Source organism: Oryzias latipes, chromosome 20 (genome assembly GCF_053564925.1).
Source record: "Oryzias latipes strain Hd-rR chromosome 20, Olatipes_Hd-rR_3.1".
NCBI classification, from domain to species: domain Eukaryota; kingdom Metazoa; phylum Chordata; class Actinopteri; order Beloniformes; family Adrianichthyidae; genus Oryzias; species Oryzias latipes.
The window spans coordinates 22,661,629-22,803,365 of record NC_136256.1 but is presented as its reverse complement, the minus strand read 5'-3'; the positions used below and the strand labels follow the sequence as shown (position 1 = coordinate 22,803,365).

At 39.8% G+C, this 141,737-nt stretch overlaps 3 protein-coding genes and 2 long non-coding RNA genes across 6 annotated transcripts in view; 4 read left to right on the top strand and 1 right to left on the bottom strand.

Moving 5' to 3' along the window:
* Nucleotides 1-22,167: 22,167 nt before the first annotated feature.
* On the bottom strand, nt 22,168-28,288 carry zic4 (zic family member 4). Of its 2 annotated transcripts, XM_004081094.5 has the most exons (3): nt 25,867-27,069; nt 25,132-25,758; nt 22,168-23,372 (listed from the first exon to the last, which is right to left on the bottom strand). In XM_004081094.5, the coding sequence occupies exons 1-3, from the start codon at nt 26,291-26,293 to the stop codon at nt 22,933-22,935; spliced, it is 1,494 nt and encodes a 497-aa protein (XP_004081142.1). In that variant the 5' UTR covers nt 26,294-27,069; the 3' UTR covers nt 22,168-22,932. The 2 variants fall into 2 exon arrangements, with proteins under 2 accessions (XP_004081142.1, XP_011487273.1); XM_011488971.3 differs by having other exon boundaries at nt 25,132-28,288.
* On the top strand, nt 27,153-135,097 carry LOC144988138 (uncharacterized). Its single transcript, XR_013651952.1, has 3 exons — nt 27,153-27,286; nt 55,163-55,271; nt 119,961-135,097. It is a non-coding gene; the product is annotated as an uncharacterized LOC144988138 (long non-coding RNA).
* On the top strand, nt 29,023-32,517 carry zic1 (zic family member 1 (odd-paired homolog, Drosophila)). Its single transcript, XM_004081093.5, has 3 exons — nt 29,023-30,669; nt 31,063-31,226; nt 31,437-32,517. The coding sequence occupies exons 1-3, from the start codon at nt 29,709-29,711 to the stop codon at nt 31,632-31,634; spliced, it is 1,323 nt and encodes a 440-aa protein (XP_004081141.1). The 5' UTR covers nt 29,023-29,708; the 3' UTR covers nt 31,635-32,517.
* On the top strand, nt 71,881-83,168 carry LOC144988139 (uncharacterized). Its single transcript, XR_013651953.1, has 3 exons — nt 71,881-79,288; nt 82,387-82,500; nt 82,615-83,168. It is a non-coding gene; the product is annotated as an uncharacterized LOC144988139 (long non-coding RNA).
* Nucleotides 135,098-141,354: 6,257 nt separating the features above from the next.
* The window catches only part of agtr1b (angiotensin II receptor, type 1b), a 6,070-nt gene continuing 5,687 nt past the window's right edge, over nt 141,355-141,737 (top strand). Inside the window, exon 1 of the mRNA XM_011488970.4 lies at nt 141,355-141,609. The gene's annotated coding sequence lies outside the window, so the exon portion shown is untranslated. The remainder of the gene's footprint in view (nt 141,610-141,737) is intronic.

Below are 141,737 nucleotides of genomic sequence, written 5' to 3'. Positions count from 1 at the left end.
CTGCGCTGGAGTTCCACCAACACGAAGAGTGCAAGTGACACGTGTGCTCGGTCCCGTATCTGCACTGCTAATCAGCCGACCTCAAACTAAAATAGATGTGTGACTTGCCAACTTGTCTGCAGACGTGTTGATAAGTGGCACATATGTCAAACCATTATTTGTGATGCAACTGTGAGGGAAGAAGCGAGCCTTGAGCTTCAGCGCCACACTGTACAAGAACAAAGAGCAGAGGTGAGGATGGGTAATAATCTCTCGCTGTCTTGAGGGACCATTCGCCCATCAGGGGCTCTATTCCCAGAGCAGGACGGGAGGACATGTGGCATTTTCTAAACCGGCCAAACACTTTCTGCATCTTCTGCTGTTCGTCTTTTGGTGGCGACCTGCACTCCCTCCTGACCAGCCTCTTGTAATGACCGTCATACATCATGCCTTAAGTGCTGCAGCCCTCCTCAGCTGATGTCACCGGCCTGTCCAGCGCTCATTTCCCTCCAACCTACTGAGTCTTGGACCAGGGCCATGGCAGGGAAATTAAAAATACATCATGTGATTCATCTTCTCAGTGTCTCCCTGCTCCAAGGGGGCCTGGCCACTGAGGATCAGTCATCTCAAATGACGGCTACCCTGTCAGTCTAGGTGTGTCCTTCTGGTTTTCACAGAAAAAAATTCAAAAACTGGATGAAAAAGTCCTGAAATGGCAGTTACAGTTTAACTTTTACACACAACGTGCACAAGCTCCTGGTTTTACTCATCAGTGATCAATAATAGAGTATTTACTGACATGTTGACAGTTTTAATTTTCCTGAGCTGGAGGATGAAACACCTGTCAATATGGAGGGAGCTCAGAGGCTGAAGGGGTGGGGCTGCTCAAATGTTATGCTGCCGCCACCTGCTGGTAAGCAGCTTTTGAAGCCATTTCACCCCCTCCCCTTCTCTGCCATTCAAACTCACCCCCTCCCAAAAAATAAAAAAGTAACCAACAATAAAATCCATGTGCCTCACGTTCATTCTGCAGCCTTTTGCTTTTTTTTTTTTCAAACACATCCGATAGATGGATTGGTGCTTATTTTTCAGCTTGTTAAAAATATTTCCTTTCACCTTTTAAATTTTTGTTTCTGCTTTGGCTGCATAATTTGAGCAGATATATGGTGCTGTGTAATTCTATCTTGCTCAGAGGAGGTTGCAGAGGGGTGAAGGTGCCCAAAAAAAGGTCAACGTGGACGAAAGGTCAGAGATGATAAATGATATATATTGCATTTTCACACAGAATACTGCAGAAAAATAAAATGTCTCATTAAGAAGAAAAAAAGGTGAACTGCTTAGGAGCTTTTTAGCCTCCTCTATTGGAAAATTCCTGCATCTATTTGCAAGACTTTGTCCAAAGATTTGCTCGATTTGGCCCAAAGCTGGTTCATTGATTCTGTCATAAAATAAAGCACATTGCAGGGTCCTCACTAATGGTCATATCCAACGTTGACTGCAGGAGGTAAGTCTAACAAAATCAGTATGCAAAAGACCTGCCCTGGCGAGGCCCGTAATTTCCTGGCAAATCATTTCTGTTTTTCAGAAGAAAGAAGAAGAAACAATGGCATTCTGAGCATGTGCAGTGTCCCCACAGAAGCTGCATTTAAATAACTTAACCCGAGACAGCAGGTGGGATGAGATGAAATCAGGTAAAAATGCAGAATAGACCAGAGCGTCTTTGCTGATCAGCTTTGACTTTACGCCCCGGCGGCGTGAGCGAGGGACAAAAACAAAGCTTTGGGCGCGCGGGACTGTGCCGCGCGCGCTCTCTTTCTAATCTGCAGCGGACAGGCTGGCCGCGGCATGCTGCGACATCTTTGTCACGACTTAACTCAATTAAATATATATCCGCCTGACTTTGTTTTGCCCAGACAGACCTTCAACTTGGGAACAAAAGTGTGGCCCTCGACTGTGAAGGAGAAACTTTTCTAGTGGATTAAAAAAAAAGTAATGATAGCGACTCAATAATGGTGCAACTAACTGTGGTTAAATGTCGCCACAGATAAATGTTTCACCTAAAGCCGGATCTATTCAAACCACCAGTCTGAATGTTAATTGCACCGTTTCCCAATTATAAAGAGCAGCATAAATCAGCGGCCTGTACGAAATTAGGCTGCACTTTTTAAGTCCCTTGCTGGTCTGCAGGAGGACGTCCGCATCACTATAAATCAAAGCCTGAAGCCTCCAAGACTGTTGCGGGATCGCCGGCCGCTCTGTGCGCCGCAGTCCGTTCAGGGCGTTCTAAAGTTAATACAAGTCAACATCCATGTCAGCTATTATTTATGGTATAATGATTTTTTTATATGAAAAAAAGGAGAAGGTGTTTATCATTATTATTTATGTTATTATTATTATTATATGTAAGCATATTGTGCACATTCTTAAAACTTAATATATTTATTTGAAGATATTTGAATTTGAATTTGCGTACATTTTTTTCTACCTAATTTAAAGTAAGATGTCTCTTTATGTCTCTTTATGGATTTCCGATATCAACATTTCTTTTTACAATTGTTTTGGGATTTTGGGCAGTGCAATTTTACTATTTTTTCCTTTCTATTTTCCTTTTCTTTTTTAAATTTTCCTCACATTACGAACAGAAAACCAGAAATACAGCATTTTAAAACACTTTTGCTTTCAAAATAAGCAACAAAACTTGCAAAATTTTATTTTAAAACCAGATATTTCAAAACAAAACAGTTTTTGAGTGAAAATCACTGATTTTTAAACCTTTTTTTCAGTTTGAGTCTTAGACAAAAAAAAGTTTTATACATTAGTTATCTTATACATTCATATTTTTATAAAAAGCATCTTTCATTCTGACACATTTTGCTTTAGAGTACCAAAAACATTGCATCTTTAAGCAGGTAATTGTTTTTAAGAGCTCCTGCCTTCAGCTGCAGTGAATCGAGAAGACTCTGTGTCTCAGCCCTCCAGTGAACACGTCTCTCTCAGTGTGTCTGCGTTATAACCTCCATCAGGGTTTCAGATTTCCCTCTTCCCTCATCTGTCCCAGCATGGAAGCCCTAATATGCATGTCTCCGTACCGAAACGCTCTGACTAAATGGTCACATTTGCACATCTTTTTTGCAGCCCATGTCCAATCCCCTCGCTCTGTTAATGTGAGTTAATTTCTTCTCCCGAAATAATACTTTGGCAAATCATTCTTACAAAGTGCTACATCATTTATTGCGAGGACTTCGGTGAACTTCCTTGAAAAATTAATGCCTTTAATTTTGGTTGATGGCAACATCAGTGCAGCTCTGTAAATTGCACTTTAATGAGATTTTGCTACAGGGGATAATCTGCAACTGACAGAAAAAACATCTTGAAAACATCTGTAGACCTACAATTTCACCCTGACGATTCGACCCCCTGTAACTCGCAGAGCTGAGGGATGAGCAGAAAAATGGTCACTTCGTGAGCGCAACTTCATAATTTAAACACTTCAAAGTTAAACTTCAAAAAGCAAACCGAGAATATTTATTTTAATGAGTGAGTATAGGACATAGGAAGCAGTTGGAGGACATGATCTTTCTGCAAGGAAATTACAATCATCTATTAGCGTCTTGTGTCCACTAAGATGTACTAAAGTAGGAATATTTCTGCCTTTAAGCTTCATACACCATGAAAACTGCTTCCAAAATGAGTTGACACACTGTAAAATGATTTTTAAAAAATCAAATATGCTTCCAACTTGAACATCTGACAATCCATGTGACAACCAATCTGAGTGAAAACCCTAAATATTTCCCTATTCTCAATTAAAAGGACCAGAAAAATCCTTTTCTGGGAGTCCCTGAACAAAGAGACGCAGCCCTCAACTACTCCAGGGAAAAGGATCTGGACGCTGTCCAGCAAACCTCAGACTAGGTCATGTGCAGACTGAGCTAAGCCAAAAGTCTCAAATTAAGCTGACTGATTCAATCTCATCAACATGACACGTTTAATGCATCTTTTTCACAGTCATTGGATCCCTTTACAACTCCACTGTGTTGATCTTGTCCTTTGGAAAGTTATTTTTCTCCTATATTTAGTGTGAAAAGAAGCAGCAGAGGATCTGTGAATGTCTTGTTACTATTTTATGGATGTGTCCAAACATTTCCACCTGGTCTCCATCTCCCTCATATGCTCTCTATTTCTTTTCCTTTTCCCGTCAGTCTTCCTAACGCCTGATCAAGCTGTCTTTAGAAACATTTGCCTTGCTGAAACGAATATAAGTCATAGTGACTCGGGATATAACCCATTCTTATTTAAAGGAGAAAAAAAGCTTGATGCTTTCCACGTGAAAAAACAATTCCAAAGGTGAGAAAGACATGTTTCTAAGTGTTTCATTGTGAGAATTTCTCTCCTTTTGGCTTCTCTGTCTGCCTCATATCACACATGGAAGAAGCATCCTGTTTGATGATTTAAACCTCAGGAGAGATGGTGGGTTTGCACCAACAAAATGTAACAATTGAATGAAAGCAACCATGCTCTTCTCCTCTTTCCACACCAACTTCTTTTTCCCCCAAGAGTGACACGATTAAATCAGTGAAGCTGATTGTTGCTGTGGTTGGTGCCAAGTTGGGATCACGCTCCCAGCACGGCTCTGGATCTTCCGCGGCTTGAGCAGACATCTCCTGTCTGGTTGGTGGCCTGGCTGCACTGTCGGGATGGCAGCACCTGTCAGAGCCAGCCTCATCATGCCAGCATCTCACTAGGAGATCCTGAACCCAAACGAGACAACGGCCTAAATGTGGCTTCTCTCCTCGTCGCAAACACTTCAACCTCTAAAAGCGCTGTTGAAATACAGTGTGTCCGGCGCGTGTGCTCAAACGTCTGTGTTGTGTGTGTGTGTGTGTTGTGGTCTTGGTCTCTTGCTTTCACTGGCTGTCTCCCTCCATCTCTCGCATGATTTCCCTGACTTGAACTCCCCAGGGGTTAGTCATCTTGGTCATCAGCTCCACTTGCAGGTCAATTGTAGCAGCAAGTGGTCGGCCAAACAATACAAAAAAAAAAAAAAAATAGAAAGAAGCACCACCACTCTGCTCGCATCACCAGTGCATGACAAGATCAGACCAAAAAGCTGGCAATAAACAAGCCAATGAGTTGTGTGAGACACTTGCTGAAGCACTTCAAAAGGATGAGGATGAGTAGAATATGTAAAAAAGAGAGAGAAACAGAAACCTGCTGCATGTTCGCATCAAGTGTGCCTCCGTGAATCCTCAAGTGAATGCAACCGGGTTGTTTTTCTTTTTTTTCTCTAGCCGCTCTCCAGTGGAGGAAACAGTCCTGCCAGGGCAAATTAACTGGAGAGCCTTGCACACAGGCCCCATAGACTAATGAAGAGGCCCAGAGGATATTTGCAGGGTCACACAAAGAAGCTGGTGGAGATGCTGAAAGAAAATTGGACACTAAGCGGGATCCAATGGGTAGCTTCAAACTACTGCGGGCCTTGCTTGTAGGGAACCATCACGACAAGAGCCGTCCTAGTTTTTAGTTATTGCATTCTCTCATGAAATGACATGATTATTCAAAGAACATCTGGGTGTTTAACAGAGGAACTGTCATCATATCGCTTTACCCTGCAGACCCACAAAGGGAAACATTTATCTGAGACCAAAGTACATTTATTGGCTCCAAAGGCACACTGTAAACCCACAGGATATTTCAATTTGAAGACACTTAACTCCGCCACTGCTGCAGTCATCGCCAACAATGTGACATTTAGAGTTTAAGTAGCAAGAATGATGGCAGCGTCAAATATTATGGACCAGTCGAGGGCAGCGACCGCATTGCATGAACGCTGCCATCCACTCATGTTTTATCACACTAGATAAATAAGGAATCCAACTGTTTGCCCAATGTGATGTAAAAATCAATTTATATGCCTGACCTTAGGTTTTGTTCTAAGCCCCACAGCCTTTTGTAATTTAGAAACCTGTGGCGTACTTATTGAACATGAGAACTGTAATATTTTAATCCCCTTCTTTTCATCCGTTTATAGCTAAATATCATTCGAGCAACCGCACAGATGGATTTTCTGGGCCCTGAGTTTTTGTTTCTCTCAGCTGAAAAGAAGTTACAAGTATAGACTCTAACAATCTGCTTTATCTGATTAATCGTATTCCGTGAGGTTGTTTGATAAATAAGGAAATGCGTCAAGGCTTGCGCAGAGTATGGTAATTAAAGTGAAAAATACTGTCACATTGTAAATCCTTAATTGGACTCCCGTTGCGATATTGAAAATTTGTCTTTGATAATAGGTGATGACAGGGGACAGAAAAACAAAGCATGTTGAATGTGTCCTTGGAAGTTCAATCTATCAGAGCATAGAAACCAGCTAATTTAGCATAGCTCATTCCAAGAAGCTCCAGGTAATGTACTTTTAATCATCTTAGTTCAGCGTCTCCATGAAACAATAAAACAGAAAGAAGCCCGACGCTCTGAGCGGATAACGTTTGAGAGGATGAAGTGTTGCTTTTTAAATAGAGAACTATTAATAAAGGCTGGGTAAGAGCTCCATTACCTCACTAACTTTTAGATCTGGCGTGTTGTATCACTAAAAGCTGGCAGCAAAATTAAGAAGTGACCCCAAAAGCAGGACTTTGTCAGTAGGAGTCAGTCAAATCAAGGGTGTGAACTGACCTCACATTCCGCTGCTTAGGCAGGTTGGAGCTGTGCACTTGTTAAAACAATCGCACATCAAAGATAAAAGTTTTGGGGTGTTTACTATTCTCTTGTTAACCGCGCTCCCAGCCATCTGTGAAGTGCTGCACACCTGCTTCACCCCGGGCTCGTAATGGCTTTTCTAAATGTGCTTTTGGGTCTTCAAGTCTTCAAGGAGAGCAGGCTGTTACAGACTTGTCATAGCAGGATCATCAAGCACGCGCAAAGCACCTTCTATTCCACTCGCACAATTATGAATATTGTAAGGCATTCAAAATGATCAATTTCGCAGCCTCTTCCACCAGAGGAGTTATTAAAGCACTTTGTGTTGACATGAATGTTATCAATGCGGTGTCTTAAAGCACTCCCAACAGAGAGAACTTAGTCATTCCCGAACGTGAACTTGTACAGCTTGAAGTAGGAAAGCTCATTTATTGGTTGCATTTTTTTCTGAACAAAAAAAGGATTTCTTTTGAATGATTTTGAACAAAATATTAGCACGTTACCAAATTAAAATCATACAATGTTCTTTTTCTGGCAGATTAATAGATCTAATGGCTGAATAATCAGAAGACCAGGAGACGACAAGCATCTAAAAGTAAGTTTTTTTGTTTTATTTTGTTTTTTTGCAACACATTTGCCCCATTTAAGTGTGAACCTTTGGAATGGACAATAGAAATATCCGAGGTGCATGGGCTGCTGCAGATTTGCTTGGCAGGAATAAATAAAAAATCTTATCAATATTCTTAACATCTTTGAAGTTTGGTATTTTTACTAATGCAGCGAAGCCAATCTGAGCTGGGATGAATGAACTCTGTCAAATGGACTTTGACAAGACCCCTCTGGATCCTTTGAACTTGCTATAGGGTCAGTTTCTGTCTGTCAGGGGAGGGCACAGCATTGTGGTCACTTTGTGGTCATCAGGCCTTCACCCCCTTTCTGCTCTCAGCCACTGTATCTGTTTCCAAATGGGTCTGACACAGGCCTGAGACGTACCCTGCTGAGGTCCTCTGAAACCAGAGACCCTTGAAGTGGACGTCTGCCTGTGTCCAGTGGGTTCCCCCAGAAACCCTTTCACATCCAAGGAGTCCAAATGTGGTTTGCAGCACGAAGACACTCTGGACACCGCCTGGTCGGTGGGCCGTACCCCTGCCCCCGACGCCTTGGCCCTACAAACCACCTCCACCAAGAGAACCAGAGCAGTTCATGAAGACCAAGGAGCAGACCACCCTGGGCTGGTCAGCAACCCCTGCTTACACCTGCCATAAAACTTAAAAGCTACAGTCTCATCCCCCAGCTTTGAAGTGTTCAAAGCATAGTTTAGTGACCTTTGATGCGACTTTGGCTGCAACACATGTTTTGCACCCAATGTATAAATGCAGGCCTCTCAGCAGACAAGGCAGGATTGTTTACCTACATGTGCAAAACGTAAGGGCCAATGCATGGCAACCATGCATGGAGCCTCAATTCCCAAACGTCAAGTTCCCCACGGTGATAAACAGACAAGTTGAAGCGGACACTGCTTTGAGCTGAACACATTTCAACCACCATGTGTTCAGCATTACTTCAAGCCACTTTCTCCTCGCCTTTGTACATTCACTAAGCTGCATTCCTATTCAGCCCGATAAACTGCAGCATGGGCCTTCTTGTCTTTCACATCAAAACAAAAGGAACTATGCACATTTGTATACTGGTCACACAAATGAACCAATGCATTAAACAATTTTCAGTCCATTGACTCAAATTTTAGAAGTTTGTGGCTAATTTATCCAGCTTTTATTTTCTTCTCTTCATCCTTTTTATGGATGTTTCCTTGGGCTGTGTCACCAAACGATTTTCGCTCAAAAACAATTGGTATTATTCATGCAGCCTGTTACAAGCATAAATAACTTCTGGGGTTTGTGTCTCTCAATCTTTCAACTATATAATTTGTTGAAGAACTCATGAAATATCCAAAGGAAGACAACAATGCAGTTTTTTTCCTGTTTCTTCTTCATCTTGTACTCAACCTATTAAGCCAAAGTTGTTTGTGCTTGAATTTTTTTCATAAAAAAGTTTTGTTTAACTAAAAATAAATAAATAAAAATGCCAAATACAACATACAGTACATATTAAATGACCTGCACGAAAAGGAAAGAAAGAAAAAAAAACACGGAAGGCTTAGGTCTAATAACAAGATCCTAAACCAAACTAAATGTTCATAAATGATATATCAATATTTCACTTCAACTGCGCATTGAAATAATTATTTTCACATATCAAGATTTATTTATAAAGCACCTTTTTTACATATGTAGTACAAAGTGCTATATATCTTTAAAAAAAAAAAACTTTTAAAATGCAAAAACAAACACCTTCACACATACACACACACACAAAATTCATTTTTTGTGTTGGAATTTTAACCCTCTTTAATTTCTATTGCTTACTTAAACTTTAACACCTATATGTATAATCAGTTTGATGTCCACAGAATTGGTTGAAAATCTTAAAAATATTTAGTTACATGTCACTTTTTATGTTTTTTCTTTATATTGATGCAAAAAAACTGTAGTTCATTCAAATTTTAGATTTTGAAGTATTTACTTAAACTGGGGTTTTTCCCTTTTATCTCAATAAATAAAACAAAGACTTTTAACCTGTTTCTATTTTTTAGATGAAATTCACTTTTAGTTTGAAGTTCACAAAGAGACTGTTATTTACCTACCATTGATCTCTGCATGTGTACATTTTTTGTCGTATTTTCATCAATTAACGCTTGAAATAAACCAATTTAATTTAAATCGACATCAACACTAATTTAAATCAACATAAAATATTAATATTAATAAAATATGAATTACTCCTTTGCATTCTCATAAATCGTAAGATCGCAATATTAACTGATTTGTGCTTGTATTTTTTTTTCATAATATTTTGTATTGAAAGATAGCACAAAGAAGTTAGTGTGTCTGAAAATGTGTTTATCTATTGTTTTTCGACTGTTGATTTCAAATTTGTAAAATAAAATTGGGTGGCGCAGTGGTTAGCGCTCTTGCCTCACAGCAGGAAGGCCTCGGTTGAAGTCCCGGCTGGGGGACCTGAAACAGAATCCCCAATGTGGAGTTTGCATGTTCTCCCCATCCATGTGTGGGTTTTCTCCGGGGACTCTGGCTTCCTCCCACTGTCCAAAATCCTGCTTCATACGTTAATTGGTTACTCTACATTGCCACTAGGTGTGTGTGAATGTGGCCCTGTGACAGAATGGTGACCTGCCCAGGGTGTACCCACAAGTGCCTGGGTCTGCTCAGGCAGACCCGTGACCCCAAAAAAGACAAAACTTGGTTTAAAATGAAATGAAAATATTTTAAATTGCACGAATAAAGGACGGTGTCTTTCAGAAGCATATGAATGCAGGCAAAATCCTGGACTTTACTTTGAAGCGCAGTTTGGAGGAAATTGAGACACACTCTCGTCCCATGAGAGTTTTTTGTATTGCCTGAATTAAAGTCGGAAAAATGTAATAGTGTGTGCTGCCATTCTGAACACGCGTGCACCACTGTAAAACCACCACTGCACATGCCTGCCTCCTCCAGCCACACAGAGAGCATCACCCCACTCACTGTACATTATAAATTGCTGGGTGTTTTACAAGACATTAAAAATTTGACAGAACAGTAAACTCACAATTACACAAGACCAGAGCTGTGTGTAAATGTCACACAAAGAAGGCTGATATATAGCTGGCCACAGGGTTTACATCCTTCACATTGCTGGTGTCTGAATGACAGGGCTCAGGATGATGTAATTATAACACAACAGGCAGCACATGGAGTTAAAATAGCATATGCTTGAGACTGGAATAACCTGGTAGCAAAACATAAGGTCTTTTTTATTTATGCAATGCGCGTGAGACCTGCTGTGAAGTCGCCTTCATTTGCGTCTCAGTTACAGTTCAACCTGAACGCAGAAAGTAGGTTTAAACACGATCAGGCGGCGTGTTTTTCCTTATTCACCAGCTCGAGCCATCAGAGGGTCGTTGGTGTCAGTTGCTCCTGTGCTATTGGAGCCAGAGGAGCCGGCCCTTCTGCTAACTATAGACTGAGAATCCCGAGTGTGTTTCTTTTGGCCTCAGGGTGGCTGTGCTGCCCACACAAATGTTGATGAGGATGAAATGGGTCTGACTGCGTGGTGTCTGCACTGTGACCTGTGGAATGTGCCTCTGAAGAGGATTCTCAGGCTGCATGACTTTCCCTATGGATATGAGTCCTCTGGCACTGTGCTGCTGCGCTCATTTGTGTCTTTATTCTGCAGTTTGTTGGGAATGCAGCACACGGAAGGCCATACCTTTCCTCGTACAAGAAGCATGGAGATAACCTTTGGTTTTTGCAACCACTTTTTAAAGCCCTTGGTTTGTGTAAAAACAGGGCATGCACAGCAGCAAAGTCAAAGCAACACAAGCAACACATTAAACACTTTGCCACTCAATGCACAGTGACTGGACATGGTGAGCAGAGTACAGTGCGTGAGACAGCAACGACATGCCAACATTAAAACAGTATGAGCCAGAAGCTGTCAAGTGTGGCTGTCAACACCTCTATTTCAACAGACATGATGGGCCCCTTAAACCTTGATGGGTATAAATCAGGGGGCCGTTTTGAAACAACAGGGTCATATTCAATCCTTGTTGAAAGTGCGTGTGTGTCCACATAAACCTTGCCAGCGTGGGATTCCCCTGAGGGCACACCTCTGCCAGGCAACACACTTGAACTTTTTGAACCAGATCCGTTTTCACCTTCTTCCCGCCTCTTGATGCTAATCACTTTTCTCATACTTTTTTCTTTGAGTTCTTTTTTTTACCATATAGGTCAAAAATTGGATTCACATGAGGCAAAAAGAAACTTAATTTGACCCTATATTCACTCACATCACTGCCCAAAGTTTAAAGCTTAATGAAAAATTAATTTCATTTATTTTATGTTAACAAAAGGTGAGTCAGCAGACTACAAGTGGGTTTTTCCATCCACTCCATAGCTCGTCAGAAAGGGGAAATCAAGCACAACAAAACTTCCGCTCTTTTTCTAAATCTTCCAACTCTCTTTTCAGAAATTTCCAGCCCCTTCATTCCTTTCACTCCAATGGGACTCTATGGAGAGCCTTTGTATTCCACAGATCAGCCTGTGTCCACTACTCCCACTCTTTTCAATAGAGTGCAAGAGGACTGCTCAGGGCTGGAACGACAGTGTTACGCATGCAAGCAGAACATCCCTCTCTTTTTGTGCAGCGGGCTGGTGAGGGGGCAGCGGGAAGGATGCGGTCAGTACGCTCAGAAATAATGGAGGGCTGGGCAGCTGCTTTGGGGACAACAAAAGGACTAGTCTCCTGTTAGTCCTGTTTATTTTTCTTTTTTTTATATCTTTCTCTTTTTTGGTGGGGCGCAGAGGAACATGAAAAGGTGTTTGGATGAAATGCGCACAGGCCTTAAAATTGAGACATTTAAAGAAGAAAAGTTCTCGGGCTCCCATAGGAAATACAGTTATAGAAAGTTAAATTTTAATTTTTAAATTCAAAATGTGATCATATTTTTACAAGCCTATAAATGTAATATTTTAAAAAGTGTATTTGATTAGCCCTATATGATTTCTGACAAAGCAAATGCAGCTTTTACGGAAAATAAATGGCTAAAAACTACAAAAACAATTTAAGCATCTGAATTATTTCATAAAGACAGTTTCAGTTGCAGAGGAAAGTATTATTAACACAAAAAACGCCAATCCGTCCATCTTTTCTTTTTTTAGTCAAGCCTTTGATCCTTGTGATTCCCTCCGCCTTTTCCTTGCGCCAGATCTGCTATGCGCAAAAAGGGGGAAAGAATTCTTCGCTTTTCCATAGAAACGCGTCTTTTCCGCCGGGATATTGATGTTTTTTCCTAGCAGGGGTTATGATATGGTGAATCAGAATTTGAAAGCCGAGAACAATACCTGCATTCAAGCTTGCTTTTTTGTGTCAGTGTCGGCTTTTGACTCCTTGCTCAAATCCTCATTTCTCACATGAATACAAATATTTATTTGGAAAATGTCAGGGCTGCAGTCGTTTCGGGTGATTTTCAACTATTAAAGGCTTTGTTGGAGCAGCAGGTTGCCGAGCCAAGGCGCTCCAGTGTGTGCGCGCCAAACAGAATGTCCCCTTTTTTGTGTTCACTGATAAAATGACATTTACACTCCTTTTACGCAACGTTTAATTTAGCTTTAACCCCGTACTTTATTAACTAGATATGATTCCCCCACCACATGTTCATTTTTCCTTTTAAAATAAGTCTTAATCGTTTTAGGTGCTCTTTTTTTACCAACACTAGCCGAAATTCACTGTCACGCACACATTAAACTCCCTCGTTTCCTTTCGGAACTCTGATTTACCGAATATTCCCCACAAGACACGGATCACAAATGCCTGCTGCTAAAATTCAGAGCAGAAACCGACTTGGCCACATCAGCCAGCTTCAAATTCCTCCAGTCGCGGAATTAAATCGACACCCGGGCCTTTCCCAGCCTCTCCTCCCTCTCCTTTCTGCGCGCTGACATCTCTGATAGACCACGCTTTCTCCCCGCATTGTGCCCGCTGTCATTTCAACAATGTACCATCTTTGGGACACCATCTCCGAGGCCTTTGATCTGCGGACCGAAAAGAAGCGAAGTTATGGGGAGGAGATGATAGAGGAGGAGTCTTTTTGTTACTTCCAAGTTCCAGGGAAAAGGAAAAGAACTGATTTAGCTTGCGAGAGTCTTTTCTCCTAAATCTGTGCACATTTCTTTAGTAATTTCAGACATTTGTAACTTTTATGGACAGGAAAATACAAGATTTTACTCACAATCAATTTTTTTTCTTGGGGGCTCTTAAACTGCAGCCCTTTAATTGGTTCAGAGTGAGAGGAAAGTGAAAATGTAACTGGGAAAATGTGGGACTGCAGACTTAATGGCAGACATATGAAATTCCACACATTTTCTTTTAGCCCTGAAGGCCCACATTTCCAGTCTGCTTTGTTTAAAATTTTGCCTCAAAACATTAATTATGACATCCTGGAAGCCCTGAGAGGGCACCGAGATTTCACAGTCAAGTGGTAATCCTTGTTATCACCCTCTGATCTTCACCTCCGAGGAGGAGGAGGAAGAAGGGAGCATGGAAAAAGGGTGCTCCTTTTGGGGTAACACCTCTGCTCCTGAAACGTGTTACTCGTCTGCAGAGCAGACTATTTTTGTGTGGAAGATGATCTCAAAAACTTCAATCATGTTCATTTCAGAGGTTTTTCTTCAAACATTTATTGCGCCAAAAGTTAGTGTGTTCATGCAGCTGTGTTCCTATACAGTATATAAAAGACATAATGGCAGGACCCCCCCTCCCACTCCCTCCATAAAATAGACAGCATGGCAGATGTAATCATCCCCATATAAAGTCATTGAATGATAGAGAAACAACGGGCTCTGCTGTCACGTGATTAATGAACCCAGCCCTTCTATTCTGTCATAACCATGTCTGTGAGTCAGCTCCCTTTCTTCTGCTGATTTTTTTCCCAACTGAAGAAATGAAGATAGCGTGCAAAAGTGACACAGGGAGGCTGCGTGGGGAGAGGGGGGGTCAGACACAAACTGTGATGCTTATGGGGAAGCTGCTGCGTGCGTCCAAACTGCTTTGGTTCTGCTACATATATCTGCACGCATGTGTTTCTCTATTCAAGGTTCCCTCTTTGGCCCACTTTTGGCCTGAGTGTTTTAGTGGTGGAGCAGCGAAGAAACTCAACCATAAAATAAGTTTTTGCTGCTTTTATTTTAATTTATATTTGATTTTACACCCTAACTGTTAAAAAATACAATAATGGTTATATTGGCACAAGTAAAAAAACCTTTTGATGTATTATATTTAGTATTTAAATACATGTAAATTATTTTTTAAGTATCCTCATATTTCATACAGAAATTAACAACAAAGTAAATTAACAACAAATAAACATCAAAATCATAAAGATATGTGGCCATGCATCTTATGTATTTTTTTCCTTATTAGTTTTAGAAAGTTTATATAAATGTATTTCTTATCAAACACAAATCTCAAAGAAAGGAAAAATAAAGCACTTCGGTCACTTCACTTCAAAAACTGTGGTAAATGATAAATAACTGACTCCTTTGTAAGGAAAATATTTTTTTAATTCCATGTGATCGTTTGTCAAGACAAATTGGCTAAATGGCTGCGCGTAATTTTGCGCAATTTTGGGTCACGAAGTGACACCAGAGACACCTTTTTGATGATTGTAGTGTTCTTTGTGACACAATAAAGCTGTTGCATCCTGTTGACTCTTGAGACTTGAGACTGTTTGCCCGTAAACGTCTTTCTTCATTATCTCCTATTTGTCTTTATCAGTATAGCTGCTTTAGGTAGACGTTGCTTTGATAGATAGTATATAAGAGTTTTTATTGACACTATAAGGCGTGAATCCCACCTCTGAGAGCTCCTCTGGAGCAGCAGGGATGCGCCTTTCTGCTGCCATGGCTGGTGAGAAGTTTATAGCTCCAGCAATAAGACGCGCGTGCGTCGAGAAGCTTGGAAACATTTTTTTTTTTTCAGAAAGCAGAGAGTTGGGATAAATTAATAATGTGTTGTTTTTTTATTATTATTGGTTGACAACTGTTTCTGTTCTTTTTTATTTAAACTTTTTCATTGTGGGCTTTTTTTAGTTTCGAGAAGAAAAGCAAAGTTTCCAAACACATGAGCCACTGTCTCTTTTCTCCCCCGTCTGACCAGGATCATCCATCCGCTAAATAAGACGTGTCGCGGCCGCTCATGTCCGCGCACAAAAGACAATTGTGATTTAGACAAACATTGGGGGGAAACATAAAGGCAAAGGTCAAGTCCTCTTTCAGTTCAAGTGTGCTCCGATTCACCTACAACACAACAGGGACAAAGGGTTGAAGCTACCTCCGTTTCTAACAGGGCGGGGCGGAGGGGTCCCGGGGGTGGTGGGGGGTACCAGCCTCATAGAGGAAGAGGAGGAGGAGGAGGAGGAGAAACGCTGGTTCTCTACCTGATTCTCATAAAAATGAGAAGAAATATCCACAAATCAGCTGCCGACTCTTGGGGTTTTGGACTCTCCACCCCTCCTAATTCAGCACAAGCGACTTTTACTGCAAAGGGATTTTTTCTACGTCCAAGACCACAACAGTTTCACAGTAAAAGCCCCTAAAAAACAACACAAATAAAACAATCATCTGATATAATTAGACAATACTTGCCTTTAAAATAAATATATTATTGATAGCATATACCTTATTTTGCGTCTCCCCATACTTTTATTTTTGAAAATGTATTTGCATTCTGTTTATGCAGGAAGCAAAGTCATCAAACATCAATATGAATAGATAAACAAAAAAGACACCCAGACACGTTTTTAACATTTCGTTACTTGTTAAAAAAAATAAAAGAAACAGAAAGTAAAAATGAAATCTTATTGCACCAAAGCACAAAGTTTTAATCCCAAATTTCTCTTGTGTTCATTTATATCTCAAAATACCGCATGCAAGGTTTTAATTAGGTTATATATTTGGATTTGGGTGGAAAAAGATAGAAAACAATTTTAAAAATCACCCAAAAATAATTTGGGTGACAACGTGCTGAAGATTAAAAATATGCATAATGTGCCAGTTGTATTATTATTATTATTATTATTATTATTATTATTATTATTATTATTATTATTATTATTATTATTATTATTTGTAGTAGTAGTATTGCTGTTGGTGTTGTTGTCTTGGCCGACTATTGTCTAAAATTTTGTGTTCTGCGTTGAGCGTATTTTTTTTATTTTTTCTCGTCAGTTCAATTATTTCCAGAACAGAGAGATTAGAAGAATAAGTAGTGGTAATTGCACGGCAGGTATAACTAGCAGGTCTAATCCCTCCTCCTCCCCCTCCTTGTATTGAGTTTTTGTGGTCTTAATGAGTGGCAGGTAGGGCTGCTTCCTGCTTTTTCTCATGCTCAAATAGGCTTCTCACTGCTTGCAGTCCTGGACCCTGGCTGCGTACAGGAAACAATTGATTTTGAGCATAAAGTTAATTATGCCTTGAAATTAGACAGCCTCTAACGTTGGGTAAGGACCGAGAGGGTTGATTTCCTGACAGCTCTTAACACAAGTAGACTACAACACAGTGACACACTAATGTTGTGAGAGGAGAATGATTTCTCTGCTCTGCCGTAGTTCTCTTTGCGAGGCCTCCTTTAAAGAAAAAACGGTTTGCTTCTAATTTATGTGTGGATTTCAGGCCCGGTGGGGATTTTCTTTGGAAATAAAATAACTAGTCTGCTGGACTTTGGTTCTGGTCTGTTCTAAGTTACTCGTGGGACACATTTACTTTATGAAGATAACTCAATCCTATTTTAAGGGATAGATTATAGTTAAAACCAAAGTTTTAGCAAGACGTCAGATTTTACATTAAAAACCAAAACTGTGTTTCTTTGTGTCTCTTCGTATTGACTGAAACTATTTTGATTGTAGTTTACTTTATTTTTCTTTTTTTGCTGCTTTGACCTCAGTGAGGCGTTGAAAAGCGCTGGAGGAGTTTTCTTTAATTGTATTAGCGGACTCGCTTTGTTTCAATACTTTGGTCTCCAAAATGATTGACAAAGTAATAAACGCGTCATGCTGCTGCATCTGATTATGCCCCGGAATTTGCATTGAATACTGAGGGGGGAATATGACAACCTTGACGCGCTGCGGATTTGCTCTGTCAAATAAACACGTCTCCAAGGATCTATTTTATTGCTCTGACAAAACCTCCATTCAGCTGCGCTTTACAGTGCGCTTTATTGAGTCCATCTCGACCCGCGACCAGTGCGTTCCGTAGTAAAAAAAAAAAAAAGAAAAAAGGTAATAACAAGATTAAGATGCTTTCTGGAAATGAAGCTCTTTTATCATTAATATTGCCTCTTTTCTTTGATTCACAGTTTCAGTCCTCTATGAGTCTCTTTACGCACACGAGCAGCTGTGCGCACAGTCAAAATGTGTAAATATTAACAAATTGTGCTATTATATTTCCGCAAAATCATAAACTTAAGATTTCGCTAATAATATTTTGCTCCAAAACGTTTTAAAAATTACAAATAAAACAAAAAATACCATTTTAAGCTGCATCAAATGAACAAAAATTCGCGTTCTGTTCTCTTTTGTTGCATAAATAGCTAAATCTAAATTCATGACTTGTTTATATGGAGGTCCTTAACATCCCATGAGGTGCCCACCTCCAGCAGGTGATCCTGGTGTCGCAACGTGTCAGCGGTGTCCTGACATGAGCATAATAATAGTTAATAGAGCGTGATAGAAGGAGTGGTATCAAAACCTAACAAAGATGTGTCAAAAGCAAGTCTTCATTAGCTCCATCTCCAAGGACCGTCGAACATTTCATTAGAGTGTAATTTATGAATGTTTGACAAATATTAAAGAGTATGTAAATACGAGAGGCGTAATGTCTTTCCTGCGGGAGATGGCGAAATGACCCAAAGTCTTCGATACTGCTAGAGTGATCACATGCATTATGTTCTTCCTCAAACTGTGCATTTGCTTGTCTGTTTGGAACATATTTCCTTCATCTGACGGGTGAAATAGTGCAGATAAAGCAATGATTCATAATGCTGGCAGCATCTGCATCACTTAATACTGGGTGTTATTTTGATATATGATGATATGGCGACTGTCTCTGTTTTTAAATCGAGTGTGTGAACTCACTTTCGCCATTATGGCTCCGGCGAAATCAGTAGGAGGGTTCTTTTTGTCCTAAAACGGTCCATTTCCTTGTTTGTGAGGCACTTAACGGAGTCAAGAAAAGTCTCTTATGTTTTTTTTTTTTTCAGTTCAAAATAACTTTAACGCAAAACTTGTTAAATATTTATTTATTTATTTATTTATTTATTTATTTATTTATTTATTTATTTATTTATTTATGTCTGCATTTATTTAGTTAGTTAGTTATGTGCTTTAATTTGATAAATTGTGTTTTTTTTTAATTATGTTTCTTCTTTACTTTTTTCTTGTTGAACTAAATTAACAAACTTTTCCATATATGTTTACCTGTAAAGGGCGGCGCGCTATTTCTACCATGGAAGAAGTTTTCTCCCTGTTAAGTTGTTTTTGTTGTCTTTTTTATTATTGCTATCGAAATGAATGAGTAAAACTACTGTCATCAAACAACTGAGTCACGCTGGGCTCTGCAGAGTGAGATGTGTTTCGGATATGATTACTGCACGTGCATGCGTAAAAACATGGAAACGTCTCTATTTCTTGCTGTTTATGCATATTATTCTTTATGAGTGTCAAACATGAGGGAAGTTTTGGGTAACTTTTTCAAGAGTCTAAGTATCTTCACTTCTTCTAATGTTTTTTCCCTTTAAATTGAAGCAAAATTATTTGAAAAATCATGTTTTTGATAAATAAAAGCTGTAGATGTGCGGGGGAAGTAATTAAATGCTGCGGGAAAGCACTGTCTACAATCAAGTATCTGCTGGTAAAAAAAAAGTGCATGTTGTAAATCCCAATGGTTTGTTTTTGTTCTTCACATGATCTCCTTCAACTGCGAGAAGAGACTCCAAAAAAAGCCTGTTTTGATCTGGGAAGTTGCATCAACAAGTTCCCTCGCGCTGGCGGAAGGGCTCGCGGGAGAGAATAGAAGTCATCAGAGTTGCTGCTAACTAGTTGAGTTCAGATTTGCCCCATCAAATGAGACATCTCACATCAAAAGAGACCAAATAAGCGGCTCGCTGATTCACTCGTGCAGCTGCATTGAAAGCAAGGCCAACAGGCGTATCGCGCGCTGAAAGGGAGCTGCTATTCAGAGCGCAGGTGTGAAGTATGTGGCACATTCTGCTATATAATGTGGAGGTTGTTAGAACTTCGTGTTCGGGCCTAAAGGCTGCCGGAGGAGGAGGAGGGGGGCTTATTCGCATTGGAAGGCTCATAAAATAACTTATTTTCCTGAAATGTGGCTGACGGTAATCCGCAAAATTTGGGGGTGTGGAAGGAAAAGAGGCGGTCTTAAGGCTCCCATTGGCATGTGCACCTTTTTTCTCCCTCCTTCTCCCCCTTTCGTGTCTCATTTTGTCTGCTACATGCAGGAACACAGCGCGGCCTTAAACCCGCCTCACCTCTTGTTGCTTAACGTTTTATTTGCGGATTTCAGTTAATTCAGCTTTAAAGGCTGTCATAAATCTTTTCGACGGAAGCAATATATCACAGTCACGCGATGTTGCACCTACACCACCCCTCTGGTTGAGCAAACCTTAACTGGTATCAGAAGACAATATTCTGATTAATTTGAGGAGGTGAATTTGCCGTTGGTCCTCGCGCCTGCGCACTCCTAAACTTCCTAGAATGCCCCTTGAGAAGCACATCATACATATTTTTATGATATGATTCATTTTTAAAAGCATATTTTAATTAATCGGCCTTTTACATGATAAAAAAAAACTAAAATCAGATTTTTAAGTGTGCCTGTATGAGCTCTGCTGGGGCCTTTGTTGCACCTGTCTCTTTCTTTTTAATTTCCACGCCAATTTCGGCCACTTCATCGCTGATTATTGTGACCTGCTTGCTGTCGGAGGTGCTGATGGTTGGAGTTGGAGCGTGGGGAGGGCGGGGGGTAGTAGAAGAAGGGGGTTGAGAGAGGGGAGGAGGGGTTGGCGAGCCTTTTACTCCAAGACTGCTAATCCCCCTATTAAAGGGGCTTTGTTCAATAATGCTGGACAGTTTCCGGAAGTCGGATTACCGCCTCCATTATTTTACAAAGAAATGATATTTCACACCTAAATGAGTCTTCAGATGCAGCTTTGGCGGGGACAAAGAAGAAAAATTAAATGAATTCATTTTCTCTTTCTTTTTTGGAACTTTAAGCCTCCCCTTCTATTTTCTGAACTCCGTTCATTGTGAATGTGTATTTCCGGTAAAACTGCACAGTAGTTCCTGTTATTTTTTTGTTTTTATTTTTTTTTTTTGGAGTGGCATTCGTGTAGGGAAGATTCATGAACGCCCTCTCACACACGCACACACCTGTTCTTGATTGTTGACCTGCAGGCTATCAGATCTGAGGCTGCTCAGACCCTGCAGGCTTTGATAAAAGTTAAGAATCATCATTTGTCTCTGCTAAAACGCACGCGCACAAACCATCCAACCAGGTTCAGATCTAAGCTTGCTCTAACCCAAACCCAGTTGCTTTTTGACTATAAGGTTTGCTCTTAAAAGTCCCACGAATTCACTCCAATGCACACGATTTTAGCGGGTCTCCCATTTTACGCGCTTCTCCACCTTCCCTCCAAATCCAGAAAGAAACCCTCAAACATCATTTAAGTGTTGCTCTTTTTTGTTTTGTTTTTGTGCGTCTGGTTTGATGCTCGCATGGAGCTGCGAGCTTTCAGGAGGCCCAGCGGAGAGGAGCTCAGAAACAGCGCGCTGACAAAAGGCTTTCCGTGTCATCTGCGTCGTTCAGACGACCCAGAAGAATCCCTCTGATATGAAGTCCCACTTCAAAGACCCTTAGAATTGAAACTCAACTGTCTTGTTCTTGTTTGTTGGGCTCCTTTCCTTACAAAGGCAAAACCTTCCTCACATGCAGAAAATTTGAGGCATCACCCTCCTCTTTTTTTTATCTGTCTCAAACTTACTTTAACTCTTCTTCTGCAGACAATAAAAGCGTTTTATGTACAAATCTTTATATAAATAAAAACGTATTTTTTTATTGAATTGAAAAAAAAAATGCGCGTCCTAAACTTAAAAGACAAGCTCTTTGTATAATTCATATAAAAGCCGAATTATGATTAAATGTATCTTTTGAGCTGCTCCTTGCAAAGCGGGTCTATTATGGTGTGGGACAACTGCGCTAAGCGGCTTCTCCTTTGATTGTCGTAAAGTAGGCCCTGAGCAAAAGAATATTTTCTTCTTCTTTATGCCGCTCTGGTCTGCAGCATAAAGGACATAGATTACCGTTTCCTACCCCATGGGAAGCAAATATTACATTCTTTAGAGCGCGCTTTTGAGTCCTCGGACTTGGCCCCATATCATTTGAGTTTGACTTGGCTATTGCTATAGAAATCTTAATTCACCATGAGGATTCACCGTCGTGAAAAAAATGGTGCTTTGTGCAAAAAACTCTTTGAAGTCTGGATCCGAATATTGTTGCCTTTCAACAAACTCTGCTCACGTCTGCAGAAAAAGGGAAAAAAACACACACACACAGGCACACAAAACACAGCTCAGAGGAGCTGAGGAGGTGCGCAACCGAGAGCACGAGGGAAATAAAATAAAATTCAAATAACTCCAATAAATAAATACTTTTTGGTGTTGTGTTGGAGCATTTTTTTCCCTTGGAATAAAACAAAATCATGCATATTTTGTTTTGAATTTTGAAGGCTTAAAATGTTTTTAAAAATAAATAAATAAAGAAGAAATTTGTTATAAAACTCTAATTTTAAAACATAAAAAATCCCCTCTTTTATCATATGATTTATTCAAAATACTCACAAAGAACAAGGCAATTCGGAGTTTGAGTGCCGATCGATTTCAGACAAAAGAAAATCTTGACGACAGGTATACAAAAGTCACAAAATGCCCACTTAAAAAAAAACATTAAGAAATCCACGTTTGAGTACCAAATATCCTGTAGATATGAAACAAGTGAATTGTTGCACAATGTCAGAAAAAAATAATAAAGATATAAACATAAATGTTTGTACAAATAGGAGCTGCAGGTGAGAAAACCTGCCCAGACAGACTTTTACAAAACTATTGACATCGACACAATAAAACCTATACAAAAATGTACAAATGTACATGTTCAAACGCGCACTTTGGTTCAATATTACAAAACTGAAATTCAGTATCATAAGTCCCCAAAATAAAAATAAATAAAAACATATTCAAGATTGTATTTACAAATTCATGTTACACCGACATGCCTAGAGCCTATAGTAATAAACCACGTTATTTTTTTTCTTTTCTCTAACAGAATTACACGACTGTCTCCGCAAGTGGAGCAGTCAGGGCGGATATGGTCACAGAGCCAGCGGGGTTTGAAATAACTGCGGTCTGAAGTTCGCACGTTTCTAAGGAGAGGACATTTCCTTCCACAGTGGTTAAGTGTCTTGGCTGTCTGTTTGGTGGCTCATTCACAAAAGTGGACCAGTGGGGCCTCGCAGGTAGGCTGGGGCCAAAGCCAAACCCATTATTTCTTCTAAATAACCTTTAGATCATTTGCGCTAAAACGCATCCCTCGGTTGCGGGTTTCTGTAAGGCGGATCATGTGCGTGATCCGGTGTGGACTGACCGCTGGGTGGTGTTTGGGCGCCGCTGGCACCTGAGCTTTGGCACACGTACCACTCGCTTAAATTGGCTGACTGGGAGGCTCCGAGCGGCTCGGACAGCACAGAGGAGCCCGCTGGCTCCCTGCCCAAGTCTGAGGAGGGGGAGACCAGGGAAGGGGTCGAAGACTCGTAGCCCGAACTGGGCGGAGGAGACTTGCAGTGCACCTTCATGTGTTTCCTCAGGGAGCTGGGGTGCGTGTAGGACTTATCGCAGCCTCGCACTTTACAGTTGTAGGGCTTATCGCTGGTGTGGACGTGGGAGTGCTTTTTCCGGTCGCTGCTGTTGGCGAAGCGTCTGTCGCAGCCGTCAAACTCACATTTGAAGGGCTTCTCACCTGTTGGTAACCATGGAGACAAGATTAGGATCAATACCGGCAAATGGATGCTGCATGAATGATTCATCCTCTTTTTGACATTATTATCAGTAATTATAATGGTGTTGATAATGATTAAAAGCGATGGCATTAATATTGTTATTCTTTTACTTAAAAGTTTTTCTGATGAGATAGAAATCAACGCTGGGGGAGGGGGTGAGCCCCCACTGTCCCGGGTTCAAATCTGGCGCGCGCACGCGTCAAAACATGCAGTTTATGATCACTGACATGCGACAGGTCTGGAAAAAAACGCATCCACCCACCCTGGGCATCAATACAGCCTCCCTGGTCTGTGGGGGAAACGTTTTTTTTTGGCATTTATTTAAAATGCCAAAGTTAAAAGTATTTGCACCTGATTAGGTGACAAAGCAGAAAGGGGAGAGTAGGGGAAGGGGGGGGGGGGGGGGTTAAAAAAATACAATCTGAATAAATTAGGCAGGAATCGTTCGCTGATTTTTCTCCACCTATTAAAGCGTTGGAGAATATGTAATTGCTTCTGTCTAATTACACTTGCGGGTGGAATATCAATTTGACCTTCAGCTGTTGGGTTGAGAGGGCCAATCAGGGATATTAGTGTAGTACAAGAAACCGTCGAGGAATAGACCCCAGGGGCAGCCCCAGTCATAACCACACTTTCGGTTAGGTTTTAAACATGATACCAAAGACCAGGCCCCTCGGGAGTCAACACACAGAAATAATTTAACAGATTTGTACTTAGGTAATGTGAGCAAATTATATGAATAATACATAGGGGTACAGAATTGCTGCAGAGGGGGAGCGCCACGCAGCCAACGATGATAAAAAAAGGGGGACTGTAGTATTAATTTACAAGTCTGACTCGACATTTTGAGGCCCGTTTTCCCTCCCATACACACAGCACGTCACTGGCTCACAGTACAGGCAGCCATATTGAATCATTATATGATTTTACTATTAATTCCGAGCTGTTGAATCTCAAATCCGCCAGTCTGTGCACAGACAGCCATGCGTCTGTGGACTCGAAGTGAATCGTTTTGCATTTGCCAAACAGATTGGTGTTTTTTTAAAACTTTAAAGTGCACATACACACTCATGGAGTTGAGAGGGAGCATACAAAAGAAAAAAAACGAATGTATTTTTTTAACAGAAATAATATCTTCAGTGTATGCAGATAGAAAAACGGAAGACAAACTCTAATTTAGTGTGGCATAACCATGCAAATATTTCTTAAGATAATAAGGGATGAGCATATTTAAGATATAAACTGCAAAAGCAGACATGAGACATCATTATATCAATTACTGCACGTGGGGACGAATCTCTCTAACTTCAGCGAGCAGGCATGTTTGGCATGCATCAAAAGCTACTTTTTGACAAGACATGACGTGGGCTTTAGTCTTTGTGCTGTGGTGTACAGGACGCTGAGTCCTCAAACTCCTGAGTGATCCGCAACCCAATCTCCATAGCCAACAATTTAAAGAAACTTGGGACAATTGATGCAACTCATACAGGTGGTTCGTTGCTCCTGTGCATCAGGAGCGCAGGCTGATTAATTGTTTTCAATCACTTATGTGGATCTTTACGCGTAACGTCAGGGTAATGTAGGATTAAAAATGGCATTTTACGCTTAAAGGTTGTGCTACAATCCTATTATGGTGCGGTGAATGCCACCATAAATTAATGACGCATTAACTTTGCACATAAAATATGCATGATGCACACAGATATGATCTCCACTGACCTGTGTGCGTTCTTTTGTGGATCTTCAGATTCTCCGATCTCGCAAAAACTTTTCCACAACCAGGAAACGGGCATGGAAACGGCTTCTCCCCGGTGTGCACTCGAATATGATTCACAAGTTTGTACTTTGCTTTGAACGGCTTGCCTTCCCGCGGGCACTCTTCCCAAAAACAAATGTGGTTCGCCTGCTCCGGTCCTCCGACGTGCTCCACCGTCACATGCGTAACGAGTTCGTGCATGGTGCTGTAAGTTTTGGAGCAAAGTTTCTTTGGCGAGTGCTCCGGCTCCAGCCACTTGCAGATCAGCTCTTGCTTTATGGGCTGCCTCATGTAGCGGAAAAACGCACCGGCTCCGTGGTGGTGGTGGTGAGCGCTCAGATTCATGTTGAGATTCAGACCGCCGTAGCCATGCAGAGGCGAAGCGGAGAACGGATCAGCCCTGGAGCTTGCTACTTGACTTAAGTGATCCGATCTAACGTACATTTCTCCAGGTAGTCCTAACCTTATTTGTCCACTCAGGGCTTGGCCACCCGGTGATCCGCTCGAATTCTGCTCGTGGTGAAGTCCGGGGAAGAGGGCTGTATGGTTCCCGGCGTCAGGGTGATGACCATAGTGTCCCGGATAGCTACCTGTTGTTGAAACAAACATTCCGTGGTGAGAGGCTGAACCAGCAGTCTGGTCAGTCAGCACTGGCATGGCTTGAGCTGTCAGATCTCTCCTGAAGAGGAAATCCCTACCTGCGGATAAAGCCTGGGCCGAGTGAGACATAGAATAAGGGACCGATGTCGCCTGAACCGGGCCAAAAGCTCCCGTTTGACTGGAGACCACTTCACTGTGGCCTGCCATATGATGATTGTGGTGGTGGTGATGGTGGTGGGGATAATGATGGGCTGGGCTGATTTTGAGGGCCGCGGAGTGCCCCATGTGTTCTGGCCCGAATGGACTCGGCCCCAGGCGGGGTTCCGCAGTAATCTCCCCAGGGTGCGAGTGAGCCATTGAGTGTGGATGGCTGCTGAACCCCGGGAAGCCTGTCACGCTCTGAGGGGTATGGTGGTGATGATGGTGATGGTGGTGAGCCCCTGCCAAGTCAACTAATCTCAGCGCCGTGTTCCGTTTGGAAAACGTAGGGTCCATCACGGGGCTTCCCAAAGCATCCACGCTCATTACTTCCTAATTTTAGAATAACTTGACAGCAGGCAAAATAATAATGATGATGACAAATATATTTTAATCGCAATGAAAAAAATAAAGGAAAAAACTTTATAAGTTAAGCCTATCTGCAGACAACATGGAATCCCATTCGGTTGAGAGGCAGCAGCAGGACGCTTTGATACTGAATAGAGATTCATGGTAGGCGCTGCAGCCCGTGGAGCTAAACAATCACCGCGAATTCTAATTGGTCAGAGCTCTGTGATTGACGTCACCGGTGACAGTTTCCAGCGTGATGAAAAATGTCTTAGTGACAGCAGCAGCCAGCACGCATGCGCAGTGCCTGAGGCAAAGCTTGGGATAGGAAAATAGTTGTTATGCAAAATATTTTTGTAACATAAAAACTCCAACAAAGTTTATCCAGATAAACGGGCGACTTTTCCCGCCGTCTATGGCGGCAAAAAGAAAAAAAGAAATACAACTGTGCAAAGAAAATTTGTTGCTCTCCATTCACTTTCACTATATGCGATTATTAAACTGGGCGGCAAATACACATACAGAATGGCACTAAATAAGTTCTACGAATCTCAAATGATACATTGAAGTGTTTGTTTTTACTCCGTCGTGCATGCCGGTCAACTTTACGCACGGATTACGCACCGCTGTCCGCGCGTAAAAGATCGGTTTTGATCGAAGAAAAAAAGTTATTCGCAGCAAAACTCGATGTTCAAAATAGTCCAGAGTGCTTAGATATGGGCTGTGAAACGTGCAGATCCAGTTGTTTGCCTCTCTCCGCGGTGAATTCTGGGGTCCGCCCGGTGGAATCCGTTTGTCTTATTAGTGAAAAGGGCGAGGCGCGATCATTGTTCCGAGGAGAAAAGTGTATTGGACAAGACCTGTTGTTATGATCCGGGGTAATTTTGCTGAAGACCGAGGACGGCGGCACATGAGGGTCACAGGAGGTGGTGCCGTTGCACAGCAAAGAGCAAAATAAGTCGAAAGGCTTCTGTAAGTAACAGCTGATGGAATCTTACACTGAAGTGTGTGAAGTATTTCGTTGTTCAGCAGATGTTGCTTGTGTTGGTGTGGATCATTTTTCTTTCAGCCGCGGTCACCCCAGTTTGCAGGTTTGGAAGACAAATAAGTTGACAAAAAGTGGATTTAACTTTTCGGGATCATTTTTAAAATATGTATATATCTTTTTTAAGTAAAGGACTTAAGCATCAGCTGTGTACAAAAACTAACAAAAATGTGCAACAACAAAAAATATGACGTGATGTGCCCTTATAAATTCAATTATAACCTGAGAATAAGCCTGTTTCAATGCAAACAAAACGTTTTAGTTGCAAATATGACTTTGCTCTGAATGTATATCTTGTAATGGTAGCAATTCTTTAGCACATGCACATTAAATATAAAACTTTTCAATTGTTGCAACAAAAATACATTGATTTTTGATTTACATACTCTGCTCGTGACTAAAAGGAACTAATCGAAGGGGACCAATATTTTTGCCTAACTTTGGGAGGATAAAGCGGGTCTAATATCTTTGAATGCTGCATGAATTAACTCGTCAAGAGCTTTGCTGACAGTGGCATATCTCGCGCGTTAGAAACTGAGTCAATATTTGGAGACGCGAGGGATCCCAAAGATGTTTATTAACAGGCCTTTACGCGCGAGATTCACGGGACTCGCAGTTGAAGCATTCTGAAGCAGCACCAGCGTAATGCAAAACTCTGCGGTGCTATTTCTGGTCCAAGATGTGCACTTACTCACTCGTGCACTCCTGGATATTATAAGCACGGTTAACTGTGTGGGATCAAAAACAAAACTACTGGGTTTTGCAACAAGCGCCTTCACACTTTCCTCACTTTGGCTTTATTTTCCCTCTAAATCTTTGTGAAAAGCTCAAATCTACACATTGTGTCACTAAAGCTGCGACTGGCTTTTGAATTATTTAAAAAATACATAAAGCAATGCCTTTTTTTTTTTACCGAGAAAGAACTTATTTTCCACTTTCTTGGTAGTTTGTTTGACCTCTAGTGCTATCTGTGACCTCGGGTTTCTACGGAAATGCCATTCTTACCGCGTTCCACCTGTTGAAAGATTCCTCCAAATGTTCCAAATCAGAATAAAGACACACGGGCAAACTTGGTAGTGTGTGTTAAACAGAAAAGTAAAAATCGTCCCCTCCTTTCTTGCTGGCAGACTTCCAGTATGCTCAAACTAGTAGCTGAGAAGATATTTTCATGCTTTTGCACGGTGTGGTTGCGCATGTGGCTTTGAACTCCATTGGCCGGAGACTCCTGCAGCGCGCGCCGCAAGTCCCACTTTGTAACCTCGAAAGCCCACAACGTTTTTTACGCACATATGCACCAGTGGTTTGCAAAGCATGAGTAAGTTGCAAGAGTGCAAGCTGCCAAACTGTTACTGGGACAATTTGGAATTGTGAAATAGTTAAACGCTGACCTGTGCATTCAAGGCGCGCTTTCACAGCATGTTGGTGAGTGTGGCGTGGAAATTCAAAGCGCAGATGTTCTGGGAGGGTTTGAGTGAGAAACAGAGACTGCGTGAAAGGCAGACAACAATAGGAATTCCTTTTAGAGGTGACAGTTTAGGAAGCAGGCATTCCAAGAGAGAGATTGTTAGACTTTAAAGGGTTTTCTATTTTAGGAAAAGACGCTCTTCTCACATTTATCCTACCCACTGGGAATCAATTGATCAAACGTCACGCGTGGTTCTCATATTGTAAGATAACATAGCTGAAAGGGTTGTGTTTGCAAACCTAATGTGTTCAAATGTTCTCGAAGAAGACCTGACATTTTCCTTTCATTGCCTGGCGTCCCCACATCGCCGCAGCCTAACGTGCTTTTACACTTTTGTTTTGTTGTTATTCAGCCCTTTAACCAAATTCCCAGTCAGCAATCCTACAATATCTGGGACTGATGATGTAAGGAGGCCAATAGAAGTGTGGGCCCTGCGCCGTGGATTGTTATTTGGTGAGTGCGTGTTATTGGGTGCAAAAAGGGCTTCGCCAATGAACGAGCGGCTGCGATGCCACGTGATCACCCCCCTCCTCTCCCATTCATCAGGGCTGGACTGTGTGTTGTCTTTTCAATTCATTTATCTGCAGGAATGATTGCGACTATCAGTCTAGAGCTCACCACCAGACTGAGTAGGTGAAAGTTGCGCCCCAGGAAGATAAACCGCAAAAGACAATATTGCATGAATACATGATTTTGCGCGCGCATCAGATGAGCGTTGTAGGGGGATTCCGAGCGCGTCGTAGAAAGTAAACAGAAAAATCTGTGGATTCGAGTTTGCTCAGTTCAGTGAGGTGCAAGAGACAGCGAGAGAGAGGGGGGAGGAAGAATATCCGTGAGTGATTTTTTGATTCCTGCTCTCAGTCGTCTCAGAGTCCAGACTGAAGATGCTCCTGGACGCAGGACCGCAGTATCCCACCATAGGAGTCACTACTTTCGGCTCCTCGCGGCATCACTCAACAGGCGAAGTCACGGAAAGAGAAGTGGCGCTGGGGATAAACCCATTCGCGGATGGGATGGGCGCCTTCAAAATAAACCACAGCTCCCACGACATCGGCTCCGGACAGACTGCGTTTTCCTCCCAGGCGCCCGGCTACGCGGCAGCCGCTTTGGGACACCATCACCATCCGACCCACGTTGGCTCTTACTCCACGGCGGCTTTCAACTCCACCAGGGACTTTCTTTTCAGAAATCGGGGTTTCGGGGATGCCACCGGAGCGCAGCACAGCCTGTTTGCCTCCGGAAGTTTCGCAGGGCCACATGGACACTCCGATGCAGCGGGGCACCTGCTCTTCCCCGGGCTGCACGAGCAAGCGGCGAGCCACGCGTCTTCCAACGTGGTCAACAGCCAGATGCGGCTGGGCTTCTCGGGGGACATGTACGGGCGGGCTGATCAGTACGGCCACGTTACGAGCCCGAGATCCGACCACTATGCTTCGACTCAGCTGCACGGCTACGGCCCCATGAACATGAATATGGCCGCACACCACGGAGCAGGGGCCTTCTTCCGATACATGAGGCAGCCGATCAAACAAGAGCTCATCTGTAAGTGGATCGAACCGGAGCAGCTGACAAACCCCAAAAAGTCGTGCAACAAAACTTTCAGCACGATGCACGAGCTCGTCACCCATCTGACCGTGGAACATGTGGGGGGACCGGAGCAGACGAACCACGTTTGCTACTGGGAGGACTGCTCCAGAGAAGGGAAGCCGTTCAAAGCCAAATACAAACTTGTAAATCACATCCGAGTACACACCGGAGAAAAGCCCTTTCCGTGTCCGTTCCCCGGCTGTGGCAAAGTCTTTGCGCGCTCGGAAAATCTAAAAATTCACAAAAGGACTCACACCGGTAAGCAGCGCAGACTAAAACTTATAATACATTTTTCTTTAAAAAATAGCTTTGAATTTATTTGCTAAATAATGTTGACAATATTTCATCAGAATTATGCATGGAGTAGTTATTTACTGCATGAAGCCTCCTTAGCTGTCATCATAATATTTGTTTATTGCTTGGAATTTAAGACAAGAGGATTTTATTACATAATTTATATTTCTATTTAATTACAGTTTATTCTAAGCAGTTCTTATTTTTTTAGAATCTCAAAATTAAAAAAAAAGTCAATTGGAAAAAAAAAAAATTACGTGTTTTGGTTTCTGAGCTTTTTTTATTTTCACGCAAAAAAAGAGATATTTGTAATGAATCACGTGTTTTATTTGTTTGTTTGTTTTGTGCATAATGTAGGTGAAAAGCCTTTTAAGTGTGAGTTTGACGGCTGCGACAGACGATTTGCAAACAGCAGTGACCGCAAGAAGCACATGCACGTCCACACGTCGGATAAGCCCTATCTGTGCAAAATGTGCGACAAATCCTACACACATCCCAGCTCCCTGCGAAAACACATGAAGGTAAAATCCAGTGTTCTTTTGTGTGATTTTTAATATCCAATTCCAGTGGTTGATATTTGTTATAATCTTTTTTTTTTCCTCTTTAAAAAAATTAAATATATTTCTGTTTTTGTTGCATTTTTCCAACATATTTGGATTGTTGTATTATGTTGTTGTATTTCCTCACCAAACAACATAATTTAAACGCCCTGTTTCTTTTTTCTGCTTCAGGTCCACGAATCCACCAATCCAGGATCACAGCCTTCCCCAGCTGCCAGTTCAGGGTACGAGTCTTCAACGCCCCCCACTATAGTGTCCCCCTCCACAGAGAACCAGAGCAGCAGCTCCATATCACCAGCAGCGTCAGCAGTCCACCACACAACCAGCCACAGCACGCTGTCGTCGAATTTCAATGAATGGTACGTGTAAATATTTTTGACAAAAAAGGAAGGAAAGAGGAAAAAAGACTGCAAAATAATAAAAAAAAGAAATGCTTTTTTTATTTTTCAAAAGTCAGCCAGTGAATCATGGACTATGGGGAAAAAACAGGAGTTCAGTTAAAGGCCGCTTTAATGTCAGTGATTGCATGGACAAAAAGGACGCACGGACCCCTTTTCCTCTTTCTTCAATACTCCTTTATTTTTACTGAAAGACTGATGAAGAAAAAAAAGAAAGAGAGAGACAGAGAGATCTGAAATAAGCATGCTATCTCCGGATTTTTGTACATAACGATTTCACCAAGTTGGCCAAATGTATTATATTATTTTGTAAATAATTCTATCACAGTTTAAGGGAATTTGTGGGGGGAAAAATGTGGTCTCTTGATATTTGGAGAAACGGTTCATTGCGATGAATAGGCTTCATGGGGGGGAAAAGAATGTTATAGTTGTGTACCAAAATGTGAATTATTCAGTATTACTACAGTCTACACGTCGATCTAACCGACTCTTAGTATTAATGTGCTTTTAGCCTCTCCAAGTGCAACATTTTTCGTCCAAGTTCCAGTTTGAGTAGCACAGTATCATTGTTGTTATTTAATGTCATGTCGATAAATCGTGTAGTGAAAGCCTGAACAAAATCCGTGTCAATCTGTTTATGTACGTGAAATATAAAAAAAAATCTCTGTCAATTGCTTTGTCTGAAAGGAAGTATTATTACATGTAAGTAGCTCAATTTTCCATATTTATCCGCATGTAAAGGACATGTTAGAAATGATCGGTATTTATGGAGAAATGCGCTCGTATGTAAAATTTAGTTTACACGAAAAATGTTTGGATACATTTCGTACTATATTAAAGGATTCAGAAACACACTCATGTTATGCTTTTGACTTTTTTCTTGCAAGGAGGTGAAGAAAAATCCACTATTTTTTTTTTATTTTTTTTACTTTTACGCACTTACTTTCTTTCCTCCAAGTGTGTGTGAGTGTGTGTCACCAAATCCCACCTTTTTATTTTATTTTTTTTCCACTCAACTTTTTGGCAATAACTCCTAAATTCACTCCTTCCCTTTTTCAGCATCTTCAGTTTATCCAAAATTAACATCAAACACTTTGCCCTCCAGGAATGTGCAAATTAAATCGATTAATCACGGCGGTTGTTCCTCAGTGTATAAACCGGACTAAGCCATTTTATGTTGCTTAGCCTAATTGTTCGGGAATCTAATTTTCAAATCTAATTTATTTTCTGTCCCGCGTTTCCTCGGATTTTATAGATTGAGGGAGAGTCAGGGAGTGAGGCTCTTCTTCTCCTCCTCCCTCCCCCCTTTCTCCTTCCTTCCTCCTCCTCCTCCTCCTCCTCATTGTGCCTGGCTGCAGCTCGCTTGACCGCCCCATTAGGCAGAGATCACATCAGCAGCCGCCACCGATCATGGTTAACGCTGCCAGTGCGCACAGAGCCACGATCTGGTGCAGCTTTTGTCAACACGCCGGACGCACCTGAACTTCTATGGGGGGAATTAAAAATAATAATTATATTAACAACATAAAGCGTCATAAACATGGGGGGGGGGGGGGGTGTCAGATAGAGGCAAAGGAGAAGATGCCTTTATATCATCTAGACTTCCACCATCTCAGATGAATTGCTCAAATGTATTGAAATGTATTCATATTTCCTTTTCACGGACTATTAAATGTGGGGATAAATGAAGGATGGCAATAAGATGACTTTTTCGACTCTATTTAACACTGGCAGCCTGGTCTCTTTTCGCAGATGCTCCATTGGCGCACTCCGAGACGCAAACAGAGCCCTCTGGAAATGTTGCAGCTTTAGAGAAAGAAGAACAAAAAAAAAAACCTCACATATGCGTTCGGAAAAATAAACATCGTGTTAAAAGCAGCGCGCAGGCACAGATTTCGCTTGGAAATGAAAACAAATGTTCTCAAAAAAATCCGTCATCATTTCAACTGTGGAAAAAAAATGACACCATAAATCTTAAAATCTTATAATGCACTTTTGTTTAAATTCAAGCTCGTTTGTCTCCAAATTTCTGCAGACTTTATATTCCTCTTAAAACCTTTAAGCCTCCAGAGAGCCGGGGCGCTGCTCTTAAGCGTGCCAGCGCAACAGAACGCAAACTATCTCGTTTGATTCCTACTTTATAGCCCTGTCGCATTACTTTACAATGATCATGCACACAGAGAAAGAAAATGCCCGTAAAAGATGTGTTGACTGCAGGCTGCAGCTGCACGGCGCGGCCAGAGATCCCAGATCAAATAGGAGCGCAGGAAAACATCCACTTCAAATGTATTTACGCACAAGTCTGGAAATGACAAGCGCTCAGATATCGAGGAAAGCGCAGGCGCCAGCGTCATGAATATTTATTAGCAGCACTTGTGGCCGGTAAACCGAGCCTGACACTCTGCAGCTGATCTGTGAGCGAAATATTAGACACAGTTTTTACAGAGGGAACGTTTTCTGACTAAAAAGAAGCCACGCATTTAGTGTATCCAAGTTAAAACGAAAACAAAAGTTTTTGGTTTTTGTATTGAAGTTTTTTTAGACATGAAAACACCAAATCAATGTGACTGACTGCGAAACGTTCAGGTATGGCTGCTCTCGCCAGCGCTCTGATCTACATGCCAGGCTGCTGTCACTCACTGAGAACTAAATCGATAACATTTGGGATCAGTTTAATTTAACTATGAGGCTGACACGTGATATCTTTTTTTGACAGTTTCGAATCCCAAAATAACTAAAAATAATAAAAATTAGTCAAGAACCTAAAGACAGAAAAAGGTCAAGTACACATATTTACTAAGACGCTGTGTTTGAATTTAAAACAGCCCCAGAGTCCTTGTGTGCAGCCATGAAACCATTTGTGATGATTATGAAATATTAAAAAAAGACAACTATATCTAAAGGATCAAGTTATGAGTTAGTGGAGATTCAGCTAAATTAAACATGTTCTTTTCCACTGTTTAAAAAAATATGTAAAGAAACTGCATCGCGTGTAATTATGCAAATGTAAATGTGGGGTGCATTACAACCATTAAAGGTCTCGGGCCTAAATTAAAACGTGTCTTCTTCAAAAATGCAAAACTCTTGATGCTTATTTTGAAATTCCCACTCTCACACCGCAGAGCACTCCACACGTGAGAGACTATGCAGGGGCGCAGAGCTGCAACTTTTAGACTTCATCCATCTTTGGGAATGAGATTAGTTTCGCGCAAAACAATGCGCCCTCCTTGACTTTACGCCTTTTTGCGTTTGTTTGCAGCACAGCAGATCTTAAGTCACGCAGCTCCTTTTTTTCCACATTTAACCGCATTACTGATTGGGACATTAATCTCCGCTTGCCACCGGGAGGGTTCGTTATGGTGAAGCATAGGCTCACGGTGACCCCCATCGCATCAGTTGTGATGCCTGACACGCTATTAAAGTTGAGACCGTGTAGGAGATTTGTGGAGGCGCTGACACGCGGCTGTCGCGTCCACCCCCCTCAGCCCCCTCACCCACTCCTTTTTGACGTGTTGCTAAACGAGGCCACTCCAATTAATGCGCCGCGGCGGGGTGACAAAGCTGCGCACCTTTTTTTCTGGAAAACACTCGCTCGGACTTGTCTGTTCACTCCAAAATAAATAAATAAATAAATAAATAAAAAGGTGCGTGACGCGCACCTGCGCAAAGCGCAAAGCCCCAACGGTCACTGCACACCTTAGGGCTGACCTCAACCGTTTTATAAAGCCCAAAAAAAGAAGAATCCACGAACTTCCGGTTCCAAATGGTCACCTGTTCAACCCCCGTGGAGCCATTTTTGCCTACATTTTTTCTCTCTTCCTATTTTCATCTTGTATTCATTTTTCTAAAATAATTAACCCATGAGAGCCCATGCTGACAAAAGAAAATACCAGAAACCTGCTCTGTGGCCCATTTGGTCTATATTGGATTCCATATAATTTTATTTTGAAGGAAAAACGGGTTGAATCAGAACCCATGCTGAATTCCAACAGCTTTTCAAAATAAAACATCACAAACGTATAAAAAGAGCTGAAAACGTAATGAATTTAGTTTGGTTTAATGTGGTTATTATTAAAAAAAAAGACTATGCATATGGTGCATTAATGCAGTGTTCAATTGAGAGGTCTTCTCACATACAGAGCAGCTTGACGACATCTGTTTATCTGATGAGTCTGAAAATGAGTCCTTATTTGCAGTGAGGATGACCAGCCAAAGATAATCAGTAACAGATTTCCGCCCCATCATTTCACATCACAGCATTTTGTCAAAGTGATGTTTCCTTCAAGAAAAGAAAATAATAACAATAATAAAAATAAGAAGAGGGAGAAATAAAAGAAAACTGTTAAGGATGTCATTACTGTTTGTACAATGAGTTTTGCTTTTGTGTTGTTGCATGATTTTTTTTTCATCTTTTTTTTTTTTTCATCAATCGGAATTTAAGAAAATGGTCAACATGACCCCATTCAGGGAATATTTGCTTGTGGTGCTATCACAGATCAGACCTTTTTCTTATAATTTAGACATCATTATAAAAAGCCAACTGTTATTAACATACTTATATGTGTGTAGACAGAGTACAGTTTAATTTTATAGTCTGTGTTCGAGTCATAATTTAAGTCTTTCAAGTCTCACCACAACAAAATGTAAAGGGTTGTTTTTAATTTTGACAGTTTAAATGTGACAAATTACCACTCTTGAAAGTCACAGTGATCTGGAGCTGGAAATTTAAAAATCAACACATATTTTCCACATTTCTTCTCCTTGGTCTGTTGAGGGCGTGAGGTCTTTTTCCTGTGGGCTGCAGCCCAGACCTTTCGAATAGTTTTGAAAGACAAGGAGCAATAAATATGACTTGTTTGGCTTGTCTTGTGTTTTGAGTGCAAATGCTTAAAATAAAAATGGATTTCATTTTCCTCCTCCCTTGTGGATAAATCCTTCCAGGAAAAAACAAGAGTGGAATGAAAGAAAATGGAATCACAATTCACATGGTTATTTGTCTTGCACACATAGTTGCAGCTGTTTTCAAAGCTCTGCTAATATTGACAAGTTTTTTTTCTGGTTGTTTTTTTCTCTGAAACATTTGGTGCTTTGTAATTGTTTTTGGCTCAGTGTTGTTTCGTCTGATTTTGATAACAGATCCATCATCAGAGAGCTCTGCATGCTGTGTGTTTTTGGACGTCATGTGTGTGAGTGTGTGTGTTTGGATATTTTCCATTTGTTTTATTCAAGCGTTTTTATTTTTTTGACCCCAAGCCGGTTTCAGAATTTTTATAAAGCCATAGTGGTGTTCAGGAGCCAAAACCTTAATTCCCACAGTAAAAACGTTACGAGTCTCTGGAAGCAAGCAGAGAGCTAAAAACACATTTTTGTAACACATTTTCCCTGACCTTCCAGTCATTATGACATCTCATCTGTAGTATTGTACCACAGCTTAACAGCAGATCAACTACATTCTGGTGACAGGTACTAACACTGCAATCATATTTCCGCGCTTCGCAGTGCATCCTTTATAATTGTACCAGTGATTAAAAGCAACATTTGGAGCACAAAATGTGGTACGAGGTATCATCATGGCAATGCTCTTGGCGTGGGTCTCTTTTCACCAGCTGCCTCAGCAGGATTGTGGCAATGCGACTGAAAATCAAGATGGAGGCCAAGAATGAGTTGGACGCTTCACGTTTCTGTTTGTACGACTCCGCACCAAGTGTCCATATCATAAAAAGCAGGCAGGATATTAGCTGTAATGCTGTCACAGGATGGATTTAGGGGTCCACACCATCAGCAAAGGGAAAGGCGGAGAAAAAATTGGCAACTCGCTACTCACAACTGAAATATGGTTTGCCATAAAAAGAGAAAAAAAGTGAAAGCATGCAAGGCTAGAGGGAGACTCAATTTGCTCCATGTGAGCATGGGCAATAAAATAAACTGTTAAGATGACTTGTTTTGCGTTGTGAAAGAGGCCAAACAATGATCAGTTTAATGAGATGTACCAAACCCTTCCTCCCGATGCACGGCACATGGGCCGACCTGTGTGCAGCAGCTGGCGGCTGCGAGTTTCTCACAATTCGATTTGACGTCTTTGACTCTGGTGTTCTTTGATGTTGCAGTTAACTGAGCGATTCCGGGTGGTTTCGGTGAGAATAGATGAAAATCTGAGATGTAACAGTGTCACATTGCTGCCAGAGCCCGCCGTGACCTCTGGGCTCTCACTGAGAAGTGAGAAAGAGGGGACACAGCAGCTCTGTGACGGCACCAGGTTTGTCCAAGGGGGACGGAATTAGTTTGTGGCGTTAAGGTAAACCTTTAGGTCAGGCACGTTTAGACTTAAAGCATGCAAATTAAAATAAATAATAAAAAAAGAAGCTCTTTGTGTGCTAAAGAAGCTGTCCACATTTTTCAACTTATAGCTTCTTTATTGCTTCACATTAGCATGTTTGCACGCACAAAATCAATCTACTTCGACTGAGTGACCAACCATTTGACAGATGCAACTGTGATCATTCAATTTTGCCTGCTAACATTAATTTCTAAACAACACGCCACACATTTTCTGGATTATGAAGTGCGTGTGTTCCATTTCTTCCAGTTGCCCGTTGTTCACTCATGATTTGATTGATAACAATTGGCCCAACTCTGCTCAGTCCAGGTGTTTGCAGTTTATTATTTTCCCTCCCCCTCCAATTAATCACTAATTGGTGTTTCCACCTGCAGCGGAAATTATGGAACGGTTCTGTCCACAATCCTTACACTTCTGCTTCCTGATTAGAATACGCTGAAAGTTAAAGTCTGTTCACAAATGCTGATGTAAAAGAACAAATTTAATGTGGTTTGTGCTGCCTCCTGTTCACACAGAATAATGTGGTGTTAAAGGATTCACTGTAAAAACTGAATAATGCCCAGGATTGTCTCTTTGGCAGAGGTAAGGTCACTGAGATTGTTTTATATCTGTTCACATATGGAAGTCATTCATTGTCAGTCTGGAATGCCTTGAATACTGTTGCATTAATAAAGATCTTTACAACAAAATGTGTCATGCTGCACCGTGTTGTGCATGTTCTGCCCGTGCAGAGTCCTGCTTTTACCGGGGAATAATGAAACCTCTCCAGGGAAAGGGCAAATAAAAACGTGAGCGCTCACAAAAGGTCAGGTCCCTCCACGAGATCAAGATCTGAAAAACAGCAAAGCTTTCAACGACTAAAAAGGTCTGAACCCGGCTCAAATTTGTCATAAATGTCTGCAGGGTGTAAACAGGAAAGCATTGATAATTCCATTCAAAATTATTTTGCACTTTGCACTAATGTGCTGCTTTAGCACAACATTTAAATATATATTGGTAAAGTTTTAGAGGTTTAAAAATCATAGTTTGTTTACTCTCGTGTTTAACAGGACAAGCACTTAGGTGTCACACGATTTGTCTTCAATTATCTTTTTTTTCCTCCTTTTTTTGTGTAAATTATGACAGCCCCCTGCCCTGCACTCACGCTCATCCATGAGACATAAAGCCTCTCACAGCAGTGGTTTGTATCTAATGGACAAGTGTTGATGAGTCCTTAAAAAAAAAAAAAACTGCTCAACTTGTGGCTGAAGCTTGTTTTCAAACTTCTGGGACGTAAGTATTCATCTGTCATGGTGTCGCAGAAAACTGTGGCATCACACATATAAGTGGCTGCATGTTGCTATCTAATGGGGAGTGAGATGATAGTTTGAAAGCAGCCATTTTTGCGTGTAATTTTAACGTGTTTATGTTTAATTAGTCCCAACTGCATTTTTATTTTCATGCTTTGTGTTATTTTCTCAGTAAATATCCACTTCATGTGTTGGTCTTTAAGTGAACGCACTATTTAAACCCTTTTTGTCCCTTTTATTTTCACAGATCTCTTTGCTTCCATATAAATTAATGACAGCCTTTGCTGGTTGTAATTACACATTCAAATTAGTTCAGCACACATTTGTCTATTAAATCAAAACCGGGAAAGACCAGAATCTGTTCATTTAAAAAGTCACAACGCCCAGTGATGCTGATAATAAAAAAGTTTCTCTCTGGCAAAAAGTACAGCATGTCCTCTTGGTTTTTCATTGTTTTTCTCTCTTTGAACTTTGCAAAGGAAGCAGACTGACACCGGATTAGCGTCCATAGAAACACATCTTCAAAATAGTGTTAGCATGGAGCCATGCAAGTTAATTATAACCCAGGACAATGCGAGGGATTAGTGTTCCGGTTTGAAGCACTGTTTAACAAAATGGTGGAGTAATGTAAAGGGTTATTGGGTCATGAGGACATTGGAGCTTAATTTCTCAAAACTTTTTTTTTCAATTATTAAAAACATTTCCGTAGCTCATTATAAACTCAAAGAAGGATTTCCTTTCTTCTTCTTTTTTAAATAAATGATTCTACAGATGAAGAGCAACTAAAAGTTCGGCTTTTTTTAATGTTTTTTTTTTTTTTTTTTCCATGCAGCTTATTAACCAAATTGTATACAACCCCATCTATTTAGCTTTTTTCAAGTTTGAAAACATCCAGAGGCCTCCTCTTAAAAAGTAGCCCCCCTCCACCCCTTACACTCCATGTTGAGCAATTAAACCCATCCAAGTTGAGGATTATTGCATGTGCAGATGGTTTGGAGAAGCATCAATCTCTGTCAGCGGTGTAATAATGCAGACATTCCATACTGGGACACTTCATGAGCAGAGGAGGCTCATAAGAGGGGGAGTTCCTTAAATCAAATAAAGACTTGTGTTTGGCTGAAGCCTAAGAACCAGCACCCCAGTGAGGATGCAGTGGGTATGAAATTATATGCAGCTCCACCCCCCCAAACCCCCACCCCCACTAAAACTCCTCACCGGTCACACTGATCATGCTTTCAGAAACGCAGCAAAGGTTGATCAAATAAATACTGCATGCAATAAAGTCTGAATCCTTGCACCATGAGGTCCGTTCGCAATTAAAATCCCAATTAAAGCAGAAGGTCATTTAAATTTAGGAGTTTTTTATGTTTATAAGTACTGTTTGTTCTTCTACAGGCAAACCAGACATTGTGGTCAAAAAATGTCTGCGGGATGTGAATGCCATGGAAAAGGCGGTGGTTTTCCAGGTCTTGGCCATCTTTGCAAACTTTTGTCGCAAAATCCTCCACACGGCTTTCTGGCACGCTCCTCCTCCCCACATCCGATCGAATATGGACTCCAAAGCACTAAAACTCTGGCAGAATTTCAAATTCTCATACCTCCGTTGACTTTGCTTGATGTTGACATCACATGTGAAAAAAATTTGCAGGAATAGCTCGCGTAAAGTATGCCGAGGATGCATGGAGACTCGGGATGGAGAACGATAAGGACTGGATGCCCTTCATCTTTCACTCTGAGCACAGGCCTAAGTCAATTTTACTCCCAGCGTGAGGCTTTCTCCAGCCCAAGTTTTGAGTAAATCCAATCAGCTGTCCACAGGATTGAGATGTAGTGTGTCACTGATGACAGAATTTGCTGTAAGTTGAAGATGCAGTGTGGTAATTTTAATAAGACTCTGCCCTACAAACTCACCCAGCAAATATCTTATCTGACAAAGGGAATGTTTCTGTAAATGCCAAACTATTAATTTCAAAACCTAACCACATTTAATTTGGCTGCTGGAATTGACGACCGACTCCAATTAAAATCGTGTGTTTGTTGTTTTTAATACGTTCTTGTAGCATTTTTCTCATTATGTAGGAATATATCAAGAAAGCTAAGCTTAAATTTGCCTTTCTGAGTATTTCTTCATTAGGTAAATCAGGAGCAGACAAAAAATTACATTGGACAAATCTTGTGAGTTTGTAATAGGACTTTAAACAGGCAGACACAAGCTCCCTGCTGCGCTCCATTTCGATTCATCCACGTATAAATGACTAGATCCATGCGAATCTTCGTTTTCCTCGTCTGAGCTGGCATCTGGCTTAAAACTGTATATCTCCGATACTGCTCGCCATTTTTGCTGCACCCGTAATGTTAGGTTGGAGTTGTGGGAGGCTGTAAGCTAGCAGAAGAGCATGTAAACAGAGGGCTCTCAGTCATGGGTGACTGTATGGGGGGGAGGGGTTGCTCCATGGCAACAGTCCTGTCCACAACTCAGAGGCAAATTTCTAACAAACTCGTGCTGCTCTATAGAAACTATGTCTAAGAAGACAGTTTTATTTTTATTTTTATTTACCATACCATACCAACTTTATCTAAAAAGCACTTTATAACAACTAAAGCTGAAACCAAAGTCCTGTACATCTTTAAAAACTAAAAGCAAATGGGCATCAATGGTTCAAAGACACAAAGAATAAAGAAAGAAATGAAGTCTTGCGGGGTTATTTAGGCTGGAAACGGCATAAACATAATTAAAAAGACCACTTGGAATGCTTTAAAAATACATCAAAAGATGATGAGAGTGGGTCTTTAAACAAATGGAATGTGTCATTTGGGATTTTGATGCAGCAAATTTTTAAAAGTTTGGACTTTATCTGTGACCTTTGTCGTGCTTTTTTCTGCTATGACCTGAGAAAATCAGCTCTGAGATCAGAGCCCCTGCCGGAGCGCCTTGGCACGGCAACATCACGTGAAATCCTTCAGTCAGCCAGGTGCAAGCTCCCAAATTATACTACCTCCAAATGTGCACCAACAGTTTTTGACAGGCAGACTGTACGGTGCTTTTCTGCACGCTACGGTGTTCCAAGAACCCAGAGCACACATGCGTTGAGTATGCACCCCGGGTTTCATTGTCCCCCCCCCCCCCCCCCCTTTTTTTTTTTTGATGGTTGTTTTTTTTCTGTTCACCTTCCCGTCTCCACTCTTCGCTCAGTTCTCTGATTGGCTTGATTCCATGCTCATTAGCATGTCCCATTATCTTCCAGAATATTCAAGGGAATGTTTCCAGTTGCTGCCACTTCAGTTATTATAATATACAGCACGGTTCATGACATTCAAGTTTCTGGAAGTGCTTCAGCTTTTTGTCAAGGTCCTCAGTCACACATAAGGGCTGTGGAGTTTTCAAGGGCATCTGTTCCAGGCAGCACAGCAGAGAGGAAGAGGTGGTGGTGGTGGTGGGCCGTTTGGGGAGGGGCTCGGAGCAAGCTGGAATGATCCACCTAGAATTTGTTGAATCAAATCCTTGCACCTGGATATAATTGTCTCGCTGCTGTGAAGGGAGTTGCTGCTGCCAGAATGGGACCAAATTAGTGGCCCGAAAATGGCGACCTGTCAAGAACTGGCAACTTCACATGGTAACATAGGATACTCAGACAAAGCAATTTGCTTGCGTTTGGTGCATATTAATTATTATTTGTCTTTTAGTGCTGCTTTAAAAAAGCCCAAAAATCTATCTGAAAACCAACATCAAATCAAAGTCGTGGTGTTGTTTTCTAATTATCTTTTGGCTGTATGTGAGCTCATCTCTTCTTACTAACATCCTCCAATCATTTAACTAGTAAAACCAATAGAGCAATTTGATATACAATCCTCCAAAGCAACAATTTAAGCACAAACTTGTGAGCAGAGTAGCACACAGTTTCTGTAGATTACCTCAAAGATCGCATGAAGGAAATAGAATACATCCTTTTTTTTAACTAAATTGTGCAACAAAGGATAAAATACTGCAACCGTGGGGGGTCTGGACAATAACTATTAGCAAAAATTAATCTTGTGGAAGATAATGTACTGCCTAAGTAATCTTTTAAAGTATTATCAGATCTGGCTTCATTTATATTGCTGCTTTAGTTCAAAGGTAGAACTCAGGTTGGGGCTTTTTATCATTATCTGAGAGCAATAAGCAGTTTAACTTTATCCAGGGATAAATTATTGATTTAAATAAAAAGAGGGGTTATATTACAGTATGACTATAAAGGGAAGCAGGCTTTTTATACCAGCTTCAGCTTTAATCTGATGTTGATTAAGTTTAGGCGTTTTTCCTGCTTTGATAACATACTACAAATGTTCAGTGTTCTTTAACTTTAAAAAATAAGTATGGTTCCAGTTACACATGGCTATAACGAAACAATTGCAAATAGTTTGAGAGGTTTCTTTTGGGATTTTGTCAATTCTTAGTTCAAGATTTTACAGAGGAAACACTTGTTATGTTTCATGTTTCCATTTTTTTTAATCATGAAACAAATATTTAATAGATTTTTTTTTAAATTGAAAAGCAAAAAAAGCATTCTAGACCTTTTCTTCTTGAACTTAGCCTGTTAGGTTTAAACCACAAACAAAAAAAAACAGAGGGAAGCAGCAGCAAAATACCAACATAGTTTAAAAACTGTACAATTGCTGGAATCACTTGGTCAGACAATAGACAAAAAGGGGGAAAGTGCACAAATCAATAAAGGACTGAAATCAATAGGCTATGTTTCCTGATGGTGTCATGAACAGGTTTGAGGGGGTGAGAAAACACCAAAGCACTTTTTCAAACAGCTTATTTCATAGTGAGAAATTTACTTTTTTGTTCAAATCCAGTTTGTTGAAGCCACAACAGAAATTTCCTCACAAATTAGCTGCATCCTGAACTAACAAAACAAAAGACAAAGGATGCACACATCATGTAATACACATTTGTTTAAATGTTTCTAATTTATGTATTTTGCAAATACCATAAAGTTGATTTTGATTTAAGAAAAATGTAATCCTGAACACAAATTCTGTTGTTGTTAAAAGAAAATTATTGCCACACGATTTGAAACCTAGAAGTTCTATGGTCTGCATGACCTACACATCTAGTTGCACCATTTACACTCAGTAAAAGAGGTTTTAAAGAAGGCGAAGGCAAAACCTGGTGTAATACATCACAGGTTTTACTTGGTTTCATTTTCATGGCGAGGACCCTCTCTGGGGACCCTGGCCTTAGACGGTACAGCACGCAGTCTAATGGTTGAATCAGCTGGCAGGTGTGCCCCAGAAGTTTCTTCACCACCTGCACGCTGAACAACCCATAAACTGTTGAATTGCTTAGCTAGATGGAGAGAAACACCTGGGCCAAGTAGAATTAAATGCTTAATGGGTCCGTCTGCTTTTGAGGATAGATTTTCTTTTTTAAAATTTTACTAACGTTTTTTAAACTTCATTGACAGAGGAAAAACAATAAACACAAACAAGCTAAATAGAATTTATCTCATTTTTACATTAATATGAAAAATGAAAGCATCTGGAGCATAAAAGGACGCTGCCATTTTTTCCTTAATTTTGGTCTTTTTTCAATTTTTTTTTGATGCAAAGACATTTCATAGTTTATTTTATAGTATGTGTTCTCCCTTTTGCTTACGTCTAAGAACTAATTCTTTCCTAAAATTGTCTAATAAAACAGACTTTTGTTGCTGATTGAGTCCGCTATATTCAATGCCTATAAAAGAAAAAAGAAACACAAATACAAATATTAGTTCACAGCAGCAGCAAATATTTTAAGATATTTGCTGATGTTTTTTTTTTCATATACATTTCTAAACCATAGAACTGATCACCACATTCTTTTAAAGGTGTTCAAAGAATAAAAATAAGATAATTTGACCCTAAATATACATGGAAGCTGCATCTACAGTCCAGACCAAAAGTTTGGACACACCTTCTCATTCAAATGAATGGGAAGGTGTGTCCAAACTTTGTTTGGTACTGTATCTCCTTATATCTGAACAGTAAAGTATAAAGACTGTAGGTTGCCTATAATGAATACGGTTATTTAAAAGTATTTTAAATATGGAGTTAATTAACACCAACAATAAGATCAGAGCTGCAAATATAAGCATTTTGATATTTAAATGGTTATGTGTCATTTAAACTCCCTCCTGCACAAGGAAAGAGTGTCAATTTTAGATTTTAATATTTCATCTACAAGGTGACTATATTGTAACAACTCTATATTTTGTGGAAAAACTATAATTTAGAATTGTTTCTTTTTTTTTATTAGGGTGCAAACTATTTTTCTGTTTCTCAAATGTTTACTTTTTCTAAAAGCTGAGGAACTTTGGTGTCTGTACACTTAAAAAATATCTAAATTAGGAAATACATTTTGCATTTTCTTTACTGTTGCAAAATTTAATTTTTTTTTCTAATTAAATGTAATTAACACTTTCTGTGAATTAATGTATTTTATAGCACTATCTGAGTAGTTGTAAAATACTACTTAATACTTTAAAATTAAAATTAAAATTAAAAGTAAGCTGCTTCATACAGCTTTTGATTTATCTTGGCAATTGACAATATTTTTTTATTTGGTGACTAAAAACAATAATAAAAAATAAATAAAAGACATGAGTCTGACTATCTTCATTATATCAGTTTAATCACTCCTGCCTGTTCACATCCCATAATGAAAATAATGTATTTTACAACAACCCAGTTTGTTATCACACACAAGTTAATTATTTAGTATTTACAATAATTACAGTGTGGTAATTGAACTGACTACATTTCATTATGGAGAAGACATCTTACTCTTTTAACTCAACAGAATCATTCCACGTCTTGAAACAAAAAGTTGTGAATTGCAGTGACTTAAACTGGCATTGAAATTATTTGCAAATATTTATGCACCAGCCTTTTTGCTTTTGATGTCACAAGTAATAATATCCTGTAAATGATCTATAATGTCACAGTAGATATGTGTGATTTACTAACGAGACAAGAAAAAGAGGACAAGAAGCACCACTGAGCCAGTTGTAGCAGGTCGGTGGTACAAAAAGGATTTTGTGTTTATTTCCCTCGCGGTGTCAGATGACATCAAATAGTCTACAGAAGCAGCTCCCAAGTGTACTTTCTGAGTGGGTCAATCCCCATCTGTGGCACACTGGTTTCTGCTTCTTGAAATTTAAACTGTGGCAGGAGCTCATAGTGTTACAGCGCCCTGGAGAAAACCAGTGATTGCACTCCAGAGCACAAGGTGATATTATGTTTAATGTGTTGGTTTATTCCTTGCGGGGTTTCTAACATCTGGTGTGATTTTAATTCCTTGAATGCTTCCACTTCAGTCTCTCTCACTGCTGCCAATTTACAGTTGAGATTTGCAGTGATCCAATGTGCCCTTCTGTTACTCCTGTTTTGGTTATTTCCTGGAACATTTGAAACTAATTGACAAATTTGACCGAGCAATTTTCTGTTTGAGGTTCATATTTTCCAAAGTAAAAATAGTTTTCACAATGTTAGTATTTTTTTTTGTCATCAGTAGTGCATCTCATGCAGCGACTGGATGGCTTAGTTGGCTGCATGTAGGACTGGCGAATGGATAAACATGCATCTATAGCAGAGCTTCCCAAATCCAGGCCTCAAGGGCCGCTGTCCTGCTTGTTTTCCAGAAACCCTGCCTTATTTGCTGCTGATTACCTTGATCAGGTGTGTTTAGCCAAGAAGGAGCCTCATTGGCAGCTTGGTTGGAAAATGTGTAGGAGACTGGCCCCTCAAGGCCTTGATTTGGGAACCCCTGGTTTAGAGTGTGAGGAGTTATGGTAGTCGAAAAAAATGTCAACACTGGAGCTAAAGCTCCGGTGTAAAACAGTGAAGTGTTCCACACAATGGGTTTGTTGTTATATTATTTTTAAGCTGTAGTATACATCTGACCTGCATTGAACAGTGACTTGCCCACATTAAAGGGCCTATCCATATCCTAAAGTACCTAGGATTGCACAAGGGTTACATATGTAATAGAATGATTATCAATGGGGGACCTTTCTGTGTGGAGTTTGCATGTTCTCTGTGCATGTGTGGGTTTTCTCCAGAGACTCCGGCTTCCTTCCACCGCCCTAAATCCTGCTTCATAGGTTAATTGGTTACTCTTAACTGTCCATAAGTGGGAATGGGAAAGTGTGTGATTGTGGCCCTGCGCCAGACTGGCGACGTGTCCAGGGTATCACCTGCCTTCACCCGCAATTGGCTGGGATAGGCTCAAGCAGCCCCGTGACCCGAAAGGGAAAAAACAGATTAGAAGAAGATGAGTGATTATGAATATTCAAAGATCATACATATGAAAGTTGTTGGTCCATGTTATCAACCACTTTGTGTGGTAAAATACCGTTTTCCAGAATCCGTCTGATTTGCTGATCTGAGTGCCCTGGGAAAAGGCTCAGAAGAGGTTGGCATTAGTAGGTTTAAAACAATAGTCCATCACTAATCAGACACATTAAGGTTCACTGTAATGCAGGTGGAACTAGGGGAGGGAACGAATAAGAAATGTTGACTCCTTTTATTGCCTTGGCGGCCATTGTGTTCCAACGTCAAGCCCCGGGGCTGGGATTTGGCTTTCTCTCACTCTTTGCCCTGACTCTGTACCTTCTAACTTCTTGTTATTCACTGATTTCTATTCAGGTTAAAGAAAACCTTTTGCCACACGTCAAAAGAAATGGTAATTCTGAGTCTTTCCTGGCTGTTGTGATGCACAGCTAACAGTTGTTGGGCTCCGCTGGTGATTCGACAGGGTTTTTCATGCTCACAGAAAGCCTCTATTTGTTTCAACTGACAGAAACAACAGACCAGTTTTTCTTTGGTGTCAATGAAAGAACATCCTGAGTCACAAGCACACAATACTAATTTGTTTTTGTCTTTTTCTGACCAATTTTCTTAAAAGGTTAAATTTAAGTTAGTTTTATTTACCATACTTAAAACATTCTTTTTATAACATTTACCAGTGGTTTATTTCACAGACATACAACATAACATCATATAAATTCTGCCACTATCCTATGGCATGAAGCCATTCATCCAACTTTTCATTATCTGTCTGCACTTGATCCTAGGAGGAGTTGCAGAGGTTGTTGGAGTTTATCCCAGCTATTATAGGGCAATAGGTGGGGTAGACCCTGAACAGGTCACTGGTCAATTTCAGGGCCATATGAGACAGACAACTCCACTTGCTCACTCATTCTAAAGGGATAACACTATCAATTACACTATCAATGAATGTGGTCTCGCAATCCATTGATTTGTACTTTAAATGTATTAAAACCACTCAGGTTGTCTCCATCTTGGTTTATACAGTGTTCCCTCATTTTTACCGAGGGAGTTATGTTCTAAAAATAACCTGCAATAGGTCAAATCTGCAAAGTAAGATTCTAGATGTTTTAAGGCTTAAAACCCCTCACTACACAGTTTTTATACTTTTCTCAGACAGATCTGAACATATTTACACTTTTCTATCTTGTTTAAACTCTCAAGGTTCAATCCTTTGAAGAAAAGCAAGTCCAGTATTAAAACAAAGATCTGTACATTTGGTAACGCATTCTGTTCAGGAGACACGGCACTGAGGAGATAAACAGTGGTCTTCAAACCAATCAGGACGCAGAACACAGTTTGCTGTTAAAAAAATTGCAATACTGCACTACTAGTTATGCAATAGAAAAAGACTACTGTATTGTTACAGAATCCTGACTCTCCAAAGTTACTCAAATTGGTGGGAATAATGATTAGGGATATCCCAACTGTCACAAATATAAATCGGGGCTAGGCAGGCAGAACTCAATAACGAGAAACAGGAGTTGTCCGGATCCAGGTGAGTTGCGGCAAACAGAGTCGGAGACAAAACAGGGTCAGGAAATTAAGAGATTAGATCTGGATATAACGCTCCGTAATGCAGGCAGAGTGTCACAAAACAATGCTTCGCACTGAGTGAGGCTCAGTACAGTGCTTGAGTTTACTGTGAGTGATTGCAAATGAAAGTCAGGTGTCTGGCATCCAGTCTCATGAATTCTGGAGACGGTTCCTGCTGGTGACCAGAGGGGGAGACAGAGCTCTGACTTCTGACACCAATCTGATCATGTGATCAAAAATTGGGGACCAGTCACGAGTTTCAGGCTCAATCTGTATCAGGTGTTGTCTCCCGATCAGTGATTGGATTTTAAATTATTTTGATAAGGGCTGTATATTTCAAGGTTATTATTTCAAATAAATACCCTGCTAGAAGTTTGCATAACATGAATGGATCACAACATTTTATTGCCATAAAGCGCTGCGGAATTTGGCAGCAGTTTAATCAGGAGGCACACAAAAACAGCTTGGTACAGTTGGTGAGATATTCACTGATTCGGTCTCCGGGGCTCAAAAGCTTAATAAACATTTTAAACTGACAGCAAGTGTCTCCCGCTTTTTTGTCTTAACGCAAACAGTGAGCTACAAAGGTGTTTGAAAGAAAATAATATTGGGATTTTGTTTCTTTTTAATAGGAACGGCGCTCTCCGTGCTGCTGGAAAAATATGATTGGAGAAACGAAATTAAATAACTAAATGAATCCATAATCTCTCAAAAACAACCAAAATAAATAAATTATTACAATGCAAGATCAACCCACAGAGGTTTAAGAAAGATTTTAGAAACCAGGATTCAATTGTTTCCATCAGGAAACAGAGACTGCCTTGTGAGGAATCCCTAGTGGTTGCTTGGTGAACTGCACCTGAATCCATTTGGTTGAGCCTTCAACTTAACTTAAATATGGAAGTAAAAACATGCCGCTTGCTATTTAGTTAAGCGTAAATAACCTATTTAGTTAAGCGTAAATAACCTTAAATAATATAATTCCTTCTTTACTTTATTTTTTTTTTTTTTTTTTTTTTTTTTTTTTTTTTTTTCTAAACTTGTCCTGTCCAACAGCTAGGCAAACAGATGAGAGCTGAGGGCCTCTTGTGTTGGACATATTTTATTCTAACAAGAGGGGTTATTCATCTTCAGACAAACCAAAGGTATGTCTGAATAAACCCCTTTTGTAATTGAGGCCAAACTTTATTAATTTCAATCATGTTTGAAAATCTTTGGTGTTGGACCGGACGGAAAAGGAAAGAGGGGAACAAGAGAGAGGGACGTTAGAGAGAGGGGGGGGGTAGGAGGGTGATAATAGGAGGGGAAGGGGGGTAAGACCATGAAGCAGCATAGAGCAGGCAGGTTTACTGGTTGTTTATCGTTACGGTACGGTTCAAATGTAGTACAAAAAGGGCGGGGCCTGTTCACACACACTCAAATATTATCAACACACCTGCTAGCCGCAGAAATGTCCACATGTCAACATGCACACAAAACAGATAGTGTTCACGAACGCATACTTATGCCTTTAAACCAACTAGTGTGAAATCTTTCATTCATTCAATCATGCAAACTATTAGTGCAAAGGTGAGCTAACACCTGTGCTCAGGTGAGTGTTTATGTTCTTCTAAAATGGATGGTGGAATGTGAAAAGAAGGAGGAGGAGCGCCCAGCCACCCCCACACCCATACCCCCGCCGCAGCAGCAGCGGCAGCCGGAATTCCCCCAGCGCCACACGGGAACAGGCAGGGAACAACCGCCCCCCGGGCGACCAAGACCGCCACCCAGGCCAGGGCCAGCAGGACCGCCGCGAGGCCCCCAGAGCCAGAGAGCAGGGAGGCGCAGAGGGAAAGAGAGCGCCGCCCCAGCCCAGCCAGGAAAGCAGCCCCCCGCCGCGCCGGAAGAGCCCAACGCAGGGCCCCACCGGAGAGGGACGCCCACAGCCCCAGACGAGCACCCCACCACCACCCAGGAGTTCCGGGCATCCCCCCGCCCCGACCCCAGGTACGAGCCAGGACCCCCCAAGGGAGACCCGCTCCGCACTCCAGGCAGCCACCCACCCGGCCCACGGTTGGTCCAGGTAGGAGCAAGGCAGGGGCCCGCCGCCCCCGCCCAGGAGGGGGGAACCCCGGGGAAAAAAGGGCGGCCCATAAGGGATGTTATAAATATGGCCCGACCAGGCTCGGCCATGTTGGAAGTTTGGCGGGGCCCAGCGCCCAGGGGCAAGGACCAGGACCCACCCCCCAGGGACACGAACACCCCCGGCTCAGGTGTAATATGAACCCCCCCACCGTGCGGAGAGAGCACCGCCGGGCCCAGGGAGCCGGCACCCAAGGGACACGGCCGCCATCGCCAAGGGGCCCACACCCCCCACCAGGGACGGGGTAGGGGACAGATGGACCCAGGTCCCACCTTCCTTGTAAAATGTGTGTGCGTGTATGGGTGTTTGAGAGGGTGTTTGTGTGCATGTGTGTGTGTTTATGTTTGAATGTATATATTGAAGGGGGAGGGGTGTGTGTACTAAGGGGGGTGCAGTTAAAATTGGCGAGTAGGGCACTAAGGGGACATCTCCTGATTACTCACAGTGATGTCCCCTCACCCTCCACACCAAGGGGCCCTAAATATCTAAGGTGCGGTTAAAATTGGCGGGTAGGGTGCCAGGAGCCTTCTTTACTTTATGTTTTATGTTAACAAAAGGATTCTGTAAAACTTTAAAAACATAAATAATTTCTGTGCTTTTAGGGCTGAAAAACACAACTTGCAGGACAACATTATTTTATCTATTAAAAGAGTGTTAGGCTTGTTTTCTTTCATGAAATTCTAAAAAATAAATCAAAATAGGCTATGAAATAACAAAACAAATAGGTAGGTAATAAAACGAAAAATGATTATTTGATACTGTAAGTTGAGTCACACTTTATGATTCAATTAGTTTGTGATCCCAAGAATAAATTTGTACTGGAATACCATTGTGGCTCAGTTTGCAGATTCGATCAGCCTATGTTAATATCTCAGAATAATCAATTGTATCCATTCTAGGTTGCACTGATATCACATCCTGAAAAGTTTGTTTTGTTATGTTCTACCTCAGGCACGCTACAGAATATTTCATGTTTCCCTTGCCAGTCACGGCAACTGATATAGTGTGGTGTGCGCAGATCACAGTGCTTTGTTCAGTGGATAAGCTCTTGCTGACTCTTCACCTTTGTGTTTGAGAGAGAAGGGGTGAACTGGAGGGAAGGGAGGGAGGTAGATTGCCTTGAAAGGCAAACATCACAGTGTCTGCCAACCTGCAAATGGAACTTGTGTTTATTCAGCTGAAGATTGGACAGAAGCCAGAACATCAGACTCCCTTTTCCCCAGCATATGTGAGGGCAGTGCATTGAAGTTTGCATTTGATACACGACAAATGAGATGGAATTGAACAGCGGGGTGGTATGGCATGACTGAATGGGGGACGGGGAGGGAAGTTGGGTAAAAAAAAGGGATATTTCTGCCAAGATTCTTCTTTGTTAAACAATTGTTTTGTGAAGCTTTTTTCCTCAATGATTTCTGTTTCAATATTTTCACACAAATACAGCAAAAAAAGAAACATTTCTGGACTGATGCATTTTTCTGTATTATTTTGGAATCTATCATTCAGTTCACAAAAGTGACCTGAGAGGAAAAATCTCTAATCAGGCATAAATGTCAGAAAAGCATATCTTTCGTAAAGCAGCCGCCTCACATTTTGAGAGCTTGTACATCTTGCATGCAAAAATATGCATTTCAGCTTTATTTTTTAATCCAGGAGTTTCAAACTTGCACCATCCAAATAGTATTAATCAAGTGATTATACAGTATCCTGGCTTTAAAAAAAAACTGCACACATTAAATACACCTTTCATCTTTTTACCCACTTCATGTGACCAAGACCTTGGGTCTGACAAAAACAGATAAAGTGGCATTATTCCAGAAGGCTCATATTTACCACGTTCATCCGGATATGTGACATTGAGAGGGACAAGCAGAACCAGCAGGGTGATTAAGGCCCTATTATCACCTGTGCCTCCAAGACATCCGTGACTTCGCCACATTTCCACATGGGCAGGAAATCTGTCTAGTTCAGCCTGGCAGTGACTTTGAAATCAACCTCTTATGATGAGTTGCGGTGAAAAGCACTTTGAAAAGCAAGATGGTGCTTACCTGAGAAGATCATCTGTTGTCACAGCACTTCGTTTTGGGGGGTTGGTCGATCACCTCCGTCAAAGTGTTTAAGTGGTGCACGTATCAAGCGGAACATTCTTTCATCTTGCTTAAAGAGAAGTAGCGAATTTATGCGTTTAGCTGAGCTCTGCTCTCACTTGGTCCTGATCGGTTGGCCTTAACGGGGGTTTGATCTGCAGCTTTTTTAATTATTCCACCTGAGCCTAACACTCTGTTGAAGAAAGTGCTGCTGTTTTCTCTAACCCGACATATTTTTCAAATGACATATTTCCTAAAATTGAATAAGGTCCTTCAATCCAACCGCTATTAGAATGTGCAACTTCACAGCACATGCAAAAAATGGTTCATTGCTGACAAAACTTTCACTTTCTGTGTATAATTAGAGATTTTCTAGAGATGTAAAGTTTTATTTTTTATTATTTAATTTTTTTCTCTTGATTTTTTTGGCACATTTTCGTTTTCCTTTCTTTGCATTTTGATACCGGGGGTTGTGACAACTGAATTTCCCCACGGTGGGATCAATGAAGATCATCTTATCTTAGAGCACTTCGTACAAACTTTTTAGCTTTCAGTGTTTTCTGGGAGCCCCAATATCTTCATCCTAAAGACAGTGGCTTTTATAAAAAAAGAAATAGTCAGTTGATGCTGTTTTGTGGCGAGCGTTTTGCAGCACCTTTAAGTCAAGGCCATGACAAATCTTTGGGGTAGATCATTTTGATGTTTAGACCATCCCACGTGCATGGGAGGGTGAAATTCTTCCACGTTCCCTGACAGTAAAAGGTCGTAATTGCCAGCTTCTGGTACGAGATCATTGCTCTTTGGTATAAGCCCTCTCACCGATGGCGTGGAAGCATGAGAACAAGTGTGTCCTTTGATTTTTTTTGAGTATTGTATGAGTATTATCATCCCAAAAATGAATTTCCTTCTAAAAATTATGACAAGGTTTCTAAAGAAAGTGTTGGTACTACAGTATCTCATTATTTGCAGTGTATATTAAACACACACCGCACATCACTGGATCAATTTCTTATGAGGAAAGCAAATGACTGATCTTTTTGTGAATCAGCCAACTGGGATAGTTTAAGGCTGCTCTGTGATTTTTATTTTTACATTTACTTTACATATGATTATGTTATTACATATTTTCATGTTCACAATCACAATCAGCTTGCTTTACAGGGTTAGATGTAATCCCAAAGTAATACAAATACAGCTCCCAGATAATGATATTCATGAGGTGCAGCGTGACTCTGTGCTCTGCCTGTAGCTTGTACCTATTGTTAAACCTTCCCATCTTCCCCTGAGGAAGAGGCTAGTGGCAACATTTAAAGAAATGACATTATCTACATATATGCCTAGCATGGGGAATTCCTCCTTGAAATGTTTAACATTTGGGGTTTTTAATATGATATTATGAAAGGTCTGAGGAATAAAATCCACCTCCTTCATATGAGCGTCAGTTTTTTTAATTTTTTTTTTTTTTTTGAAATTTGAAGCTTTAAACTTCTGCTTTGATTATAAAGATTAGTGGGATTTTTCTTTAAAAACATCAAAGCATCTGTGAGCCGTGACTCATTATAAAGAGCTTTTCTGAAGAATATGGAAACTTGTAGCCCTCTCCTATGTCCCTGTGTGCCATTTAACACAAGACAATAACCTCCTTAAGTACTTGTCTTAGCTCTGACTGCATCAGGCAGGAAAAAAGGCTTGTGTAATCAGTTCTGCACTATAAATCAAGTGCTGCAAATTTATTTCACAGTGCCCTAATTGAAAGCGCTGCTTTTTTTTTTTTTCCAGGGTCTGCAGTCCGACACAGAGTTCCATCGGATGGTGATAGATGTGGAATCTAGCGCAAACAGTTTGAACCAGTCAGTCCATGATTGATCAGCACCCTCTGGGATGTCAGGTGGATCTTTCTCCTTCAGCCAGAACATAAAAGCCTTAACGACTCTCTAGTCTTGTTGTGACTCCCAATTGTGTGTTTGCGTGTGCGCGTTTGTGCGTTTCAGGGGTTTTATTATCTGGAAGTCTTTGACCTTGAAGGTTCTGTGTGCATTTGGGCTGTGATGTCTCAATGATTTCGCTTTTCAGTGCCAAAATGTGCCTTTTATGCACCATTGACGCTGCTATACACACAGTACATAAATGTCTCATAGAGGAGGCCATTTGAATGAAAATTTGCTTGATTTATGACTGGATTCTATAGCATTTTCCATAATCACCCAGCACATTTTTCCACAGGCTTAGTAGTGGCCGTAGTGATGCCACAGTACAGTGCTGCAGCTCAACTTCAAAGAGCGTTTTGTTCACACGCACCCTCACAAAAACACCGGGTGACTTCGGTGGCAAAGGTGGACCAGCTGGGTTGTTTTGTTCTCAACTTGTGTTTTTCTTTTTTCTCTCTTTGTCTCTTGTTTCCCCTCTTCTTTATCGTTTCTAATTCTTCTGAAATGTTTCTTTTTTGCTTTTCTTCTTTGCTCCATAGATTTACACTTGCGGCGGGTGATAGAAATAAAAGCTACGTGCAGGAGACAGGGTGATGCTTGTAATTCAGGTTTGCTGTGTGGTATTTCATTGATGCGTTGGCTGATTGTCCTGTAGTGGCGATGGATGTGGCTCTTGGAAATGGAGCTGCATCAGAGGGGATCACTCGGCATCTGGCCCAACACTCTTGTGTCACAGTGACCCTCCTGTCGGGGAGGCAGTGAGGGTCACAGCAGGAGGTCTCGCTGAAAAGCAACATAAATTTCAGAGTGAGAATCAATAGAGTGTGAGAATTGCAAGAGACAGTTGGCTTGGACTCTGACTTCTTTGCTTTATAGAATTGGGTGGTGATAAGATCCACAAAATCTTTAAAAAAAAAAAAAAAAAAAGAAAACGCTGCTTTTATAATGACCTCAGATGGTTTAGTATCTCCTTTTTCAAAAACGTCTACTATTAATTCTGCAGTTTGTTGCAATTCTAAGAATATCCTCAGAGAAAAGGGGGTGGTCTGCTACACGGGGGAACCTATTCTCCCACAAGATGTATAAATAGCCCAAACTGTGGCTCCCTGTGTCAAAGTTAGGGCACCCAGTGGGGTGCAAACTTCAAAGCAACCAGGGAATTCTCCAAAACAACTGCTGGTAATTTCAAATCAGCATTCCCTCTGACAGCAATACAGCCTTCCATCTTGGTTATGGCATTAGAAATCAGGAAAAGAAAATGTCCAATTTGGAACAACATGTGTGAGACAGAGAGGTGAGACCACTCAGTTAAGATCTAAGATCTAAGATCTATTTATTATGTTCTTTCCGAAACGGTCAGGCAGAATACATTTCCCACATAATCCCAAAGAAATTCAGTTAGTTCCAACTTGTCTTTGGTGATGGATTTCAATGCACAGGAAGCAGCTGATCAAGCTTTTTTGTGCCACTTGGAGGGAAATAAAAATGACCATGTGGTGTCAAAGGTTCTAAAGACATCAGAAATTTCAGGAAAAAACATATTTTTTTGGAAAACTCGCGACTATGCCTTGAATCCTTTGTGGTCATTTGTGTGTTGCAGGGACTCATTTGTCCCTATCTGAATTCTCTGCGAGCAAACGTGAGGGGCTGAAAGATAGGCTTAAGCCAATTCAATAGAAACATGGGGTGTACATGGTATTGTGTCTTTGATGATGTCGGCCTGCGGTACATTGTGGGTAGTGGGGTGCTCTCTGGCCACAGCAGGAAGCTGGCTACTGTGTCCAGTCTTTAGGTAGCGGTGTTCTCTCCTCAGTCATATTAATTATGGGATAAATAAAAGACTCTAATCCCTCAGTCTTTGAAACAGCAGGATATTTTTTAAGAACACACTTTGGAACAAACCTGCAAAGAGACACAAGGCACATCTACGCAAGCATGTGGAACACAGTAGGTGTTGAGGATAAAAGGTACCAAATATATGCTTTATGTCATATTTTTTTATTTACAGTTCCTTTTTAGTATTCCTAAAATGCCTGATTTCAAATTTCATGTTTGATGACAACATTTTTAATTTGGTATTTTAAATGGCCTGAATCAATCGAGATTATATTTTATTTACATTCAAGATTAATTAGCAATTAGTTCAATTCAGGTTTAATAATGCTACTCTATTTAGTTTTTATTTCCTCATTCATCAATCATGCGTTCTGTCTTAGTCCAGTATAGGCTCCAGTTCCGCTCCTTCTCCTCTTCTTTTTATTTGGTAAATCTTTATGATATTTTGTCTGAAAACACGCCCATGCAGATGGAAAGTCGCCTCTGAAAAGATGAAAGTGGAATCCCTACTGAATATGTACACAAGACCGTCACCCCAACTCTGGCAGCAGATTCCAATCCAGTTTCTTCTGTGTTATCAGATTTTCGGCCTGTGCTTTGTGGGAGAAAACAGCCACTGGAGACTGGCAGCCTACAACAGGTTTTACGGCTGTTGTTTCAGGTGGGAGGTGAGTTAGTGGGACCTTTGAGTGTCAGAGAGAGATTTTACACTGCCCTCTTGTGCTCTGACACATACTGTACTGCGTCTCCCTCGCTCACGCTGACTAATTTTTACTGCTGTGTCCCTGCTGCTGAGAAGGCGCAGCGGCAAACAACAAAAGCGGCCATGCTGCAGTTAAACATTATGTAAATATCCTTTGAAATCCAGAGGGAAGCCCGACTTGTTACAAGCTCTGCTTTGCTTTTTAATCAGAGCGGTCGTATGGATCATTCCTGGAATCTGCAGGGCATAAAGTGGCATGTAGTCTATCTTCAAAACACTGAATAGGCTTCACACAATATGATTTGTGTATTGTTTCTGCTTAACAGGCCCTTTTAGAGATCATACATCAAAATAACGGGTTCAAAAAAGATCAGTATTTATGCTCCATTTTAAAAAAACGAAATAAATTGCAAAGGAAACAAAGTCATTTTGATTTGAATTGCTATAAAATGATTCAACATAGTGGATATTCTGAGCTGCTTCTGAGCTGCAGTGCTGCTGCCCTGTCACATGTCAAAAGGATAGAGAGGAGGGTGAGGAGGAATAATTGTTTGATCTGTCCTTTTTCCTGTCGCTGCCCTAATCACTCAAGACTGATTCAGAAAATGTAGGCTTGAATGTCAGAGGGCCTCCTGTGGAGAGGTGGAGCATTTCACTGGCTTTGGACAGCCATGCCTCGGTAATCACCACTCTCAACCTGGCCGGGCTCTCCAGCACTCCTCTGATTGAGCACCTCAATCTAACAAGGTGCTATTGCTGGGGCCAGAGATTCTGCCAGGTTTTGACAAACCAGTGGATTTGCACCCGATCATCATGAGACATTGCTTTTCGCAGCTCAGCCATGCATGCGGCAGGCAGCCCCAGAAGGCAGGCACACCTGCCATTTAGTGGCAAATCTGAAATGAGCTTGAAAGTTGCTGTCCCTAAGAAAATCGGATAATTCCACATCCTTTGAATGATACACCACCAGTGTAGCAGCTTGTCTCCTGTCAAGCTGCACCAAGGAGTCCTTTTAGGGAATTCAGTTACATTTCCTCTGTGGTTTGTGCCTGCATTGACCCTGTTTCTGTCTGCGACACCAGGGCTTCCCCTCAGGGAATATACATCCTGATCTCAACTGGAAGGTGGCATGCTAACAACTAACGTTAACCTTTAGGTTTTACCTTAGAGACTAAAAATAGTCAAGCCGTCAGTTTTGTTTGTCACTGATAGATCACGAGTTATACTGTAATGATTATAGAAAACAATTTAAACTGCTTAAAATATTGGACAGACTGGAATAAAAAGGAACATGTTGTAATATTTTTGTCTCAATAATGACTTTAGCTAAAAATATTTGGTAAAATAAATTGTAAAAAATTAAATGCATCAACAGTCAACAAAGTCATTCATTGCTTCTATGTTGAGATAAAAAGTTGGAACATAAACGACATTGTGACACAATAACTGACTTATTTACTTTATCCTAGCCAAAAAAAGTATTCTACAGAGTTCTACAGATCTTTTGTAAGCAGAAAAATATGTAAATCAAAATATTAATATTCATTTCTGACAGGGCTACAATAGTTTAAAACATCTGCCCTCAAATGACGATTTAGGGTTTTCTCTTTATTTTTTTGTTGCAGTGCTTTAAAAGTAACCAGTTTTCTTTTCATTCATGCCAATTTTAAACATTAAAACTATAGTTCAACTATAGTTTTTTTGAGTTGATGCCTAATTTAAGAATGAAAACCTAGCTGAATTAACAAATACTGTCACTCTAACAAAACAACAGCTTATCTTTGGTTTGACACTATAGCGACTAAAAGAATGAAAGCAACAGAAACCATGGTGGGGGAGTTAAAACATATGAATAAGGAATCCAAACAGTGTGGCTTAAAAAAATGTAAAAATTGAGCAGGAAATAAACAGATATTTTTGTTTTTTGTTTTGACTTAATCTGATTTTAACTCTGTCTTACTCTAGTGTAGGACAGTCCAAAAAATATTGCCACCAAAGGGAAAAAAATAATCAACATGAATAAAATAATATTACATAAAACCCAGAATTGAAAGTAAGTATTTGCATGCGGCTTTTTTCATTATTATTATTTGAAAAGAACAAAAAAAATGTTGGGACAGTTTAAGTGGCTCCCCCTTCAAAAATCGGTTTATTGAGTCATTTAAATCCTCCTCAAAGAGGGTAATTTGTAAAATGTTGAGTAATTGGCATTGTCATCCCCCCCCCCCCCCCCCCCCCCAAAAAAAAGAAAAAAGAATAACACATCTGCAAGAAAAATTACTAATAATTTTAAATGCTTCAAAGGGGGTAAGTACCTGCAGTGGGAATTTCGGTAGTACATTCAGAAATTATGATCAATTGTCGTTTTTATAACGGTGGATTTAAAGTGTCATAAAAGTCTCCATTCAACAGAAATAATAGCCTTGTTCAGGCTTGTGAGAGGTGAAATTCATTGTAGTCTTGCCTCTAGTTCTTTAACCTCTCATCTGTTTTCAGCTTAATATAATACAGTTGATTTATCTGTGATGGATTTGATGCTGCAGGCGTTTTTTTCTTCTTTTTTTTTTCCCTGCACCTATTCTGGAACAAATAAATAGTCTTTGAGGGTGCGGACCGAGTGTTTCATTAGTCTAGTTGGGTGGACTGAATTGTGGCAGGAAGATGGTGGTCACTCCATCAAAAGGAATTACCCTGCGTTTCTCACGAGCACATTTGTCATATGGGTCAAAAGGTATTACCGCAAGAAAAGACTCTTAACTGCTGGTAAAATCAGCGCCACGCATGTCTTGCCACAGGAAGGGAAGGTGGCATTTTCCGCTTAAATCTTCGTAGCCTGACACTGAAAAGTTGATTAATTACACAATAAGTATAACTTCAAGTCTTTGTTATAAATTAGGGTCATTAATCAATTAAAATCAGAGGAACTGAGGAAGACAGCGGGCATGCTGGCTTCTAATAGAAAAGGAAAAGAGTGACGCAGAGACATTGACCACCCTGGCTGGGGTTTTAGTGGTGCACTCATATAAACCCAGTTAAATAACAACATGCATGAATACTTGCAGCAACAATAGACGTAACCCTCTGCTAAACTGTTGATTTTTTGGTGAAGGATGATCTGGAGTATTTTGTCAAGTGTCAGCTACATTATGGCTGACAACTAAATATTTTTGTTGCACAAAAAAGGGTATAAATATTTACTGGGAGGTACTGGGAAACACATTTTTAATTACCTGCTAGTTTTTCATTATGTTCTCTGGCAATAATGTATTTTTTTCCTTTGCATTATTTTGACGGAACAAAAAAGAAAGTAGCTACTAGTTAACTGTATATTGGTCAACTCATTAACTAGTTCAGTGTAGAAAATGGGATTAAACAATGAAAGGTTGATACCCTGAAAAATAGAGTGATCTGATGTGATTGAACTGTTGACTTATATATCACAAAGTTGTTCATTGTCTTAAAATTAACTTAGAATTTTTCCTCTCTTGTCTCACAGCAAAAAGGCCCTGGTTCTCCCTGATCACGCGCGGGTGTTCTCCAGGTACATGGTGGTTTCCATACGCAGTTTAAAAATATGCATTATTGAGCGATTGTCCCAATGTATGAATGAGTGTGTGGTTTGTTGTGGACTTGCACACCTTCCACGGTATACCCCACCTTTGCCCAACATTGGCTTAGATAGGCTCCAGCAACCCTGTGACCTTGAAGAGGATTACGTAAATTTAGGAGATGGATGGGTGGATATCACTGTAATACTTATAGGATTTAGTGTAACACTTTATTCATTCATTCATTCATCTTCCGTTTATTCCCTTTCGGGGTCACGGGGCTGCAGGAGCCTTTCCCGGCCACTTGTGGGCGTAGGCAGGGGGCACCCTGGACACGTCGCCAGTCTGTCGCAGGGTAGAGTGTCCACAATTACACACCCACACACTCTCACATTCCCACCTAAGGACAATTTAGTGTTACCAATTAACCTATGAAGCCTTTTGGACGGTGGGAGGAAGCATGCTCAGGGAGAACACGCCAACTCCACACAGAAAGGACCCCCATTGATGTTCTGGTTCAGGTCCCCCAGCCGGGACTTGAACCGGGGGGCTTCTTGCTGTGAGGCAAGAGCGCTAACCACTGCATCACCACTTTAGCTATTTTTTAATCTAATTGTAATTGTACATATCTGTACACCAGCATTGTTTCAAAAAGAGTCAGTCTGCAGGTAACTTCACAAACCTTAGCTAATTCATCCAAAAGAACTCAGCAAAGCCATTCCATTTACGGTAACCCTTGTACTATCCTAGGCACTTTAACATTGGGAGTTGGGTCATCTAGACCCAATAGACAGTGCGCTGAACCTTTTTTCTTCAATGATTTGTGAACCTCACTGGTGTCCATGGATTACATGAAATCTTTCCACCTTTATCCACCTTTCTCATGGTAGGGAGAACACGTCAATGTAAGGGTGGGGTCATAGGATAGCACAAGGTTAAGCAGCTTGTTTATTGTTATTCAAGAAAAACACATGTATCCGAAACCACAAATGCTGTGAAAATATTATTTTATTTAATAAAGTGCAGCAAAAATAACTAGAGTTACCGTTTGCATCTGTCTTTGTGTTAGTAAAAATGAAGAACAGTTAGTTTTCAATGGCCTACTTGTGTCGTTGTGATGGCAGCATACCCTGCCACACCCACAAACAACATGGCGTGCTGAGGGGGCTACTGGTCGCTACGGGTGTGGCTGAGGTTCTGCTCCTGGAGCTGTGCTGTGAGGACTGGCAAAGGAGGAGCTCAAGTCTTCACAGCCTTTAAATACTCCAGCCAGGCAATTAGGAAGGCACCATCTACTGAAGCCTCCAGGGGAGAAACCAATGGACTTATTTAATGTTTATTTGCTTTGCTTCTGTTGTTCATTATTCATTTTGTTCCACTTTTGATGATTTTTCTCTTACACTAAGAGGCCAAGTTTTGTGTTTAGTCTTGTCTTTATAGTCTTTGTTAAATGTCTTTTGTAGTCATGTTAGTTCCCCCCCATGTTTCTCAAGTGGTCTGATCAGCCACTATATATGTTCCCCTGTTGTGTCTTTGGTTAGGTCAGTTTGTTTCTGTTACTTGGTCTGTTCAGTTGGTTAAGTTAAAGTTATTGCCTGAGTTAATTATGTTTCTGTTGACCTCTTTTACGGGCCCAGTTTGTTCATCTTTTTACATTTTTTGAGAAAATTAAAATTTTCATTTTTGATAAACTTCTGTTGTCCTCTTTGGCCGCTCGATCCCTCACAGTCGTGTTCAATATCTTGAAGATGTGTTTTTAGTTTAAAGTAAAGAAAGCACATATATCCCCCACGTGTAGTTTTATGATACTCAAAACCCTGCCTACAATGTTTGTTGCAAACCTAGATTTGATATGTGTGGACAGTTGCAAATCTTTGACTCTTGGGATGTTAAAATACCACATGATTAAAAATGCACCTTCCGTAAATGTTAGTATATATTTGTTGTTTGTTTTTCTTTAGAGTTTTTCTTCCTTCTTTATGTGTTAAACAGTTAAAAAAAAAAAAAACCGCAGCAACTGTAATTTTGAAAAAAAAAAAAAAATAATAATATCCACTGCTGCTTCACAATAATGTCATTCGGAAAAACATCCCAATTCTTTTGGAAATCTTTATCTCATCGTTCTCAACCCAAAACACAGTTCTTAATCATCCTGACAAATTCAAGAGACTAAGGACTCAACAACCTCTCCCATAGGGATGGTAATCTCTAGGTAATGTCTATTCAGTTACTATTTGTGCGTATCTTATGACCATCAAATTATTAACAGCTTTTCTTAGTGCTTTCTAAAACAAATTCACCAAAAAAACAGTGGTTAATTAATTGTTAATTTTATGTTTTTCCAAAAGAGAAGCAGAGATTCTGACTCTCACTGGATGTTGACCAAATGTTTCAGGAAGCTCAGCAGTCTTTCGTTGCTAGCAGCAGGGAACTGACGGCTGATGCACATGGCACCAAGCTGCACTGAACAATACAATCTGGCCCAAAAGAGGAGCAAAAAGGGAATTTTATTAGGAGACAGCTGAGTTGCTTGAATAGCAGATGAATAGCTTTTAGGTTTGCCTTGCTGCCTATCTACCTTGAAAAAGCACCTTCCCCATCCAACGCTGTCCAAAGCTGTCACAACGCCTCAGCTTCACTCAGCTTGATTAATGATAAGCTGTGGGGCACTGCCAGAAGGTCTGGTCTCAATTATGAAGGAGGCAGTAACTAGTCTGTTGTACTAATGTGCTTTATTCCACTGAAAATGTGAAAAAATATCAATATTTCTACAAATTTATCAATCTTTTATTGGCGTTCCTTGACCCCACTGCTTCATCCATTCCATCCATTCAAACTAGACCTATTCTTTATCTGAAGTACTCTGCCTCTTAATCCTTTATTAGCCATTACAATCCTCCCTTATGAAACAAAATCTTCTGACAATATCGAAAATAGCAATCATCCTTTCTAAATGCGTCAGACAGAATAGTTTTCCTTCTGTGAATTAATTTTCCTTTGAAGAAAAGATTCAACTTTCCACAATTTTTCATTAAAATCACAATGCATAGAGTTTATAGGAGGAAGATAAGTGAGTTTAATATGCACTGGAGGGTAAAGAAAATATTCTATTACTACGTGGAGTCTTGAAATTACCCCATAAAGAATCTAATATGGCAATTTGGGGAGCAATTTTTATTATGATTTTTATGATGTACCGGTCTACTTATGGTAATGAAATTGTCATTGTACTTGTTCATTGCTGCTAATGCGGAGACCATCTTTCAAATTGTACGAATTACACTAAACTGGTACGAATGAACTTCATTAATGCTGGAATGAGGAAAAACATGTTATTGCATTTCTGGACCAGTGGCTCTGGGATTGTGTCTTTTATATTGTTTTTTGATCTAATCCTGGAGTTTGAGAGAATACACTCTGTTAGGTATATAGAACTCGTCTAAAATACAAACAAACAGCAGGGGATCGTTATCCCATTTTGATGCCAGGCCAAAGTCTCATTGAGAAGAGAAATGATGTGGTTTACGACTGTCACTGAACCAACATTTTATCTATTCTAATTCTCAACATTTAGCGTCTTGTTGGCATCAATATCTTATAACAAGGTGTTGCTTTCATGATTTCAGGGGATGTAATTAAATATGGTACTATCATTTATAAATCTAAATGAAAGATGCCTCCAATGTATTTTTCAAGAAAAGCTATAGCTGAGGGCAAAATGAGAACCATTTTCACAAAAATGAGATCTTAACTTTTCTTTTTAACACACTTTTTTAAAATTATCTTTAGTACCTATACTTTTTTTCTGAAGGCCCCCTAAAACATCGACTGTAAGTCACTTCGGAATACAAGTCGCATAGCCCCATCAAAATAAAAGAATATTAATAAAGAAAGAAAATCAAAAAAGATCGTATTTCTGGGAGAAATTCATTTGACAAAATATGCACTCAAAAAACGTTCACATTGAATGACTTAAAAGAAATTATGGAAAGAATTTCCACCTGATTAGATACCTTTTCCTGAACAAAAATGAATCATATTGGTCCTACTTAATGTACCTAGGTTGGGTCAACTTAATGTATTTAGGTTCAACCTAATAAATTTCAGTTGATTCAATTTAAATACTACAGTTGGACCCAACTTTAACTTAATATTGTTGCTCACTCTAAAAAGAAAAAAGTTGATCCAATTTAAATGAATCACTTCAATTGGTAACACATAATTGAATCAAGTTTATTCAACTTAAATTTGGACGTCTACCCAACTCAATATAATATGTTGATCTAACTTATGTTTTTTGTTATTTTTTATTTAATTTTGGTTATACAACTGAAATTCACACACTTTTCTAGATTTCAACCAATGGGAATTATAATTTCCATATCAAAGACATGAATTAGCCAGCAATGTCTCGCATTACAAGGCAGGAGCTCACGTGCCGTGAACTCTGTCTTTAGTATTGGGATATTAGCAAAATATCGTACAAGGGGGTTGGTCATCATCCTCTCCCACACTCATGGTGCAAAAAGAAATAAACATAACAGTTTAAATTACTATGTAACCCTTGTGCTATCCTCGGAACTTTACCATTGGGAGTTGGGTCATCTAGACCCACAAGACAGTGCGCTGAACCTTTTTTCTTCAATGATTTGTGAACTTCACTGGTGTCCATGGATTACAAGAAAATCTTTCCACCTTTATCCACCTTTGTCATGGTAGGGAGAACACGTCAATGTAAGGGTGGGGTCATATCACAAGGGTTAAAACAGAGTAAAACAGCTAGACAACAAAACCCATGGACAAAAACTCACAATTAAACCCCAATCTGCCCAGATAGGCAAAGAAAATGGTATCCCACAATTCCTTGCGATTACTAATGTAATCCAATTTAATGGTATCATGTTGGATCAACATGATTGAAATCAGTAACTGTTAAATTGATTATTTTTATGTACAATCGACATGATTCATTCACGTGTGATTTACAAACATAACATTTATGGTTGAAATGACAAGTTAAATTTTCGTAAAGTTAATTGGCTGGTAACTTCCTTTTTTGAGTGTGGGACCAAGAACGGACACTTCATATTGAAAGGCAAATCATATTGATGGAATAGATAACAATATTAGACTGACTATATGTTTGTTACGGTTTCAGTCAGTTTGTGTTTTGTTCCTTGATTTCCTGTTTTATTTTGTAGTATTTCCTGTTTTGTTGTTGTTTCGAGTTTTACCTTGCCCCATCAGTCCTGAGTGTTTCCACCTGTGTCTTGTTGCCTTGTATGTATTTAAGTGCTGTCTTTCCCTTCCTCCTGTGCTGGTCCATATTGTATATTTCCCCGGTTTCGAGTCTGTCTAGTGTTTCGAGTTTTGCCTGCCGTATGCAGTGGTTTTGGTTTTGTCTTTAGTTTTGTTATTAAACCCAGTTTCCCTGCATCCTCCTGCCTCCTCTCCTCTCTGCGCCTGGGTACTTCCCATTTCCCCCCGTAACATTATGGACCAGCCTTACCAGTACCCAGCAGAGGGGACCTGTCTCTGGTGGACCCCTGGCTCTTCCCAGATCTACAGGGACTTTAAGGGGAGTCGCCTGGCCGTAAGGGGGGGTCGACCACATCACCGCCGCCCCCATTCTAAGTCCTCCCCTGTTTCCTGGTTGGAGCGAGACGTTCTCCGGCATCGGTCCTTCCTGGACCCTCTGGACCAGGACCTGTGGCTGTGGGAGGACCCCTACCTGGAGGAGGAGGGGGTTGAGTCCCAGTGGACTTTGGAGGGTCAGCTCCCCGCCTCCTACTTCAACGGGAGTCGACTGGCTGTAAGAGGGGGCCGCCGTCGTCGCCGCCACCCTTCTCGGCGTCCCGCCGTGGTTCCGGAGGTGGACCTGGAAGCTCCCCAACCCGGTCCTGCGTCCAGGGAGGTGAACCTGGACGCACCCTGTCCCGTTCCGGCTCCGAGGAGGGTACCGGACGCACCCTGTCCCGTTCCGGCTCCTAGGAGGGTCCCGGACGCACCTCGACCCGTTTCGGCTCCGAGGAGGTTGCTGGACGCACCTCGACCCGTTCCGGCTCCGGGGAGGTTGCTGGACGCACCTCGACCCGTTCCGGCTCCGGGGAGGTTGCTGGACGCACCTCGACCCGTTCCGGCTCCGAGGAGGTTGCTGGACGCACCTCGACCCGTTCCGGCTCCGAGGAGGTTGCTGGACGCAACTCCTCCAGTTCCTGCTCCGAGGAGGCAAGGCAAGTTTATTTGTATAGCACAATTCGTACACAAAGTAATTCAAGGTGCTTCACAAAACAGAAAAATGCATTAAAATCACAATACATCATAGAAATAATCAACGTAAAATTTACTTTAAAAGAATAAATAAATAAATAAATAAATAAATAAATAAATAAATAAATAAATAAATAAATAATAATTGAAAATTGATTTAAAAATAAAGGAAGGAAAGGAAAGAAAAGTGCAGATAGGACCTTTCAGTCATATACACGGCTAAACAGAAATGTTTTAAGTCTAGATTTGAACATGAACACAGAAGAGGCCTGTCTTACGACTTCAGGGAGGCTGTTCCAGATTTTAGCTGCAGAATATTGAAACGCTGATTCCCCTTGTTTAGTTCTGACTCTGGGAATCAACAGGAGGCCGGCCCCTGTGGTCCTCAGAGTACGAGATGGTTCATATGGCACTAACATGTCAGAGATGTACTGTGGTGCGTGGCCATGGAGAGACTTGTACACAAGCAGAGCTGCTTTGAAGTCTATTCTTTCAGGTACAGGGAGCCAGTGCAGAGACCTGAGCACAGGACTAATGTGATCATACTTCCTGGTTCTGGTCAGGACTCGAGCAGCAGCATTCTGGATGTACTGAAGCTGTTTTACAGCTCGTTTGGAGAGGCCGGTGAGCAGGCCGTTACAGTAGTCTAACCTACTGGAGACAAATGCATGAATAAGTATCTCCAGGTCTGGCTTTGACACTATGTTTTTGATTTTGGCAATGTTTTTCAGATGGTAAAATGCCGCTGATGTTACTGACTTGATATGGCTGTTAAAGTTCAGGTCAGAGTCCATGATTACCCCTAGATTTCTGACTTTATTTGAGGGTTTTAGAGACAGAGAATGAAGGTAGCTGCTGACACTTTCTCTTTGTTTCTGTGGGCCAAAAATAATAACTTCGGTCTTGTTTGAGTTTAGCTGGAGAAAGTTGTTCTGCATCCACGCACTGATCTGTTGGAGGCAGTGGCTGAGTGAATCCACCGGCCCATATTCACCTGTTGTCAGTGACACATAGATCTGAGTATCATCTGCATAGTTGTGATAAGAGGAGGGTGTCGGACCGTCCACGACCGGTTCCGAGGAGGTTGCCGGACGCCACCCCTTCCGTTCCTGCCGCGGACCCCGAACCCGAGCCGCCCGCCGCGGACCCCGAGCCGCTGCCGCCCGCCGCGGACCCCGAGCCGCTACCGCTGCCGCCCGCCGTGGACCCCGAGCCGCTACCGCTGCCGCGGACCCCGAGCCCGAGCCACTAGTTCCAGACTCTGAGCCCGAGCCGCCAGCCGTTTGCTGCTTAGACTGTCGATGCCGGATGGCGCTGCCTCCCGGCCGCCCTCCGGATCCGCCTCGCCGGACAGGGCGGTCTCCGGGCCGTCCTCCGGATCCGCTTCGCCAGACTGCTGTTGGCCCTTGGATTGGCCTTTCGGGCCCCCTCCTCCTGGACTCTTGGAGGAACCTTGGTGCGGTTCCTTGAGGGGGGGGTTATGTTACGGTTTCAGTCAGTTTGTGTTTTGTTCCTTGATTTCCTGTTTTATTTTGTAGTATTTCCTGTTTTGTTGTTGTTTCGAGTTTTACCTTGCCCCATCAGTCCTGAGTGTTTCCACCTGTGTCTTGTTGCCTTGTATGTATTTAAGTGCTGTCTTTCCCTTCCTCCTGTGCTGGTCCATATTGTATATTTCCCCGGTTTCGAGTCTGTCTAGTGTTTCGAGTTTTGCCTGCCGTATGCAGTGGTTTTGGTTTTGTCTTTAGTTTTGTTATTAAACCCAGTTTCCCTGCATCCTCCTGCCTCCTCTCCTCTCTGCGCCTGGGTACTTCCCATTTCCCCCCGTAACAATGTTTCACTACCATATTCGTATTTAGCTTCATAAAACATATTTTTAGTCTAATATAGTCTAGTGCAACATATGAGCAATCATTCAGATAAGCATTGCATAAAGAACATGCGAACGTCTTGATATCATTTCAAACCATTAAATCATCTGTGTTGCTTTTGACCTAGTCCTCCAAGACCGGTGCTTCTTCTTTTGCACGGCTCTCAGTAGCAAGTACCAATACACATACCTACAGTGCCTTTTAGTGGTTTTATAGTGGGAAAATAATGAAAACATGAGCTATTTTTTAAATCACATATATGTCGCACCTGAGTATGAGTCACATCCCCGGCCAAACTGTGGAAAAAAGAAAAAAACTGCGTCTTATCCTCCAAAAAACACAGTTCAGTTAAATTCTGTGCTATTTGTAAACAACAGTTCTTTTCCATCAGAAGTGGCAGAGCAGTGAGCCCCAGTCATAGTGTTAAAGATTATTTTTTGAAAGACAGAAAAAGTGTTAACATGCAAATACATCAACAGACTTGTGGAAATAGGCCAACATTTTGGTTGGTTAACATAAAGGGATATTTTGGCTGTAGGTAAGGGAAGTGATGAACATTTTTAAAGTTTTAAGTTTTATTGTCAAGATACCCTCCAACTTTCTTAAGTCAGGGATTCCTAATGACAGTAACGCTTAAAAGGTTAAAGTAAGACCTCAATTTAATTCAACTCTGCTGCATGAAAATATATTAGTGACAGACTCCAAAAAGTATGAACTTGAAATATACCTCGATGTAATGATGAATATTAAATTAATATTTCATGTAATTATTCTTTATTATATTTTCTATTTTCAGACTACAAAATTTATATTTGAGGAGACACTTTCCAAAATGTTGTTATTTTAACTGTACCATTTGATATTTTAAAGCAAAGAATATTTATTATATAACAGGTACAAGAAGTTAAAAAAAATTGCAAAGACCACTTTGCCTGTTATAATCCAAATATGTCTCATTGGAGATTTTTGGTTTGTCAGCTGTGAAAGCTCACCTGAGCTCTGGTGGTGAACAAACGTTTTTTTTTTTTTTTCAAAGTTAACACTCGTCTGAATAGCTTGGACCATTCTAAACCTTGCCAGACTGTACTGTACCGCTCAGTGGAAACAAGGCTTTATTGAACTCACTAGAAAAATAAATGTATTTTCCCCAGTGATGTCTTCTCCCATGCTGCGATCCACTTCCCGTTTCCTTATTTAGATTGGCTTCTTCTTTTGCCAACTCTTTAGGCTTGCTTATAGAAGTACAGTCAATGTACAACTTAATGATATGTGCACACAATAGGCTCAAATGTTCTTTACTATACTATTCTTAAGTCTATTATTGTAAACCATATCCATGTATATGACAATATATTACCTTTGGTACACAAAAAAACTTTTTTTTTTAAATATTAATTATTTTCCCGAGTTCTTTCCCAACTCGGAAGCAAGACGACTTGATCTCTGAGGGGCCGGCTTTCGCTCTGTATGGGTGCCGCCCATTTCATGTTGTCAACCTAAAGTCGGCCTCTGCAGCGTGTCTGCATCTCGCCCACATAAACAAACAACATCCAAACTTTTGCTAAGATGGATGTACATAATATGCATAAAAAATTAAAGCATTTTGCTGTTCACCGCTAGCTCTGCGGAGAAAGTGTGTGTGTTTGTGTTAGCCCGGGGGCGGTGCTAGCAACAGACTCTTCCTGGAAGGGACTGTTCTCGCTGGTCTACATCAGCTCGTTTTCGTGGGTTAGGAGGGGCTGGTGCTAAGAGTACATGTTTTTAGAATGAATGACTAGTTTTGGGGTTTCCTTTTGTGAGTAATGAACATTTTACTACTCATAAAAGCTCAAAAAATTGATTTTGCATGACATAGGCCTTTTATCTTAAAAGACAATAAAAGACGATTTAGCATTGCCTCAGATCTATCATATGGAGTCAGGTAGAACTGGAAACGTTCCACCTATGGCTTGAGTGTAACTGAATAATTGTGTTTTAAAAAACCTTCATTTTATGTGTCTTATTGTCTGGATTTTAGAATGGTTGTGAGTACATCTTGAAACTAAAGGCCTTGATATCAATGATATTTGTAGTTAAAATTCTATTTAAGGCATACTAAAAATATCTTTTCTGTCCAAGGTTCTGTCTAACGACAGAAATTAAATCACATTTTCATTAAATTGTCAAAGTTAATATGTGGTCTTTCAACACCCTTTTTTCTACCTGTGGGAATTCCCTCAGAAATTAAAAATCCATACAGTTGGGAATTTTTAATACTAATTTTATTTGACTTGAGTTTTGTCACAGTAGCCTTAGATTGAATTCCTCATTTTTACAGAGTCCCCCAGTGGTTAATGTTCATAAACAACAATCAAGAAAAATCACTTGCCTTGTTCTAAAAATCAATGTCTCTCGTCAATACCAGGTGGAGTAATTACCTGTTAAGTCTTCATTCATGTCAAAGTGAACACAGAGTTAGGCTCAATGAGTACAATCCCTTAATCTTATTCTGCTCGCTGATTGAGAAACCCAGAAACATTCTAATGTGAGTGGACAGATGTAGCGAATCAGGGTTGATTCTTTTAATTACTTTGTTCTTTTCAGGCACGGCTGGCACTTCTTTCCTTCAATTTAACGAATGGATAAAGCCAAATTCCCCCTCCCAAGACTCAGGCAGACGGTGGGGCAATTCATTGTTTTGCTACAGAAATAACTCCAACCGAAGGAAATTGGTGTAAGCTTGAACAAGCAGCAATCAGGCACAAAACAATGCATCTGAAGCTATTTAGCTGTCTGAGTGTTTTTATTTTTACAGCTGAGGAGTAATTCAGGAGCTGAAACTGCTGCTTGTTTACAGGAAGCATTTCTGTGCTTGCAAACCAGTTCATGTCACCAAAAATATGAACACTTTGACTTTTATCTGCTCAGTTTTGTTTCACAAGCAATCAAGTCCTAAAATCATTTTCTCATGAAAACACACTTAAAGATAGGCCTGGGTTTAAAAAATATATAGGAACTGAATCAAATTAATATTTACTTAAAAGTGCAATATGAATTCATAAATCCACACATCTATTTGTTAAAGCAATCACTTACATTATTAAGGCAAAACACAGCATTGATGTTGGTTTTAATGAAGGAGTTTGTAATTATGAAATGTATATCTTTGTTTGGTTTAAATCAATAACTGTATAAAAACATAAAAAATACTAAATTAGTCCCAAAATCGAAATTTAACAAACAAATGGATTGAATCAAAATTGACTCAATTTTATAGATAGCAGGAATACACAGTTAAACTCAAACAATCCATTCATCTTCCAAACTTGCTTAACCCATTTTGCGGTTGCTGGAGCCTATTCCAGCCATTGTTGGGCAAAGGTGCGGTACTTTTTTCATTTTCAACATGAAGCTGCATTTTTTGACTCAAAACTAAAATGAAAAAGCAATCCACCAAAAATGCTTTTCATTTTCTTCCTCTACACTGCTTATTCTGTCACTTAATGAAAATGAAAATGGTATTTGACATTTCATTTTCAAAAAGTTATCTGGTAAATATTTTGCATAATTCATTTAGAAATGTATAATTTGACAATTAAAATGGATTAACAGAAATGCTTTTTAATTTTCAAAATGTAACTGCATCAAATGACTCAAAATTAAAATGAAAAAGCAATATTTCCAAATGCTTTTTCGTTTTATACTTAAAAACCGCTTATTCGGTGTCATAATTAAAACGAAAATGCAAAGAGGGGATTGCATTTGCATTTTCCCATCCACCCTGCGAACATTGTCTCAATATTCAATTCGAAAAAGCATTTCCAGCGGGGAGGCGGGGCGATGACGTCACAGCTTTCTCCGTGTGTCCAGCTGCTAAGAGACACAGACGTACCAGGAGCAGTGTAGCTTTGTGTTGGCGGCAGAGAAGAGGGCTTTGTGTTGGTAGTGAACTTCTGATGATTGTACACAGCTTCTCAGGACTACGTAGCAACATTTCCGCCTTCTGCGGTCCTCCTTCGGACGCACCGCGGACACGCTTTTTTTCTTCCGACCGGCAGCTGCCTTCGCATAGCGGAGCGCGAAGCTCGCGATCGTCGAAGGTGGAAATGCTGCCACAATCTGAGAAACCATCATATGAATTTGTGTTTCCAGTAGTGTCCAGAACAAAATAAAGGCTGATGTAATTCCCACATATTTACATATTTATTTACAGCTTCGCGCTGATTTTGCTGTTCGATGACAGCTGGAGCCCCATCAACAGATAGCAGACAGATTTCACCATGCTAAACGTTTGCTGGGTGGACCAACACACACTCAACGCAAAGCTGCAGGAGACTATCTTCTAAATGTGCTTTTATTACAGTTATGATTATTATTAAGGGCCTGCTCGATCATATGTTTTTAAATCCGTGCGGTCAGACGACGCTGAAGTTGGCTTGCGATTCACAGCTTCTGATTCGCGAGGGCACTAAAGGAACATTCCGCTGGATTTTTCGCATTAAGATCCAGGAATCCAGATTTGAGTCCAGGTCCAGCGTTTTTTTAACAGGACCCAGTTTTAGGTGATCTTAATGCAGATTAAATAGATTAAACAAATAAAATGATGTGATGAAACATCATAAAACATAAAAAGAATGAAGAATTAAATAATAAAGACATGACATGAAATCCAATTAAAAGCTGATTTAAAAGGTGTGTCTTTAATTTAATAACAGTCAATGCTGTTCACGCAATTAATGTAATTCTAGCGGATTCTGAAGCTGGAAAAGGCGGCTTCGCACTGATATCCAACAAGTAAAGTAGTGATGTGCTTAAGCAATCAACATTAATGGAGAAAAATGGGTTTGCGCCGTTACGCAATACTTTACATTAGTAATTTGTTGCATATTGGTGTAAAGCCGGTAAAAAAATCTGCTATTCACCACGTCAGAATCAGCTGATTCATGTCAATCGCATAAATGGTCAAGGAGTTAGGCGTGTGAGTGTGTATTATTTAGGTATCAAAAGATACATCTATGGTGTTAAAGGGTTAAATCCATTCTAAAAGCCAAGATGAATGCAAATTCAGGTGAAACTTATAAAACTTTGAACTCACGAGTAAAAACTTGTGAAAATGCCAGTATCTGTGTAAAATCAGCAGTTTCACTTGTAGGTCAGGGGGGACAATCCGATTCCTGCCGCCTTTCGCTTTTTACTGCTTTAAGTCTCATCCAGCGCTGACAAAATACGAGTAAATGCCAACACGTCTGTGAATCCTGTGACATCTGCTATTACGTATTTCAGAGGGTTGGCTTTGGTGATTTATTTGCAGATTTTGGAAAATGAATTTAACATCACAGGATTAGAAAGCATAGGATTTATTATATCCATCACCATAGCATTGAGTGACACTAAGCTGTCTTTCAAGCATCCAAATGATACTTTCAAATTTAATGAGATCGTAAGCCCTGCCAACATATAATTAAAAAGGTTGACACAGGGGAATAAGAATGCAAAAATGTCTTACAGGACGTGCAGTAAACTTCAAGCCACCATTCTTGGGAGAGAGTTCACTTTCCTTTGCATATTTTACTCATTAGCTTTTACTATTTAGTGGCCATTTTTCAATCCCTGTATCATTACTTGTTGTATATTTTAAGCTGCTGGAATCTAAACTTTGATTTGTCGGTTTGATATTTGTTGCTGATGAATAAAGGAGCCATCGCCTGATCTTTTAGAGGTGTTTTGTCTCTTGTCAGAACACCTAGAGTGGTGGCATTTCCCTTAAAAGCTGTCTGCTCCCAGCAGGTAAGGGTGATGACAGGGTCTGGTTGCCGGCCAAAGCCTGGCTGGCTCGTGTTGTGTCATCAGCCCATTGCTTCCTGCTATCACCAGCATATGGGTAGGGACACTGTGATCCTTTGACTCTCTCCCAACATTCTTTCACCTTTGCCCACAAGCCAAGGAGGAGCATACTGGACGAGAATGTAAATATTTCCATACTTTGTTTGTCAAAACTAGAGCTATGCACCTACAACACATGCATTTGATATAATGTTCTTTTCGTGTTTGTATAGTGCGTTTTTTCATATATATTTTTTTTCCAGCATGAAATGAAGATCGGCTGTGTGTCCGTGCCCAAATTCAGCATGTTGTCTGATTTGTGAAGCTGCCTTCGGAAATGATTAATTAGAGTCCTTGAACACGGACGATGATCATTTGAACAGATCTTTCCGTTCTTTCTATGCCATGTTTTCACGCTTACGCTTGCAGTGAGGAAGTAACAATACACTAAAGCTGGCTTGGTGTCATAGCAACTGTCACCCTGAATATTTCTTATGGCATAGGCTCCAAAAACAGCATATGGTGTTGGCATTTGAACAGCATTTTTTTCCCCATCCAACGTTTTAGGAATTTGGTAGAGCTGCAGCTTTGCTGCATCGTAGCTTGTGCACAGCCTTTTCACCTTTTGCAGCGGATTAAAACCAGTTATAGGTAGAAGCAAGAAGTGGAAAACAATAACCCCCACCCCAAAATCCTTTACTGGACTCAGTCTCTCTTACACTTCTAGGGGCTGTCGGCTTGAATTGGCACAAACTGGCCAGGCTGAAGATTTCCCACTGACTGCAGAGGACTAGTTGGCCAGGCTTTCCTTGTCATTGGAAGTTAAGGCAGTCACTGATCCTAATGCTTACACTGTTGTAGCAGCATTCCAATTTTTAATCACTGCATGACTTGTCAGACTTAATGAGGGCAGTCGGATAAGAATGATCAACAAACCAAAAAAGAGAACTCCGAAGGCTGATAGTGACTCCCTGTCTCGACTATCTACTCTAGAAGACGTGTTACCAAAAATACAGAATGGGTATAAATCAAGAAGTGGCGTGTTTCTTGGTTGCTAAGGTGACCGTGAGCGTGATGGTGATCTTATGCAATCACAGCTCTATATACACATTGCAGAAATAAACTGTTGTGGGCTGACCTTTTCTAAAACCCACAAAGATAATCAGGGGAGGAAAATGCATTCAAATGCAACAAATGGAGACTTCATTCTTCAGAAGAAACCAAGTGTTTATCCAAACTTTTGTTGGGGGTCTCTCTGTGCATGAATGTGAACATGCACTTCTGTGCATGTAAAGATAAGTAATCCTCCTTTAAGGCTGAGTGTGTCTGGCGTGTGTTCTGTCTGTGGCCTCTTTCCTCTCCTCTAATCCCTTGTGTTAAAAAGGGTCAAGAGGTAAGCGGACTGGAAAAGAAGGAGTAAAACACTGAAGACGAGAGACTCTCCACCTCTCCCTCTGCATCTGGATGTTTCTAAGACAGAAGCCATCTCACACCAAAAAAAAATAAAAACGTTTTTAATTCAGGGATAGAGGAGAAAAGCTGTTGGCTTTAGGCTGTCACGTGTGTGACATCGTAAAAAATATTTCAACTTTTTTGTTATCAGAAAAAAACAGGACATCTTAGCAGTTCCAAACTGTTATTGTCATTTACTGATTATGTCAAGGTTTTTCAACTATTTATCTTTAATGATGGTTTTATCCAAAGGTATTTGGCAGTGATGGGTGGATATTTATAATTTTTATAATATAAGTCTTTTTTAGTTGAAATATAAACCTTTTTGAAACTGATAGTAGTTTATGTTGTAACAACCAATACATACGTTGTTATCTCCACTACTTATACTAGCATTTTTCTCATGATGGAGGATATTTATAAACAAAAATTAAGATTAAAATGTCATTTCTGAGATTTTTTTTTATTAAAGTCGTTGAGAATCAGATGAAAATATGCTATTTGAAAAAGCCTGTATCTACAATAGGCGGGCATCGGACTCCCTGCTCCAATTCATTCTGATGCCTCCACTTATGGACGACTGGATCCATATTCGTCTTTGTTTTCCTCGTCTGAGCTGGCACCTGGCTCAAAACTGTACGCCTGGATAGCTACAATATTGTTTACCAGCTTTGTTGCACTGAATGTTAAGGTTTGGGTTGTGAGGGGATACCAGGAGAGACTGCAAACAAAGGTATAATGGGAAATGAGGGATAACTGTCCTCTGTACAACTCATAAGCAAATTTCTAAAGAACTCCTGCTACCCTGCAGCACCTACATCCCAGGAAACCACACAGATTTTTCTTTTTTTTAATTTTGCTTAAAAGCTGTATAATAATAGTTAAATGACCACTGGAAAAACTTTTAAAAAGATGAAAAGATGACTGGTGTTATTTTGCTTAATTCCAAACACTTAGTTTGAAATGTGTTCAAATATTTAGGGAAATTATACAATTATCTATTTTAAAGGCAATTAAAGTACTGATCTGTTGTTGTTTTTTTACTCTAATTCCCCAAAGTGAAAAATAGTAGCGAAAATAATTGCAATTTTAGAACAAAAGTGATAGGTTAAAGGTCATGTTGGACAAAAAGGAGGGTGCTGTGCTTTTTTTTACTATAAATAACAATATTCATTAAAGAAGAACAACCAAGCACCCTAAAAGATATGACCACATATTTCCCTTCCCTTTGTGTTATGAGAAGAACCCTGGTGATTACTCACGGCTCCAACAGCTACAGGGGAATTTCTCCCAGAAGCTGACCCTTCAGCTCAATTCCTCCCCACATTTCCGAAAGCTTTTCATTTGTATCCCCTGGAAACCGCTCCACATTCTTTAAACTATCCTTCAAGGAAAAAAAAAGAAGAAGAAAAAGAAAAAGAGGAGGGGTGAAAAAGACCCTTACACATTTTGTTATGCCCTTTGATCACACGTTTATCTTTAAAACAGATGGCTGACCACCATCTTGTTTATATCAGGACTCTCTTTTTGAAATTAGAGGTCCAGATATTAGGTTTTGCGTCCCTTGAAATCCATGAATCCCTGATCACAGAAAAAGACTCATCTTTTCTCACCAAAGCTGTTATGCTTTAAAAAAATAAAATAAAAGCCTAATATCTCCCAATCCCCCATAATATCCATGTCAACAGCCAAAGGCTTTACTTGCCATTTTTGACTCTGATGTCATTCAAACGATTAAAAAAAACCTCCAAATGTTGATTTGAATCGTAGATTTGAAGACGCAAAATCATTTGAACTCTGAAGCTGCACAGAAGTTTCCTCAGCAGTGACCAAAATTGTGTAATTGTGTCTTAATAATACAGCAGAGCAAAGTGGAACAAGAGAATTTCAAGAGAGGGACCCTTTTTAAACTTTCAATCCATTTTTATCAGAGGAGACAAGGATCCTTTGCTTGGAAGGCTACTGTACATCAAAAGGCTGTCAGAAGTCCTCAGAGGCTTTCAAGTGAACTGACGTGCTCTTTTATGTTTTCTGGTCATTTATGTTTTCAAAATTGCATTAGCTTTTGTCTACCCCAGCAAAGTGATGGGATTTTCAAGTGCCGATCACGTTCATGCACTTTGTCACTTTGTCATACATTATGAGTTTGACACAACTTCTCGATTTATTGCCTTTCGATTTAACAAATTTCTACCTATTTGGTTTTATTTTTAGAAATCCACTCATTCAGGGCTATTTTCGTCTTTTTTTTATTTTCTTTTCATTACTTTAGCTCCTGGAGATTGACACCGCAGTCGCTAACAGCAGGTTAGCAACCCCTCATTAGTCGATGAGCCTGACGTGTTTATGAGGTCATTTTAGAGGGACAGGAGGTTATGATGATGAATGGTAGCAGGCCTCTGCCTAGACACTCTGTCCCCTTGTCGCCTTGTGGTTGCTAAGGTGGACATGAGGGCAATTTAAGTGTCACCATTTCCACCAGGGGGGCGCCTTCCCGGGTAAGTGGCTTTGCTGTAGAAAGCTGACGCCTGCCGCTGCCATCAAGGTTGTTGTCACAGCCAGCTCTTTAAGCGCCGCGTCGCCATGTTAAGAGATGAAAGTTGCAGTGAAAGAGTGACGGCAGGGACAGGAATTACAGGGGGATAGGCGCCGCGAAATGAGTTCTCAGAATGTTGCTTACACGAGAACATGCAGGAATATTACCTAATCAGTCAAATCTTCCCAAGCTGACACCTTCTGTGAGACACCCCCATGCCCCCCACAAGTGGCTCAGCCCTAGGGGAGCCCCCCAAGACAAATCTGTGGTTAGAAGGTTCTTCTTGACAGACACTCTTAAAATGATTCTGATGATTTTTGCATAGAGTGCACCTTACCCTCAATTAAAAGTAAACCGGTGAAGCTGCATATTTTGGATTTTCCAACAATTTGTATGTTAAAGTGAAGGTGAACTTAATAGGATTTTCTACAGTTGTGAACCAGAGATTAGAAAGCTTTTTATTGCAAAGCGAGAGTATCTGAACAGGGGAATGTTTTAATCTCAGATGGATTAAACATTCCAGACTGGAAATTTAAAGCACGGGATGTCAAAAAGAAACACTGCAACCTTTTTTGATTGTAAAAATCTCAAACTTGTCTTGGTTCATATAACTCCTGATTTCTTTATGTCATGACCTCTTTTAACATTTTATACATTTAATTCATTAGCAATCTTAGTCTCTAAAGGCAGATTCTAAAACATAAACAAGATTAATATTTAACACGATTGCATTTTAATCGTATGCTAATAACTGACCAGGAAAACTCAAATGAAAACACAGGGAAGCGGTCTACCCACAGCTTTTAAATATAAAATCCATCTGTAATCAGATTTGACAGTTAATCAAGTGAGACATTTGTAATGCAGACGTTTGGGCAGACATTTCTATCTCCATCAGCTTTTGCATAATAAATGTATAATTTTAATGATGTTTCTATTGAGCATCCGTGCTCACTTTACAAATGACTTGAGGTGTCTGCTGTTTATTTATTTTTCAGGGCCCAATACAGTAGATTATTGCTGGGAGCAATAATTATGAGGAGATTTCAGGCAGACAGGGTCAGGAAAGGTGGAATTTTAGGGGAAGAATGTAATTACTTATAGATTGCCTGAATTAATTTCCTAATGATGCTGGTTTTGCATGACAGCTGCCAGGACCCACGTTAGAAAAGGCGGAGTGAGGGAGTCCCTTTCATGGCAGACAAAGGGGACTATCATTTACAGAGAGTGGGTTTCACTACAGCTAAAGAGGAGAGGGTGCAAATGACATGTCAACAAAGCTCAGTGAGCTTCCTGTATGGGCTCCTGACAAGCACAAAGCATTGGACATGTGTTCAATCTCTTCAAGCTTATTCTATAAAGTGCCAATTGTTCATCTGAGTTATGTGTCTGGGAGTGTGTAGAACTGAAAACAAATGCAGCCTAAGTGGTTGTGTGCATGTACTTGTGTTGATCACAAACTTGTGTGATCGCGTGTGAGAAAATGGTGCTCCCAATGGTGAGAACTAAAGTATAATACCAACTCGGATATATTTACTTAAATACTCCATTTATATTCTACAATCACTTGAGAATAACTGTAAAGTACTCTTCAATAATATGCTATATCTGTTGTTTTTTTCCCTTTTAACCAATTATTCTAGGGAGGCATAATAATATAAAGACCATATCAGCTGCAGATTATTGCAAAGCAAGGGATTTGGCATTAGCTATGAAGGTTTCTGCTTATTAGTTTTGCTTTGACTAAACCACCATGATGTGCAACAAACTTTTATGTCCAGAGAAGGAAAACATTTTGAACTCTCAGTCATGTTCAGCGTCAAGTTTAGGAAATCAACTTGTTTTCAACAGTAATTCATTAGGAAACATCAAAATTTGAGATTGACTCAAGTTTGAACAATTAGAAGCACAAAACTTCGATCTGGAGTCTGCCCTGTTGGTTTTGTAAAAATGGTGCAGACTCTGGAAAGTTCAGGCTCAAACTGGCCGGTTTCTAGGGTACCAGAAGTCTCTCTTACCAGTCTGTTGGTGGGACTTCATTCCTAAATAACACATTTATTACAACTTTCAACCTCATGGAAACCAAATTGGGGACACTTTAGGGCAATTTTTAATACAGCTTTAAAAAGAGGCAACAACTTAATGGATTTTTATAAAATTTTGTGAAATTGTAAAAATTTTAGGGTCCCAATTGTGATACCAAAGCAGAGAGGAACTCTTGAATCCATTCTGAGAAATTTTGGAGCCACTTTAAAATCCTTTTTTAGTTTTCAATAAGCTAGACCTGCACAGAAATGGTTTTGAACGTGAAAAATATATATTTACTATATTATGTTTATTATATTTATTAATTACATAGTCCATTTTCTACCAAAAACTTCCCTACTGAAGACTGAAAGATTAAATTTAACACCTGAGATGTCACCAGGGACACTTAATCATTAATGCGATGATTGAGCCAATTCTGACACAAAGAAAAGTGGCTTTTCATACCAACCTTCCACCAATGTGCAACTTAATGGCACAAAGCCGCTTTCCTCCACGACAGAATCAGCTTATTTACATTGTTTGCATATAGTACTTTAATATTAAAAGTCTTGCAAAGCTGCTTTTTTCCAAATCCGCTGGAATTATATTATTTAGTAGTGAACGAAGGTAAAAGGGTCAAAGATGTACTGACATTTGGAATAAAAAAACAAATTTCTATGCATTTATCTTAATTGTGCCAGATTAATTTTGTCAAATGTGCACAACACTTGTTTTGGAGTTTAGTTGATCTAAGGAGGCATGTGTTCTGTTTCATTATCCTGAAAATATCTGTGAGACAAAGCTTCTCTTCCTTTTTAGTGTATCAAAGAGAAAGGCACTACTCCAAGAAGCGAAAAAGGTTTTATGTTGAGATTTCAACAAAAATCTCATCAAAAAGCAGGTCAGCACAATTTTGTAGTTGGCCTCTGTGCTTGAATCCTAAGAAATGCTGACCACCCAGTCTGACATTCTCCAACTCTTACATTTCTTGTGTTCCTAGATTTGACATCATATCTTGTGTTTATTCCCAAGATTAAGTCTTCAGCATATCCACACGCTCCCTCCTGACGCGGATCACAGACTATTATGAACTCGTTCTTCCAGATTGATGTTCCTATATCTGCCCGAATAGGAGTGCCACAAAAGGTTGGCCAATTTAATTACGTGTGCATGCGATTGTCCCCTCCTTTCAGGACCTCACACCTAATCGTGGTTCTGGATGCGCATCTTTATTTCCACTGTGTCTCCCTTGCTTTCCAGGAGGGTCAAGGGCTTCACCGGTTAACCGCTTTGACGAGGTACCCTATAATGCCTCTTGCCTGGGAGAAAGAACCTTTCACCTCATCTCAGTGTCAAAATTTAACCTTTCTCAACTTTAATTACACTAAGTAAGTTTGGAGTGTGCCGCGGTGCTGTCTGCACGACTCAGCTCCATCCTTTCTCTGATGGGAAGCCTGCATGGGAGCTGCAGCCCCCGCTGCCTCTGACACACTGATGCTACGCCACTGTGACGCTGATGTTGATGCTGATGCTGGCTCTAACCTCCCTCCTGACCATACAAACACATGCACAGCCCTTCAGACCTTGAATGTTCCCTTCTTCTTATCTGCAGATCAGAATAAAAAATGTTTATTTACCCTGATACTCCCATGTTTTAAAAAGTTGCTGAAATCAAGAAATTCAGGTTAACTTCCCTTTAGGATGGATTTCTTTTAACTATTTCCTACACACAGCCTTTAGTACCAATGTGTGTTGGGCATGTTCAGATTTTTTTCCATTTATGAGGGCAAAACAGTAGGCAGAAGGAAGACACAGCAAACAAAAGTGGATTGTATATTAAAGTGTCCATGTCCATTAAAATCAAAATATTGTGCTGTTTGGTTTTTCTGGTATTCTTGTATCATGGATAAATATTTTCCAACACTATAAAAGCACAGACGCAACAACAAAAACAAACAAAAACCCACCTATCAGCCACCCAATATGTATTTTAAATTTAAATTTAGATCACAAAAGTTCTTTAAGACCCACTCCAACCAAAGTTTTTTTTTTGGGTGTTTTTAACATGTTCTTGCAGCATCATGATGGAGGACATATAAAAAAGAATTTAAGTTTAAAACTGCTATTTTGAGCATTTCTTTATTCAAATCATCGTGACTCAGGAGCAGATTAAAAAATGCCATCTGAAAAAGCTCTGAATTGTGACTTTGCAAATGAAATGGGTAGGCCGAAGTCTCCCTGCTCCGCTCCATTCTGGTGCATCCACTTCCAGAAAAGTAGATACATTAACATTCTTTGTTTTCCTTGACTGAGCTCGGTACTGGAAACCACTTGTTCCACCACATCCCAGATGTGCTCTACTGGGTTGAGATCTTCAAACTGTGGAGGTCATTTGAGTCCAGTGAATGTATTGTCAAGTTCAAGAAACCAGTCTTAGAATATTCCAGCTTTATGAGATGGCGCCTTATCCTGCTGGAAGTAGCCATCAGAAGATGAGTACACTGTGGTCAGAGAGGGACGGACACGGCGAGCAACAATACCCACGTAGGCAGTGGCATTGTAATGCTGTTCAATTGGTATTAAAGGGCCCAAAATATGCCAAGAAAATGTCCCCCACACCATTTCACCACCAGCAGCCTGAACCGTTGATACAAGGTAGTTTGGATCCATGCTTTCATGTTGTTGATGCTAATATCTGACCCCATCCGAATGTGGCAGCAGAAATGGAGACTCATAAGACCAGGCAACATTTTTCCAATCTTCTATTGTCCAGTTTTGGTGAGCCTGTAAAAATTGTAGCCTGTTTCCTGTTCTTAGCTGACAGGTGTGGCACCCAGTGTGGTCTTCTGCTGCTGTAGCCCATCTGCCTCAAGGTTGGACTTGTCAGGCATTCAGAGATGCTCTTCTGGAGACCTCAGGTGTAACCAGTGATTATTTGAGTTACTATTGCCTTTTTGTCTAATCAGTCTAGCCATTCTCCTCTGATCTCTGGCATCAACAAGGCATTTCCACCCACAGAACTGTCCCTCACTGGATCTCTGAAAACCCTAATGATGGTTGTGGGTGAAAATCCAGGCAGTGCAGCAGTTTCTGAAATAGTTCAGCCCGTCTGGCACCAACAGCCTTGCCACATTCAAAGTCACTTAAATCACCTTTCTTCCCCCTTCTGATGCTCTGTTTGAACTGCAACAGATCGTCTCGACCATGTTTAGGTGGCTAAATGCTTTGATTTGCTGCCATGTGATTGGCTGAGTAGAAAATAGCAGTTGGGCAGGTGTGTCTAATAAAGTGGCCAGTTGAGTGTGTGTCCTCCATCATCAGAAAAATGCCACAAGAACATGTTAAAAACAATAAAAACAGGATTTTCATTGGAATGGGTCTTTAAAAGTTTTTCAAAGCAAAATAAATGAATCATTCTGACATTTATTACCGTAAGTAATGCAAAGACCTCTAATAGTTGTTTGTTTTGATTAGTATAATAATACACGTGTTTTCTGATTTAGGATTCAGATCACTTATATTGACTTTTGACTTTGTTGATTTATCAGTGGGTGTCTCTTTTACAACATCCTTAATTTTAAATCTTGTTAAATATTCCAGCATCTAGCGAATGCAGGATGATCAGATCAGAGCTATGTAAATACATATGACAATATCTGAATTTCTAGCTTTACACTTTGGCCTTATTTAACACACATGCTGAGTGCTTTACTCAGGCAGTTCGATCCATTCACAGGTAGTCGATTGCACCACTCACATGTGCACCCTTATGATAATAGGTCCTTTTAGAGTCATCTAATTCTGATGATGAATTGGACTTCCATGGAAAGCCAAAAAGGAGTTACTGTGGTAACCGCATGACCTGTCAATCACTTGCAATCAGCCTTTTTTCTCTGTTCATTGCTTGATGCGTCAAGATTGGGACCTTCTCTGTGGGGGGCTTCAAAACACTCAGAGGAAATGAAGAACCGTGTTGAAGTTCTGCGGCTGATGTTTGGAAACTTTGTAGAATGTGACCCTTTGGCTTTGGATAACTCAGAGCTGAAAATTTGACTTAGCCGTGACATTGTGGTACCTTGCTCCAGCTGATGGCACAAGGACACAAAGGCTTTTTGTTCCTGCAGGGGTAACAAAGAGCACTCCAAAAATATGACTCTGCATGAAAGGCTTGTTTTGAACCTCGGCAGTGTCCTCATCAGCTACACAAACACCATGTGCGTCTGACAAGAGCGGCTTTTGAGAAAAAAAAAGGTCACATTAAGAACAGTGGATCATTTAAATGCTAATGCTTTGCATGCGTGTCCTATTTTGCTCTACGCCTGCTTTTGTGAACATTGACATCCTCTTTAAACCATATTTTTAGAAGAAGCTTCACAAAAAGACCAAACGGTTTATGTTTGATTAGGTATATTGGTTGTTTTCTTGTGGTTTTGGGGTTTGAGCAACACTCTTTCACTTACTTTTTACAAAAGCACTCTGGCAGCAGTTTAACATTTAGGAGAAGTGCAACTAATTTACTGGGCAGGACTATGAACTGTGGCATTACAACCTCGAAGAAAAGGGGAAAAGCCATATAACCCAAGCACACAGGCTCTAAAGATCTTAATTCCCCATTAGTTCCTTATTCTCCTCAGTGACAAAGACAGGGCCCTTTCAGTCCTGTGTTCCCTCGCATACCAAAGTCATTCAGCAGAGGAGACCTTTACCAAGAGCAATGCTCTATTCAAGCCATGTTAATTACAATTTTAAACCATTATTTGTTTCAACACCTGGTTAACCTATTCAGACCTGTTTAAATCCTCTTTATTATCCCAGGTGTGATGGGAGGGCACTGAGGAGTGAAAGGTTCCTCTGTGTACCAGGAACATAATCAAACCAGTACTACATAGTCCTGAATGGCTTTTGGGATAAGATCAGATGTTACACACTCCAGTCCTCAAACAAAATGGTGCTAGGTGGATTATGTCTGAAAAGAGGATTTTGTCAAGGATGTGTCCTCAACTTTTCTTTTTGCTGCAGTGTAGCATCATGAATAGTGCACTGCTTTTTCAGCAGCTGTATTAGAAACAGACAACTCAATGGCAGGCTTAAAAGCAATTGGCTTTTGTTGTGGATTTCCCTGCATATATTTGTGTTGTGGTTAAAGGCTTTAGGACCAAGGGGCCATGCTGCGCCGCGAGGATGGATGGTGTTTCTATTGCAGGACTTGGCCACGGAGAGGTCTTATCTTCTAAGCTCCTTTTCTTTCTGCAGCTACTTTGAAGCTGTTAATAGTTACTCCATCGTCCTCTGTCCATTATGATGACATTAACAAGGCTTTACATGGGAACTTGACCCCTGCGGTGTCTTTCTTAGCATGACCACTCATTCCTTACCTGTCGTAGGTACTTGCTTGAGGATGATCCCATTTCAATAGGAAATATCAACAGTGTGGCATAATAGGACAACATGATGGGAAATGGGGGGAAACACATGAATAAAGGGAATATTACACCATTAAGAGATTTTTTTTCCCCCCCTACACTTGAAGCTTTTTCTAATTTGGCCCAGCACCTTCATCCACATTGGCCAGAGGCTGTTTGTATACACCACCCACTGTGTGGTTCAAATATAGCACAGGCTTCAAGATAGAAAAGGATAGCCATACAAGTTCTGATTAACGAATTAACACCCCCTAATGGCCCTTCACCATCCTCCCTTAAATGGATTAAGGCTCCACTCAAACACTTTCTTTTGCACAAAATTTAATTAAGATTTAGATTTGGTTTGAACATGCCAGAACAGATTCGCACAGCATTCATGATGTACTTCAATTAAGGAGCAAAGCATCTTAAGCTGCTTCGACAATAATTAGACTATCTCCTTTTTTTAATGGTATCTAATTATGCTTTATCAGTGTGTAATTTAATTTCTTTGCAAGTTATGACAAAAAAAGCCAAAACTCAGACTGTCTCTTTAAACACTGAGGTAATCTTTGGGCACTATAAGGTCAGCGCTTAGTAGCTGCAGACATTTATATAGTAAATGTGAATCCTATTCTTTTTCTAACTTAGGATATGGTCAATTACTACTTTAAAAATGTGCTAAAGTTGGCATTTTTCATGGATTTCCAAACAATGCCATGTTTATCTTGTTCTCTATGTTGACTTCTGGCCTCTCAAAGTTGTCTCCCATGTTTTTGTATAGTGATTTAAAACAACAGAATGTCCATGCCCAGCGTTAATTTACTCAAAACAGCAGGGGTTGATGGCTCGGCCACTGACCATTACACAGTAGGACAGTGGTGTCCAGCTGACTGTCCTTTTAATCGACAACAGCAGGCCTAAGGAATTTAACAGCATGGGATTCATCATTTTTTTCCCCAGAGCAAATAACGTTTATGGAAGATTTACGAGTCGCCAGAATTGTCTGCGCTTTCGGTTCATTCAATTAACGGCTGTGAATGTCTTGGTTAAAAGAGGCGACAAGACAATTGAAGGAGTCGTGTAATTATTTTATCCCAGCGTTATGGAAAACCTCTTCCCATGCTGGAGTCCCTGGACATGACTTGGTGATGTGAGGTAAATGGGTTAAAGCAGCGGGGGTGATCAAATGTGCGCCTCTCCCAGAGATGCTCGCCCCCAACATCCAGCATCTTCAATGTGAATCAAACACCTGCAGGACTGCAATTTCATTATATGGAAAATGTGGGGAGTACAAGGAAAATTAAATAACCTGCCTTGAATGCATGATTATTAAGGGGTTGTATCCTTTAAGGTCAGACACAGCAAAGAATACAGTCAGTCTGGGTTCAAGCTATCCCCGGTTCAACCCCATCCACAAATGAAAGTTTTCAACACTTTTCTGTCGCTTGCAAAAAAGCTGGGGATTGGGGGACTCAGTGAAGACTGTCCTGCAGCCAGGTTTTCCCTCTTGTTTTGTAAATTAGCTGTGAGTAATGAATTCTGGGAAGCTGTCCTGCTGCTGGGTTGTTTCCTCGCTGCCGGTCTCACCCTCGTTCCCCTGTCGGTGTTGCCTCCCCAAATCTGTCCTGATGCTCCTAGTCTGTCAGAAGGCGCCCCGGGGGGCAGTGTGATAGTCCCTTCGGCCGGCCCCCTTTCTCATTTCTGGGCCCAAGCCAGTTGAACCGTGTAAGTCCCTGCCATTGCAAAGAGGGTGACCCCAAATGGGATTGACATGTCGCAGACCTTGGATGCTAAGCCACCAGTCCAGTGACATCAGTTTCCACTGGTGGTACAAAGACTACCAGCAGGATGTTAGGAGTAAACATTCAAAATCAGACAAAAAAAAAATCCTACAAGAGAAAATCACCCCCCCCCCCTGTCTGATTTTGATGTGTAAATAAGAGCTTACCCAAATAAAATGCTTCTAAATTCATTTAGTACCAGATTTTCTCTGTGTGAACATCAAAGAATACCCTCCGCTTTCTTGTTCCTCTGCACGGCTACACTTATCCTTGTCTCTGATAAAAAAGCCTTGGCTATGACGACCACATGAGTCCCTGGGCGCACATTAGGGAGCCTGGGGGGTCCCTAAGTGTCACCCATGAAATCAGAATGTTAAGGTATGAAAAATGTGGGAGGGACTGCTAGTAATTCACATTATTGTTAAATGTTCATCCTCACTGGTGTTGACTTTGGCTTTATCGGGTGCCGCTGCCAAAGACAACGACGTTACTGCCACATCTTCAATCTGTTTCAGAAACTTAGAAATGCAAATAAAAAAAACATAAATGTCCTTCAGTCTGACTTTGACCCCTAACATTTTTACAAGATCTCCCCATTAAAGGTCACACTTTTTACACTTAAAATAAAGACTCAAAAACTGTCCGAAAGGTTAATTCCATTAAATGATACATGGGAAAATTTTCTAATTCTAACATCAAAGGTCAATAGTAATTTCTCTGCAATATTCGTCAGACAGAAACTGCAGGACATCCAATCTTTTTTACCGAGACGTCATACAAAATCCATTCTGCAGCTTCAACAGGAAGAGAGAAAAGAACTTCTCAATGGCAGATTTTGACATACATAATGGCTTAATGTCTGCGTTTGACAGAGATATTGAGGAGAGACGAGTAACTCTTAGCGAGTTGGCGTGGCCCAGAAGCTTTTTTCTGTCACAGCTGATGACAGCAACTTTCTCCATGCAGATTAAATTGGTGTTTACAGATTTGCCCTGGGTGTACATTTTTCCCCCTGCTGGGATCCACTGGCTGATGATGAGTCGCAGACCGTTTTCGACACTGATGCTTATGCCTCCATCACGCACAACTAGCGGTGGCTTACCAAGCATTCAGCACAACACTGCCACACAGCGCTCTCCACTATGGTACAGTATATGCATGCACTGTTGCCAGCTATTTGCATTTGCAGAGGATGCGACAGAAAGATGAAGCACTGTTTGGAAAATTCAACATCATTAGTCTTGATGCTGACTGAAGACTCCAACTAAAGGTCCCATAGTGTTCTGGAGGATATCAGTTATTTCCTCGTGTTGTCGTACAGCTGAAGTTGTTGCAGCTGGCAAGTGAGGAATGTGCTCAAAGTTTAAAGACACACTGGATTGTTTTCACAGATGCATTCTTTTTTTCTCTCTTTTAAAACTCCACTTCAAAGGGAACTCGGCTCATTTTGGATGGAAGCTTGTGTTTAATGCATGTGAATCCAAGGAGAGATGCGCGGATTCTCACTATCTTGATTTCTTTGATTCATGCATATGTTGTTTGTGCAGCTGCATGAGAAACAGTTTAATGGAATATTAGTGATGAAATTTATAAAAACAGTGAATAAAGAGCTGTATTGCCCTGTGGCCACAAAATAACAATGAATGATGACGTGCTGCAGCTATTGTTTTAAAGGTGCCATGCAAATATTAAGTAGTTTCTTTCATGTAATTTGCATTGATTAAACTTTCAAGATGCAATTGTGGGGCAGAGAATGCTGATTGCCTCAAGTGCTTGATGCAGAATATTTACTCTTGAGGGCACTTGGTTAGTTCAAATTAACTGCACTGAAATAGATCATTGATGGGATAGTTTAGACACGGCTGAGAAACGACTTTTTCATATTTAGGTTGCTTATTAATCTCAAAGCGACTTACTTTAGGGGGAAACAAAAAGGTGTAATTAAGTGTTGGACAAACTTCTGGACCGTCGCCACAAAGTGTCAGCAGATGAGCGGTGAATACTCAGAGCAGCACCTTCGTGTGTATTCATTTCAGGTTGTAAACAGTAGTCTCTGAGCACTGGGTTGTTATCGAGTTGTGGCCCCCGGCATAGGATTGATCCACTTCAGTCCAGCAGCAGGGGGGCGGGAGCACTGGAGGGGCTCAGCAGGGCTCCAAATCAATAAGGTTAATAGATGTGGGGGCCACGCAGTCAGAGGTGTGCAGCCTGGCATTTTCGGTGCCAATGAGGAAAATTCCTGATGACGAGGTGTCTCTTTTGGAGCCTGCATTAATGTCAGTCTGATTACCTGCAGCCGGGACGCCAGATACAGTGAGGCACAGGAGGCTGGTTTCTTTAACATTAACTGGAATTAGCTTTGAGGAGGGCCCTTCAGAACGCAGATTTTAACGTGCCACCTCTTCATCCGCTGTCCATTGAGAACAAATTGCCAGCCCCCTCCCATCTTTCCTCCTGACTCTATTCTTTCACTCTGATTTCTATAATGCCAACAGTTTCATAATCACATGATGAGTAATTTCCTCTCATTTGAGATTTAGAGAGAGAGAGAGAGGTTTCATTTAGAAGTGTCTTTTTTTCCCCTTCCTGCTCTCATTTTTCCAGGATTTCTCACATCACATTTTCTTAAGAGCATAATTGAACAAGAGGAGAAGGTTTAAGGGAGGGAAGTAATGATGGCATAGCACAAAAAGCAAAGGTTAAAAGGGTAATGATGAAAACGGAGTGGTTGAAATCTTGTTTAACTGACAGAAGGAAATCAAGGTTCCTTGTGAAAAGACTTCACGTCTTTCACAATGCAGCTTCTCCTTTCGCAATTGAATTAATTTTATTTTATTTCAAGAACAATAACCCACGGTAACAAGACTTTCTGTACAAATGACAGAAATTTACGTCAACGGAAAAAAGTTTCTACTTGAAAATTGATTGAACTGGTAAGACTAACCAGTGCGTTACCTGCAGTTATGCATGCACCTGCATCAGTGTGACCCATGCAGGCTTTACTCCCACCCCTCCAAACAAAACGCTGAAGTCATTTGCAATAAAAGAGTCAGTTGCCTCTTTGCCCCATCTTCCAGGGAAAAAAAAGCCCTTTGCATAGAAAATCAGTTGTCTCTCCCATCATGGACATCATGCCGTGTGGGATCCCATAGAAATGAGTTTTGGCATTGTTGTGTGGAGGCAACACCCCCTCTTATAAATTGAGAAGGATTAAGGGAGAAGAATGTAATAAAGGATAGTCATTTCATTGTGACAGCCATTTTTCAGAGGGGGTTGGGGCAGTCAGAGATTTAAAGGATAATCAGGCCTGGGTTTATTTCCATAACATGCATTACAGTCTGCTTCTTTGAACTTTGCTGCCACTTAGGTTAGATTTGGAGCAGGAAAAGGCAGAAAAAAGCCCTATTATCAAATGTTTAGTGTTTGGGACTTGAGTGACATTTTAGAGACATCTGAGTGAGTTATTAAACCGTTGTGGCTCTTGGAGATTACCATGCATTAATCCAAGCACTTTGAAGTGCATGCATATGTCTGTTTCTAGAGTGGAATTATAGAAACACATTATGGCTTCCAAAATACGGCCAGTGGAGCAAATGATATCTAAAGAATGCACTTGGAGATTTTTTGGCGGTTTTTCCTCACTACCATAAAATGAAATGTCTTGTTTGAATAGAATAAACCTCAAGTGGCAAAAATATTTTGCTTGCCAAGTTTCCCTACGTATGGTATCACTTTTTATTGATCATGAAGTCTGCTTCCACCCAGCCCCTCCTGACTGTTTGCTTAGTCTCTCTGCATGATTGGAAACACTTCAGAAATGGTGACCAGCAGCAGGTGAAGAGTGCTTGAGCTTTGAAGTCTGCGCTCCTTATTGATCCCGTGCATATTCTAAAAAAATCAAAGAGGCCATCAAAGGCATAGCTAAACTCTTTAAGACTCCGCACGCTGCAAAAAAAGGAGCAGCAGTGACAGCGTGAACAAGCAAAGCAGGTGGTGGCTCTTGGTTGGAGAAATCACGCCTCTGACTCCTGTCACGCTCCAGACCGACTGATGAGGCTGCTATTTTAATGCTGGACAGCAGCTCGGCTCCCAGTTAGACCGACACTTGTCTCTTATTAGAGGACAGACTGGCAACTCTGAGAATTCTTTAGTTCAAAAGAATTCACTAGGAGGCTGCAGATGCTTGGCTTCAGGGCATAAATTATAGGAATTTAACAATTAGGCTAATTGGGAAACAAGCATTCCTTACTAAGATGACTTGTGTAGTATGCTTACATTATAAGTACTGGTGAAAGTTTAACTTAACCCTTTGAGGCCAGTTGTATATTACAAACAACTTTGGCCCCAAAATTACCTTAATTTTAGCAGCTATCTTAAAGAAAAAACTTTTGTTTTTTTATAGCTAGAAATAGATTCAGGAATCAGTGGACCAATGAGTGGACCAATTAGGTTTTTAAAAAAAAGGAAGTATTAAATATTGTGTTCCACAAGTTACAGTTGTGGGGCCACTAATGTTTCTTCTTTTTTTTTAATGATAGATTTTCCTATGATGTGTCCCCCTACTGGTTTTTACACATAACAATCTGTCAATCAAACTTTGGCCAATTCAGTTAGTTCACTATTACAGGAACAATATACTGGGTTCAATTTTGCCAATGTTTTAACAGGAATAAAAACTAAAGCTAATAAGCGGCACTGCATTAAAACTTTGAATCAAAATTTGTGGACTTATTCTTAATGTTGTTACCATTTAACTCTAGCTCATTTTTAGTAAATATTTTGTAAGAAAATAAAATGGTGTTGTATTGTTTTCAATATTACTTTTGGTATTTGTTTAATTAAAATCAAGAAAAAGCCACAAAAAAAAACATTTTATCAACAGGGTGGCTAAAATAGATTGTTCTGTAGAAATTCTACTCTAAAACAACTGACTTTTTTTCAAATGATTTGTTTCTTGTTTTGTAAAAACTTGGATTAAAGTTATTGAGTTATTTTTCAAGTGAACATGTACTCTACTGAAGAGCTTAACCCTTGTGCTATCTAGGCACTTTAACATTGGGAGTTGGGTCATGTAGACCCACTACAGTGCGCTGAACCTTTTTTCTTCAATGATTTGTGATCTTCACTGGTGTCCATGGATTACATGAAATCTTTCCACGTTTATCCACCTTTGTCATGGTAGGGAGAACACGTCAAAGTAAGACTGGGGTCATCTAAGATAGCACAAGGGTTAAATAAATGTCCCTACCATAAAACTTTGACCAATCCAGAATTACAATTTTTACTACATCCACTTTAATATTAAATCAGTTATTTTTTATCTTTAAACAATATTTGCAAATCTGTATGAAATAGAAGAAAAACAATTATCCAAACACAAAACCAGATAACTCCTATTACAAAGTCCTTCATTAAGTGCCAAATCTTACGTTTTTGCAGGTTTTCTTAAAAACATCATTTTCCTCCAAAACATTAGTGTCACATAAAGTACTTGAGAACTCATTTAAGTTAAAACAAACTAATAAATACTTTTTAATAAGGTTTAATAAGGTTTGATCAACAAATGCCAAAACAAAAACGACCAAAACAGAGGTGGACAGACCTGTCCCCATTGTGACTCATCTCATTGGCAGCATTCAGTAGCAATCGCCTTAAACATCAATGGCCTTTCTGTCTGGAGAACTGATGATGTCAATGCCTCCAGATGAAGGCTGCAATGGAAACATCTCAGAAACTTCAGGATGAATCTGCATGCCTTCATCTTGGAGCTTCCCGTCTGATGTATGCCTGTCCTCGGCTCTCCTTGGGTGCGCATGGGAGTTATTTGAGCCTTTCTGGGAGCAGCGGGAATCAGCACTGCCACACTGGCTCACTGCTGGATCATTCTCATCGCGTGAGTCTTTGGCCTCTCGTGACTACGCAAGGGTCGAGTTCACGAGAGGCTGATTTAACTCATTCACCGCAGTGCACTGCCACTAGCCACATGCCTGCCAGCCCAGTGATTCTAACGCAACACTAAGTGCTCCTGAAATGAGGAGACAAAATGCCTCTTTGACTCAGTTCACAAAGATTTAATTCTTTTTTGGGGGGGTGATGGGTTCATTTATGCCCAACATTCTCTATGAGGACAGAAACCTCAGAGCTTGTTTTAGTCGTGCTGAAGCTACTGTAAAACTGATAGTGGCTTTCCTGTAAGAAAAAACAAACAAAAGTAAGACCAATCAAGAAAATTCCTTCAGTGTTCAAATGTAAAAGCTTGACTTTAACCCCTTGTACTATCAGACAAAACTGATTTTGTAGGGTTTTTATTAAGGATTGTATTTTGCCATAAATTAAAAGTTTATGGGATAATTTTACATGATAGACTGTAATTTTTATTTAGACAATTTAAGAACTTCCCAAAACATGTAATAATAAAAAAGAACTTTCTTTTCACTACATTGCTTCAAATTCAAATCTTCCCTGAAGGCAAACAAGATCAAGACTGGCTAACTTGTGTGATCAGAATACAAATGATAAAGAGAATAAAGGACTTGTGCAAGATTTGAGTTTTTCCATGCTTAACTTTGAGCTGAGATGAAAAATGTTTCTAGATAACAGTCAGTAATCTTGTGCACAAAATCTTGTTTGTTGTTGACAATTCTATTAGAATTTTGCTCTTAAATCTCTATTGTATTTGGACTTTCTCAAAAAAACTGAAAGATGCTAGACTTGATCAGGAATTACTTTCCGAAATATAGCGATTCAAAAGGAAAAACAACACTTAATGTGATGTGTTTTGTTGAACATCTAAAGCTTTGACCTCATTGGAATATGTAAAGTCCAAAAACCTTTAGAAATTGTATTTTAACACTGATACTTTAGACAAAACTATGTATGACATTCTAGAGGGTAATAGCTTAAATAGCATGATGTAGATTCACATTCAATAACATTGCCACCTTTTTTGGTTTGAGGTTATTGAGGAAAGATTTGTATTTCTTGAAAGTTTTTTTTACAAAGCAAGTTGCCATTTTTGTCCTGAGTTACTTCAAATTACTTTTTGAAACTTGCTATAACTTGTTAGTCCGCAAGCTCACAAGAAAAAAAAAGTAGAAAGAAAGCTCCACCTGGAAATCCACACTTTCTTCTAACTTAATTTTATCCCAAATTGGATGCATTAATATAAATGTTATTAGGGTCAGGTGACATTTGTTAGGGTTAAAAAAAGATTAAGTTTGTACAAAACAAAGTGGGAGTGATGGATGAAACAAACCCTAACTTGTTCAAAGTTCAGCTGCTCACCTTTTAACATCAACTAGGAAGAAGGCACATATCCCACCTGCTTCGAGATCTCTGCATGGCAGCCTGTTAGTTTCAGAGTTTGTTTTAAAAATCTGCTTTTAGTTTGAAATCTTAGTAGTCTGGAGCCTTTGTCTTTAGTTGATCTCCTCTAACCCTTTAGACCCCTCAGGTCTTCAGGTTCTGGCCCTTTAACTACTCCAAAGGTTAGAACACGGCGAGACGTAGGGTCCTCGTCTGTGAAAAAACCTTATCGGATCTGAGAGCTTCTGCCTCCTGGGAGACCCTTAAAACGAAAACCCATCTTTTAATTTTCTGATTCATTATTTTTAATAAAGCCTTTCACAAGATAAAATACTTGTTTTATCCTTTTTTTGTATACATTTTAGACAACAACTTTAAATATTGAACACTTTTATCTGATTTATTAACCGGTATTTAACATTTAGTACCTATTTATTTTCTTTAGAATAGTGCATTTTTTTCTTTTGAATAATGTTTAGATTGGATTTTTCTCCTGTTTTAATTATGTGCTGATGTAGAGTGGGTGTCAGAGGCTCCTGGAAGACACTTTGTATGAAAAGTGCTACAGAAATAAAGTTAACTGATGATTGATACTTTCAATTAGGAAGATTGTGTTTGTAAAAACAAGTTGATGAGGACAAAATGTAAGAGTCGTGTGTTTTTAAATGTCTAAAACTACAAAATGATCCTTGTATATTTTAAGAGATTAGTTTTTTCAAAGGAGTTTTTTAGAAAGTAACTTGCAAGAAAGACAAGAAAAGCTTATCCTGCCTATCCTCAAGAGACTTAACAATAATACACACAAGCGAAGCTATTGACCCATAAAACACTCTCTTTAAGTCATTGTTACTGTCGTGTTTTTATTGGCTTTGTTTCCTGAGCACTCGCATCACTGTAAGTAGCCTCTAGAGCAAAATGTCTAACTGAGACATCCAAGTGACGTCCCAGAAGACTCAACTCACGGGTGAAGTACTGTTCTCAAATTGACTGGGTAAAAATGGGATGCTCTTTCGATAAGGCTGCTTAATTTGGAGACTGAGTATTCTGGTTTCTTATTGTAAGACATCCCATGAGAGATCTACAATAGAAGAAACTGTGATACAAAGGAGATTTTTTTATTCCAAATGTTCTTACTTTTCACATTCTTTCTACTTTGGTGGAACAGAGAGTTTGGGACAAACATCTGTTACAGGAGCCAGTGATTTGTGTCCAAAAACTTAGAAATAAAAACCGCTAATCAAGTCAGTGCAGCAGAGGTTACCCGAAAATGTTCTGTAACATTAAAACCAGTGGGGATATGTGAGGTGTAAGTTTATACTTCTTTAAAACATAATTCCTCCCCAGTGTTTAAGTGAGGAACAATAGGAGCATTTAGCAGGAGCGTGAAAAGGTCTGCTGCCTGTGGCTAAAGATTGTGAGTAGGCCCCCTTACAGGTCACAGAATCCATTGAAATGCATGACATTGGTATTATCCGAGTGTCATAGATGGGGCTAATTAATATTCTATCATAAAACCTCCAAAATGTTGTAAGCAAGATTTTAGAGTGTATTACATTCATAAAAAACAAGGTTTGCCAAATATTCAAAAGGTTTTTCACAAGCGTTGCATAAAAGTTTGATTTTAGCTGAGACATGTGCATTTGTAATAGTTGTCATGTAATAATTCAATATTTTGTGTTTTAGACTTTGCCTAAAAGTCATTTTAAAGGTCAAACAGCATTGTTTCCGGTTCCAGGGAGTTCCAGGGACAAAACAGGTCTGACGTTTTTTCATTTTTTTCACTTTTCCACCAAACTCCATCAGCTGGGAAAGTGAACAGCCTGAAATGCTAATTTCTGCACGGTGATAAATCTGCAGTATGAAATTGTCAGAACAGTGCTCTGGCCCTAAGGCTGTGCGTTATTGCTTTATTCTATTAGCCAGTTATTAACAGCAATCACAGTCAACCCCCACTGCCCCCACACACAAAGCCCCTTTTACATTACATTTATCAGCCGTTGTACAAACGCTGAAAACATATGATGGCAGCCTTCAGAGCTCTGTTTCCTCCGGGGCTTGGGACTTTGAGGGGGGTGGTTCTACCCCTCTGCGGAGGGGAGCTCCAGCTGGCCTGTGGTGCATCTGTTCGCTCTGCTGGCCGGCAGTGACACCACGAGGACCACTTCCAATCTTCTTCAGCAATCAGTTTGCTAGCTTTTGTCAGCATCCATTAAGATAAGTCTTTAAAGTCAAGTGTTCATGCTGAAGTGTGAAAACTACTGTCAAATAGGTGCATGCGGTCCAGATAATCCTCTGCATCTAAACCTGCCACCTCTGCAACCAGCTCAGTGGCCTCTCTCCGTTTCCTCTTATGGAAGCAACAGCCTCCAGGCTATTTACATCGCTATCTGTAAAAGTAATTACCATACTGTTTTATATAAAGCCAAGGCAATCATAGGGTGATAACATGCAATTAAGCAGTGTTCTCTGATTTGAACGCAGGCAATCTTGTGTCTCTCCAGTCCTGAAGATAAAGTGCCCATCTCTAAATGTCAGATTCTAGTGGCTTAATCTGATTAATTTCAATTAATATTCATGTGTCTATCTCAGGACTGTTGCTGTTATTGACAATGACAAATTGAGCCAATTTTCGTCCGATTTTGGACCAGAGACACTTCATTTGGCTGAATGTCGCCTGTATCTCCAGACCAGAGTTTCCTTCATTCTTGGAAGACTCACCGCCACGGATGACTTTTGAGAATGGGAAAGTCTCAGAGGGAGCGAGACGCTCCTTGAGGGGGTGTTGGGCTGTAATTGTATGTCAGGTCATTTTTGCAAATTCCCAGAAAGTGCTGTTGGAAGGCAGTAGGCAGTCAGGGATGACAGGTGAGAGGGGGTTTTGGTTTTTATAGTGTTCCCAGAGAGAGCGGTGGCCTCCAGGGACGATGTGATCTGCCAGTCTTTCCAAGGAAGCTGTGTTTGACGGTCTGCAGGGATGAACTTGTAAATGTCAAGATACTGCAGGTACATGAGAAAAATCTTTTGTTTTGTCCTTTTAATTCACTGAAAGAATTTTTTATCAGGCCTTGGTATTCCTGTATGCGTAAAAAAAACAACCTTGCACAGGCTGCTCAAACGGGAAGACAGCTCTGTCACATTTGAGCAGATTCCTCCATCTTGCCTCAGGGAGTGTGGAGCTCACCGTTTGAAGATTAAAACATCCACTGTCATTTCCTGCTCCAGTGGTCGCTTTAGCAAGAGGAGTGGAGATATGAATTGTATTTTCCACCCCCTTCAGAGCTGATTATCGAGAGCCGGCCTTTCAGCGGCCTCCGTGTTTCATGGTGGTCTCAGGAACAAGCCACCAAAGAGGCGGAATTGGAGGGGCGCAGATCTGCGGCGCGTTGTATTTGTGTAAGCCATTGTTCCAGCTGCACACAAAAAAGTGAAGCATGGCTAAGTCCTTTCTGCTTCCTTGTGTGGCTCTTGTGTGTTTGTGCGCGCAGACATACCAGGTCCATGTGTCTCTCTTTGCAACACATACGTCTGTGTCTGTTTTTATGTGTGTAGGCCCATTGGTGTGACTCTGAATGTGGTTGTTGATGTGTTTAGAGCCTCCATTTAGTCTTCCCCTCAGCCCATCAGTGCGTTGTCAGCAACACATCCAGTAGGTGGAAGGGCCTGGGATAGGACGAGGTGCAGTTGTGGGGGGTTCTAATAGAGCCATCAGTCAAGTGCCTGTCCAGCCGACCATGCCACAAGGCGTTAGCGTTAATGCTGAGCCACACGGCGTAAGCCTTGAAGAACAAGGCTGTTTGTCAAAGGGCATCCAATGTGAAGGAAGTTGTTAGTTAAGTGTGTTTTCGCTGTCACACGGCTGCATGACTATTCCCCTGGAACGCGTTGGTGTGACTGCTTTTTTTTGTGGCATTTACTTGCACTGTGAGGAATATATTATTGCTACAGGATTGTTGAGGTTTGTTGTGTGTTTTGTACAACTATGACAGCTGGTTGTATGCAAAACTACGAATTCTGCTCTTGTGAATGCAAAAAAAATAGTTTATGTCTTTTTAAACAGGTATCTGAATCTTTGCAAGATAGTTTTCCCCAGTTTTACAGATTTAGTACCTGATTATTGAGTTAAATGTCCGTTACAGTAGCATCTCTATGACCACTGCTTTATGAGGCTTTTTTATTTACATGATGGAGTCAGTACAAGGTGAATACAGCAGGATAAAATGGAATATTTGAATAGGAAATGGCCTCGTTAATAATCTTTACTTACCACTTTTAAACCACTGATTATTGGCTGTATCAGTTCATTTAGTAAATTAAGATCTCGAAACCTTTAGAATTTTTTTAATAATCTGTTTTTTCCCATAATTATTGATTATTTTGTATTATTTATGTTTAGAAACCACAGAATCTGGATTAGACTGTTAAATAATGTGCAACGTTTTGATTAATCCATTGAACTATGAGGTCACTGGTTAAGACGCAAAGGTTGCAGTGTAATGAAAAAAAGGATTTTAACATCTGGAAAACCCAATTTTATAAGAGTTGTTTGAAACTTTTGAAGAACTATGACAACAACATATCTTACAAAGGTAATCTCTCCCTATTTTTCTTAACATGACTCTGACTAGATCACAGTTTACTGAATATTTGAGGAGTAGACAAATGATAGAATTTAGAAATATGAGAACCAGGATAACTTAGCTTAAATTTAAGTCTCTGTATTTTACATTTTATTGTATTTTTCTACTTCCTTTTGTTAAATCTCCTTCATTTGCCCTATATTCCAAAGACATGAAGACTGTTATAAAGCAGATTTTGTATGTAACAAAGTGTTGTACATGTCCTCTTTGTACTTAGTGTTGTTTTAGATGCAGAATCAGTTTATCCCAGCTGTTGCTATCAGTGCTGATGAGGTTCATATATATTTGTGCATTTGCAGCACACAGTTAGCAGAACAATCTAAATCTCAAATGACCATCATGTAAAATCTTTGAACAGTTTTTGGCTCAGAAATTCTCACACTTCTTAATGCTATGAGCCAGATTTCCGATTACCTAAAAAGTTGTGTTTTGCCTTTTCGTGAATGAAAGCTAGTTTTTCACCTTCACTATTTTCTTACCAGCCAATCAGCTTTTGTTTGTAAGATTTATAAACAACTGCAAAAACTCAAAGAAACATTTTAAAACTAGCTGTAGCAGGAGACCTTTGCAGCTATTTTAAGACTCTGGCCCAAAATGCAAGTGCATGTGTGTGAACCTGCTTCCTGTGTGACCTTCTGTGGTGTGAGAGGAGCTGCGGGAAGGCACTCACACTTGCTCTACGTGAAGCACTGGCACTGCCCAGTCTGCATCATCATATCAGCATTTTCTGCTGCATCACACTACATCTCTACAATAACTCTGTGCTGTCTTTTCTTTAGAAGCATATTTTTTCTGACTGATTATTTTGTTTGAGCACAAACTGAAAATCGGAGTGCAAAAATTACTTTTTCCAAAGTTTTCAGCCAACTCCTGTCAGTTGGAGTGACATTTTCAGACAAATATATATTTTTTGTGCTATTTCCACAAACCACTTCAGATATGCTGAAGTTATTAAAATGAAGTTGTGCTTTTTTCTGAAATTCAGCTAATTCTCTCCTGAGCAAATAGATTTTACAAAAATGTTTCCAGCACAGGGAGTATCTCCACACTTCTTTGAGAGAAGAATCTTGCCTGGAGCTGAATTTGAAATGCTTCAGCTGTTTCCAATACGACAGCTCTGTTTTAACAGAGGCAGAAGTCGAGATGTAAGGATAGCACATGTTGGAGCATATAGATCTTATGTTCACCTGGGACCTGCTGCTTGTTTAGAGAATCTCTGATCAAAGACACCCCTCCAGAGAATGGCTTTATTAGATTTCACACCTTCCCCCCAGGAGTCAGAGGAAAAACACAAAGCATACTTTTCTGCATCAATAAATATTCATTTCTTTTTGTGCAGAAGAATCACATCGTATTTCTTTTTACTTCGCTGCAACACGGAAAGTTTATCAGGTCAGAATCCTCCTGTTTCTGTAAAAGCGCTCCGGTCCCGAGTTTTTTTCCATCCTTGCAGAATTGCCCCTTCTGTACCAAGCTCTTTTAAAAGCTCAGCCTCCACCTTCTTGGTGATGAACTGCATTCTCATCAGCGTAACGACGCAGGAGGAAAAGCCACGCCATCTTTTAATTGGCTGGGATTAAGTTTGAATTGAGTAGACTTTTTGCTTGAATGAGATCTGGGCACGCAGCCAATTAAATAGAAAATGGAGTTCTCTCCCTTCCACTGGTCACGGTACTCTCTCATCATTGGAGGAAAGTGCATCTGAGCCATTTCAGATTTAATTTTAATAATGAGAATGTCTTCATTTTGCCTCCCAGCCTCCTTAAACTGTGGGTTTGCAGTACAGCCCCCCTCCTTTCCTCCCCGCTTTCCCTTAAAGATAAAAACGCCTCACAGATCATTTGATTGCACTTCGAGGAGAATCAGCTGTCAATGGCAGGAGGTAGGATGTGAGCGTGCCTCATTTCTTTGTTGTGATGCATGTTTTAGGACCATTTTCAATTAATGTCTACTTGGTAAATCCAGATTTGACTGCGGCACACATGTGTTTGACAAAGGGTGCACCAATGTCCCTGTTTCATCTTTTCAAGTGCTGCCATTGTTCGGACACAAACAAGACGGCAGAACGTTTCCTGCTCTGCCAAAATGAACTGTCTGGCCTGGGAGCCAGCTAAAGCCAGGGGTTAGAGCTCCATTTTCTTCCCTTCTTGCTGCATCACCATGACAACGGATATAGAAATCACACTGTCTGCTGGGAAGAAAGCCGGGGTGACACCACACAGTGGCACATTGGTGGCACATGAGGGTTTATTTAGGCGAGTCAGGCAAGGATGAAAAAAATCAGAATGCCCAGACAGACAAAAACTCTGCAATAACCTCATGCAGGGAATTTAAAAAACAATAGAATCTAATAGGATTCTAGAATATTTTTGACCAGCGTCCAGTGTTCAGTAACTTGTTTCAGGTCATCAACAAGACATGAGAGGCCTCTGCTGGCTGCTGAGGTCCTCACACATCTGTCACATCAGCAGCAAAACAAACCGCCCTGCAAGCGGGAATATGACATAAGAGGCGTTTAAAGGGAGCAGCTACTGTAAAAAGCAGAACAGCAGCGTTTGGGATCCAGGCGCAGCTGCGTGCAACGCATCTGATTGTCAGCGGGGTTATTAAAATTCAACGCACACATTGTTTGATGGATTTAATCTGCGAACTAAAAAGTCTTCTTCCTTTCTGTGTTTAAAAGCATGACTCTAAATCCGTTCAATAAAACAGTCAAAGGCTTCACACTGTTCACCGAACAATAAAAATCAATACCATTAAACACTTCTTTAAGAAAACCTAAGTGTTTCCCCAGAGTCCTTGTCAGTTTCTATCATTTCTTTTTGTAGTTTTGTCAATAAAACATTTGGAGGGATCTTAAATTCTTCATTACATCTCTGAAGCAGACGTTTTTTTTTTTTCTTCTTTCCCATCTCAAACATCTTAAAGATCCAGATAAACTAAACTGGAAGACTGTGCCTTTCATGCAGCAGTAAGTTGTTTCTTCCACTCTGTTCGGAGAATTCCGAACAGTCACTTCCTGAATGCATTCCAATTCCTTCACAGGCATATAAGCAATTTTTACAGTAGTTAAGCAGAGGTGGACCTGCTTCACATAATCTCTCATAGACCATCTCCACTGTTAGCCCGGTGACAAATCACGTTAAATCCCAGGCATGAGCTCAAGTACAATGTGGAGTTGGGTTTTTTGGATAAACACTTGAGAAAGCACTCTCAAACACCTCAGAGATCAAAGAAATTGGTCTTTTTTTCCAATTTCTGTTCATTTTATTTTCTACTGACCTTTAATTTCTTGCTCTAAAAGCATCCCTTTCATGCAAGACTCTAATCTCAAAACAAGAAATTCGAAGCGTGCTGTGATGCCAGAGCGTTAACCAAATCTGTTTATTTACCCCTTTTATTTAACCTAACCATTAGCTTCTATGCCTAACTTGACACTAACTCGACTCCATGAAGCAGCTTTAATTATTTAACCCCAAGCTGACCATGACGAAGCAGCCTTTTCAAAGTAACCAACAGGCTCACTTCCACTGCAAATGACAATTTTGTGGAGAAAATCGCTTTGGCGATGACACAAAAACAACGCAAATAAAAAGCTTGTATTGAATTAATCAAATTTAAAAGATCAGATATGACATACGTTTCATTTTAAAGTCAAAGTTACGATATTTTATTAAAAATGATTGAATAAACAGATAAAAGTGCACCAATCTGAACCAAAACTAAATAGATAAATAAATCGAGATTATAATGCCGGGAAAAATAATATGTTTAAAGGAAAACAAAGGGTAACCTTTAAGGGTATGAAGAACACACTCTGACCCCAAAAACTTGTTTTTTTCACTGCTGAGATTTACTTTTGACATTTCTCAGTCCTGAGGCCCCAGAACGCTGCGGCATGCCTCATCACCCGTACTCCCCATCACCTCCCACCCTCCTTTCACCCCATCCCGTCTAAGCTTCATCAAAGCAAAAGGAGCTCAAGGATTGCTAATGCCTCAGATGGCAGCGCTAGCCCTAACAACCCTGAGGTTGAGGAATTCTCTTTGCAGCAGGCTAAGGTCATTTTTTTCCTCCATTCTGTCTCCTGCTTTCTCCCTCACTTTCCCTCAAAATGCTTTTCTCTAATAATCAGAGCTTACAGCTCAAACTGGTCTTCAACTTCCTCCCCAATCCGTGCTAAGCCTGTCATTTCTGGCTATTATTTACTTTAATGGGCTTTGGCTGATCCCTGGCGACGCTTTGGATCTGAGAATAATGCAACGGAGGGTAGCGGGCCCAGGCGCAAGCGCAGGGCTGCCTGTAGATTAGCCATGGCAGATGGGCTTTACAGGGGCTTCCTGTGAGCAGGAGTGCTGATTGAGAGGGCATAATGAGTGAGGTGGTGTCCTCACAATGGACCCAGCCACCTCGCTGCACCTCTTGCGTCCAAACAACCCCCCATTCTCTGAACACCCACCCTCCCTGCACCACCTCCATCTCCCCCCCACCACCCTGCTCCTCTCATGCACCGCTCAGTGTGGAAGTCGGAGGACAGAAACAAGCACAAAGGCAACTGTAAATAACCATGAATGTTAATCCAGCATTAATTGGTTCCCTCTTAAACTGGGTGTGCACTTTTGCAGGCTGAGCTCCTCAGTGGGTCATTAAGGCATAAACCCTTCATATTGTTTACTTAACGAGGTTCTCTTTTTTTAAAGAGACGCTAACGGGAAATTGACCAGGGCTGTTGTGTTACAATCACCTCCATTGATCATGTTTAGTCTTAAAGACCCACTCCAATGGAAATCATATTTTTAACATGTTTTTGTTGAATCTTCCTCATGATGGAAGACACATATAAAGAAAATTAATCTTAAAATTGCTTTATTCAGAATAAGAGGAAAAAAATGCAGCTTGAAATAGCTTGTAGGAGTGACGTAGGTGCTCCAACAGCAGGCCACAAGCTCCACTCCATTCCGATGCATCCACTTGTAGACACATATATCCGTGCACATCAATGTTTTCCTTGTCTGAGCTGGCATCTGGCTCAAAACTTATCGGCTGGATAGCTCCAAAATTGCTTACCATTTTTGTTGCAGCGGAACTGTTAGAATGTAAATAGATGAATGATGGGAAGTCAGGGAAGGCTTACTTCATGCCAACAGCTCCCCCTACAACTCAGGAGTGAATTTCTAATGAACTCCTGCCACTCTGCAAAAACTATAGGTCCTCGAAAACAACAAAATATATATATATATATATATATATATATATATATATATATATATATTTTTGCCTAAAAACTGCATAACCATTTTCAAAAGATCACTGGGAACACTTTTAAAACCAACCAAAAGATGATTAGAGTGGGGACTTTAAAACACACAAATATTATCCCATCCTTCTTAATAATGCTGTTACTTTGAACCAGTTTAAATAAAACAGCAGCACTGTCACAGTTGCCACAGCTCTCAAGTGCACTCTCACCTGTGGGTAGTAGCACACTGCAGTGTTGACACTGGGCCCTGGGCCACGCTGGGGCAAACACTCTGCAAATGAAGTGTGGAAAGCCCTGCAGTGGTCCCGGGGTCAAGTTTGTATACAAGAGGCAAAATTTTGTTGCGTCCAACTCCCTCTGTCTGCAGTTGGTGAAGTTTTCACACAAGAACTGCTACACAATCCACAGACTCCAATTATCCCTTTCCTCTGAGCGCCTTAAGCAAGTTTTTCTAAACTCCTTTCACTTCGCTCTTGTCAAGCAATGAAAGAAAAACTAACCACCATGTCAGGAGAACTCAGCTGCCTAGCAACAGTGCTGCAGTTTATTTCTGATTTGCTTCAAAGTTTTTGAATAATGGGAATTGACAATGTTGAGCCAGTCACAAGTGTTGTTTGTCACCTCTGAAATGCAAACAAAAATGCATTGTTTTTCCGAAGCATTGAGCATGATTGATGTTGAAAAACCACAATGGTATCGTTCATTTCTCCCTTGTGTTTTTGCCAGGATTGATGTCATATCTTTTCACGGCGAGTTAAAGGTTTTGAAGGAGCATGACAACGCACAGCTTTTCATCTCGCAGCAGACGGCAGCGCGCCGCATGCATTCTTAAAACTGGTGAACTTTAATGATTCTATTCAGTCTGTGTTTCATCTCACCCAGAAATAATTTAATAAGAAACTTTGGCCTTTAGAAGTCTCTGTGTCCTGTCACAATAGTCAGAGGACAGACAAAAGACAGCCTGGATACAACAAAGAGAAAGTCCTGGATGTGAAAACCTTTGATTCTCTACACTTGCGACTTTGTAGGCTTTAATTTTTTGTTTGACAATCCTTAAAATCAGAATACGAGGAGATCTAGCTTTACTTTAATTCAAAAAATATAACTATTCTGTGATGAAATGACTAACAAAGTTTAAAAAAAGTACTTTAATTCTCCCTTAAATTGCACATTTTTAATGTGATCCTGGGACAATTTTGTACTTTTTGTTAAAACAGATGTATTAAAGCAGAACAATGTGAGTAGCAGTGTGTTTGCTCAGCTAAAGTTGTGCTTAAAGTGTCAAAAGTGTAAAATATATTTAAATAATTTCATCCACTATTATGTCATAAAATTGTGTGTTTTGTTGTCTTGAGCGCTTCATTTTCAAACGCACCATTCAATTTTAACCCGTAAGACAAACCATTTTTGGTACTTTTGCACATCTTTTTTTAAGAATACTTTTTTTTTCCTTGTTTGATTGAGAAGATAGTCATTTCTTATGCCCCAAAGAGCATTTTTCAAAGAACAAAATGACACAATGAGAAAGCCATCCATCACAAATGAAAATTAGTGTAGAAATAAATGGCAGTCTCTGCCTCTCCCTGCTTTGCCTCTCATTGGAAGCACAGATGAATCTAGAGGGAGACAGCAGAGGATAGTCAACAATAACCTCATAGACATCAAAGGCCCAGACAGAGGTGCTGGGGAAGCCCACTGAGGGCCAAAGACAAAATCAACAGCGGCTATGTCAAAGCCTGCATTTTTTCAGCAAGAACCCGCCACCCCCCCTCCCCGCGCCCGCCTGCCCATCAGCCGTGCTACTGCTGCAGGTCTGCTGAGTGAATGCAGCATCCATGCTGGTGTGTTTATAGTGCCATCTGCAATACATGGTAAAAAAAAAAAATTATCTTCGCTGCAAACAATTTCGTCCCACCTGGGGTTAACGCTGGCCTCAACAATGAAGCATTTTATCCAAGAAGGCCAAACAGAAAGACTGAATTTCCTAATTGTGAAAAACCCCACTGTTCAATTTGTGAGTCTTGCATTTAGAGCCATTTCAAAGCTCGATAAATGGAAACTAATCTCCTGCAAGCTCCTAGATTCTCCTTTATAAGCAGTTAGATATTTGTTGTGCGAAGTTGTGAGGTAATACAGAAGTCCAATTTCAGAAGCACAACTTTGATCGTATCACAAGACGAGCTCTGGTATTTAAACAGCTTTGTTCAACACACGTAATTTCCTGACAAGTCTTGTAGTGATCAAAGATGTTATTTAAATGCACCATAAAAGGAGTTTTGGCAAAGTGATGAAAATCAGAAGACTTTTGTCATTAAAGTAAAAGAACGTATACCGCAGGGTAACACACTGAGCGTCATTTTGTCTTACATTGCTTTGGTGCTCATCTGTCATCATCTACATGCTGAAATAATCAAGAACTAAACCACCAAAACAAATAGTGCTTGGTGTGAAAAAAACATATCTGATGTCTCTCAGGTTCTGACATTGTCTGAAATGTCTTCCTGCATCCATAACAAATGGCTTTCAGCCCTCATGCCATCTGTTCTTAATGAGTCCATTTTCTCTCCGAGCCATTTCCATACTGTATTGTGCATTGCCTTACATGCATTTGCATAATTGTTCAAAGATTTTGCGCCAAAATAGATATCCATGCTGAGAGTGAATGAAGGAAAGAAGAAGGGAGAGTGAGGATGTTTGTGCACAGGGAAAATTCATTTTTCCCCTCCCTTAAGTCCTCGCAGTAACCTAATCAGGAGTTGCTTTATCTGCTAATCCACATTTAAACTTTAACCTGTAGGGGGGCTCTTTATGTTAGTTAATGTAAGCATAAAAGCAGAGGCCAGTCTGAATGACTAATCAGATCCATCATACTCTGGAAGACTAAATAGCTTCCGCAAAAGAAAGTCAGAATGAGCGTGTCCTCCATCTGAGGAGAAAAAGGAGTGAACTTTAAAAGAAACAATTCAATGAAATGCAAAAGGCAAGTTCTTAATCAGCTCAGTGCTTTGGTAAATGAAGGCGTGAAGAAGGACGATCCAAACCCGCTGAAGGTCAGCTAAAGGTTGGAAATGAAACGGAGGGACAGGCGTGTAACAGGGACAAATGCTGGAAATTTAATAAAGGTAATTTGAAGAAATCTTTACAAGCCCACAGGACATGCTGCAGCTACGATGATAAATGACAGTCGTGACAGATGACATATTAGGCTTTTAATATTTCAGTACAAAAAGAGATCTAGGAGTTTGAGCTGAAAGGAAAACGTAAATGAGATAATCCAACAACAATGGTTAATTCATGGCTGTGCTACAAGCGCATCAGCTCCTCAAGTCGACAGAAATGCCAGCTGATCAGAAATAAAGGGGGAAATTCTTCTGTCTTGGAATGATCTTTGAACTGATGGAAAAAACAAAGCATTTTATGTTTGGAAAGATTCATTTGAAGCCACTTTTTCATCATCAACAATGAATATTCATAAAGGCCCTGAAACAGTGCATTATTTACCATGACATAAGTGCTCCTCGTTGGATTCTAGAGTCAATTACCTGTCACATCTGCTACATGCTAAATGATGCAATTCACATGAGAGATTAGGAGAAATTGTGACTTTTCTTTGCTTGTTTTTGCAGCATCAAACATCTGTTGACAGAGTTCACGTGCACTCCTGTGGGACTGTTTTTTTTCTTTGTCTCCTCCTGTCAAAAACACTGAGAACCTCCCTTTCCTGCACATGTGAAATCTGATGTTATGTTGAAATAAATGTAGAGTGGTGGGCTTCACTTTTACTTATGAGCCCGTGAAATCGCAAGTAAAGACCATTTTTTCTGGCCTATAATTAATCTACAGCTGGACCAGTAATGCTTTCCAATTACAATCATTTTTCTGCTTTTTACGGCCATTAACACTGTGAAGAATGGAAGTAGGATTTTTTTTCTTCTCGTGTGTGTTTCTAACAATATAATTGTCGTCCATAAGACAGCAGGGAAATGCCTCTGCATTATAATATCACACAGTAAGGCACAGAACCAGAACCTTTCATCATGCAAGAAAACCTTTCATTGCTTTTTAATCTTCCTCAACTCCATGTGATGGATCCAGAAGACACAGATGGTCCTTTACATTTCTCCTAATATTGAAGCATGCTTGATGTGTTCTTGCTGAAGCAGCCTAAAAGCCAAAACTGCAAATATTCTCTGCTCACACGATGCAAGTAATGTCTAACAATATGGAAAACCCAAGCAGCAGTGCAGGTAATCACCTCCCTGCATGGAGTGATTATCCCTTCATAGCAATAAAGGTCGCTGCTCCCCTCGACTCTATGTGTGCAGCCTGTTTATGATTCATATAGCCCCCCTATACCAGACAAAGGCCTGGCCACTTGAAGATCCCTCTGTGGTCTCCGTGCAGGAAACTGCATTGTAGCCTCCAAAGCTCTGAGCTCTGAGTCCTCTTGTCCACTTGTTCTGTTATTGTCTTGTTTCTGTCTGAGTCCCAATGCTCTTCTGTGGGTTCTAACTCCATCTAGTGGCCCCAAGTGCTCCCTTCACCGTGCACACCACTTCAACGCCATGCCAGCTATAAATAAAGCGTTCCACCTCCTATTACATTTAAGTGTTGTGAAAAAGCTGAGAACACCGTATTCCAAGTTTACAGATTTTTCCAAACACATGCAGCCAGCCTCTGTGTTTTCTCCCTTTTCAATCATTAATCAAGGTTGTTGTAGCTGTTTTTCTGAAAGACCACTCTGCCACAGACTGAGGGGTAGTAAAACAAATTTCAAAGCCAACAGTCAGAGCCTAATAATAAAAGAAGCTTTCTCAAGGGACGTGTAATCTTTGCACATCCTCCAAAGCTCATTATTACCATAATTCCACAATAAAGTTGTCTCTGTCATATTAATGTTCCTCTTTTTTTTCTTCCTTTTTAAAAATTCCAACGAAATTGTCCGGTCCATTTCTATTTAGCAGATTATGATATGTAAAGAAACAATGAGGGAAGCCGAGGCTTTGCGACTGTAATCACGTCGGTTTACAACCTCTCGCAGGACTTATATGACAGGCCAATTTCCACACTTATTAAGCCTTTGACACACTTGAAATAATCGTATTAGCGATTTTGGTGAAATTAGCTCAATTTCTGGCAGACATTCTTGAATCATCACGATAGGCCTTTGTGCCGAACTTGTGATATCTCTATTGCTGCTGCAGGCAGGAGGTGGGAAGAAGGTCTTTAGTCAGAGATTTCTGTCAAGCTGTTTGGCCTCCAAGTTCCCTGTTTGAAATCACATTTAAATTTCTCATCAAGTGCAGGAAGCTAGAATATGTGGTTTAGGAGTCATTTAGAAAGTTTTGAAAACTTATCATGGACGGAACTTTCTGACCCGCTTTCCCTCCTTATATCTAACTTGGTTCACATTTCGCTCGGTGCCAAAGGAAAACATGGCTGAAGTAGCAAACAGGACACTCGCACAGTCATAACTCACCAGTTCAAAATGAGGCCTCTCACCGGGAGCAGTGGAAAGAAGAAACACGAGGCCCTCGGCTCATCGGCCCCCTCCAGTGAGGAATGCACACACACCAAACTCGCTCCTGGCCGGGGTGCACCACATCCTGGTACTTTTATCTTCAACCCCTGACCCCTGGCACATCTGGAAACATAGTTGGGAGTCAAACATGAGGAAGTTTTCTTTTTGCCCAGCTCACAGCACTTGTGGAAGAGCAGCCTTAAAGTTCTTCTGTAACACAGTGGTCAAAGCTATTACACTGCAGAGATGTTTAATGGCTGCTCTAGCTATGAACTCTGGGATACTGGCGGAATGGGCGGTTGAGTAAGTGAGCTTGGGATGCTGAGATGACGAGAGAAAACAATTGTTTTTGTTTTTTTTGGCTGACTGGCTTCGAGACTTGGAAACAGATAAGCATCTCAGCTGGAGCTGGTCGTCTTTGATGTTCATCAACGGTGATGTGGACGCCAAGCCGGAGCCAATGAAAACACGCCCAGGCAGGATGTGCAGAAGGAACGCGCAAAAACACCTTTTTTCTTCTCAGGATCAAATGTTTTCAATCATGTCTACGCTGACCGCTTTTGTTCTGCATGTGCTAAGCGGTGCAAGCCTCGTTTTTTCTTTGTGCATCTGATAAAACTTCCAAAAGCCCAAGAGAATCTGTTTCTTCTCCAGCTCTGTTTTATTCTTATTCTAGCAGAAATTCATCTGGTGCTGGCAATCAAACTGATTGGGCCTATTTGACAGCATGAGTCGGCCTGAGGGCGTCCGAGGCTTATAAAAAAAAAGAAAAGAAAACACGCATCTGTTATGAGAATTAAAACATCGGTTGAGTGGAACGCCGGTATTCTTTTCAGCATATATATGTATTTGCAGTTTATCATGTATTTTGTGCACAGGGATTACATGTTGGTCAAGAGGAAGCCTTTGCTGAAAGCAGGGAAGGATTTATCCATCAATCTGTCTTTTGAGACTTTATAGAAAGTTACGACTTCAGCAGACCCAACGTTTGCGACTGACGGTTCAGTAGCATCGACATTTACTAGAACAGCAGCTGTTTTGATTGTATATCCTGAACTGTCAGAATCAAACCAAAGTATCTCAAGTAAATAAAGATCCCTATGAATCGTCTTTTGTAGTGTCTTGGAAACTTTTCTTTGCTTTTAAACTTTTGCCACTAATATGAGGGCTTTCAAACTCCACTTTATCTCTATAAATATAGATAAATGTTTTTAATGAGAAGGGAAATGCTTGTAAATGTCTTCAGACTTCATGCATAATTGCAGCCTGTCAGCCTAAAGCATTCAGCAACATCTTGCACACCAAGAGCAAAGAGGTTTTAAAAATCTTTTTTTTTTTATTGTGCTTTTTAAGCAGTTTTTTTAAAGAGTAACAGTATGCTGTTCCATCCTATGTTTGATGCTACTGAGTGATGGAGGTTTGAGGCCAAATCGTGTAACCTGGTTCGTCATAAGAAAGACCACTGCTGCCATCATTTCTGTCAAAATTCTGCCGTAAAGTCAGTGTGCTGTAAAAACAGAATATATTCTTTACATCTGGGGTCCTTGCTGAGCGAGGCAACGCAGGGAAGGCCGTTCCACGCGTCTTCCCTCCCTGTGGTGTCCTGCTTTACAGTCTCAGAGTCCATCGTCTGTGCATTTTGTGGAATGCTTTGCCTCGTTAACTCTTACTCAGAGCTGGCAGTGCGAAAAGACATTTTGCTCCATGGTTCTTCGTTTTTTTCTGTTCAACTTTATTTCACTTTAAACTTTTGCAGAGTAAAACAAAGTTTATAAAGCTGGCTGACTTTAATCAGACACTTATGAGTACAATTCATGTACATTTTTCATGGATGATTGAAAAGAATTCCTGTGTGCAGTTTTCAGAAAATAACTTTCCGTTGCAGCCTGAACCTTGTTTGTCAACAGGTAAGGATAGGAGAAAAAATTGTAAAAAGAGATGGAAATGTTACAAAAAAAGATGCAGCCTCTCCAGCATTCAGTTATACGTGTGTTTTCTCTTAACATCAGAAGATACTCAGGAAGGAGTCAAAGGAATGTATAGGAGTTGTACAGATTAGAGGAGGTCACAGAATCCATCCATTTCTTTGCCCACCTATTCCAGTTCTGGCTCATGGAGTTGTTGGAGCCTTCTTTGCGATTGGCGGGCAAAGGCGGGGTACACCCTGGACAACTGCTGTCCATCACAGGCCTGTTATTATTGGAAATTTACCGTAATTGATTTCTGTTAAGCAATAAAATAAAAAAAAATACGAAAGAAAACAAACAAAATCTATATAAAGATAATTCAAACTTTGGATAATTAATTGTTAGTTGATTAAAAAAAATAGAACATTAAAAGTAAAAGAGATACATCCTCATTTAAATACATCCATAAACATGTAAATGATCCCGATTTAAGTACTCTTAATCATAAAAATACATATTTGTACTTATAATACATGACACATTCAATCAATTATATTAAAAATTTGTCAAAAAGTTATTTGCTAGAAAAAGAAGTGCGAGTAAGCGAACTTACTTGTGTACAATCCCACCACATTATACTTTACTATTTTCCTTTTTTTTACATAATCATCATAATTCGGTTCATAACTTCTAATAAAGTCATTTCTTTATTCCAGAAGTCATATATATATCACACGTAAAGTATCAAATGATTACTGTATTACAATATTTCAAAAATTATTATTACTTATCACAGATCCAGTATAAAAAAAGCGCACTGCGTTATCTTTATTACCTTTTTAATGTCAAAGTCAGTGTCCGTGTCACTGTTGAACCAAGGTACAGGTAAAGTTAGGAGTTAAATGAAAGGTCCATATTCTGTGGACAGTCCATGATGACTCATTCTTTTGCTGTCAAATTGACAGTCTTCATTCTGGATTACAAGAGTTTTTGATAGACATGATGGACCAATAGACTAATTGCCTGCTTATTTATGAGATAATTCCCTAAGTCAAAAGGTTAATTATATCGGAGATAAATTTTGTCATTGGCATCAAAAATGACCTTTTTTTCTTTCTTCTCTGCGTTATCTTCGTTTCTGTTAGAAAAACAAAAGGCCATTTCCTCACAGAATTGCCTGTTTGGTTCCCAATGAGCTCCAGGCGCAGACCTTCGCTTGTTTCTTCTGTTGTTTTCCCAGGAAGTGCCTGGCTGCATAATTAGCAAACATCATCAGACAAGTCTTGGCACCACCGAGGACTTTATTTTTCCTAAAGTTTCTGCGCCCGAAGCTCCCCGCCAACCGCCAAAAGACTGTTTGTTCTTCCTGTAAATTAGAAGGCTTTAATTGCAAACATGCACTCATGTGCGCTCACACGCACTCTCACACATAAAAAGTCTAAGATCAGGCAGGCTAATTATGCTAATAGTCAATTGTTCAAGCATGGTGATGTGTTTACTGAGGGAGTTGATATGTTTCCTTTTGCTTCGTCATAAGCGGCCTGTGGACGGGTCCTCTGAGATCGCTGCACCTGAAGGCAAGAGGACCGTGCCGTCATCCATCCTGCCTAACCCATTACCCTTGGACAGGGAAGAAGATAAATATTGTTGCAGATGCCTAACTCTCTGCAAATGAGATTTTTCAAGCCAGATTTATCAAGCCTTGGCGGGGTGTTTAAGGCTCCAAAACTTGGCCCTCGGCATGATAAAATGGCAGCACATGTTTCTGAATCACCCACCACGGTGTTATTGCCAAGGGGTTATGATGATATAGTCAACAGTTTTTTTATCCTGTTGTGCAACATAGCCTCTCAGGCTTTCATATTTTGTTTTGAAGTCAAGCATTTTTGTGGACGAGGCATTTTGTTTAACTTCATCTTAACTTGCTCCATTTTTCTTTTTCTTTATGGCACGCAATGATCTATTAATCTAGATAAAAATCATTCATTGCAAAAAATTTAATCTTTGGATAGGAAAAATCGACACTTTCAAGAATTTTAGCAATGGGAATCTAAAACGTGAATAAAAGATAAATCCTAGACTCTTGTTCAATGAAGCATTTCATTCTCTCTGCGCTCCATGCAACCATCTAGAGGCAGAAAGAATTAATTTATTGCAGCATTTATACCTTGCTAATAAAATTTCACTGCTACATTTATTACATCCCACACTGAGGAGAGAGTGTTGCATTTCATTTCGCAGGACTGTTTTTTTTTTTTTTTATGTTTTCTTTCATTACAAACGCTCTGGCTTAACTTGTGAGCCACCCTGCTTGCTTTGCACTCCTTTTCTAATCTCCTCCCTGCACTAAACACATCCAGGCTGGCTGTGATGGTGTGCTGGAAGTTTTCCATGCATCATAATTGTTTTGCTAATTTACTATGCTAATTGAGTAATTAATTCGGGAACAGGAGATTAGAAGGAGGCAAAAATAAGGAAATAAATAAACAAGTAAAGCGTTGAGTGTTAACTGCTGAGGGCTATCGTTTTGTTCTGACATTAGGGATGCAGGCTGACTCAAATGCTTCAGCGTCTTTGCATTCTTTGCCCAAGGCTAGCTGGTTGATGTGCTTGGTGTGCAGGCACAGAGTTAGCATCTTCAACTTCTCACCACAAGGATTGCAGGCCTTCATCTGAAATTCAGCTCCAGCGGTGGGGGTCATGCTGAATAGTTTTTTTCTGCAAAGACAAGCAATTAAGTTGCCATCTGAGCATGTGTGAGCATGAAAGGGGATGTAGCATTTTTTATTATAACAGGGTTTCATTCCTGTTTAAAAAAACTACTGGGTCTGTTAGAACAAATATAAATACAATAAAGCAACATTTAGGAATTAGAAATGCATTAATACTAAAATGTCTGAAGTTTCTAATAGAATTTGTTGTTTTCAGAATTGTTTAGTGAACAATAATAAAACAGTAACAGGATCTTTTAAATGTAAAGTATACCAAGAGGTAAAACATTTAAATCTAATCGTTTGGACTTGAAAAAAAGGAAAACCTGCACAAATTATGTTTGTTAACCTTTCTTTAAACTGTAATATACACTACAGACCACTAGATGGCCCCCATAGAGTTTGCATCTAAAATCTGAAGTGCACATCAACCAAATATCTGCCTCTTGGAGGCGTTTTTTTCAGTCAGATCCGTCATTAATTTAAACTTATCTCACTTTTTATGTTCTGAATTTCAAAATAAATAGTTTCTCGTTAAGCTATTTTATCATGTTTTTTTTTTTCACAAATTCATTGAATGACTTTTACTAATTCTTCATTTTTTAAAGCTGTGTGCAGCCGATTGCAATTATATACTAAAATAAAGAACTTTAGTTCATACTATCTATTTGATTTTGCATTTATTTAAGTTTCATTAAAAATATTTTTTTTACAATAAGTTTTTAAGACTTTTAGTTTGTCTTGTTTTGTTTTGCTTTGTCTTTGTTTTTTATGACTCATTTATGATGTTTTCTCAAAGTTCTTTTTAGGTGGTTAGAATGTCTTCTGGTTTTTGTGGTGCATATGTTTTAAATTGAGTGATAAACATACGTGCTTTTGAGTAACGTGTAAACATTCTCCTTTTTATGTACTGTAGATATATTTCTTCATTTGGAGTTTGTCTACTCTCTTTGTAAGTGATACACACGATGCTCTTAAATTTCTTCAACAAAGAAATGAATGGATCATTGGTATGTATTTTTTTAATCAATAACTTTGTTGTGGACTAGATGTGAAAAGCCTCCCGACTGAGATCTGAAAGATTAAACCAGTTCAGCATTTAAAAGCATTGATGTTTGTATAGATTTATTGTTTCTTAGGTGATATAAAGAAGTTATCATGAAGAAAACTTTCAAGAATAAGTTGTTGTTCAATTGCACCTTTTTTGTCCACAAATGTTCACAGTTCAGACAATGAAACTTCAAGGGCTGAATAAAAACAAAAATGGCCTCCATCTGATAAAATCAGACCTGATGATTCAGAAGTTTATCTTTAAGCAGTTTTTGGAGGGAACTGCACACATTATTCAAGCGTGGAAAATTACAAGTCTTATCTGTGCAAAGGAGCACAGCGGAGAAGCAGCTGTGACTGGAAGTGATCCGGTGGCCTTTTGCCCTGATGTCAAATAGAACAGGAGCAGCTCCCGCTTCCTCTGGGAGGAGTGATAATGAGTGGAAGAGCTGAAGCGCCCACACTGCGTGTTGACATCAGTTAACAGCCCGGCTGTGACACCTTTGTTGCTTCATGCTTGTCTGATGGGTTGCTTTACTGGAGATAAAACTCCTGAGAAATACAGGAGCAGTCTGTCGCCTTTTTATGAGCCTTCAGATGACGACAGCAGCTCTGTTTGCAAGAGAGGTTCACAAGATCTTTTTTGTCAAGTCTCAAATCCGCAAATGTAAGTCAGGTCTTGTAAAAAAAAATGATAAAAATTGAGTTTAAAAAATATGTTGTGGTCACAAATCGTTATCAAACTACTTTTAAACTACTTGTGGGAACACAGTAACAGGAAGTTGGTGGTTTTGTATCCCCAATGCAAAACTGCTGCAAAGACAACTTTATTTTAAGACCTGACAATTTAGACTGGAGCTAAAACAAAAGGAATAAACAAATGAACAATTGTTCACAAACCTAGAGTCAATTCCTCATTTAAACTGTTTTAGTCCACAGTAACAATATGTTGTCTGTTTGCAGCTTTGCTGTGGTGTCAGCAAAGGTATACTGGAGCTTTGTTAACAATTTTAATCAGCCATTCTAAAAAACTCAAATGGTGCTTATTACAGGAGAAGCCAATATTTAATAACAATTATATTACAGCTCATCTAGCAAACTCATTTATAAAGGGAGCCTTCCCAATGTTAGCCTGTTGGTCATGGAGCTGAGCAGATGTCAATTGTTTGAATTTATTAACTAATTTTACCATCATCAGGAATGTTCACCTCGCTGACGCTCCTGTTTACATCCCACACCTGTTTGCCAGAATACGCCTTCTAAACCTTTTCAACTCCCCCTGTGGTCTCAGCAAAGTTGACAATGTTGTTGTACTTCATGAACTTCCTTTTAAAGATAGCAGAAAATGTAAAAAAAAAATACAAATAAAGACAAATAATCATTAATTTTGAATAATATCTTACTGAATGACAGGAAAAGTTTTTAAAACAATTGGATAAGCAGGGAACTTTTGAAAAAGTAATCTGCAATAGAACCATCCTGGATGAATAATAGTCTCTACAGACACTCCTAAAGTCTGTTCATTTATCTTTCTGAAGAGCTTTATGTGTGTTTTTAGTGTTACTGTGTGGAAAGGTTGGAGTTACCTTAGAGTTGTCTCCAAAGCAGCATTTTTTTCTGATAAAACAACCAGAATAAAAAGCATCTTTTCCCAAATGTTTGCTTTAACCATAAGGATGTCTGCAGAATTTTCTGATAGACCTCCACCTGATCCAGAATGATGCTGCTATTATTTGCTGATCCTGGCTGTCTGCTGCTGCGCTCAGATTTCCCAGTTAGACGGAAAGAAAAAGCCTTAAAATCCCTCACTGCCAGAATGCTAGCCTGCTTTAAGCTTCATAATTTTAGGATCTAAGATGGAATGTTGGTTTTAGGTCTTTAGTGTTCTTCTCTTAAGGAAATGCTCCTAGTTTGAAAGATTTGGATGCTGCTTCTGTCCCAGAAAACCCAGTGCTCCAGATATGTGATGAAGTTTTGGGTGGAAAGAAATAAAATAAAAATTATATCTATCTATCTATCTATCTATCTATCTATCTATCTATCTATCTATCTATCTATCTATCTATCTATCTATCTATCTATCTATCTATCTATCTATCTATCTATCTATCTATCTATCTATCTATCTATCTATCTATCTATCTATCTATCTATCTATCTATCTATCTATCTATCTATCTATATATCTATCTATATATCTATATATATATATAGATATATATACAAGAAAAACAATGATCTTCTATTCTAAGCTAATCATAACAATAAATATTCATATATAATATATACATTTATAATATATAAATATTTGAAGTTAACTTTAAAGACCTTTTTTTGACTTTTCAGAACACATTTTTATGTTAACTTAAAAGGACTGTAACGCTTTACAGGTTTAGGACCAAAACATGTCACTTTTGACACGGATCATCTGCATTCAAGGCTTTTTTTCCTATGTTTTATTCAACACAATCATTATGAAAAATGAGCCTGGAAAAGCGGGTGGAGGACCCAGATGCATTCTCACTGGGGAGGTGGGCTGATGTGAAACAGCTTTAATATTTCACTGACAGAGTAAACAAAATGAGGGCGACATGGTCAACTGTATGCAAACTCAAACAGGGACGGTGACTAGAGACACCAGCACTGAATGGAAGATTCCTTGGAGAACAGTCAGAAGGAATTAAGAAATGATGCACTGCAGACAGGACTGTAAAAGATCTGGTGATCTCCAGTCGTTTCATGTCTGATTTGTAAAAACATATTATTTTGAGTCAAACTACAGATTTTTAACCCATTTTAAGAGGTTTCCCTCTAAGAATAAATCTTCAAGTCTATCTAAAGTGCTTGAACCATCTCTGTTTCACGACCTGAATGAGAAACAGACATGGGAAAGTAGTTTGGAAAACACGTATGACCTTGCAAATGGATATCCACTGGGACCAACTTCATTGTTTCATGTGAATGTGTACCATGTGTGTTTGACTGCAAACCGAGGCCATTTTTAACTCAATTTTTGTGTTTGTCGTCAGGAAACATGGGAGGATGTCTCTGAGGTCACCGGAATAAAACAAGTGAGAATTTCCTCCAAGCCTTGGAAGGGTAAATAAACCATAACGACACATTAGAGGAAGAACAACAACATGTCTAAGCTTGAAAATACAAACAGTTAAATTTTCCTGACATTGTTTTTTAAATTTTAATCTAGCTGACCCGTCCATGAACAAGTTATGATCTGTTGCATAAATAGCAATTGCAATATGTAACATTCTCATTTTGCCTTGATTGAGATTTATTGTTTAATAAACACAACAGGGTCAAAATCCTCAGACAAAAGCAACACAAAATTATTTATCCGATTATCAGGGACGTTACTCTTCATCGTCTGCCTTGTTACGCCGCTTAATGGATTCAAATAATCACAAACGGCTGTAGTTAGCACTTTCTCCATTTTTCTAATCTAATTAAACAGGAACTGGAGACAAAAGGCAAATGAGCCTCTCCTGTTGTGACGGAGGTTATAGCCACAAAATGAGCCCAGGCGTTTGGAAAAAGCGAGCCGCTCTAACTGAGGAGAGGGGAGGGAAAGGTGTTTGTGTGATTGGCTGTGTGCGTGTGCGCGCGCGTCCACAAAGATCAGGACAGATACACTTTGGAATTGATGTACCACAGTGTCTCATGTCCAAATCTATATGGCCCTTTTAATCCAATGAAAAATGAGAAGTGTGCGGTAACTTTGTTAGAAGTGGGTAATGCAGCCAGGGGAAATGGAACTGGGACCAGGTTTGCAGGCCTCATCCTCATTCGGTGTAGGAGCAAATCTGATTTCCACTAGGCCAGCTATAAGGCCACTATCTGCCTGTATCTCCCAAAGCCAATCAGGAATGATTAAATAAACTTGATGGACAGTTTTCTGATGGTCTGTTAAGTGTGACGTCTGTTTAACATGCACTTGGCCATAAACGCGTTCATCTAATCAATTTTTCATCCTCATTTTCCACAGAATGTGATCTTCTCTTAGACATTTTCAATACTTATGTCCCATCATTGATGGTGTTCAGAGATAAATTTCCTTTTGAGTCTGTACAGCACACAGAGGGGAGTAAAACTCAAAAAGATGATGACTTTCTCAAAATAAGTATGACAGAAACACATATGGAAACCATTTTTGGTTTGACTTAAGCCAAGAAAACGACTAAAAAGCTAATGCAAAAATCCGACTTCATTAATCGGTATTACTGCCATCGGTGAGGAATGGTTTTCAAATAACCTTGAAAAGTGGTGGAGTTTAGACGCAGCAAACGTCTGGAAGCTACATTTTAAGAGAAACCCACCTGTCAACAATGGATTACCTGCTGTGGGTTACTGCCTGTGAAACATAACATCAAAATTAGACAATAACCAGGGTTATGTTTCCATTTTACAGATGTAAAAATGTGTATTCTTTCATTTACGCCATGCTACCAATAAATCTTTGTTAAACAAAACCTTTTTTCAGGACACAACATTTTTGCTGCTATTACTTGAAAGGCAATATTTTTTTTTACTAAATTAAATAATGATTTGTAAGTTTTCAGGTTGTTTTTCACATTTTTTAATTTCAGTCAGACTAAATAATTTTTAAACCTCATGTATTTGTTAGCAGTTTAAATGAACAAACAAGAACTACAACTAAAAATGAAATATATCACATTGACGTTCTAAAGCTTTCAAAGTTGTTTTAGGCATAATTGTGGACAGTATAATAGCCCAATTGCCTTTTTATTATTGTAATTTTAAAATAAATGTCTTATAGAATATAAAAAACAAAACTCTATATAGAAAAAACTGTGATGTGAAGCTAAATTACAAAAGAAAATTTAAAAAAAATATTTCTAAGAGTATTTATCTTGTACACTGCATCAAGATAACCATTCAAATCAATAAAATCTAAACTATAGTGTTTTAAAAAGTGTGTTATAGGTAAAGTGCAATTCACAAAATTGATAATCTTTTAGGTTTTTATATTGTCTTTCTGTTATTTCTGTTATTATTAAATTTCATATAATGATCTGCTTTATTAAAATATATATACCGGTATCTATTTTATTTGTATGAACAATCTCTGCTGTGCGTGTCTTTCTTTGTTGTGTTTTATATTCAGTTTGGCTATTAAATTGTTCTTGTTTTTTGTTTTAAAACTGCTTTGCATACGATATCATATCTAAGTGACTCTCCAAAGACATCAAAGGTGTTAGCTTTTAGTTTATTTTTAACTGCTTCTGCACGTGTGCTTTTAGATGCGTGTCTGAGCGAGGGACATGATAGGGCCCCGTGTGTGATCGTGTTGATATGGACACTCATCCAGCTCCTCCCGACTCAGCCTCCATCCACTTCACTGTGATTAATTAGGAAAGTGAGTGGAATTACTTCATCAGCAACCCAAGGGAGACGATGAAAATATTTACAGAGCTCCCAGGACGGGATTTCATTAGGAGGTGCCTGGTGGTGAGTTGCCTCCTCTCTCTTCATGCCGCCGCAGAGTGGGGAGTACTCTGAAACTTGACCCCTCATGTCAAGTCACGTGGTGCCCATTAAATGCGATAATGTCAGTGACTATGCAGACGTGAGGCCAAAAATAAGCTGCTCATTTTCTTACACAGAGAATCAAAGCACATAGCCTAAAGTAACGGGAGCTAAACTGCCTCAAAATTTGCCAGACGTTGTGACAGCGCAGAGCTAAAGCTCAGTCCCACTGAGAGAGCACAAGTGAAGCTAAAGTGGGACATTAACCATTCTCGTCTCTCAAGGGTAGAAGCATCCACCCACGCAGTCCTGGGAAATTGGTGAGCATCAGTCTTTTGGCTAATGTTTGCTTCTCGTTTTGCTTTCTGTTGATTGGCACATGAGATACCATGCTGGGATGTTATTTCCTCCAGCACTTGTTCTTCCCTGCGCAGCTATCAGCTGGGGTAAACTGACCTCAGAAACACACAGTACAAGCACCCACAGAGCGGCTGAATGCCTCTGATTATCAGGGGAAAGTAAATACATGATAAATTTGGGGTGTTAGAAAGACTTTTCCCATTAAAACCAGCACAGACTGCAGAGAGTTTACAGAAAAGTTCTCTGAACCAGCGACGCTAATTTTTAAAAGAGGACTAATTATGATAAAAATAACTAAATAAGGGTTGTTAACACTGTCATGTCACTTACCGGGAGTTTGCATGGGTTCTAAAATGTCAAACAATGAACGGTTAAGATTTTAAAGATAAGGAAGGTTAGCAAAGGCTCTTTCTTTTTTTTTTCATTAAAGAGCACAATATTGCACAATGTTTTTACCAAAAATTACAAAGCAAGGCAGAATCCAAATATCATCAATAGAAAAAGGTGCAGTTGTAAGAAAACTACTTCTTTAAACTGTCCAGATAATTTCCAAGAGCATATTGTTCAAATAAATTCTATGCATTTCTTTTAAAATTAAATACATTTCTACACCTTTTAAAGAACTTTTTTTGAGAAAGTTTGACACCAGAAAAACACATTTGATATAAAGTGGGCGGAGCAACTTGGTGTTTAACCCTTGTGCTATCCTAGGCACTTTAACATTGGGAGTTGGGTCATCTAGACCCACTAGACAGTGCGCTGAACCTTTTTTCTTCAATGATTTGTGAGCTTCACTGGTGTCCATGGATTACATGAAATCCTCTACACCTTTATCCACCTTTTTCATGGTAGGGAGAACACGTCAATGTCAGGGTGGGGTCATCTACGATAGCACAAGGGTTAAGATGATTAAATGTCCTTTTATAACTTTTATCTTCTAAAGATTGTTTAAAATTCTCTGTCAGTCTGTAATTTCAACTCAAAATAGTATGCAATTCTGTTTGGTCTTGTATCATTTATTTTATTATTTACTTATATTTGTCCTTAGAGCAGTCTCACACACGCACGCACGCACGCACACACACACGCGCGGAGGGTTTGGGGAAGAGAAGGAGGGAGTTAAAATTGTGTGCCCTGTCTAGGCTACCCCACCTTGGTGGGACATAGCCTGGGTATATAGATACTTATATTGTTACTACTTTTATTATTTGTACAAGTATTACGCCACACTTTCTCGAAATCTGATGCGGCTATGGCGTGACCCCTGAAAAAGAATTCTGGTCTACAACAGTCACAAAAGCAGCTTTAAGAAAACTAAAAACAAAGAAAAGATGCAAATATTCATCAAATATCCTGTTTTTTTTTCAATAGAGAAATTTACTGTTCTTCATGGCCTACAACCACCACTCCCAAAAAGGAAAAAGAAGATAAAACCAGAGTATTTAATTTTGAAAAATCAAAATTTTTTGGCAGTCGTTGGGAAATTCCAGGGTCTGAATATTAAGCCTTATCTACATTGTTCTATCACATCTTTGTCTTATCACTGAGTGGTTCAGAACAGACTATCATTAATTTAAATGTAATAACAAAAAACATGGCTCAAGTTTTTGTATTTCCATTTGTACCACTTGATAAAGTGTCAAAAATTACCAACGAACACTATCTTATGGATCAGATGAATGTTTGTTTACTTGTCCCTTTTGTCTGCATCAAACTGCATCATTTACCAAACTGCAAAAAAACACAGACCACAATATTTCTTTATTTAAAACATTGAAATCTGTCCTTAATAAGTTAAACTGTTGATTTTAGTTTGAACCTGCAGGTCGTTGTCCATAAACTCAGACCTTCTATATCAGACAACCTAAACACACCAAAGAAACTAACTTATTAAAGTTATTCAACCCTGATTTAGGAGATGATGAAATAAGATTTTGATAAATAATGTTATCTGAAGACAACACACATGTGACACTGATATAGTCAGTAAAAAACAAAGCAATTAGTGGTAAAATCCCTTGAAGGAGAAAATATGGAAAAAGTTTTTCGGAGTCCTCGTTAAAATCACATAAAAAGAATTTTAGCTCATTTTATTAAATTATCACTTATATTAATAATTTATGTTGTGTTTACTTCTGGGCTTGTGTACTATTTCAGGATGTCTTCAAAGGACTTGTTGTTATCAGGATGTCTGTCCTGCATGATCAAGGTGACCTGAGGAAGGCCTGACCTTTGCCTCTGTTATTTCAGAGGAAATACCACAGAACACTGATCGTTTGCTTCTAGTTTAGTTATTGTCCGTGTGTCTATAAACACAGTTGAACAGGGCATAACTCTATACTGGAAACCAGTAAGAGCCCAACCTCTTCAGTGTTTGTTCACTGGTTGTTTAGCACTAACTGGCATTCCTCAAACAGTCTGCCAAGACAAACACCAAGCAAAACAAGAAATGGGGATGGGCACACAAGCAACACGTTCAAAAATGTTCTAAATAAAACAAAAAGTAGCCGACTCTCCAGGGACTCCCAAAAAGGCTGATGCACGAAACACTCATTTATTAAACTTTATGATTTGCCTAAAGCATCAAAAACTAGACCGGAGTTACAGACAGATGACTAGTGCAAGTTTTGACCTGTGGGTCAAGTGAACTCTGAGTCCCAGAGTAAGGATCAAGCTTGCAGGAACCAGATGACGAAGAAAAATGACTGAAGAATGCAAGTGAAGGTCATTTTGAGTTTCCTTTTAAATTTTCGGATGTTCTTTCTATTTACTGTCAGTAGAGAAGCTGAGAAAGAGAAATGTCCCAGCACTCTGGAATGTTCCTGTTAAATGTTATTTGCACCATTTAGCCAGTATGATTGGACACACAGGACTTAGATGGTGGGAAAACAGTGCAGATCTACGTGGGTTCTATAAGTCTAATTTTGTTTGCATGTTTGAGCTTTGAGTTTTCTGTTCAGATAATTGACTATGGAAACTGAACCAAGTGAGTGTGACGTCACCTATAGAAAATGACTTACTTCTGATTCCAACAAAATTAAGTCAATTAAGTCGCCATTTTTCTCAATATAGACGTCGCCATGTTTGAGACACACAGCAGTAGACAGTGATATTGCTCTGAATTGGTCTGATTCAGCGTTTCTATGGCAACAGCTCTCGCCAATCAGGAGTGAGCTTGTTGGAAGACCACTTAAAAGTGGACTTTGGAGACTGTCAAACGCTTTGAACATTCGCTGTGAGACTACATACTTTTGCCGTGGCATCTGATTGGCCAATTTAAAACTTGGATAACTTGCAAATAAAAGTATAGGGAAAAAACAGGATTGTCAAGAACATGTTAAAAACAGGCTGTTCCGCAAGAATAGTTATTCAACAACAACAAAGAGGCTTTAAATTAATGTAAAAACAGAAATTCTAGAGCAATATTTAACAACAATGAAACAATAGATATGGCTTAAAGCACGTGTCAAACTCAAGGCCCGCGGCCAAATGTGGCCCGCCATGTCATTTTATGTGGCCCGCGAGACCATAGAAGTTTTTAATTTCTTAAAATAAGAAAATAAAAATTGGTGTGTATTTATTCATATCTAGGGAGAATCAGACTTGAAATATCGGATTGGGCAACTATACATTAGGACCTAAACATTGTCCATATAACCTAACCTGACAGAATCAAATTTAAAAGGATTTATGCTAGAGTAACAAGAAAACATATGTTTTCTATACAACTGTAATTATCACTTTAAAAAGTTATAATAAAGAAATAATGAGTTATTTAACATTAAGGAGTAGTTACATATGTTTTTCATTACATTTGGTTACATGTATAGGTTATATCTGGCCCTTTTAGGACAGCGACTATGCTGATGTGGCCCTCGGTGAAATTGAGTTTGACACCCCTGGCTTAAATCACTTCTTGTTTTACACTAACAAACACAAAACAAACACAAATATCCTCCTGACTACCAAGAAGAAATTATGTCTAGTCAATTTTTTAGTGATCCACAAAAGTAAAAAAAACTGTATACGTTACCTAAGCCCCACCCCTTCACATTTGGAACCATTGAAAAGCCCCAAATGTTCTCTGTTTATGACAAAATTAGTTAATTAAGTACTATGCAGTGCTTGAGATAGTCAGGTTTAGAAATGTCTTCTACAGAGAACAAATGTACTTTAGTCAGGAGGATATGATGGTCTTTGTTATTTTAGCATGATTTTTAGATTCACTTTCACTTGTAAATCAAAAGTTAATATTTTTAACCTTATTACAATCATTATTGACAACTTTTAATGTAGACATTTTACAGTTTTAGACCAGATTCTTAAAAATTTCATCAACACCACTCAGTTTCCATGTGTTGATAAAATAAAAACACTTTAATAAAATGGCCTTGCACAACTACAACTACATTACCCTTACTCTGGCCGTCAGAGTCAGTCACTGAGTGATGCAGATCTGTAAACTGTAAAGTTGTCTATTTATCATAAGCTAAAGAAGCCAGAGCAACAATCTGTTTCAATGGGAAGCTGTGTGCATTATCTATTGAATACAGAGTAAACGCTTTGACACAGAGACTGTTGTGCAAAGACCTCCTTATTTTTGTCCCTTTCCACAACCGCATGCTGCCGAAGAGGCATGACTGAGCTCTCCTTTACCAATACAACGACACATTCTGTGTTCTTTTAAGCCACAAACATTTCCTTAACTATACAAACATGGGCAGAGTTGTGTATTATCTGCATCTTCTTTGCACGTATACTGTCTGCTTCCTCTGGGCAATGAATCTCATCAGCTCGGAATACGTGCAGATGACTGACTTTTTTCTGTCTCTGAGGACAGATTTTTATGAAAGTGCTGATTCTACGTGCTTGAAAATATATGGGAATAAACTGGAACTGCAGATTTCAAAGTAAACAGATCCACATTAACAGATGAAATGGAAACTGTTTTCCTTCAGCTCTTGTTGAAAGCTAAATAAACTGCAATGATTCAGGGGAGATATGCCTTCGAATTTGTGGTGAAAAGATTATATTGCAAAAAGATGATTAAAATATTAAAATACAAACAGATCTTTGTCTCTGGTCAAAAAGGTGGAATTTAAAGGTGATTTTAGCTGAGAAATCAATGGTTGTAGAGGATATTTCTAAAGATTGTTTAATAATATTTTTAAAAACTTTCATCAGCTTTTTATATAAACTAAACATTATTAATATGTCTCACCTTCACCAGAAGGCTTGTATGATTAAAAAGTCATGTCATCTGTTACAGGTCTGTTTGTATCTTTAAGTACATGAACAGAATCTAATCAAGTATCACAACTAAGCCTTCATGTGTGATGGCAGTGTTGTCGACGCATGTGTTTTATTTACCCTTTCCAGTAGATTCTATCTTTTTTTGTGTGTGTGATGTTATCAAGACCCCACATTTCATTTCTGAATCTTAAGCCAGCCCAGAATTATTGTGCGCTGCAGTTCCTCAAATGACCCACTGGAGGCTGGCTTCGGAAAGGGGCCAGTTTTCTATTAATTAGCATTTTAAAAAGTCAAAATTTACACCAAAAATAGAACTATTCACAGTTTGGCTTTCAAAACATTTTACTGGAGGTCTATTTAATAAAACGCTCACGTAACGTTTAGTCCCCGAATCCCCAAATTCTTAAAGGTTTTAAGTAAATTCAAGTGTGTTCTTTCCTACTTCATGCTATTCTTAAGCCTTTTAAACTAAACTATATTCATATATATGATAATATATGACCTTTGGCACACTAAAGAATTTTTTTTTAATGAAATTTGAGTTATTTTTGCAGTTTTGCAGATGTTAGACGACTGGACTCCAGCTTTCGCTGCGGGTGACCTAGAGCCGGCTTCGGCAGCGTGTCTGTGTTTTGCCCATGAAAAACAAACAAAACTTTTGCAAAGATGGATGTGCACAGTATGCATTAAAATGTAAAGCATTTTGCAGATCACGCTAGCTTTGTGGAGAAAGTGTGTGTGTTAGCCTGGGGGCGGTATTGGCAGTGCAGACTCTTCTTGGAAAGGGTTGTTCTTATCTACGGCACCATGACCCACTGATTTTTGTGGATTAGAAGGGGCTGTTGCTCAGAGAGCAGGTTTTTAGAGGAATGCTCAGAAGTGCTTAAATGGATCAAAATACCACTTTGTTGTTTTTTTTTGTTTTTGTTTTTTTGTGAGGAATTAACATTATAATGCACTAGAAGCTCAAAAAGTTGATGTCACATGATATATACCCTTTAAATATACATTGGGCCTCCATATGTATGGTGCTTTCCTCCACATATACACACATTGCTTTTGAATCTTGGCTGTTTGGTCAGGCAAGGGTTTGCATTCGTCTGTTTTAGCTGCTCACTAAAGTTTCTTGCAAAGCCTGAAAACATGAACATGCCTGTTGATACGGTGACTTTACATGGGTCAGACGTGTGAGCGTGCATGGTGTTGCCCCTGTTGGTATGTGTTGTTCCTCATATAGAAACAACACATACCAACAGGGGTAAACAGGCTGTTGGAGCCCTGTTTTTTTTAATGAGTTATTTTCCTTCCTATTGATAAAAATGCTCATCTGGGTTGTATTTTGCTTAAAGCAACGGTTCCCTGACTTCCACTCAGATTTTGCATTTCTAAGGGACTTTTACACCGAGATTAACAGACATTAAAGGCAGTTACTCAATGTTCTTCATCTGTTCTTTACGTCTGTTATAGAGAATAGCTATTCTCTTGCTGTTTCTTTAGTCCAAAGAAACACAAATGTGTGTGCAATTATTAATATATTCTTCCATCCACTGGGCCAAGATCCTGTACTACATAAAATACATGTTTTATTTTTCAGTGTTGGCACTCTCTCTGAAAACAACAGCACTAAAACACAAAAAAAGTTTTTGTTACTCTGGCAGCATGCATCCAACATTTACACACCATGAGCATAAACACAGTCATTTCCATCTGTTTCTTTTAAGCCATTTTATTCTTTCTTTCAGGACTATCCAACAAACAGAAGTCTCTGCAATAACAAACTGTGGTTGTCAACCATTTCTGCTCTCTGAAAAATAAGCCACCTGTGATCCATTAAGTGAAAAGACGTGATGTTAACGATTGCTCGACTCTTTGTGTTCCTGTCTTGTGCAGCGTCATAGACTGCAGCCAGGTAATGTATACATGACATTTAAAAGAATGAATTGCCAATTAATGCAAACACTGGATTTTATGATCTTTACTCTTATATTAAAGGTGAAGTAAAACATAATAATTCCAGCTTGTTAATGAAATTACAGTGAGACAGCACAACCTTTAATTGAATTTTTGTTTTTTTGGTTATAAACCATAATTTTCTATGTTTAAAAGTAGTGAATTATGTTTATTCTAATCTTTCAGAGTTTCTAGAGTTATTAAAACATCATTGTCATTGCTGTTTCCCTCTATAGTTGTTTTCTCTGCAAGAAATATCTTTCTGCAGCTCTGTTTGTATTTTTACAGCACTATCAAAATCCTCTGCCAACAGCATCAGTCTCCAAACAAAGTTACAGATCATCCCGGGAGTAAACTCTGAGAGCCTTCAGCTTTTTTTTTTTTTATATTTGTTAGTCAAACATTTATTGAACCAGAAAGTCTCAGGTAATTTGTAGATTCATTGATTTAATGTTTAACTGTTGTCTTTCAAAAGCTCATTTTACAAACTCACACTGAAAAAGGCGATGCCTGAACACACCACAAAACAGCAACTAAATCATCAATTTCTATCAAAATATATCTTGATGGATTCTGCAATCCTGTTTGATATGGAAAACTTTTAAGATTGTTTTTTTTTTTTTACATGTGGCGCATAAGTGTAACAGCTGGTGTACAACTGTGCTGCGTATTACACACATTTAAGACCAGCAGCCTGATGTCTTTCTTTGAGCTGAAAAAAATGATTCACAATGTCATTTCAAGTGTCTGATTCAATTGCCCAGTTTTTGTTTAGATATTGTTTATCATTTATGACGTGTGCATTCACTTGTGCATTTTGCGCTGGAAAAAGAGAAATTTATCCCCAAAGAGCAATTCCGTTGGCAACAAATCAGTTGCAGGCAGGCAAAAACAAAACAAAACAGACATCATCCTTCAGTGAGTAATCAGTGGTTGGTCAGTCAGTGCAGCTGGTTGTCCTTAAGAGTGTGCATGACATCAAAATTAAATTCACTGCAACATCAGGAAAATATTTTGAAAGTGTTGATTTATCTCTGGGTAAAAAAACTTCTAAAACCTACAGTGGGGCAAAAAGGTTTTTAGTCTGCCACCAATTGTGCAAGTTCTCCCACTTAAAACAATGAAAGAGGCCTGTAAATTTTCATCATAAATATAAAAGAAATCCAGGAAATTACATTCTGCTTTTTTAATAATTTATTTGTGAAATTAAGGTGGAAAATAAGTATTTGGTCACCAACAAACAATCAAGATTTCTGACTCTCACAGATCTATAACGTCCTCTGTTAGATGATTGTCTGTCCTCCACCTGTATTACATGCACCTGTTTGAATTTGTTATCTTTATAAAAGACATCTGTCCACAACCTTTAAACATTCACACTCCAAACTCCACTATGGTCAAGACCAAAGAGAAGACTGAATCTGCGATAGGTAAGCAGCTTGGTGTGAAGAAATCAACTGTGGGAGCAATTATTAGGAAATGGAAGACATACAAGATCACTGATAATCTCCATCCATCTGGTGCTCCCCTCTAGATTTCACCCCATGGGATAAAAAATGATCACAAGAACGGTGAGCAAAACTCCCAGAACCACATGGAGGACCTAGTGAATGACCTGCAGAGAGCTGGGACCAAATTAACAAAGGCTACCATCAGTAACACCCCCTGCTAAAACCAGTACATGGGCAGGCCCATCTAGAGTTTGCTAGAGAGCATTTGGATGATCCAGAAGAGGATTGGGAGAATGTCCTATGGTCAGATGAAAAAAATAACTTTAATTACAAGTTTGTTTAAATGTCTTTTCATCATTCAGACCGAACTTCACAGTCACTCAGTTCGCTGGTGCTATATGCTACCTAATGTAAATTTCCTGTTCAAGTGGGAAACGTGTTTATTTGTTGTAGAACTGAGTTGTCAAAGGCTGAGCTGTTTCCTCGAAACGTGTTTGTCACACATGAATCTGTTTGTTACAACAGGGATGAGAACTTGAGAAAAAAAAAGATAACCAGCACCACTTTTCCCGTAGGACGGGGCTGTTTTTAGTGTCCTAAAGCCCCCAAGGCCACTGAGTCAGCTGAGTCCTCAATGTTTCCAGTGGGACATGTGGAGGTGCAGCACACTGCCCATTTATACCAAAGTGAAAGAGATTGACAGATAAAAATAAGACCAAGTTGAATTACTGATGGTAGTTCTAATTTTTGGTGGTATTTTATTTTTTGACCTTTTTTTCTACTTGCTCCTTTATAAAAAAAAAAAGAAAAAAAAAAGGCAAAGGGTGAGAACAGCATCGCTGTTCTTTTCACATGATGTTTACACAAGAGGAGGCTGGCAGGGCTCTGGAACAGGTTTCAGTGCTTCTTTTTCCTCGACACCCATTCTCACATGCAAACACACAGTTACACACACTTGTGGTTTGTGACAACATTCAGCCAAGCTCCCAACTTAACAATAGCAGCAGAGGGCCTCGATGATGGATACACACAAACCCCTGTATTTTCTTGGGAGACTAAAAAAAAAATAGCAAGAACAAATATGACAAAATACGTTCACGACGGGTTGAATAAATTCAAAGATTTTCACACAAAAGAATACTAAGTTGAATGTATTTGTTTCAGCTTCCACCATCTGAGTTTCCTGTCATAACATAATAAAAAATCACTTTAATAAACACAAACAAACCTAAGAGCAGCATAGTCATGTCTTCTTTTATCTTCGTCTATAAGCTTTTTGCTGAACAGATGGCTACCTCAAGGAAGTAAAATACATCTACATGACATGTTTTATTGAATTGAAAAGTCATCCAGCTGATAAACCTCACGGACTGAAAGGAAGTATAAATGCATTTTTATCCCCTGCAGATCTAATTAAGAACTTAAGAAATTTATGGGAGAGGTTACATTGTAAGAGAAGTAGCAATCCTCCCCCACAATCCCCTCTGTATTTTTCCCCATCCCTCCCAGAGCGTGGATGTAAAAAGACAACCTTGGGGAGCAGAGACTTAAACAATGTAGAAAGCCCTCACAGGCCTTCCAACTAACTTCCCTCCAATCTCTAAGAAACTTCCTGTTTGTGCAGAAAAAGTTGTTGTCTTTTTAAAAATCTGTCCTTTTGCTCTGATCCTGAGGAGTGTGGCCACAGCACAAATTCACATATCCAGGGTCAGCCTCTGGGTCTGTGATTTCCGTGACGCCAAGCAGGAACTGAAAGTTAAGAGCAAAAGGGCAATTTGGAGCCTTGCAACCCAGGTTTTGCATCTAATCCTGCCTTCTTCCAGTACCAATAAAAAAGGAAAGAACACAGAGTTGATGTGGCAAAACATATGTCGTGTTTTGTTACTCTTTGTCCCTTCAGTCCTCCCACACAAGTGTTGTTTTTGAGTCACAGTTTGGACTCATGCTAGCAGCACTAACAAGGCAGGTCCTTACAGAGTGAGAGGTGCTGTAAATATTTAGTGAGCCTTGAATACGCCACAGGGGATGGTGGGAGAGCTGTCCTTTACACCTACACACCTCACTGAGAAAATACAAAGCCTGTAAAAGTCCCATTGCAAGCCCGTTTTGCCCATCTGAAGGTCATATGGCCAGTATGTACTGTAAAAGCTGCAAAAACACACCGGGCATGTGACGCATGTTCAAGAACACGCTAAACGCAGGCCTATGGTTTTCCCACTGGACAAGCAGGGAGGGACTTCTTCTTTTTACTGTTTTTACTTTTACTATCACCACAACCAAATACGATGAAAGTCCAAACATGGCTTAACTTTCAACATGCATGCAATGGTTGTTTTGTACATAGAGCCTAGAAACTATTGTAGCTAAGCATTAACGCAAATGTGGGAGCCTGAAACATTTATCTGCGTTTCGATAGATTTTTCATTAGAAGTGGCAGCCTGGATGCAGAGGGGGGTGTGAATGGATGTATGCTGTCAGTGCAAAGCCCGAACTCTGCTGAACATTTGTTGCATAAAATGCATTTTATGTATGGCATATAAGAGACCAGGGGTCCTACTATGACTAAAAATACATTTAAAAATGTATTTTTCAATATCTAATATCTCACAAACTATCATTTATTTAGACAGTTCCAACTTTTCAAAACATTTACTCATTTCAGGAAATACGGGCTGCAACATTTTTGTACAAATACTATGAAAATGTTTAACACTTTTTCTATTTTCTTTTAAGATTCTTTTAAGAATATGAAATACTGCTTGTCTTTGTGGTTTAAGGGGTTAAAAACTGGTCATTCTGTAGCTTGAGAGCAGATTTATTGTGAGAACATAGCTTATAAAGTTGATTTTTGGCAAACTTTTATTCTCATGGGGAAAATATTACAAGTGGGAACTGAGGTGGACATGGAGCGCATGGAACAATGAATGGTATTTACAAAGCAGAAGCAAATTTTCAGGAACATGTGGCCTCCTTAGACTTCAAAAAACATGTTTGATTTGCATATACATATTAAATGAATTACATACATTAAAAAAAAAAAAATACTACATTTTTTTGGTCCTCCAAAACAAAATAATGGATTCATAGATGGGAAAGAAAGCCAGATGGAAGTGCCCAGTCAGAAAAGTAGATCCTAAAACCACAGCAGTCTGGATTCATAGCATCATAACTAAAGTCATGTACTACTTTAAATATAAGTTTTATCAATTTTTTCCCCCTCCCTACTCCCTAACTACTGAAAAACTATGTATAGTTGGACTGGATTTTAAAAGCAATTCAGACACCACGCTCACTCCTTTTTTTTTAAACGACAAATATGACAACACCTATTTGATGAGGTAAAAACCTAATAAATGAGGATATTAAAAAGACTGAAGTGTGACCCATGTGAACGTTTGTTCTAATCAGAAAAAGGTTTTCTGTGCCCATGTGCACAGGTGAATTTTAACACGACCATTGATCCGATCAAGATATTCTGCCCATGTAACGACGGCTAATCTTTGCCCCTCCCTCCTTCCCGGCTTCCACCTGTGGGCTCCGTAAAGGGGGGTTTTGTTACCTGAAAGTTTTATGGAAATTTCTCATGGAATTGAACGGAGCCTTATGCCAAACGAAAAAGATGTGAATGCCAACTTAAAGAATGTGGAAAATTAAGTATGTCAAATAAATATTTCTTACTGCAAGAGTTGTCTGACTGAAATACTGTTACACCATCATGTTGCTGTATGGTCACTATTATTATTATTTTTATTATTATTATTTGAAATTTCTTATTAAGAGGGGCTGAACAACACTAAATCAATTTCTATTCACCATTTCACAACAATCCAAATTCAAATTTGATTAAACATTAAAGAAAACCTCCAGATGTTTTTCGAGTGTGGCTGTCACAGCACCTCCTCACTCCAAAATAGACTGATGGGGACCTAAATACCTAACAAGACTTTAAATCAACTTTAACTTATTAATTGTTTGGTATATTCCCACTCAAACTTTATGTCTGTTTGGAAAACTATTTCCCATAGCTAATTCTTCTACTAAACAAAGCTGGATCTTTGCTGGTAACATTATAATTTCTAACAGTAAAAACTAAGAAAGTTGTTTTTCTAATGTAAATATGAAAGAAATTGCTTTTAAAAAAATCAATTCATGGTTTTACAGAAATCAATAAAGCATTTTCTAAAATAAGATTGATTCAATTGAATAGATCTTCTTCTTAAACCCTAAGAATCACCTGTAGAGTTAAACAAATAAAGACGGAAAAGTATTTGCACCCAAACACTTTGGTCCAGCAAAGCTGTATAGATTTGACAATATACCTGGATGGACAAAAAAAAAAGGTTATGCTGCCCCTTTAAGAACACTGGACCTTCATCTTAGAGCACTCCAAAATAATAATTTAAAACATCAACTCTCAGAATAGTTGGCTCTGATGTTCACTTTTCTGTCAACCTGACTTATTTTTCTCAATTCCTTGTTTTTCCGTTATAAAATTCTTAGCCCTTTAAACCGAGCATGTGATCCTCTGAGAAATACTTTAAATCCCCGCAGATAAACCAAAAACCTTGGCAGTGCCTTAAAAGGTAACCTAGAACATTTTTCACACTGCATACTCCTCAAGCTCTCAAAGTGCTGAACAAATTCCAGTGATTGGTGGAAAAGAGGCATTCGTTGCATCATTTCCACCTGTGCCTTGACTGCTGAGACAACTCCAAAATGTCTTCCATGTGGGAATAATGAGAAAACAAATATCAGACTGAGAACATGAAGAATATTTTAGGTCGACCCGTTTTTTCAGAAAAACACACAATGCTCATTAGAAGCAAACGTCTGTAAAATATATGTTGCAATACATGTGAGAATTCTAGGTTTTGGCAGGGATTGTGTTGATCTGAGGCTAATATAGACCATATGCAGACTAAAACATTGAATTATTTGTCATTCAGAGCAAATTCTGCTATAATTTCGCATGACAGGAAATATGCAGCGTTAACTTGTCAGAGCATTTTTTTAATGGTGCCACAAGAGATGTATGGAGTGATATTTCTGCCTCCATGTTGCACACAAAACTTTCTAAGCAAATGAACATGTTAAATATTTGCTTTTCAATTATTTTTTATTTTTCTTTCATTTTTTTTGTTTTTGCTTTCCAAAACGTTTTTTTTTTTTGCTTTCAAAAACGTTTTTAGCGTTTGCAAAATGAATGTTTTCGCATGCTTTGTTATCAAATCTTGCTTTTTTTCCTATCCTTGATTTTGCTGACTACTTTGAGCGCGTCTTAGCGTGATAAAACTGCCACAGCCAAAAAAGTTCTCGCATGCATTGTTTCTTATCTCACTTTTTTCCTATCTTTGATTTTGCTGACATTAGTTTCAGTTTGACATGACAAAGCTGCCAACAGCTGCTGATTGGTCCAGATTCTAACCAATCAAATCGCCACATTTATCTAACATGGTGTCTGCTACCAAGGCTCAGAAACTGAAGCAGCTTATCCTCAATTTTGTCTTTTTGGATGAATAGATTTTCATTAAATATGTGTTTCCAGCGGTGTCAGACGATATAAGGGCTGATGTAATTCCCACATATTTACATCCAAGATGCTCATTGCGGCATTGCCCGCACTGAGTTTTAAGCTCCCCCACAGCCAATGTTTTTAGCACGTATTAGCCTAATGCTAACCCTTCTTCGAGGTCCTTGCAGCCAAGACAAAAGCACTGACCGCACGGATTAAAGAAATTATGAGCGAGCAGGCCCTTAATAATAATCATAACAGTAATAAAAGAACATCTAGAAAATACGTGTTGGTCCGACCAGCAAACGTTTAGCATGGCGAAATCTGCTTGAGCTGTTGATGGGGGCTCCAGCTGTCCTCGAACAGCAAGATCAGCACAGAAAAGCATATTTAGGAGATAGTCTCCTGCAGCTTCGCGCTGATTTTGCAATGAGCATCTTGGATATAAATATGTGGGAATTACATCAGCGTTTATTTTGTCTGGACACCACTGGATATATCCCATATTCAATGATGATTCAGAGTTTCTCAGATCTGCGTAGCAGCACTTTCCACCTTCGGCGATGCGGCTGCCGGACTGAAGACAAAGCTAGTCTCGGGGAAAGTTTCGACGAACCGTGGTGCATCCGAAGGAGGTCCGCGGAAGGCGGAAATGCTGCTACGAAGTCCCAAGAAGCTGTGTGCAATCATCAGGAGTGCGCAACCGTCACAAAGCCCTGTCCTCTGCTGCTAACACAAAGCTACAAGTCTGGCCGCACTGCTCCTAGATATGTCTGTGTCTCTTAGCAGCCGGAAACGCGGAGATAGCACTGACGTCATCGCCCAGCCTCCCCTCTGGAAATGCTAAGTCGAATTGAATTATGCGACACTATTCGTAGGTGGTTGTGAAAATGAAAATGCAATCCCCTCTTTGCATTTTCGTCGTAGTTATGACACAGAATAAGCGGTTTTTAAGTAGAAAATGAAAAAGCATTTTGGTGGATTGATTTTTCGTTTTAATTTAAGTCATTTGATGCAGCTACATTTTGAAAATTAAAAAGCATTTCTGTTAATCCAATTTAATTGTCAAATTAGACGTTTCTAAATGAATTTTGGTACACGTTTACCAAAGAACTTTTTGAAAATGAAATGTCAAATACCATTTTTTCTTATCATTGTAATTAGGTGACAGAATAGGGAGCCGGTTTAGCTCGTGCTGGTTTGCGGCGCCTTCCGTCTGTGAAACCAGGGTTTGAATCCGGGCTGCTCCCTGTTCCCTTCTCTACTTCTGTGCCGGTCCCAAGCCCGGTTGCATTGAGAAGGTTGCGTCAGGAAGGACATCCGGCCTAAAACATTGCCAAGTTTACCATGCGACTTGTTCGCTGTGGCGACCCCTGATGGAAAAAGAGAAAGAAGAATTAGGTGACAGAATAAGCAGTGTTGAAGTAGAAAAGGAAAAAGCATTTGGAAGGATTGCTTTTTCTTTTTAATTTTGAGTCAAAAAAATGCAGCTTCATTTTGAAAATGAAAAGGCATTTCTGGTTTTGACTTTTATTTTTAATTATGCTTTAATTATTATACAAATGCTTCCATACTGTTCAGGGATTCTGGCGTTTTCAAACGTTCAGGCCCGTTTCTCTCAGACTAAAACCCAGAAGGAGCAGCAAATCAGCTAAAATCAAACAGAGTTTTGTATTTATGTTAGTGACCAAAGTGTTCAAAACATCTGCAGCAGAAAAAAAACGTCTGAGCTGCGACTTCGTCCAGCCGGAAGTAACACTTTCTAAGATTTGTATCTGAACTATTGTTTTATTTTAATCAATGAATGTTGACATATTAAGAGAAAACCCCATTTTTCATGAGTATTTTTTTTTACTTTGGACAAACGATCATGAGTTCTAAAACATAAGACACTGTGAAAATGAACATAAAGTGAAAAATGCTTCTACTGCTAAATACATTGAGTCTGCTTTGGTGAGCCATCATTCTTTGCTTGTTACTAGTGTTATTCTATTCCAAAACACTTGTGCAGCATCTGAGCCTTGGTAGCAGACACCATATTAGATAAATGTGGCGATTTGATTGGTTAGAATCTGGACCAATTAGCAGCTGTTTGATGGCAGCTTTGTCACATCAAACTGAAGCTAATGTCAGCAAAATCAAAGATAGGAAAAAAAAGTGAGATTTGATAACAACGAATGCGAAAACATGTGTTTTGCAAACGCAAAAACAGTTTTTGAAAGCAAAAACAATTTTGAAAGCAAAAAAACAAAAATTGGAAGCAAAATAAAAAATAATTGAAAAGCAATTATTCAAAATTTTCATTTGCAACTTGGAAAGTTTTGCGTGCAACGTGGTGGCAGAAATGTCACTCCATAGAGATGGAGCAGGTACTTTTCTGATGCAGAATCCCAGGATCTTTCTTTAGCCCTCACACAGGATTGTGTTTCCATAAACAGGTGGGCTGTGTGTTGGGTGGCATTTTACCGCCTGTGTTGTTGTGCCACAAAAAGCTTGTCCTTCCCTGCAGTGCTCCGTGCTACCAGTAATTACCTCAATTCATTCTACCACAGCTTAAGTGCTTACACAGCTAATCTTGTTAGCCTGATTTGATTAGCCAGAACATCACCCACCATCACACCTCCAGGGTACGCTTGAGATGGAGCGTTGTCCTCTTCCTGGCCTGACTCACCACTAGAAATTGTACAAAATCTTGGAATGAATTTCTTTGGATGATGTACTGTAGTGGGACTTCCCTGAAGTTTCACAACATGAACATCCAAGCGTTCTTCAAAATGACTTATGAAAGCTTAGATTGCCAATCAGCCAACAACAACTTCAAATAAACATTAATTATCTGAAAAAGGTATGATTAAAACTATTTTTATTATATTCCCAACATCATTTCTCCCCCACAACAAATACCCTTTTTAAAATCTCCAAAATCTGTTTGTGCTCCTTGTCAAGGAATGTAAATCTCTGTTGCAGAAACGGGTGTTGCAAAAACATCCTGTCCCCACTGAGAAATATTTGCTTTGTGGAAAATGCAACCAGAGATTCGATCCTAGGAACATAATTCTCCGCTCGCTTCCTGAGAGCTCCCATGGGTCAGATGTGGAGGGTTGATAGTTCTTGTGACAGCAGACCGCAGGATGCGGTGCAGATGCTCCCTGGTGTGACTGGATACCCAGAATGACAGTGTTCTCTCAATTCTTATCATCTACAGTGACAGAAGATGAAATAGAAGCTGATGGAAATCTCTTGGAGGTGTTGACCCCCTTTCGTCTTGTCCTCTAAAACCAGGTCTTCCTGAAAAATGGCTGAAGCGCTGTTCACCTGCATGTCTTGTATTTTCAAAACCCTCTCGCATCTTTGTGTCAAGGTGCCCTTTGACCTATTGCAAAATCCAAAAGGGCGTATGACGTGGAAATCCTTACAAGCGTGATCATTCTCCAATGACATGGTTACACCTGAGTGAGCAAAAGCCACCAAACAGGACGTCCGTTCAACCCTGAGTGTTTTTTTTCCCCGGGCTTCCCTTTTAACTCTTTTTTTTTTTTTCCAGCCCATCATAATCCTTTATGATGACAAGAGGTGAGTCCACATCTCAACACCTTTCTTGACCCTCTGAAAGAAAAGAATAGAAAGGGAGAAAGAATTTTTGCAGGCAGTCCCTAAAAAAAGACCTTCCTTTGTAACACAGATGGATTACATGTGTCAAAAGTGTGCGGGCTTCAGATTCCTTCCCTCCATTCCAGAGGGCATACGTGAAGCTTTTGTCTCAGTCATGCCTCAACAGTCCAGTGCACACACGATGAGTTTCATTCCAAAACAAACTCCTAATAATTTACGAGCAGAAAATGTTTATGCTGCTGTGTGCTGAGAGGATCCCGCACTAATATGTGAGATATGCATTTGTTGGCTTGTGCCTCACACTAAAAGAGACAAACAATACAAAACAGGAGAAAATATAACTGATAAACGAGAGACAGCTAAATCCCACACTGCAAAACAGGAAGTGTTCCCCAACTCTCTGTCAATCTGAACCCTCCCCTTTTCAATCTTCAAAAACATGCACCCTGATTCAAACTAAGAGGCTGCTTGTTGCAGCTATTAATACTCTGCGATGACAGGTCTAATCACTATGGGAGCCTTCCAGGCCAAGTAGAGGATGAGGGACAGGGGACTGTCATGATGACATGACATTAAAGACATTGTGCACATGACTGTGTCATGTTCATCAGAATCATCACGATTAAACTGCAACCGATTTTGATCATAAAACATTTCAAAATAAAAGTGAGTGAACAAAAATAAGCATTACAAAAACAGACAAAAGGGGAGGGGGTAACGATTAGGAGGGGATAGAGGGAGGAGTGGTGCTTTCGGGTAAGACCTGATTCTTTAATCGTAAGAGCTGTTGGTCAAACTGGGATAGGATAGATGTCTGGCTCCAGACTCATCCATTCATTCATCTCCACTGTGAGAGAGAGAGAGACAGAAAGGGGGAGTTTTTGGGGGTGGGGAGGGGGTTGTGAGTATGTCAGGCGGCATCCCTGCTCGTCTCGCTCCAGCAGCTAAGTTAAATCAGAGGCAGTCACTGGCACTCTGCGGTGGTCTCCCTATCTGAAAGAAAGCATCAACAAGCTCTCGGTTCAACCAGCACCCCAGGTAAGAGCTCCCACAGCCTCCCTTTTATAAAAATGTTTGAGAAATGTTAAAAAACAGGAATAATATGAAATAACTGATTTAATTTGTCTTTTTTTTCCCCCTTTTTGGACTATTCCAGTTAGTTTCCT

Excerpts from the sequence above, each read along its gene's own strand:
- zic1 (XM_004081093.5), top strand. The coding sequence starts at position 29,709 with ATGCTCCTGGACGCAGGACCGCAGTATCCCACCATAGGAGTCACTACT. Across the intron at positions 30,670-31,062 it reads TCACAAAAGGACTCACACCG|GTGAAAAGCCTTTTAAGTGT; the intron begins GTAAGCAGCGCA and ends TGCATAATGTAG. Across the intron at positions 31,227-31,436 it reads CCCTGCGAAAACACATGAAG|GTCCACGAATCCACCAATCC; the intron begins GTAAAATCCAGT and ends TTTCTGCTTCAG.
- zic4 (XM_011488971.3), bottom strand. The coding sequence starts at position 26,293 with ATGAGCGTGGATGCTTTGGGAAGCCCCGTGATGGACCCTACGTTTTCC. Across the intron at positions 23,373-25,131 it reads CCACAAAAGAACGCACACAG|GTGAGAAGCCCTTCAAATGT; the intron begins GTCAGTGGAGAT and ends GGTTACCAACAG.